Source organism: Engystomops pustulosus, chromosome 5, assembly GCF_040894005.1.
Source record: "Engystomops pustulosus chromosome 5, aEngPut4.maternal, whole genome shotgun sequence".
Classification (NCBI taxonomy): Eukaryota; Metazoa; Chordata; class Amphibia; order Anura; family Leptodactylidae; genus Engystomops; species Engystomops pustulosus.
In genome coordinates this window covers 22,612,923-22,743,901 of record NC_092415.1, presented here as the reverse complement: position 1 = coordinate 22,743,901, position 130,979 = coordinate 22,612,923, and the positions used below count along the sequence as shown (strand labels likewise).

General features: G+C 45.2%; 2 protein-coding genes across 4 annotated transcripts; one reads left to right on the top strand and one right to left on the bottom strand.

Annotated features, from left to right (window-relative positions):
• Nucleotides 1–52,103: 52,103 nt before the first annotated feature.
• On the bottom strand, nt 52,104–119,251 carry NUDCD1 (NudC domain containing 1). Its single transcript, XM_072151319.1, has 10 exons — nt 119,022–119,251; nt 106,785–106,939; nt 98,984–99,169; nt 98,197–98,380; nt 86,841–87,014; nt 78,645–78,852; nt 67,683–67,827; nt 66,688–66,813; nt 56,513–56,672; nt 52,104–52,540 (listed from the first exon to the last, which is right to left on the bottom strand). The coding sequence occupies exons 1-10, from the start codon at nt 119,137–119,139 to the stop codon at nt 52,248–52,250; spliced, it is 1,749 nt and encodes a 582-aa protein (XP_072007420.1). The 5' UTR covers nt 119,140–119,251; the 3' UTR covers nt 52,104–52,247.
• ENY2 (ENY2 transcription and export complex 2 subunit) lies at nt 119,249–129,223 on the top strand. 3 transcript variants are annotated; one of them, XM_072151322.1, is made up of 5 exons: nt 119,249–119,272; nt 120,074–120,150; nt 125,916–125,986; nt 128,281–128,355; nt 129,022–129,223. In XM_072151322.1, the coding sequence occupies exons 2-5, from the start codon at nt 120,083–120,085 to the stop codon at nt 129,096–129,098; spliced, it is 291 nt and encodes a 96-aa protein (XP_072007423.1). In that variant the 5' UTR covers nt 119,249–119,272; nt 120,074–120,082; the 3' UTR covers nt 129,099–129,223. The 3 variants fall into 3 exon arrangements, with proteins under 3 accessions (XP_072007423.1, XP_072007422.1, XP_072007424.1); XM_072151321.1 differs by lacking the exon at nt 119,249–119,272 and adding an exon at nt 119,399–119,552; XM_072151323.1 differs by lacking the exon at nt 119,249–119,272 and adding an exon at nt 119,635–119,653.
• Nucleotides 129,224–130,979: the final 1,756 nt, after the last annotated feature.

Genomic DNA, 130,979 nt, shown 5'->3' with positions numbered 1-130,979 from the left:
TGAAAACAGGGTACTAACTCACTTATTTTTCAGTGGGGTTCAGGAATGGGTGCAGCCTGGATTTAGCTGCCATCGGTGGCTTAGTGGTTAGCATTGCAGCCTTGCAGCGCTGGGGACCTGGGTCAACATCTGCAAAGAGTTTGTATGTTCTCTCCGTGTTTGCATGGATTTCCAACGGGTCCTCCGGTTTCCTCCCACACTCCAAAACATACTGGTAGGTTGATTAGATTGTGAGCTCTATGGGGACAGGGACTGATGTGACAAGCTCTGTGCAGCGCTGCGTAATCTGTGTGCGCTATATAATTATTATTAGAATTATTATGTATCAGCAATGTATCTGTACTGTAAGGATTTATATCAGGAGACACTGATACTGAGGAGAATAGGATCTTGCCGTCTATAGCTTCTATCATATTACAGACGGTCCCCTACTTAAGGACACCCGTTTTACAGACAATCCCTAGTTACAGACGGACCCCTCTGCCCCGTGTGACCTCTGGTGAAGCTCTCTGGATGCTATTACTATCGTCACCCGGCTGCAATGATCAGCTGTAAGGTGTCTGTAATGAAGCTTTATTGATAATCCTTGGTCCCATTACAGCAAAAGTTTTGAAACTCCAATTGTCACTGGAGCAAAAAAAAAAATTGTCTGGATGTACAATTATAAATTATACAGTTTTGACTTACATACATATTCAACTTAAGCACAAACCTATGGAACATATCTTGTATGCAACTCAGGGACTGCCTGTACAGGCGGTCCCCTACTTAAGAACACCTGACTTACATACGACCCCTAGTTACATACGGACCTCTGGATATTGGTCATTACTGTACTTTATCCTTAGGCTACAATAATCAGCTGTAACAGTTATCACAGGTGTCTGTAATGAAGATTTATTGTTACTCCTGGTTCTTATGACAACCCAACATTTTTAAAATCCAATTGTCACAGAGACCAAAAAAAATTTGGCTGGGGTTACAATTATAAAATATACAGTTCCGAATTACATACAAATTCAGCTTAAGAACAAACCTACAGACGCTATCTTGTATGTAACCCGGGGACTGTCTGTATTTGTGCTGACAGACATTGGGGGATATCTATCAGGGCTTCTCCCCCACGTCTGTGGTATAGAAGCCCTGAAATAATCATAAATGCCAGCTTATAGCTATTATTTTCCCCTATCCACACGGCCGGGGGATGGGCGCGGTTGGCACAGAATGGGCCGGCACGAGACGTTCCTGTCCCCACGTCTGCGCCGGTGAATTTTCACATTTGCATTTACTTCTGTATCAGGCAGGACCTGCTGTAGAGATAAACGCTTTGCAGGACCCTGCCGGATACATCAAGAGGCGGAAGCAACGAGGACCCCCATTGATACCTATTTGGTATTTGGTCGGATGACACCAATGTTGAGGAATCTCCAGTAGATTCTTATTCTGAGAAGTATGTCATCTCTCCTTGAGAGTATTTGATAGGTTCTATCAGCTTCAAAGGCTATTACACTGTCTCACCCTCCTCCCTTTGCCTGATGTAATCTCACTGCAACAGAGAAAGTTTCAGCGCACAGGATAAGGGGGGAAGTGCTCCTGTACAGTGTAACAGTGTGTGAAGCGCAGAGGGGCCAAAAGTCACGTGCCTGGATCTACAATGGTTTATCTTGATGGATTTTTGATCCGGGCGCTGTCCTCAGCTAAGCTTGACACGGCAGGAGCACTTAGGAAAGGGCCTGAAGAGGAGCTGCCCCCACACATCTCTGCTATAGATAGTACAGCAATAACCAATACATCCGCCTCCTGCACCGATGTGTGTAAAAGTGGCTGAAGATAAAGACGGATTACCGACTCACTGATGGATCAGGTTTTTGCTTCTGACCACAGAAGTCTAAGGAGAGGAAAGGAGGAAGAATGAGCACCCACAGAGAAGCAGTGCTATATAATGTCCTCTATGCTGCTGCTTTTAATAAGTCCTGGATTGACTATAGTGTTTTTATTACAGCTATATAAAGGGGCTTTTTTACTAAGGGTCCGCAGATTGCACTTTCGTCATATTTTCGAAATTTTCGGGATTTGCGCCGCCGTGACAGTTGTCACATGCAATACTTTTTGTGGCACGGTTGCACTGACTGATTTGGACTGAGCGCGGGATTTAACTTTCAAATTGTGTCGCAAGACAATGCACTTACATGCACCAGGAAGAAGAAGAAGCGACACATGCAGGATATCGGGAGCGCAAGCTCGTAGTGAATCGCGGCACAGTGCATTCTGGTGAGACAATGCACTTTTGAGGATTGTAACAGGACAGATAAGTAAATGTGGCCCAATGTCCTCTGTGCTCCTACTTTTACTGAGAACTGAATTGATAATAATAGTTTCATTACTGCTATATAATGTCCTATGTGCTGCTGCTTTTACTAAGTGCTGATTTTACATTAATAGTTTCATTACTGCTATATAATGTCCTATGTGCTGCTGTTTCACTGATTGCTGGATAACAATACTATAGTTTATTACTGCTATGTAATATCCTTTATGTTGCTTTTGCTTCTGATCTATAGAAAATCGGTGAGCAGGATCCTTTCTTCTCTAGGTGTGCAGTGTTAGGGAAAAAAATCATTGCAGCCAATCTGCAATAACCACACGCACAAAGGAATGATAAATCATCTCTGCGAGGACAATACCTGGCACTGTCTGCAGTTTTGTATGGGCAGAGCTGCCGGCACTTTCTCTTTATGACATATTCCTGCAGAGGGAATTCAAAGTCGCACAATTATTTTGGCTTCACTACATGTAATACACATGTACAGATTACACATGTACAGTGATCTTGGTGTAGAGTCTTATTCCTATGAGTATAATTATGAGGGAATGAATGATCCTCCCTTCTGGGACCTATAGGGTAAGACATATATACAGAATGTGACAATGTGATGACAAGCATCAATACAGGTTGTGCGCCGCTTATCAGAACAGTGAGTAGCTGGATACCGGATGCGGATGGCAAATCCTTCTCTTTTTCTGGAACACACCACATTATGACCTAGTTTGTTAATGTTTCCTGGGGGCAGATTTGACATCATATGTTTTTTTTTTTTGTTTTCATCTGGAGTAAAATGTGTTCAAAGTGACTTTTAAATGCACTTTGCTATTACAATAATTATGGAAGAGATTTTTATTTCGACGGAAACTCAATTATGTTTTCTCGCTGTAATCATTATGGCTTTGGCTTTGTTCATACTCAATTTTCTTTGTATGGTGAATAATAAAGCGCAGAGCAATTACGTAACCGCGGCATTAAAAACAGGTATTGTAATGTACAGAAGCAGCGGAGCTTGTGCTGATAGGGTATCGTATTGGAGGCTATGGGTATTCCCCCAAAATTAGGAAGAGGACATAAGCGGAGCAGAAACTGGTTTGAGGTTCATCTGTTTTTGTATCACCACTGCTGAGGTGGCAGATAAACTCTCTAATTCGGGAAGGAGGTGGTTGGGGGGGGGGGAGGAGGTTGAATATCTAATAATACCCAGTTTTCATTGTAGTGTGTAATCAATCGACCTGTGGCTGGGCAAAAAGTTTTAATCCAGACTCATTGGGGCTCATTTACTTACCCGGTCCATTCCCGATCCAGCGACGGGTCTGCCGGGATTCACTAAGGTCCGTGCGCCCGATATCCAGTGGTGCTGCTGCGCTGAAGTCCGCCGGAGTTCAACTTCTTCCTCCCAGTGTATGTGAGTGCTATTCTTGCGACACAATTTTTTTTTTTTTAATTCTGCGTTTTTTCTGAATCCGTCAGGTTTTCCGATGGCCACGCCCCCCCCCCCATTTCTGTCGTGTGAAAGCCAGCGCCAATGCGCCAGAATCCGATCGTGTGCGCCAAAATCCCAGGACAATTCGGCGCAAATTGGAAATATTCGGGAAACCCGACGAAAATGCGAGATTCGGACCAGTAGTAAACGAGCCCCAATATTCTTAAGTCTTAGGTCAGAACATCAAGTCCCTTCTACCTAAGGTGTCAACCAGACCAAAAAGTCAATAAGGAACAAGGTTTGGCCATGCTGAGAAGCTCATCATATTCAAGGTTTACTCCAGGTTGTGAAATTCATTACACTGTAGACTTAGATCAGACCGTGAAGCAGAATTGACCCAATTTTTAGGCTGCACCGTGAAGCTCATTTGGGCCAAAGCTTAAAAACGAGCCACTAAGCTCAGTAATGACAAGGTTTAGTGTGATAATTACACCCAAGGGTTACGTCAGGCCATCATGCTAATTAGGATCAGACCAAGCTAAGGAACTCAACAGGCCCTAGTCTTAGGCCAGGCCATTATGCTCTTCAGGACCAAGGCTTAGTCAGGTTGAGAAGCTAAATATTCCTAAGGTTTAGATTAGGCTATCATGTTCATTAGGTCAAAGGCAAGGAAGCTCATCTGGCCCAAGTCTTAGGCCAAACCATCATGCTCTTTGGCCCAAGGTTGGACAAGGTTGGAAAGCTATTTAAGACTAAAGCTTAGACCAAACGGTGCAACAATGTTAAAGGGGTATTCTCGTCTGGGCATTCACATTCTGTTTCGTTAATCTGCCATATATAAACATTTCTTCAATTAGAGGTTATTAAAAAAAATGTTCCTGTGTGAAGATAATTTCTCATAAATGTAGTGATATGGTCCCTTAGAAACAAGACTGTGTCCTTGGATACGGCCACCTCTGCTGGAGGGATTGCACAAATAAACAAAAAGTTTTTGTATATGAAATGTCCGGGAGTTACTGCATATACTACAGCCGTCCTGTGGTAATGATTGCTGAATCCTGGTGGTCAGACAGGACTCAATAGTGCATGTCTGGCCACTGCTGCCAAAATGTGAGGTGGTCGTATCCGAGGAAGCCATCTTGTTCTAAGGGACAACATGACTGCATTTATTAGAAATTATCTTCACACAGGAACATTTTTTTTAATAACATCTAATTGAAGAAATGTTTATATATGGAAGATTAATGAAACTGAATGTGAATGCCCAGATGAGAATACCACTTTAAGTCCTCCTAGATGAAGCCCGACTTGGACAAAGATTGGCCATGATGAAATAATAAGTTGTCTGAATGTTGGATTTTCATTGCCAGTGTTACATGAACATCTTAATGTTCCCGGCTCCCCCTCAGAAGGGCGTTATGGATCACCAACAACTGTGGGGTGAAGTTACTTGAGCCATGATTAAGAGCATGAAGAATCGCTCGAAACGCGCTGGCAGTTCTATAAGTGTGTGCACCTAGCCATGAACTATGTGGTAGTTTTTAATATGGATTAAAAAAGTCACTTGAAGGTCACTGGATTAAGGGTTGGATCGTATTTTTCTTCTTCCATGATTGCTACAAACACGCTGTCACATGTGGATCCGAGCTGCGAGCAAAGAGGGAGGCTAGGTGAGCAATACACTTATTACTTAAAGGGAACCTGTCATCAGCAATTAGTCTAATAAATCACTACCAGTATATAGTTAAACACCATCTAATTTTTGTTTCTTTCATGGTCCAATATGATGGCATCATCCAGAAAATCAACTTTGACGTGAGCTGTAAATTGGTTGTATAAAGTCAAGGAGGCGGAGAGTTTAACACTAAAGTCAAGATGTCAATCTCTTCATGCATCGGACTTAACGAGATCTGGTTAGTTTTGTCTCCAGATGCAGGGCCATCAATTACAGAGAAGGGGGATTTCTGCAGAAGAGAGAGCTTGACTTCAGTGTTAAAATCTCCACCTCCTTGACTTTATACAACCAATTTACATCTCACTTCTAAGTTGATTTTCTGGATGATGTCACTACATAGAGTCATGAAAGTAACATGACCGGAATGTCTTCAGCTACCTGGCAACATACTGCTTGTGGTTTAATTAGGTCTATTTCTGCTGACAGGTTCCCTTTAACCCCTTCCTGACATACATGGGCACTTGCCGCATCGTGACGTCCTACTGTGTCCCGTCTCTGGCACCGGCTGCTGAATGGAGTTGGTGCCAAAAGCTGCGGGTGTCAGCTGTACACTGCAGCTGGCACCCACCTCTAACACCCGCGATTGGAGATTCCTTCGACTGCAGGTGTTAACCCCTTAAACTCCACAGTCACACTAGCTCGGACCCGCACTTACCAGGGCCCCGGTCTGCCAGTGCTCTGGGGCTGCGTGACTTGCTCCGCAAACCTGCCGGCATATTAGCCCATGAAGGTTTTCCATATGCATGGGCTGGACGGGGCCATGAGGAAGCAAAATCACAAATTCTTTTGGAAGGTGGCAGGGGCCAAAGTGAACTCAACCCGAAAAGTCTGTGTACCATAAAGACTTTGCACTTGATATTCCTCCAAATCTTTGACATATTAGTGATGACACGCCACAGCTGACAAGATAACGGGAACCTGCCAGCAGGAGCGCTGCCAATCCTGACATGACAATGGCAGATCAGGTGGATGGAGCAGCTGTTCCCATCGAAATATCACATCACCTGACACACACCGTACACAAAATATCACAAAACTCACTTCACACTCCCCACATTGTATCATTGTCTTTAATTAGTTCTCATTTCACCATAAAAGATTTTAATGATTCCTTTGTTGCGTTATTTATGCAGTCGCACATTATCACAACAGCCGCGCGTCCCGCTGTCAGGTTATTTACAATGCTCGCCTCGCAACCAAGTTAAGCAGAAAATAGCGGCTGAGAAATGTATTGTTTGTCATCCTTTGTTCCTGCTAAGCACATGCATTATTTTTTCCCCCCAATTAAACAAATGTTAATGTCACTTGGATGAGATTTCATAATTACCCTGACATTGACGCACGGCAGATTATATTCCATGACTTCTCGATGGAGAAGGTGTAATAGTTATGAGCCTGACATCGCTGCCGGATGGATATTCAGACTTCATAGGGAATAAAATTGTAGATACAAATAAAAGTAATTTATATATATTGTAAAATTAGGTAAAATTGGGTTATATTCACATATGTGGAAAAATTTGGGGTGCACAATGTCACCCTCTACTTTCAAACCAAGGATTGTGGTTGTAGGTGCCACAGAACAGGAGATATCCACTGTTGAAATTATAGGCAGGAGTGTAATTTTTATGTAGTGTTAAGGAGCTGTCCGGCAACAGCGCAACCACAACCAGACATGGCACAAGCTGTCACACTGGGGAAGTGGTGGCGAATTCATCCAGTGACATCTCTGCGGGCTATGGCCCTGCCTACAGCAGATAAAACCGCCCTGACACGGGCAAACCTGCTATCAGGAACCAAACTAACGGACCCTGAGAGACCCTAGAAGGTGACAGCGAAGACTCGTCTGGCAGCCGCTGGATGGTGGAATGAACAGGTAACAGGAATTCAGAGATAGACCTGTGTTCACACTAGTCCGCAGAAAAGTGTCAAGCCAGAAACAAACAAGTCTGAGAGTGGAAGTGGGATCACAACGGGAGAAACACAACACTGATGGAAAGACTGCAGATACAGACAGGCTGGGAGGTAGGAAACTTTACCCATGAAAGGCACATGAAAAACGGCACCCGTATAAATTATGCCCCTAAACCTTAATAAATAACATTAACTCTTTAACACAGGATAAAATGACATAAGATGACACAAGACTTCCTGTTGGGCAGGAAAAGTCACAGCTATTTATTGATAGGGCAGCACGGTGGCTTAGTGGTTAGCATTATAGCCTTGCAGCGCCGGGGACCTGAGTTCAAGTCCCAGGGTCAACATCTGTAAAGAGTTTGTATGTTCTCTCCGTGTTGGCGTGGGTTTCCTCCGGGTCCTCAAGTTTCCTCCCACACTCAAAAACAAGTTGATTAGATTGTGAGCTCCATGGGGACAGGTACCGATTTGGCAAGCTCTGTATAGATAAAGAATTATTATTATAACAGTATAAAATAAACCCCAATATGTTCACTGTTCACTTCTTTGGAGAAACCACGGCTGGCCGGGACGGTTTGCTCAGCCGGACTCCCGAACCAGCACTTAAACTTCTGGGCAAAATCCACATCCATAATACTTTCCGTCAGCTGTGACTTGAAATAATCAATGAAATACAGGAAACATCAAAACACACAAAATAAGGAGGGACAGCTTGAAATGGCGTGGGCAAGAGGACATGCACATCCAGAGTCCCTACATATAAAGGTTCAGCTATGGGAGGGGTTGAGCAGCAGCGAGGAGGTGCACAACCAACACCCCCTTTTAAAGTGCAAGCTCCACAGTGCACTAAATATATAAACCAGGACACCCCCAGTCCATTGGCGTCCTTCTTACACCCTCCTGACAAGTAGAGTCGGACAGCAAAGGTACAGAACGATATAGAAATAGAATGGGCGGTAACAAGTAGCTAAAGTCAAATACACAGAATAGCAAACAAAGCAAAAGCACAAGATAGCAAGAGAGGACTGAATAACCAGCACCCTCAGGAGGACCTGGGCAGAATTTTTTAAAGGGGTTTTCCCACAAACACAGGTTAGGCCCCAGTGGGGGTCTCATCACTGAGACCCCCACTGATCACGAAAACGAGTGGTCCCACGTATCTCCGTCGGACCCCTCGTCGCTCCTCAGTCTAACGGAGAAGACGCCGAAGCGGCGCTCGGCAATTTTCGCCAGCTCCACAGAGATTATTGGAGCAGAACGGTCATGTGCGGCCATCTGCTCCAATACTCTGACGGAGCGACTAGGGGCCTGATGGGGGTACGTGGGACCCCATCGGACCCCTCATTTTCATGATCTGTGGGGTGTCATCACTGAGACCCCCAATGATCAACAAATTAGGCCCTATCCACAGGATAGGGTCTAACTTATGTTCATGGAAAAAACCCTTTAAGGGTGGAAATGGACCCTACCACCAGCACTGTCTGGTTCAGCCATCAATCACTCCAAACACAGCAGCAGACAAAACAAGCTGAAACTCACATCCAGCTTTACCTAGGGAAAGATCCTGAAAGGAAGCTGTCAATCACTGTCAGGTCTGGGTGTGGTTTACGAGCGCAGAAGCCTGAAATCTCATCCCATCAGATTTATTTGTGAGTCCTGACATATAGCTTCTACTCCCCACATATAACTGTGGCTCTCTCTTTGTCTGTGGCACCTGGGAACACAATTCTTATGCACATTTAAAAAATAAAATTAGAGCACTGTGTTTCTAGTTGCCACAGTCCAGAAGATATTGTTGTTAGAAATATTCCCCCCGCCAACATGTCAGCTAAGGGCAGCATGGAGAGGGAGGAAGAGCAAACTGCAGGGAGCTGACAGATACAGTGGCTACAGGCAGCAACATGGACAAGAGGGGCTCATATAAGGAAAGCGCCAGTGATAATAATTAGAAATTGCATCCAATTATTGTAAAGGCAAAAGAGTCATAAGTAATTCTGAATGGAATCCATGGTTTGGAGAGTTATAATGATGTTCCAATAGATAAAGTTGTTATTATATTGGAATAAATGTTTGTTCTTTGGACATAACAATTGGTAACTGTGAACTACTAATGTGTATTTGGTGTAGCTCCACAATGGTGGCCCCAAGAACTAATATTTACTGGTGGGCCCCAGGCATCGCAGTCCAACATTACTGATAGATAGTGCAAGAGGACCTTATTGACCATAGTAATATCCCCATTAGAATGACCTACACTGGAGATTGCAAGCCGGCCATATCACGTCGAACATAAGTGCATGACCTCTAGACAAAATTCCCACAAAATGTTACTGAACGTTTTTCGAAAAAGGTGTAAGATATTTTATCTGTAAATAGGATGGTGGCAGAAGACGAGCCCATTTGGAGGTGCCTGGGGCAATCTGTTGTTAGTATTTCGGATGATTTACAAATATTATTCATTGTTAAATCTCATTGAAGAGACATCGTACAGTAGATTGAAAAGCAGAGGACAACATTGGCTGGAGTCCGGCTGCTCCCAAGCCCAAAGGGGCAGGCCCCAGTGGGGGATGTTGCACATCTTTTCTAAGAGTTCAATAATCTTCTACCACACCAAGCCCATCCTGGCTTCTTCTCTTTGACTTTGTCATTGCATTTCATACTTTTCTCTTGTATTCTTTTGTGATTTCTTAAGCAATTTCTCTTACTGTATATATTTTTAGTTTCAGGGACAACCAGAAGCTCCGTCCTTCATGTCGATGACTGGGCCTATCAATCCCTGCCATACAAACAATATAAAAGAGGACATAGCGGTTTAGTATTCCTGAGAGCGTTCTTGAGGAAAATGAATGACACAGACCTAAAATGACAAGACACTTACCACCGAGGGTCTCCGTTGTGAGTCCAGATGAAGTCCCTTGCGGCTTCTATTATATTTCTTGAGGATGCACATAATAACATTGTTGAGAGCATCATATAATAGAGATCACAGATAACATGGAATGTGATGCGGCAGCCACCGAGATCTTGAACCGCGGACAATATTTAACACCTACACAACAAACATCTCAAGAAGATCTGAGACGCATCTACAGGGGTTACTGAAATGATGCCAGATATAACATACAAGATGTCACAACGTTACACAGACAGACATCACCGGTGTCTCTCAATGTGCCAAGTTCATTAACCGTTATTAAATCCAAATGGGAAGCCATAAGATCCCATTGACCTAAAATGAGGTCAATCCATATCTAAAATCTCATTGATGCATCTGAAGGCAATTGTCTATGGTGTGAAGATGCATCTGAAACAACGGATACTGGAAGCCCGTGCTAGTATTTCTTCTTCTCAGTGTGTCGAGAGTGGGAGACGAGGGTTGCGTTGACAATCCAACACAATGGGGCTTATTTTCTAAGGGTCCGCACTCGCACTTTCGTCACACACGAATGAATTGTGACGCAGCTCCGTAGGCTTTCATGCGTCAGAAATCGGTGGCTGGCCGTTGGACGATCGGACTGATTCGGACTGAGCTCGGGATTTAACTTTCAAATTGTGTCGCAAGACAATGCACTTACATGCACCAGGAAGAAGAAGGTGAACTCTGTCAGACCTGAGCGGGGAAGCGACACATGCAGGATATCGGGCGCACGATCTTAGTGAATCGTGGCACAGGGCATTATCGTCGGACTTTCTGTGAACTTCGTCAGACAGGTAAGTAAATGAGCCCCAGTGGGCAGCACTTTTGAACACATTTATGACAGTGGCCATAAACTTGTACATAACTCATGAAAGACAAAAATGATCTTACTCTGAAAAATAACGTCAGAATGGGTGTGAGACCCTGAGTGGGCGCTGTTCCATATCCCATCTCAGGCAGAAGAGAGTTTAGGTTCCCCCAGCCACAAGGGGCTTTATAATCTCCCCTTCTGAGGTGGCAGCTCCCTTGTCCAACCAGCTCGCTCCTACCATCTCAGTATCACAGAACATACAATTGGACAATACAATTAACACTTTGCCTCCCAGGCAGAGCCTTACAGCTGCATTTACCAAGTTTCCCCTGCTAGAGACCCCCAAAGTGAGGTGATCAGGCTCACCAGGAAGCTCCTGACATGGAGAGGGATAAGTTTGCAACACCTATAAACCCTTTGCATCGGCAGGGGTGTTGCACACACATTCTTCAAGGATGGCATTCATACAATTCTCATTTCTCATTCTTCATACATTCTAATTTATATACGTGTCAGATACAGGAAATATAAATCCAGGTGCAGGATTTGTCACGTGGTTGTTTGCGGATTTATTCAAGGTAATTATTCTTCTCCAGATTGCAAACTCTTTTTTTACTAATTGACTTTCTTAACTTGGAAGTTATTTTTAATATTCTAATCCATAAGTTTATAAGAACAGTAATTACTTCAGTTATTCATGAAATATGGTGTGAAAGGTGACAAAAACAATTCACAATCCCTGTGTTATATCAGTGAGTGTAATACGGTTCCACAGCATGGAATATATAATTAATGCTGGAATATATAAAGTCAGTGTCACCGGGAGGAGAATGTAGAAAACTCATGAGATTCATTAAGAGTTTATTCTTCTCTTAGGTAGTTTCTTCACTGGCAGCCATCTTACACGTCGCATAGAGACAGACAGCCATCTTATAGATCCATAAGAGACAGGCAGCCATGCTACACATCACATAGAGACAGGCAGCCATCTTACACATCACATAGAGACAGGCAGCCATCTTACACGTCGCATAGAGACAGACAGCCATCTTATAGATCCATAAGAGACAGGCAGCCATGCTACACATCACATAGAGACAGGCAGCCATGTTACACATCACATAGAGACAGGCAGCCATCTTACACATCGCATAGAGACAGGCAGCCATGTTACACATCACATAGAGACAGGCAGCCATCTTACACATCATATAGAGACAGGCAGCCATGTTACACATCACATAGAGACAGGCAGCCATGTTACACATCACATAGAGACAGGCAGCCATCTTACACATCATATAGAGACAGGCAGCCATGTTACACATCACATAGAGACATGACGTGTGGATATGGGATGGACCCCCACTTTATTTTAAAACAGTTTAGACAAGAGAAAAAACACGGTGTATGGAAAAAATACTGTGCTTCTAGAGAGAGAAAGAGAAAGAGAGATACAGGACAGGGAGTGACATCTCCTCCTGAGCTCCTCCCCTCTTACATCACTACACTATCCCACCTACTCTGTTCTTACATCACTACACTATACATCACCTACTCTGTTCTTACATCACTACACTATCCCACCCACTCTGTTCTTACATCACTACACTATACATCACCTACTCTGTTCTTACATCACTACACTATCCCACCCACTCTGTTCTTACATCACTACACTATACATCACCTACTCTGTTCTTACATCACTACACTATCCCACCCACTCTGTTCTTTTAACAAGGACCATCATCTTACATCAATACTATCATCTAAATTCAGTCGTTATAGGTCCCCCCTTACCACCGTCATGTTCCTGCTTTGCCTATGGCTCCGCTGTTGTCAGGCAGCCATGTTACACATCACATAGAGACAGGCAGCCATGTTACACATCACACAGACAGGCAGCCATCTTACACATCGCATAGAGACAGGCAGCCATCTTACACATCGCATAGAGACAGGCAGCCATCTTATAGATCCATAAGAGACAGGCAGCCATGCTACACATCACATAGAGACAGGCAGCCATCTTACACATCACATAGAGACAGGCAGCCATGTTACACATCACATAGAGACAGGCAGCCATGTTACACATCACATAGAGACAGGCAGCCATCTTACACATCACATAGACAGGCAGCCATGTTACACATCACATAGAGACAGGCAGCCATGTTACACATCACATAGAGACAGGCAGCCATGTTACACATCACATAGAGACAGGCAGCCATCTTACACATCACATAGAGACAGACAGCCATGTTACACATCACATAGAGACAGGCAGCCATGTTACACATCACATAGAGACAGGCAGCCATCTTACACATCACATAGAGACAGACAGCCATGTTACACATCACATAGAGACAGGCAGCCATGTTACACATCACATAGAGACAGGCAGCCATCTTACACATCACATAGACAGGCAGCCATGTTACACATCACATAGAGACAGGCAGCCATCTTACACATCACATAGAGACAGGCAGCCATGCTACACATCACATAGAGACAGGCAGCCATGTTACACATCACATAGACAGGCAGCCATGTTACACATCACATAGAGACAGGCAGCCATCTTACACATCACATAGAGACAGGCAGCCATGTTACACATCACATAGAGACAGGCAGCCATGTTACACATCACATAGAGACAGGCAGCCATGTTACACATCACATAGAGACAGGCAGCCATCTTACACATCACATAGAGACAGACAGCCATGTTACACATCACATAGAGACAGGCAGCCATCTTACACATCACATAGAGACAGGCAGCCATGCTACACATCACATAGAGAGGCAGCCATCTTACACATCACATAGAGACAGGCAGCCATGTTACACATCACCTAGAGACAGGCAGCCATGTTACACATCATATAGAGACAGGCAGCCATGTTACACATCACATAGAGACAGGCAGCCATGTTACACATCACATAGAGACAGGCAGCCATGTTACACATCATATAGAGACAGGCAGCCATCTTACACATCACATAGAGACAGGCAGCCATCTTACACATCACATAGAGACAGGCAGCCATCTTATACATCACATAGAGACAGGCAGCCATGTTACACATCACATAGAGACAGGCAGCCATGTTACACATCACATAGAGACAGGCAGCCATGTTACACATCACATAGAGACAGGCAGCCATGTTACACATCACATAGAGACAGGCAGCCATCTTACACATCATATAGAGACAGGCAGCCATCTTACACATCACATAGAGACAGGCAGCCATGTTACACATCACATAGAGACAGGCAGCCATGCTACACATCACATAGAGACAGGCAGCCATCTTACACATCACATAGAGACAGGCAGCCATTTTACACATCACATAGAGACAGGCAGCCATCTTACACATCACATAGAGACAGGCAGCCATGCTACACATCACATAGAGACAGGCAGCCATCTTACACATCACATAGAGACAGGCAGCCATCTTACATATCACATAGAGACAGGCAGCCATCTTATAGATCCATAAGAGACAGGCAGCCATGTTACACATCACCGAAAGAAAAACAGACCTTATTGCTAGGGTTAGAAGGTAGGTGTTCTCTTTATGGAGAGGTTGCCTGTTAAGGCCACCTTATAGGCGCGTGGAGACTTAAAGCCATAGATGCCCCACTATGAAATTCTGGGAAGTCTGCAAATACGTTTTCCAAGGTGTTAAATGGAAAACAATGCCTCATTTTTCTACCTTGAAAGGCAGCCCCCTTATCACCAAGTATGACCTGCAAGAAGCCTAAAAACATGGTGTGGGATTAAGCCAAACCAATATATCTATTCCAGAAGGAAGGCAATAATAGCCCCCAGACATGGGGCATGTTCATCAGAGCTGGCCCTGATGGGATGTTCACATAAGGCTGTATATAAGGAATCCATGAGGGTGAGGGGGGCTTTATATAAAATAACTATGAGGGGGCTGTTTGAGGTGATAAACTAGGGAATATTTTAGGGAACAGGAAACTGTTTTGGTTTCTCAATTTTTAATGCCGCTGCGTGAGTTCACTGCAAAGGGGCCCACTGAGGCTCTGTCACCCAGGGGCCTACTGAAACCTGGAGCAGACATTGATGTTCATACAGAATATTAAGGATGTGGAAGTCATTTGCAGAAGAGAGATGTCCACATATAAGGTCGCCCTCTATCATTAATGGCTTGGTCTCTATGGTGCCAGTGTCTCAAGGGCAAATACACAGTGCGATAAATACAATGCGGCAGATTTACTTACCCGGTCCATTCGCGATCCAGCGGTGCGTTCACTGCGCAGGATTCGGGTCCGGCCGGGATTTATTAAGGTAGTTCCTCTGCCGTCCACCAGGTGGCGCTGCTGTGCTGAAAAGCATCGGAACGCGCTGGAGTTCACCAAGCCGGGCTGAGTGAAGGTAAGTGCAAGCTCCGCGACCGATTTCTTTGTTTTAAATGCGGCGGTTTTTCCGAATCCGTCGGGTTTTCGTTCGGCCACGCCCCCCGATTTCCGTCGCGTGCATGCCAGCGCCGATGCGCCACAATCCGATCGTGTGCGCCAAAATCCCGGGGCAATTCAGGGGAAATCGGCGCAAATCGGAAATATTCGGGTAACACGTGGGGAAAACTTGAATCGGGCCCTTAGTAAATGACCCCCAATATGTGACCCTCTGGGTGAGGAAAGGGCACCTGCTATCTTTAACTATTATAGACTATTTCACTTATTTTTAGCTTATTTTATATAGCGTGTACTATAAAAGATCTCCTGATGCTACCTGCTGGTGATAACACTGATACACTAAGGAATAACGTACTTGGTTTTACTATTGGTGACTGGATGAACAGAACTACGTGGGTGTATTATTATATCCGAATATGTGTGAAGGTCGGGCTTCCCCGGGTTGTGGTCCTTCTATCTCCGGCTTAGTACTTTCCTCGTAGCTGAGATGATCTACATCGTCATACATTTTTTTCTGAAGGAATGAACGCTAAATCCACCTCGCGAATGTTATACCGCACGTCTACACGCTAACTGTACATTAGTGATCAGGATTATAGCACAAATCTGTGTTTGGGATACAAATCGCTGCCTTAACTCTTCTTTTTAGGATACCTGGTACCTCATGGCATGGAGGAACATCTGTTTGCATACCGTACATTCCCGGACATGATGTACATTCCGCTTCATCACGAAGAGCTCACCATGATAGAACTGGTGTGAGGATTGGTAAGAGATTAATACAACATGAACGTGAGGTAAAATATTACAAACAGGAGCAGTTTTCTTTGTAGAAACTGTGTACAAGGCTGTCCTAAGCAATGTTTCTTAGAGAAGGATCGTGTGGTCTACATCGTGTGAGAAGAAGACAGCTGGAGGGAATATGTAGAGTACACACCCTGGAGATACATCATAAACCTATCAAGAAGTAGAGACCATCTCGTGGTCCCAATGCTGAGGGTCTGCAGGAGGGCGTCATTAGCTACAGAGCTTCCCCAGTATATGTATGGACTGTCGAAGGATTCATAGGGTCCCCCCTACATGGAACAGTCCATGTAGGACGTGTCATCAAAAAGATCCAAAAAATTATCTTTTGAGATTCATTGAGAATATAATTAGGTTATTACACTATACAATAACATAATAAGATGGGTTATTTATTTACCGGAATTTTGCACCATCATTAAAGGGGTTGGCTACTTACTTTATCTCATGGTTTTTGTAATGTGTGTGTAAGTGTGTGTGGAGGGGGGAGGGGATGATATTAGGTAATTTACCATTATACATCTAGTAATAGTTCTGCTCTGCTTTCCTGATATGTAAAGTGAAGCCTCCTGTCTGTTACCTCAGCCAGACATTCCTGATCATAAAATGGCTGCAGATGAAGAGTCATTGCTAGCACTGATCGCAGGTATTACCAGTAGGTGTTTGCTGCAATATGCAGCAAGCACTCACCGACTATGGAGAGGGCTCAGCCTATGAGCAGATGTCACACGTCATTAAGTCGGTAAGGGGTTATACGGTTTTTAAAATTGTTGAGGCGTGCTGAGAAGGGATTTAAAAAAAAAAAAGTTATACTCACCTCCTCCGTCGCTCCGCCGGTCTGTGCCCTTGTTTGTTTACAGGGGCACAGAAACTAGCCTCCGGCCAGCCTCGCCCAGCTATCAGCGCATGATACAACGATGGTAGTAGGGACGGGTGGTCGTTGAGAAGAAGGCGCGGGACACGGGAGCATGATGGAGGAGGTGAGTATAACTTTTTAAATTAAAAATCCCTCCCCAGTCCGCCTCCACAATTTTAAAAACAGTCCAACAAGCCCTTTAAATATGGGAGAAAAGCATTAGGTGAGTTGAGCCTCTTGCCTCAGACAGCACCACCTGCAGCAAGATCAGGAATGCAGTCCCCTGCTACAAAGTAGATCCTGATAATTAGAAATAGTGTCTCTTCACAACCAGTGCCAGCAACAGTGCAGTGTGATTCTCTGCATGAACCCACTTGCTAAAAACAATAATGTGTTTGTGGGAGATTTGGCCCAGTAGAGTCAATACAATAGGACTCGACCAGTCACTTTTAGACTCCTCGATAACCCCAGGTCTAACATCTGACTTCTTCAGATATGACTTTCCAGCACGCTTCAGGGACCCGGTAGGGTTTTTGGTGTACCCGGATGTGGGGTTCGGTTATAATGTCATGCTTGATGACTGAAGTGCAACCTGGTAACTTGGAGAACATATCGACATTTCGGAGCACAAACTCCTTCGCTTCCTGAATCTGGGCCCTGGAGAGGGACTCCGAGATCCGTACTTCAGGCACCTTGGCATCGGGTACACCTACCTCCTGAGCTACATTCTTGGGGACAGACACTTTTTCTACTCCCACAGCTATCAGGGACTCTCTATCTTTCCTCAGCTTTAGGAGGTTCACGTGGTAGATCTGTTCGGGTTTCCTCCTCCCCGGCTGATATACCTTGTAGTTAACCTCCCCCACTTTCTCCATGACATCATATGGACCTTGCCATTTTGCCAAGAACTTGCTCTCCACGGTGGGCACAGGAACTAACACTCTGTCGCCTGGGTTAAAGGTCCTGAGTCTGGCTGATCTATTGTAGACCCTACCTGGGCCTCTTGCGCCTTTGTCATGTGCTCCTTTACAAGGGGCATCACCGCCGCTATGCGGGAGACATATTCGATCACACTACGGTGGGGGGTCCTTTCCTGTTCCCAGGTCTCCTTAGCTACATCCAGGAGCCCATGTGGGGAACGGCCATTTAACAGCTCAAATGGTGAGAAACCCGTGGAAGACTGGGAAACTTCACATATGGCAAACATCAGATAAGGCAACAAACAATCCCAGTCCTTCCCATCTTTGCTGACCACCCTCTTTAGCATCCCCTTCAAGGTCTTGTTGAACCTCTCAACCAGGCCATCTGTCTGGGGGTGATATACAGAGGTGCGGAGCCGTTTAACCTGCAGTAATTTACACATCTCCTTCATTACTCTAGACATGAATGGGGTACCCTGGTCAGTCAAGATTTCTTTGGGGAGGCCTGGAACAGCTCCCTAGCAATGTTTTTGGAGGAGGTGTTTCTTAACGGAATTGCTTCTGGATACCGCGTAGCATAGTCCAGGATAACCAAGATGTACTGGGGCCCCCTTGTGGATTTTACTATGGGGCCAACCAAATCCATTGCAATCCGTTCAAACGGCACCTCTATGATTGGTAACGGGACCAAAGGACTCCTGAAGTGGGACACCGTAAGTTGACACTCAGGGCAGGAGCTACAACACCGGTTTACCTCCTCCCACACCCCGGGCCAGAAAAATCTCTGCACGATCCTCTCCTGGGTCTTCTCGGCACCTAAGTGACCTCCCAGCACATGTTTATGTGCCAAATCTAGCACCAGCCTACGGTGAGATTGGGGTACTACCAGCTGCTCAACCTCTTTGCCCCGTATCTGGTCAACCCTGTACAACAGTTCCCCAACAATCACCATTCGGGGGTATATTTTGTCAGCTCCTGGTATTTGGAGCACACCATTTATGACTAACATTTTTCCATGCTTTAAACAAGGTAGGGTCCTGGAGATGTGCAGCCCCAAAATTTTCATGAGAAATCTCAAATTCCGGCATATCGGCCACCTCCTCTTCACCATCCTCCTCACCAGCTAGGACCTCTAGGGGAGAGAATTCATAACTTAGGGTCATCCCTACTGCTTTTGTGGGTACTTTGGCCTCAAAGGGTTTGGGGGCCAAGGCCGGACTTACACCATGTCCATTATCTGTAATAGCACCTGAGGTGGGTCTTCGTCTCCAGAGGTCCCAGAACACTGGTAAGTCTCTGCCGATGATAGCCTCATGAAACAGGGTCCCTACCACCCCCACTTCATGGGTGATAGTACCACAAGGTGTATGTAGGTTGATGACGGCAGTGGGATATTCGCGAGTGTCCCCATGTATACATAACACTCCCACTTTACGCCCACTGTATAGTCCAGGATTAACCAAAGTTCCCCGCACCAGGGTGACCAGACTCCCTGAGTCTAGCAAGGCTTCCACCGTGTGACCACCGATTGTGACCATACACACTTGGAGTTCTGCATCCGTGAGCGACTCGGCTGCCAGAACCGGCCCGGGCAAACAGCGACATTCGCCGGGTTTGGTTGCAGTCCATTGGCTCCACTGACAGAGGACAGTTGGCAGCGATATGGCCCATTTCACGGCATTGCCAGCACTGGATATGGCTGTGATCTCTGTCATAAGCCTCATTGGGTGTCGGTGTATCCGAGTCCCCCACTGAACCCCCTCCTAACCTGACCTGTCTCCCCTTTTCTGCAGTAGCAGTCTTACCAGATGGTTTAGTGGTCTTGTCACTGGCACTGTTTCGTGCGGGAGCGGTAAGTAGAAGATCCTCCGTAGCCCGATATCTCTCTACTAGGGAAACGAGTTCCTCAGCATTGGTGGGACCGGCCTGTCCAACCCACCGCTGGAGCCGAGAGGGCAGAGAATGGGTGAACTTGTCAAAAACAACTCTCTCGACCATTTGTGCTGGGGTGCAGTCTTCTGGTTGAAGCCACTTCCGGACAATATGGATCAGGTCATGCATTTGGGAGCGTGGGGGTAGTTTTTCTGAGTATGCCCACTGGTGGACCCGGCAGGAACAAACTTGTATGGTGACCCCAAGAGGAGCCAGCGCTCAGTGACTCGCTTGAACACAGTGAGATACGCCTCCACGTCGTCGGTTGCCGTCATCTTTTGTAAGGCCTTCTGCACTGCAGCCTGTGCAGAACGATGGACAATGGGGTACCCTTGCACACCAGTATGGGACCCCTCAGTAGTCGTCGCTTGCGGTGCTACCATAATGCCAGAAAAATTTTCCATCATCAGCTGGAACATGGCTTGCTGCTGACAGGACCTCTCCTCCTGTTACTGAAACATGGCTTGCTGCTGGCGGGACCTCTCCTCCTGTTGCTGGAGCATGGCCTGCTGCTGGCGGGACCTCTCCTCTTGTTGCTGGAGCATGGCCTGCTGCTGGCAGGACCTCTCCTCCTGTTGATGGAGCATGGCCTGCTGCTGGCGGGACCTCTCCTCCTGTTGCTGGAGCATGGCCTGCTGCAGCTGCCGATTAGCTCTGGTCTCCTCTTGCAGGTATTTAATAAAGTCCTCCATCTTGGCTTTATCCTGCAATTTGCCTGCTGCTTTCACCCAGGCCATGCAATGTTGCAGGATGTAGCGAGCCTTTCAGGTGTGTGTCTTTTGAACTGCCTGCAATCCGAAGCGCCATATGTGGGAGATTTGGCCCAGTAGAGACCGTGGTAGCGGTGATTCGTGATGCAGTCAAAAACAGTGACACCAAAGTTTAGTCCAAATCAGGTCTCGCCTGCATTTATTCCAGGAGCAGGTACAAAAATAAAGCAGCCTTCACGTACAGGCATCAAACATAAACAAAATCCTACCCGTCAGGGTGCTAACTAAACAGAGTTATTCTAACTCACCACTGGAACATAAAATAAGTCGCTGCTCCAGGCACAGAGGTCAGGGGTGTGTGCTCTCCAGCCTCCTGTCAGAGACAACGCTCTCAGCTCTGCTCAGCAGCTTTATGCAGACTGATTAGGCTGCTACCACCACCTGTGTCCAAGGTGCTGGACAACACAACCTCAGCAGTAAGGCCTTGCATAGTATGAAAACCTAGGGGAAACATACCGCCCATCCACAGTTAACCCCTTCAGTATCTCACAGTGTTATATAACCACTGGATGGGGTGGTGGGGGTTGCAGTCCTATAGCTCATGTCAGGCAGTAGAGAGTTTAGGTTCAACCCTGATGTAAGGGGAACCGGCAGTCCCTGAGTTATGTACAAAATAGGTTCTGTAGGTTTGTTCTTTAGTTGAATTTGTATGTAAGTCGGAACTGTTTATTTTATAATTGTAATCCCAGCCAGAATTTTTTTTGGTTTCTGTGACAATTGGGTGTTAAAAATGTTGGGTTGTCACAAGAACCAGGATTAACAATAAAGCTTCATAGCAGACACCTGTGATAACTGTTATACAGTAGCTGATTACAGCCTAAAGATAAAGTCCAGGAAATTACCAACATCCAGAGGTCCGTTTGTAACTAGGGGTCGTTTGTAAGTCGGGTGTTCTTAAGTAGGGGACCGCCTGTATATTACAAAGTTTAATATTATCAACTGCACAAATCACTAATTTTGTTGAAACCATTAATTACACTTTAAATGGATTGGCCAGGAATTACTGTATATACTCGAGTATAAGCTGAGCCAAGTCTAAGCCGAGACCCCTAATTTTACCACCAAAAACTGGGAAAAACTATTGACTCGAGTATAATCCGAGGGTGGGAAATGCATTGGTCACAGCCCCCCCCCCCAGTATATAGCCAGCAGGCCCCCAGTAGTATATAGTCAGCCAGCTCCCAGTAGTATACAGCCAGCCTCTGTAGTATACAGCCAGCCAGATGTAGTATACAACCAGCCAGTCCCCAGTAGTATACAGCCACCCCCTAGTAGTATACAGCCATCCAGCCCCATGTAGTATACAGCCAGCCCCATGTAGTATACAGCCAGCCCCTAGTAGTATACAGCCAGCCCCTAGTAGTATACAGCCAGCCCCTAGTAGTATACAGCCAGCCAGCCCCTAGTAGTATACAGCCAGCCCCTAGTAGAATACAGCCAGCCAGCCCCTAGTAGCATACAGACAGCCTGCCCCCAGTAGTATACAGCCGGCCAGCCCCTAGTAGTATACAGCCAGCCTTCCCCCCAGTAATATACAGCCATCCAGCCCCATGTAGTATACAGCCAGCCCCCAGTAGTATACAGCACACCCTGCCCCCAGTAGTATACAGCCGGCCAGCCCCTAGTAGTATACAGCCAGCCTTCCCCCCAGTAATATACAGCCATCCAGCCCCATGTAGTATACAGCCAGCCCCCAGTAGTATATAGCCAGCCTGCCCCCATGTAGTATACAGCCAGCCAGCCCCCATGTAGTATACATACAGGCAGCCCCCAGTAGTATACAGCCAGCCTGCCCCCAGTAGTATACAAAAAAGCCAGCCCCAGTAGTATACAGCCAGCCAGCCCCCAGTAGTATACAAAAAAGCCAGCCCCCAGTAGTATACAGCCAGCCCCTAGTAGTATACATCCTGCCCCCCCCCCCCGCGCTTAAAAAAAAAACTTATATACTCACCCTCCGATGTCGGCGCGGCTCCCCGATGTCCCCAATGTCAGCGCATCCCGTCTTCTTTCTTCCCCGCGGCCGCTGCTGACATCATAGTATGCGCCTGCTGGAAGAAGACATGGCCGCGTCCATGAAAGAAGACAGAAGAAAGAAGAAGAGCCGCGTGGAAGAAAGAAGACGGGACGCGCCGACATCGGGGAGCCGTGTGGAGCATCGGCCGCCGTAGGGTGAGTATATAAGTTTTTTTTTTTAAGTGCTCATAATAGACTCATGTATAAGCCGAGGGGACGTTTTTCAGAACATTTTTTGTGCTGAAAAACTCGGCTTATAAACAAGTATATACGGATACTCTGGATAGGCCATGAATACTTGGCCAGTGGGTGGACAGCTGATGGGTCCTCCTATTCATGACCAATTATTGTCCTATCTAGAAGATACAATAATAAATCCTTTCCATTGTCTTTAATTCAAAATGTATCAAGATGATCCAACACCCTGCACAAAACCTGGTGTAATTAGCCGGAACAAAGACACAAGAAAAACGGAATGTAACGAATCTGATCCATTGTTACAATAAACGCTGAAGAGCAGCAATTCACCAGGAAACAAATAATTCCTCATTTACAAAGTAAAATAACTTTACATCTCGTCAGAACAATGAAATTACTTTTCAACAAGTTCTTTCGCTCTCATTTTCCTGGGTTCGTTACTGGTAATTACATTGATTTTTTTTCTGGAATAATTTCTGGGCGCTGAAAGGCAATTGACAAGACTATTTAAAGAAGCGTCTTAGGAATAAATATTGGAAGCAAAACTTATTTACGTTATGTTATACCTGATCGGGAGGAGCCACCAAGACCATGGATGACCTGGGGGGACCCTACACCGACGGCAAAATGTCACTTTTTGTGCTGATTCCTAAGTATCATAGTTTATAGGATTGAAAAAAGACACTTGTCCATCAAGTTCAACCAAGGAAGGGAAGGGATTGGATGAGGAAGGGGTTTATGGAAAACAATTCTATATAACATAACCATCAATGTTATTTAGGTGTAAAAAGGCATCTAGACCCTTCCTGAAGCTCTCTGCTGTCCCTGCTGTGACCAGCGCCTGAGCTCGGCTATTCCACAGATTGACAGTTCTCACAGTAAAAAAGCCCTGTCGCCTCTGGTGATTAAACCTTGTTTTCTCCAAACGGAGACAGTGCCCCCATTATCTTTTGATTTGATTTAATCTGAAACAATTTACCACCATATTTTTTGTATAGACCATTCATATAATTATAACATTTCCCCTCATAGTCATCTCTTTTCCAGACTAAATAAATCTAGTTGTTTTAATCTTTCCTCATAACTAAGACCCTCCATACCACTTATCATTTTTGTGGCTCTACGTTGAACCCTCTCCAGCTCCAGGGCTTCCTTTTTATGGACCGGTGCCCAGAACTGGACAGCATATTCCAGGTGAGGCTGAACCAATGCCTTGTACAGTGGTAAAATTACTGTGTAGAGTTACACAGCAGCTTCTGATCATGTGACATCAGATTGTAATGTAACGCTACAATATCGCACCTAATGACAGGGAAGTTGCTGTGACATATCACTCGCGAGGATTTCTGCCCCATCACATTCATATGATGTGATTGGACGATGTGTATTATGTGTAGTGTTAATGTAACGTGGCTTCCAGCTGTAGCTTCATGACGGATATTGTTTTATTTATTTATATATTCTCTTTTTTTTTCTATACTCATAGGGTTTTCACATTATTAACCCGCTATCACCACAGCCCTCTTCATTTTGTTTTATATCTTAAAGTTTTTATTACATACTCATCCCTTTTCCATTTTCAAATCCCTCCTAACCATAAGCTGTAATTTATTTTATTTTTCCCAATTTGTGGGACAAATTACCGTATATACTCAAGTATAAGCCGACCCAAGTATAAGCCGAGACCCCTAATTTTACCACCAGAAACTGGGAAAAACTACTGACTCGAGTATAAGCCGAGAGTGGGAAATGCATTGGTCAAACCCCCCCAGTAGTATACAGCCTGCCAGCCCCCAGTAGTATACAGCCTGCCAGCCCCCAGTAGTATGCAGCCAGCCTGCCCCCACAGCCCTTAAAAAAATAAACTTATATACTCACCCTCCGATGTCGGCGCAGCTCCCCGATGTCAGCGTGTTCTGTCTTGTTTCTTCTCCGCGGCTCCTCTTCTTTCTTCCGCCATGGGCGAGGCCATGTTTTCTTCGTCGCCGCGCATACTATGACGTCAGCAGCGGCCGCATCAGAGTATGCGCCTGCTAAAAGAAAACATGGCCACGTCCATGAAAGAAGCAAGAAGAAAGAAGACGGAACACGCTGACATCGGGGACATCGGGGAGCCGCGCCGACATCAGAGGGTGAGTATATAAGTTTATTTTTTTTTAAGTGTCTAATTTTTTTAATAGACTCGTGTATAAGCCGAGGGGACGTTTTTCAGCGCATTTTTTGTGCTGAAAAACTCGGCTTATACACAAGTCTATACGGTATACCTAAAGGAAATATTCCATCAAAATCCATCATGATAACCAGGGACATTACTCATAGATCCAGGCCCCGTGACTGTGGTAATCTTCTTATATTTGTTATCCATGGCCTCCTACCATCTAAAACTTTTAAAATTATGCTAATGAGCCTGAAGGGCTCTCTGGGTCTTTACTAGGCTGTTACATTGTCTCCCCCTCCCTTCCTTTCACTTCTACCCTCCCTTTGCCTGGTGATGATCTCACACAGTGGGGGGAGTGCTCCTGCACAATGTAGGGCTCTGGTAATGCCCTAGAGCCCTTCTGGCTCATTAGCATAATTGTAAAAGCTGGTTTTTAAGGAGGGGGCCATGGATAACAAATATAAAAAGATTACCACAGTCCCAGTGCCTGGATCTAAGAGTAATGTCCCTGGTTTATCATGATGGTTTATCAGGATTTTCTCTAAGCCCTTAACCCCTTAACGACCTGGCCCTTTTTTTGTTTTTGCATTTTCATTTTTCACTCCAAACCTTCAATAATCCATAACTTTTTTATTTTTCCATTTATAGAGATGTGTGAGGGCTTGTTTTCTGTGCTTCATAGTGACGGTATTGAATATTCCATGCCGTGTACTGGGAAGTGGGAAAAAAATTCCAAATGCAGTGAAATTGGTGAAAAAAACCCATTTGCGCCATTTTCTTGTGGGCTTGGATTTTACGGCTTTCACTGTGCCATGACATGATATGTCATTCTTTAGGTCGGCGTTATCACGGAGATAACACATTTATATAGATTTTATAAAGTTTTCATATATTTACAAAATTAAAACCTCCTGTACATAAGAAAAATTCTTCATTTTGCCATCTTCCGGCACTAATAAGCTTTTTTTTTTCCTTCAATGTACGTAGCTGAATGTAGTGTTATTTTCGGAGACTTTTGATGACGTTTTCAACTATACCTTTTTGAGGACTGTACGGCCTTTTGATCACTTTTTATTGAATTTTTATATTTTGTCAAATGGCAAAAAAGTGGCAGATTCGACTTGGGGCGCTATTTTCTATTACGGGGTTAAATGCCAGGAATAACCGTTAACCATGTTTTAGATTTTTACTGTTTATTTATATTTATATCAGTTCTAGGGAAAGGGGGGGGGGTTTGTATTTTTAGTTTTTTTAATTTATTTTTAGCTATCTTTTAAGATTTTTTTACTATTTTTCAGACCCCCTTGGGTACTTTAACCCTCGGTTGTCTGATCCTACAATATAATGCCATACTACAGTAAGTATGTAACTCAGATGTCTACAGTATGGCAGTATATGGGGATTTTGCACATCGTCTATTACATTGTATGAATCGGACAGCCTCAAGTCTTTGTTTGACCCAAGACTGTCATGGTAACAGATCGCCGCACACTGATGACAGCACATGGAGCGACGATCTAAGCCAATATGGTGGCGCCCACGTGCCGTCGGCTTTTTAAAAGGCCTTTAAAATTATGCAAACGAGCCTGTGAGTCCATCAGGCTCATTTGCATAATTTTAAAGCTTTCTTTTCTTAAAAACAAGGTTATAGGAATCTAAAAGAAGAGCAGATCCTGCCAGAGGGGGCACACACCAGTAGACCAGTGTGCTCAGTTTACAATCCTTCATCCTGGTGGTAGATTTCCTTGTACATTTTTCTTTTTTTAAAAAAAATTTGGCCTTCATATAAAAATACTATGGGGCAGATTTACTTACCCGGCCCATTCGCAATCCAGCGGCGCGTTCTCTGCGCTGGATTTGGGTCCGGCTGGGATTTATTAAGGTAGTTCCTCCGCCGTCCACCAGGTGGCGCTGCTGCGCTGAAGGGCATCGGAACGCACTGGAGTTCACCGAGCCGGGCTGAGTGAAGGTAAGTGCAATTTTCGCGACACATTTTTTTTTAAATGCGGCAGTTTTTCCCAATCCGTCGGGTTTTCGTTCGGCCACGCCCCCCCGATTTCCGTCGCGTGCATGCCGGTGCCGTTGCGCCACAATCCGATCGCGTGTGCCAAAATCCCGGGGCAATTCAGGGAAAATCGGCGCAAATCGGAAATATTCGGGTAACACGTCGGGAAAACGCGAATCGGGCCCTTAGTAAATGACCCCCTATGTCTCAGCAGCAGTTCTATGTAACTAACCCAAAGAGAAACAATTTTCAGAATTCCTTTTTTTTTTTTTTAATTCCATTGAGAATTTGTATGAAAACAATAAAAAATAAACATAATACAAACAAATATAGAAATAAACACCAAAGGGAATTCATTTTGTGCTGTGATAATAACACCGATCCCATATTCCTCACACACATCCGAGGGTTTTCTATTAGATTTTCACAGTATGACACCCGCCTGAAAATAACACGATAATGTTGTAGATTTCTGAAGAAGGAGGAAAAAAAAAAGACCGGACTTAGATGAAGATGACAGAAAAATTACGAAAAGGCAACGAAGAATCTAATCATCACGTTTGATTGGACGCGACAATAAGTAAAATGATATAAACAGGAAAAAAAAAAAAGTGCAGAAATAGTGATTGCAAATGACACAGATAAATAAGATCTACAAGTGGCCGAGGCGTCTCGTCCCCAGAGTGATTAATTTATTCGCGTAGGGATGGAAGTAATTAGGACGACATCTCGAGAATACTCCATTATCCAAACAAAAAATATATAGGAAAAAAAAATTCTGTCCACCTCACAATCAGCTTTATGTGTAAAACGAAATAAAAAATGAACTAAAAAAAAAAATCTTCGCTAAATGGCTTCTTCAAAGAGCCTGAATGGATGTGCACAATCCTTTAACCCCTTCAGGACCTTCAGGCTCGCTTTAGATTTTGCATTTCAGTTTTTTTTTTTAATTCTCACATTCCAAACGCCATTTCTTTTTATTTTTCCATTTTTTATTTTTTACAAAGCTGTATGAGGGTTCATTATATGCGGGTGAAATTGTATTTTTTTTAAAGGAGTTTTCACACAAAGCAAGTTAGGACCTAACATGCTGATTGGTGGGGGTCTCAGTGATGGGACCCCCATGGATCATGAGAAAAGGGGTCCTATTTACCCCGATCCCACTTCTCATTGCTGAGATGTGCAATCGACTGCTCCGGCCATCTTGATGGTGCGACAGGGATACATTGGATCCCCATTCTAGTCATGTGTGGGGGTTCCACCACTGAGACCCCCACCAATCAGCAAGTTAAGCCCTATCCTGTGGATAGGGCCTAACTTGCTTCATGGGAAAACTCCTTTAATGTACAGTTTAATATCCTATGCCGTGTACTGGGAAGCCGGAAAAAAAATTAATATGCACTGAAATTGATGGAAAAAGGCAGTTGCGCCATTTTCTTGCATGTTGTGCATTTATGGTTTTCACTGGAAGGTCCTAATGACACCTCCCCTTTATATTTTCATTCGGGACAATCAGAGAGAGGAAAACCCGATATCACTAGAAGACATCTACCATCAGATTTACTGATAGTAGATGTCCCAAACTTACTTGCTGGTCCCTTTGTCTAGGGGATGTCCTTGTTTTCAACATTTCTGGAATTATTCTAAAAAAAAAGATTTTACAAAAATATTTATATGAGCCGGAGTTGCTTTGGTCTACATTATCGGAGCACCTCTTGGCTCCAAAAGCTGGAAATATGTGTTGCCCTCCTCTGTGTTCATTGCAGCCCAATCCTACCGATCCTCAGACGTCACAAACACAGAGGGGGAGTGCAAACATTATCTGGTGGCAGAGTTAAGAGTGTCACACGGGGGTGTGGGAGAGTCTCTTGGGGCTAGAGTCTGTGGACTCCCTGGACCACTGCGGGAGATGAGGGTTCTAGCCGCAACCCGGGACCGGAGTCTAAGTGGACCCTGGTCTTTGCCAGACCTCACCACAAAGCGGGATGGTCTTGCTGCGGCGGGGTGCCACCAGGTCGTTCCACGGGTGCGACTAGGCCCGCGGTGGCAGCCAAGGTAGGAAAGCAAGAAACCGGACACAGGGAAGGCAGGACCTTGGGATGGCAGGACTTCAGTGTCAGTCACATATCTTCTCGCTATGGTCAGAGCTGTGTCAAGATTTCCATGAGCTGATCTCAAGTGTAACCAGTACCATAGTCACATCATCAGACAAGGATCTCAGGTTTCTCTGCAGTATAGTAATTCCAGGGCTACTACATGCTTTTGCCAACTACCTAGACTTAGTAATAGCTGGTTCATGGTGACTCGGGTTAATATTCCTTCACCATCTAAGATCTGAGAAGTTTAAACCTCCAGGTGCACTACCAGGGATCACCTCTACCTGCTCCTCCTGTTTCAAAAAATTTGGAGGGCAAATCATCCCCCTACTAAAACCATTGTATGGCCCCCATTAGCACCCACATAGGATGCTTTGGTGAGAATGGAGGGGGGCAGGATGAGTCCTTAAATATTCCCTGAACAAATATTCAATATGAATGTTCTTTTGATTAAGAAAAAGCTCAGAATCTTTGAAGTACATTTGGATGTTCTTTTGATATAATTTCCTATTATTTCTTTTGTAGAGTTTTGGTTTTGAGAAGTTGTCCTCGGATGATACATATATGGTAATGAGTCATTCATATCGTGGTGTCCTGAGGTCTGTAAAGGAATCTTCTATCCATTAGGCTCCACGTGTTACATATCCGTCTCCATTGTTCCGTCAGCTCTTTCCATCTTTTAGTGCAGTGACAGGAGGTAATAGAGAAGCACAGGGTGTCCTCGTACAGGAACAACCACGCATAAGTAGTCCATCGCTCAACACTCGAAGGACGAACAAGTTTCTCCTAAGAATACAGAAATCTGTGAAACCATTTACATTGCTCTTCTTTCAGCAGTTAGACTTGGTAGGGGACACTCTGATAAGTAAGGTCATAGAGATTGCAGGTTGTCACCTTTTAACCCCTGTACAAGGATCAGGACCCAACGTCGGCAATTCCCATGGTTTGGTCTCCACATTGAGAGGTTTCCCAGTGCTGGGGCTGACTTTGGATGTGCTGCAGGTCTTTGGCTTCCCCGAATGATGTCAGAGCTTCTCTGTGAACTAAACCAGAGGCCGCCAACCTTTAAGGACCAGGAAATGGCTGAACACAACTCAGTAAGGGGGAGGGCAACTCCAGAGCCCTAACCATATCTTAAGCTCTGGGACTGACTGACCTGGAAACTATATAATAACCCTCTTACCGGCCCCCCCTTAGTAATGCCCATTCCTGTGACACCCCACACCCCTTTTCTGTAGCCCCCTCCTTATAAAGCCTTCCTTTCTGTAATACCCTGATTTATGCCGATTTATGCCCCCTTTATTGTAACACCCATTTTTATAGACCTTGTACCCCTTATAAAGCCCCCTTTTCTTTTACACCCCCGCCCACCCTGCTTCTTTCCTTGATGCTGTAAAAGTTAAAATCAGATACCCAGCTTTCCAAGTTCCAGCAGTTCTCTTCTATAAAACTAACAGCCTCAATGGGGAAGGATCAAGACTCGGATGCCATTGTGCTGGCGTACAAGCCATGAAATAAGTCAGGCGCGTAACTTGGAGAAGGTGGGCCCCCGTAGCAGAGTTGCATGGGGCCCCCTTCCCTCTTAGAAAATATACATATTGTAAACTCACACATTTTTATACAATCACACACATATATACACTGTTATACACATACATTTATACATTCATGCACACACATTTCTGTAGTCATCTATACATTTCTACAATAGTACATTATATACACATTTTATACACACATATGCACATATTAGAACCACATAATCACAGTATTTGAACACCAAATACACAAGCATATAGTATATACACTCACCGGCCACTTTATTAGGTACACCATGCTAGTAACGGGTTGGACCCCCTTTTGCCTTCAGAACTGCCTCAATTCTTCGTGGCATAGATTCAACAAGGTGCTGGAAGCATTCCTCAGAGATTTTGGTCCATATTGACATGATGGCATCACACAGTTGCCGCCGATTTGTCCGCTGCACATCCATGATGCGAATCTCCCGTTCCACCACATCCCAAAGATGCTCTATTGGATTGAAAGTAGCCATCAGATGTTACAGGGTACATTGTGCTCATAAAGGGATGGACATGGTCAGCAACAATACTCAGGTAGGCTGTGGCGTTGCAACGATGCTCAATTGGTACCAAGGGGCCCAAAGAGTGCCAAGAAAATATTCCCCACACCATGACACCACCACCACCAGCCTGAACCGTTGATACAAGGCAGGATGGATCCATGCTTTCATGTTATTGACGCCAAATTTTGACCCTACCATCTGAATGTCGCAGCAGAAATCGAGACTCATCAGACCAGGCAACGTTTTTCCAATCTTCTACTGTCCAATTTCGATGAGCTTGTGCAAATTGTAGCCTCAGTTTCCTGTTCTTAGCTAAAAGGAGTGGCACCCGGTGTGGTCTTCTGCTGCTGTAGCCCATCTGCCTCAAAGTTCAACGTACTGTGCGTTCAGAGATGCTCTTCTGCCTACCTTGGTTGTAACGGGTGGCGATTTGAGTCACTGTTGCCTTTCTATCAGCTCGAACCAGTCTGCCCATTCTCCTCTGACCTCTGGCATCAACAAGGCATTTCCGCCCACAGAACTGCCGCTCACTGGATGTTTTTTCTTTTTCGGACCATTCTCTGTAAACCCTAGAGATGGTTGTGCGTGAAAATCCCAGTAGATCAGCAGTTTCTGAAATACTCAGCCCAGCCCTTCTGGCACCAACAACCATGCCACGTTCAAAGGCCTCAAATCACCTTTCTTCCCCATACTGATGCTCGGTTTGAACTGCAGGAGATTGTCTTGACCATCTCTACATGCCTAAATGCATGTGATTGGCTGATTAGAAATTAAGTGTTAACGAGCAGTTGGACAGGTGTACCTAATAAAGTGGCCGGTGAGTGTATACATTATGTTATTGCACATAGTCGATACACACACCATATACACACATCAATACAGTATAAACACGCCTAAATACAGTAAATATGCCCCATATATACATACAGTACTATTTACAGACATATATCATATACACACCACATACATACATACATACAGCATAAACACATACAGTGAATATACACATCACAAACACACACATACAGCATATAGATACATTTATAGAGTATATACACATCATACACGTCCATAGATTGGATACACATCAATACACTCATACACACACATGTATATACTCATTGGGGCAGATTTACTTACCCGGCCCATTCGCGATCCAGCGGCGCCTTCTCTGCGGTGGATTCGGGTCTTCCGGCGATTCACTAAGGTAGTTCCTCCGCCGTCCACCAGATGCCGCTGCTGCGCTGAAGAGCATCGGAACGCACTGGAGTACACCGAGCCGGGCTGATTGAAGGTAAGCGCGTGCCGAGCGACAATTTTTTTTTTAAAAATGCGGCGGTTTTTCCGAATCCGTTCGGCCACGCCCTCCGATTTCCGTTGCGTGCATGCCGGCGCAGCAAACCACCGGCTACACCAGGAGGCCGGCGGAGAGGCGGGGCTTACATCATACTCCGGCACATTATGCACCGGCAAATGATAAATGTCCCCCAATTACATCATCACATTATACCATACATCAGATCAATGATGGAGCCGGGGAGCTGACCACTCCTTGTTTTCCTCAAAATATTTTTGCCATGTATTCACAGACCCCCAAAAATTACTCACCTAAAGGGAGACCAACTATCGATAACAAATTAAACACTACTACATGTGAACAGATGACAAACTGCTACAACAACTCCAAACTGTGTCCTCCTCCGGTCAGATGACATAGAACAAAGTCACATCTGCTGCATCCGTATAATGGATGTAGAACAATCCCTTTGCGGTTACATCCGTGTATGTGACAAATCATTACCTCTACATCAGTTACACACTGTACCTATGGATCCCTATGGATTTGGCCATCACTTACGGTACATTTTGCTGTAATCTCTGCCCTGCGCCGCTCAGGTATATTCTTATTGTCATAAATAGTTTTCCGCAGGAGAAAATTGCTGCGTTTATTTCCCTGAACAATGGATGCGAAACATTTCTTCAATGATTGATTGCTGCTGGAAATCAGGATTTTTACATATCGAGCATATTTCTGAGGACACGGAGACTTTCACACATAAAAGAGGCCACAAATCATTGCTGCACAGCGGTGGCAGCGCGAGGCGTTCCAGGTAATTGTCAGGCGCCATTGATTCTGCTTTTTCCAGGAGCTCGAAGAAAAACTGGAGCGGGATCAGTCCTGTAAACCACAGGCAGGACATCCTCCGAGAGCGGATTATAGGGATTGGAGCTATAGGACCTTAATGGTCACAATGTCTGATGTTTCATGTAGAGAAAGATGTAGCAGAGCTCAGTGGGTAATGTAATGTTTCTGTGGAATAACTGATGTGTTCAGCTCGATACGGAAGGGGATCATATTGCACAAATATATTACAAACTGAGCTCTGCTATATCTACAGGGTGAGACCACAGTCCCAGGACCCCCTATTATCTCAGAAATAGAAGTGAATATGACATATTGGGACAAATTTACTTACCCGGTCCTGTCGCGATCCTGCGGTGCGTTGTACGACAAGGATTCGGGTTTGCCGTGATTCACTAAACTCGTGCGCCTGAGTTCCGGCATCCTTCGCTTCTGCGCTAAGGTCCGCCGGAGTTCACCTGCTTCTTCCCGATGCTTGTAAGTACGTGTCTTGTGACACAATTCTAAATGTTAAACCCTGCGCGTTGTCCGAATCCGTCAGGTTGTCCGACGGCCACGCCACTCCTGCAAGCCGGCGCCGATGCGCCAAAATCCGTTTGCGTGCACCAAAAACCCCTGTGCAATTCAGGGCAAATATTCGGGAAACCCGATGGAAATGCGTTCGACGGACCCTTAGTAAATGTGCCCCATTATCTTTTCAGATATGTCTGGAATATGGCCGCCATCTTGGATCAAGGTCAAGTTCTTCCAATGGGAAGGTGGTCATATAACATATCAAAGAAGACTACAATTGTCTCAGAAATCTATTGCTGCAATCAGATCTGTAATATCTTTTGTGATTCAAAACTTAAAATGGCAGAAATAAGAACCAGGAATGTTCCCTGTGATGCACAGCTATGTGACGTGTTGTCCCTGGTGCGAAACATAGAAACGAAGGCTATAAAGAGTCTCACTGTTGATAACTAACTTTTGAACCACAGAACTACAGATCTGATTGCAATCGATTTCTGAGACAATTTTAGTCTATTTTGATGTGTTACATGACCAGCTTCCCATTGGAAAAACTTTCCCTTGATCCGATATGGCAGTTTTCAAGATGGTAGCCATGTTCCGGACATAACCTAAAAATATCCCCCCTCACCTATGGGTTGAATCTTGAATCTTAAGTTTCGGTAGAGATTTATCCAAAGTGTCTGAGGTAAAACTGTTCTAGTTTGGCAACCAATCAGAGATCAGCTTTGATTTCATAAACAGCTGTGGGTAAATGAAAACTGAGCTCTGATTGGTTGCCAAGGGTGACTAGAACAGTTTTACCTCAGACACTTTTGATAAATCCTCCCATCTATATATTATATCTTGTCACTAAGAATGTTGGAGCAACTTACCCCCACCCCCAAAAAAAGTTATTTTTCAATGTCGCAAAGTACATAATGATAGAATAAACAGCAGAACTTTTAATACTCTCATTATCAGTTATAGGACATAAATCAGAGGCCACAATATTTTGGGGCCATGGCTATATTAAAGGTTAATGTGGATCGGCCTCGTTCTCTCAGATTGATATTTGCATCTTCCTTCAGTAATCTCTGATTAGTAATTTGACCAATTTCACACACAACTCATTTATATGCCCGGAATGACGTCTGGTAAAAATCTTAGTTATGCTAAAACAGTTATAAGAGTGTTATAGGATGGAAAACATTGATAATGTCAGTGACCTTCATATCTTATGTAAATGAAGGCTGATTTTGTTTTTGACAGATGGTTTTGCATAAAATATAACAGAACATTTACTACACATTCAGCATGAAGAAGTTTCTATAGGATGGCACTGCTTATCCCCTATAGTATCACAAGGATTGAATGGGTTAAAATTTTTGCTGGAACTGGTCCACTACCGACAGATATCTCTAGCGTATGATCAGCTTAATGGAATTGTCTATAATTCGGAAGCATGGCAACCAGAGATGGGCGATTCGATTCTAACGAAGTGGAATTCGTTTCGAATTTCAGGAAAACTTTGGTACGGCACGAATTCGAAGTTTATGGTGATTCGTGGGAAAGATTTTCTTTCCCCCTTTATTAGCAAAATGGCCGCAAGCACAACGTGTTACATGGGGCAGAGAACTCTGGGAAGGAGAAAGGAACACCCTCGATCACATGTGCCGACCTGTAAGCCAATCAACGACCAGCAGGCTTATGTTTATAAAAACAGACGGCCATTTGCAATCCCGTCATTTCACACAGCATATGCTGCCTGTAGCGTCCGGCTGCTTGTACTCAGTAGCTGATGGAGTGATTTTGCTCAAAGTCCAGGGTGTCCATTTTGGTAGATCTGTATACCACAAATTTCAATTCTTTTTTGTTGCTAAAGTAGATATCAAGAAATCCGTGTCAATTTGTCACCCACCTCCACACTCTGTCATTGTGCCACACTGTGGCCTAACATATTACTGCTAGAGATGAGCGAGCACTAAAATGCTCGGGTACTCGTTATTCGAGACGAACTTTTCCCGATGCTCGAGTCCTCGTCTCGAATAACGAGCCCCATTGAAGTCAATGGGAGACTCAAGCATTTTTCAAGGGGACCAAGGCTCTGCACAGGGAAGCTTGGCCAAACACCTGGAAACCTCAGAAAAGGATGGAAACACCACGGAAATGGACAGGAAACAGCAGGGGCAGCATGCATGGATGCCTCTGAGGCTGCTTAATCGCACCATTATGCCAAAATTATGGGCAACAGCATGGCCATGATAGAGTGACAGAATGAGGCTAGATAGCATCTAAAACATCCAATAATTGACCCTGACACTATAGGGGACGGCATGCAGAGGCAGCGGCAGCAGTGGCAGGCTAGAGAGTGTCATGGCGACATACAATAAATGGACTCAGGTTTCACCAAAGGAGGTGAAATGATTTCCTATGTGAACAAAAGGTTGACGGTATATTTAGTCGATAACACAGCATGGTGGCGACATAGTGACCAAGTTCCATAACGTATCTGGTGAAACACCCGAAAAATGAGCCTGACACAGCTCTTTTGATAAGGGGACGACATGTGGAGGCAGCCATGGAGACGACTTCCATGATTAAGAGCGACAGTATGGGGCATTCATATTGCGCTGCTATGATTGCAACTTCAGGTCTCCAGCATGGCGGCGACAGATGGGCCGAGTTCCACTATGTATCTGGTGAAACACCTGAAAATTCTGCCTGACACAGCTCGTTTGATAAGGGGATGATGTGCTGCATATCCTCTCGTGCTCCAGCGTCTGGGGTATAGAGAGTTGAAATGAGACATTGGTGGACGCTGTGGAGGATCGTGGAGGCAAAATGGACAGGAAACAGCAGGGGCAGCATGCATGGATGCCTCTGAGGCTGCCTAATCTTGGGATGGAGCTGGCGGTCCACTGCCAGGCGAGCTTTCGCCTGTCAAAGCCCCTGTCTCTAGGCTACTCCCCAAACAGCACTTCTAAGAACCTTTTGTATAAGATCAAGTGTAGTAGCGTTCTTATAAGTTTAGGATATGGCGGGTGAGGGGAATGTAAACAGATGCGCAAGAATCGCTGAAATAATATTGGTAAATGATAAAAGTTTGCCAGTATATTTTGTGGATTACACAGCTGGGTGGCGACAAAGTTAACAAGTTTGATGTGGAAGCCATGAAAACAACCCAAAATTCTGCCTGACACACCTCGTTTGATAAGGGGACGATGTATGGAGGCAGTGAACTAGTAGTAGATTAAAGGTGCTGCAGTTAAAACTATGTTAGTTGGATCTTGGGATGGAGCTGGCGCTCCGCTGCCAGGCGAGCTTTCGCCAATCCAAGCCCCTGTCTCTAGGCTACTCCCCAAACAGCACTTCTAAGAACCTTTTGTATAAGATCAAGTGTAGTAGCGTTCTTAAGTCCAAAAAAGTTTTCAAACCAGAGGAGCAGGTAGGTGGTCCTCCAGAAAAATTAAATAGATTGAGTGCCTGTATGTGGCACTCCCAAAAAATGCTTAAAACAGAGGACCGGGTAGGTGGCCCTCCAGAAAAATTAAATACATAGAGTACTATAGCTAGAGCCAGTTGGCCCTGGCAAAAAATTGCCAGTTTCCTCTGCTTTAGTGTACAAAGAGGAGGAGAAGGAGGACAATGAGGAGGAGGAGTGCATACATTATTCAGGTTGAGCTTCTTTCACCTGGTGGAGAATGAAAATCCGGAGAAATCAAGGCTTTATTCATCTTGATAAGCATCAGCCTGTCAGCGCTGTCAGTCGACAGGCGTGTACGCTTATCGGTGATGATGCCACCAGCTGCACTGAAAACCCGCTCGGACAACACGCTAGCGGCAGGGCAGGCAAGAACCTCCAAGGCGTACAGCGCCAGTTCGTGCCACATGTCCAGCTTTGAAACCCAGTAGTTGTAGGGAGCTGTGTGATCATTTAGGACGATGGTATGGTCAGCTACGTACTCCCTCACCATCTTTCTGTAAAGATCAGCCCTACTCTGCCGAGACTGGGGACAGGTGACAGTGTCTTGCTGGGGTGACATAAAACTGGCAAAGGCCTTGTAAAGCGTACCCCTGCCAGTGCTAGAAAAGCTGCCTGCTCACCTACTCTCCCTCGCTACTTGTCCCGCAGAAGTACCTTTTCAGCTTGTGCACCAGGGCCTGCTGGTATTCATGCATTCTCATACTCCTTTCCTCTCCAGGGATGAGAGTGGAAAGATTTTGCTTGTACCGTGGGTCCAGGAGAGTGAATACCCAGTAATCGGTGCTGGAATAAATTCTTTGAACGCGAGGGTCACGGGATAGGCAGCCTAGCATGAAATCTGCCATATGTGCCAGAGTCCCAACGCGCAAGAATTCACTCCCCTCATTGGCCTGACTGCCCATTTCCTCCTCCTCCAACTCCTCTTCTTCTGCCCATACACGCTGAACAGTGAAGGACTGAACAATGGTCCCCTCTTCTGTCTCGCCAACATTCTCCTCCTCTTCCTCCTCATCCTCCTCCACCTCCTCCTCCGATATGCGCTGAGAAACAGACCAAAGGGTGCTTTGGCTATCAACAAGGGAATCTTCTTCCCCCGTCTCTTGTGACGAGCGCAAAGCTTCCGACTTCATGCTGACCAGAGAGTTTTTCAACAGGCCAAGCAGCGGGATGGTGAGGCTGATGATGGCGGCATCGCCACTGACCATCTGTGTTGACTCCTCAAAGTTACTCAGATATCAGACATCCACGTCCACTCCTCATTGTAGACTTGAGGAAGCTGACTGACCTGACTACCAGTTCTGGTGGAAGTTGACATCTGGCAGTCTACAATCGCTCTGCGCTGCTGGTAAACTCTGGATTACATGGTTAATGTTGAATTCCACCTCGTGGGCACGTCGCACAACAGTCGGTGAGCAGGCAGTTGGAGGCGGCGCTGCGCTGCCCTGAGAGTGGCAGCATCTGTGCTGGACTTCCTGAAATGCGCACAGATGCGGCGCACCTTCGTGAGCAAATCAGACAAATTGGGGTATGTCTTGAGGAACCGCTGAACTATGAGATTTAACACATGGACCAGGCATGGCACATGTGTCAGTCTGCCGAGTTGCAGAGCCGCCACCAGGTTACGGCCGTTGTCACACACAACCATGCCTGGCTTCAGGTTCAGCGGTGCCAGCCACAGATCAGTCTGCGCCGTGATGCCCTGTAATAGCTCTTGGGCGGTGTGCCTTTTATCGCCTAGGCTCAGCAGTTTGAGCACCGCCTGCTGTCGCTTAGCGATGGCACTGCTGCTGTGCCTAGAGCTACTGACTGATGGCGCCATGCCCACGGATGGTAATTCGGAGGAGGAGGAGGTGGAGGAGGGGTGGGAGGAGGAGGAGGCATAGTAGGCCTTTGAGACCTGGACCGAGGTAGGCCCCGCAATCCTCGGCGTCGGCAGTATATGAGCAGCCCCAGGGACAGACTCGGTCCCAGCCTCCACCAAATTAACCCAATGTGCCGTCAGCAATATATAGTGGCCCTGCCCGGCAGCACTCGTCCACGTGTCCATGGTCAGGTGGACCTTGTCAGAAACGGCGTTGGTCAGGGCACGGATGATGTTTTCTGACACGTGCTTGTGCAGGGCTGGGACGGCACATCGGGAAAAGTAGTGGCGGCTGGGGACCGAATACCGAGGGGCGGCCGCCGCCATGAGGTTTCGAAAGGCCTCGGTCTCTACCAGCCTATAGGGCAGCATCTCCAGGCTAAGCAACTTGGAGATGTGGACGTTGAGGGCTTGGGCGTGTGGGTGGGTTGCGCTATACTTCCTTTTGCGCTCCAGCGTCTGGGGTATGGAGAGCTGAACGCTGGTGGATGCTGTGGAGATTAGTGGAGGCGAAGATGGGGTTTTCGCACGGGAGGTGTTTGGGCCGTGGTCCTGGGCAGGGGGCTGACTAGCAGATTACACAGGGGAAGGAGCAGTGGTGTGCCCGGCCGGAGGTGAACGGGCTTGGTGCCATTGTGTGGGGTGTTTAGCATTCATATGCCTGCGCATACTGGTGGTAGTTAAGCTAGTAGTGGTGGAACCCCTGCTGATCCTGGTTTGGCAAAGGTTGCACACCACAGTCCGTCGGTCATCCGGTCTTTCTTTAAAGAACCACCAGACTTCTGAAAATCTAGCCCTCGCCACGGGAGCTTGACTACGGGCAACATTTGGCGCTGATGCACCAGCTCTGGCCCTGCCTCTCCATCTGGCCCCACCACTGCCTCTTCCAACCTGTTCTGCTATAGGACTCGCCTCCGTCTCAGAAGCACTGTGTTCGCCCGGCCTATCAACCCAGCTTGGGTCTGTCACCTCATCATCCTCCGATCCCTCAGTCTGCTCCCCCTCGGACTTCCTGCCCTGACAACAACTTCACCACTGTCTGACAAGCGTGTCTCCTCATCGTCCGACACCTCTTTACACTCTTCTTCCACTACGTCAATAATGTCATCATCACCCACAGACTGTGACTGGTGGAAAACCTGGGCATCGGAAAATTGCTCAGCAGCAACCGGACAAGTGGTTTGTGACTGTGGGAAGGGTCCAGAAAACAGTTCCTCAGAGTATGCCGGTTCAAATGCCAAATTTTGCTGGGAGGGGGCAGACTGGGGGGAAGGAGGCTGAGGTGGAGGAGCTGGAGGAGTGCTGATTTTGGTGACATGGGTGGACTGCGTGGAAGACTGACTGGTGGACAAATGGCTAGAAGCATTGTCCGCAATCCACGACATCTCCTCTTCGCACTGTTCTGGCCTCAACAGTGCTCTACCACGAGTCCCAGTAACTTGAGACATGATGAACCTAGGGAGTGTAGCTCTGCGGCGTTCCCCTGCTCCCTCATCAGCAGGTGGTGTCTCACCCCGCCCAGGACCACGGCCTCTGACCCCTGCAGTAGTTGGACGCCCACGTCCACGCCTTCGTCCTCTACCCCTAGCCCTTGGGTTAAACATTTTCAAAATTAAAGTGTAAACTTCAAATTTTTGTTTTTTTGTGTTTTTTTTTTAAACAAAACGATGCTATCCTATTGCTATGGCTAGTTTCTGACCTACACTGACAGCACACAACTGGATTTTGTGCTGTGCCAGATGACTTTGAGTTATAAGAGAAATAAACGTAAAAAATAAATAAATCAGCAGACTCGGCGTTATTCAAATCAAACCCTTAATAAATTGTCCCACTTTGGTGTTTGAGGTGGATAAGTGTGTCAATAAGAGCTAAACACAACGGTCGCAAGTCTCACTCCAAATTCCTCACAATATGGTACTAGCTGCACTACTAATGGCAGTAAGCCCAGCCACAAGCAAACCAAAAAAAAAAAGGAAAATATAACACTATTGTAGGCCTAAATAAGCCATTGGGGTTCTCCTATGGCTATTTTCTAGCCCACACTCAAAGCACACTGCTTTGGCAGATTACTGTGAGTTCTAAAAAGAAATAAAGGTAAAAAAAAATAAATTAGCAGACTCTGCCTAATTCTAATCAAACCCCTAATAAATTGTCCCACTTCGGTGTTTGAGGTGGATATGCGTGTCACTAAGAGCTAAACACAACGGTCGCAAGTCCCCCTGCAAATTCCTCACAATATGGTACTAGCTGCACTACTAATGCCAGCAAGCCCAGCCACAAGCAAACCAAAAAAAAAGCAAAATATAACGCTATTGTATTGTATTATTGTATTGAGGTGGATATGTGTGTCACTAAGAGCTAAACACAAGTCTCCCTGCAAATTCCTCACAATATGGTACTAGCTGCACTACTAATAGCAGCAAGCCCAGCCACAAGCAAACCAAAAAAAAAGGAAAATAAAACGTTATTGTAGCCCTAAGAAGGGCTGTTGGGTTCTTGGAGAATCACTCCTGCCTAACACTATTCTAATAGAACAGCCTAACGCTTTCCCTGACCAGCAGCAGCTCTCTCCCTAGCGGCATCCAGACACAGAATGATCCGAGCAGCGCGGGCAGGGGCTAGTCTATCCCAGGGTCACCTGATCTGGCCAGCCAACCACTGCTATCGACGTGTAAGGAGTGCAGAGTCTCCTGGCTTGTGATTGGCTCTGTTTCTGGCCGCCAAAAAGCAAAACGGCGGGAGATGCCATTTTCTCGAGCGGGCGAAGTATTCGTCCGAGCAACGAGCAGTTTCGAGTACGCTAATGCTCGAACGAGCATCAAGCTCGGACGAGTATGTTCGCTCATCTCTAATTACTGCCAGCTCTAGAATTTGTCATTGTGCCCCTCTCTGACCTCATGCTGCTGCTGCCGTCACCTCCACGCTCTGTCATTGTGCCACTCTGTGGCCTACCATGTTTCCGCCACCTCCATAATTTGCCAATGTGCCACTCTGCGGCCTACTCATGCTGCTGCCAACTGACCGAGGTCTGCCTGGAACCCCCTGTGATTTCCATAATGCTGTTTTCCCCCTCCACCACTCTATGATGTTGCCACTATGTTTAGTTTCCACCTTCATTTCATCAGTCAGAAGGAAAGAAAAGCTTCAGGATTGATAGCCAAAAGCAGGAGTGGATACAGAACACAGAGGACATGCAAGTATCCCATTTACTGGTCATCTGTTTTTGGCTTTAGCAATACTGATGGATTATTGACCGATTGAAAGCAGACACTGATGGACGAAATGAAAGGCAAAACGATCAGTGACGTCAATGCAGAATTACTGCCAACACCCTCTGCACTCTTTTGGGGGGCTTTCCACATGGACAGGTTCTGTCGTAATTTATGGAATCATCTGATGTCTATTGTGCGGCAGTGTATAATGGAAGCCCCACTACATACATCAAGAAGCTTGGGAGTTCACCGTGCACAGTGCATTATTGTCGGACAATGCATTTTTGGGGAACTTTGACGGACAGGTAAGTAAATGTGCCCCATTATTTATTTTACTACTATAAAAAATGTAGGAGATAGCACATTGCTCCTGGCTTCAGCATTGGGATCAACACCTTTTATGTCCTGGGTGTTGTCTAGCATTGTAGCTTTCTTAAAATTTGGCCACACACTTATCCACAGTATATAAGTGGTATAACAATTCGGCCCCTGTCACTTAAATACCACGATAACTCATAGACAGGTGTGATGCCGTTGTCCAAATAAAGCAGCCATTTTTTTTCTTATCCCAGACAAACCCTCTAAATCTTAGAGACTCCTATGTGGGGAAAAGTCCAGCACTTGCTTTGGGACCAATAAGGCCCCTTCCACACTAGCGTTGCATTTCACATCAGGGTGCAGTGCGTGAAAAACTGACGTTTTTGTTCCATTTTTCCTTGGAGTCATTAGCGTTTTTGCGTTTTTCTTGCGTTTTCGGTGCGTTTTTTATGCACGTTTTTTAAGTCAATGGGAGACTCAAGCATTTTTCAAAGGGACCATGGTTCGGGAATAAAATGTGTTATTTAATTGAAAAAGAATGTCTTCTGTTAAGTTATCAGATGTATGCAAACATCTGCAATCTATTCTTCACTGTTCCGCGCGTATATTATCTCCCGACAAGTTACCAGATGTGAAGAACAGTGAAGAATAGAATAAAAACAGTGAACACAGGATCATTTAAGTGAAAAACACAGTGAAGAATAGATTACAGATGTTCAGCACATCTGCTTACTTGTTGGGAGATACGCGCGGAACGGTGCGCCCAAAATAGTGTGTGAAGAACACATTGCAGATATATGGAAACATATGCTGCACATGCTCGTGTGTAACTGGCCCAAGTGTGGGATATGTATCAAGATCAATTTTATGGATACCCTCTTGCCCTGACACAGTGTGCACCTCATTTATGACTCGGTATGTTCTGTATAGGACACAGGGCCTCGGCCTTACACCCATCTACTACGACTAGTCCCGTCCCTGTTGGTCTTTGAAATACTCCCAGCACATAGTCAGTGATTCCCAGGTTGACCAGCGTCGTGTCCAGCCGGCCTTATACAAGAAATGTCCATGATGCTTTTGTTGTCCTGTGTTCCTTACATCTTCTTCACCTTCTGACTTCCTCCACACATCTCACAATTCACAGAATTTGCTGAATTTCTTCCCCAAGGCCGAGGCATTCAGATGTCAAATCCCATTACATTACCAGCCGTCCGCCGCTGCTCTTATATGTATATGAGCTCTGGATACATTAACTTGTCATCTAGATTGGGGACATACATGTCTCTACAATGTATTGTACATCAATCTGCTGACCCAGTTTTCTGGAGAATTAGTTTTCTTTAATTAACCTCTTGGTGACAGAATCTAAGCATTGAAATATAAGAGAAGTGAAGAAAGCTATAGAGAAGGCCCCAGAATACATCATGGTGACCAGCGCTGGTGCCATCACTAGTGGCTGCTTGCTATACACGAGATCAGAGCTACCTTCATTCCTGAGGGTGCAGTCACACGTCACGTTTAACGCATACGTTTAAATCCGCATAGCAATAGCTGAAGAGTGATTTGCCGAATTAAACACCTGTTAACACGTGTATTTACAAAACGCAACCATTAACGCATTGTTAACATTGCGGTTAATGCATGCGTTTGTTAATGCAATGTTAATGAATGCGTTAACATTTGCATTTTGTAAACTCAAGTGTTAACAGCGGGGGGCTGGACTTCAGTGCTAACCTCTTTTCATCCATAATAATAATTCTTTATGTATATAGCGCACACAGATTACGCAGCGCTGCACAGAGCTTGCCAAATCAGTCCCTGTCCCCAACGGAGCTCACAATCTAATCAACCTACCAGTATGTCTTTTGGAGTGTGGGAGGAAACCGGAGGAAACCCACACAAAGACGGAGAGAACAAACTCTTTACAGATGTTGACCCTGGAACTTGAACCAAGGTCCCTAGCGCTGCCAAGCTATAATGCTAACCACTGAGCCACCGTGCTGTCCATTACTCTAATAGTTCACGTCAAAGTTGATTTTCTGGATGATGTTACATGCTTGTCCATGAAAGGAACCTGATCTGGAAGATGTTAAGTTGATCGACAACAGTGGTTTAATAGGTAAATGCCTGCTGACAGGCTCCCTGTAATAGCCTTTAAAGAGGAGCGGCTATCCATACAGTCCATGGGCACCCACAGTTTGCCAGAAGATGAGCCACTTCTTGTTAGTACAGTAATGTTGTGTCTCATACAAGAGTGTTCCAAGCATTTCTATCATATCCTGATGTCCTAAAAAAGGTTCAAAATACCATATTTACTTTAAATTTCTCCACCTTAATAGATTTTTGATAAAAGACTGGATGTTATATTGATAATCATTGCTGTCAGCATCTCTACAAGTACATTGTGTCCGTGACTTCTACCATCAGCCATTAGTGAAAACCATCCAATCCGAACAGAAATGTAAAACGTAATAATCGGAACTTCGTTTCACAACGTTCCAAAAGATCAGAGGGGAAGCAAAGCGCCATCATCTCCGAGATTCAGAAACGCTGCCGCGAATCTTTGTTTTGACAGTTTCTCATCTGATAAGCTGAAATTTGGGCTACTTAATAACAGGAGAAGAAAGGTGATGCTTAACGTGTCACAGGACAGGGACACGACCAATAATTTACTTTTTATAAATGAATGTCCTCGCAAAGTACATTTCCACTTATTAGATAATATCTGAATATTTTGAAAATCCAATAAAAGGAAAATCTACCATCAGAATCCATCATGATAAACCAGGGACACTTACTCATTGATCCAGGCACCGGGATTGTGGTAATCTTCTTTGTTACCTATGGCCGCCTTACTTTTTAAATCAACTTTTATTATTATGCGAATGAGCCTGAAGGGCTCTGGTGGGTGTTTCCAGAGATCCTCGGTGCTGTAGCTTCACAGGCTGTCACACTGTGCAGAGCAGGTCTGGCCTCCCCATGCACTTTCTACTGCTGCTATATAACACAGGCAGAAGGAGAAGGGAAAGAGCAGATGATTGGGTGAGCCATGTTCTGCTCATTGTAATAACATGTGAAGCTGCAGCAAGGAGGGGCTCTGGTAATGTCCCCTCATCACCATAATTTTAAAAGCTGATTTAAGGATTGAGGCCATGGATAGGAAATATAAGATTACCATATAGTCATGATGTTTGGATCTATTAGTAAGTGTCCCTGGTTTATCATGATGGATTGATGGTAGATTTCCTTAAAGTAAAAATACCTAACTGCATGTGATACCGATCTGATGAAAATATCTTATCGAGTATCGTATAACGTACATCTCAAGATATCGTGTCGCCGTGAAATTCTGGTATCAGTGCAACCCTAATCTGGAAAGTGTTAATCTACTTTAACAACATACTGGTAATGGTGTATTAGGTCAATTTCTGCTGACAGGTTCCCTTTAATGTCCATCCGGACCAACATGTAATAAAACAGAAAAACACAAACCCTGATGGAGATGTGAGCAGTCTTATGTGAAATGGCGCCAAATATTATTACGTCTCCCTACAAGGAAAGGGAGAAGTCACATCTGATCACAGGGCGTCAAAGGAGTCAGGCTCGGGTGATCAGGTGACCCTTTTCATGTAAGGTCACTGGTGAGATATGCAGCACAGAGACATCAAGATAAGTTTAAGACTCTTCTTCGGCAATCAAACAGGAAAATGGAGTACAGGATATGGCCCGGTTTGGGATCCTTCACCCAAGTTGTATCTCCTACTGGCGGCACACCGAAATATCGGCCATACAAAAGTCTACGACAGGTGAACCTCTGCATATCAGCTTTGAAAATTATGTATAGGAGTCATAATGATGACCCTGCTCCCTGGGACCTATCCCTCACAACACTCTGGAGTAGACTTTGGGTAACACGAGGTAGTAGGTATCGGGACATGGTCAACGATAGATAAGTAACTTCTTACAGAAAGCATACAGGTAGAAATCCAAGACTGAAAGTCTGCTTACCCTCATCTTATCTCCGCCCCCTCCCTGTACAATGACCTCTATATAGATAACACTGACCCAGCATTACATCACTACTGACAATAGATGATGTCACAGCTTATCTCCTCCCCCTCCATGTACAATGTCCTCCATATAGATAACACTGACCCATCATTACATCACTACTGACAATAGAGGATGTCACAGCTTATCTCCTCCCCTCCCTGTACAATGACCCCTGTATAGATAACACTGACCCATCATTACATCACTACTGACAATAGATGATGTCACAGCTTATCTCCTCCCCCTCCCTGTACAATGTCCTCTATATAGATAACACTGACCCATCATTACATCACTACTGACAATAGATGATGTCACAGCTTATCTCCTCCCCCTCCCTGTACAATGTCCTCCATATAGATAACACTGACCCATCATTACATCACTACTGACAATAGAGGATGTCACAGCTTATCTCCTCCCCTCCCTGTACAATGACCCCTGTATAGATAACACTGACCCATCATTACATCACTACTGACAATAGATGATGTCACAGCTTATCTCCTCCCCCTCCCTGTACAATGTCCTCTATATAGATAACACTGACCCATCATTACATCACTACTGACAATAGATGATGTCACAGCTTATCTCCTCCCCCTCCCTGTACAATGTCCTCTATATAGATAACACTGACCCATCATTACATCACTACTGACAATAGATGATGTCACAGCTTATCCCCTCCCCCTCCCTGTACAATGACCTCTATATAGATAACACTGACCCATCATTACATCACTACTGACAATAGATGAGGTCACAGCTTATCTCCTCCCCTCCCTGTACAATGACCTCTATATAGATAACACTGACCCATCATTACATCACTACTGACAATAGATGATGTCACAGCTTATCTCCTCCCCCTCCCTGTACAATGACCTCTATATAGATAACACTGACCCATCATTACATCACTACTGACAATAGATGATGTCACAGCTTATCCCCTCCCCCTCCCTGTACAATGACCTCTATATAGATAACACTGACCCATCATTACATCACTACTGACAATAGATGATGTCACAGCTTATCTCCTCCCCTCCCTGTACAATGACCTCTATATAGATAACACTGACCCATCATTACATCACTACTGACAATAGATGATGTCACAGCTTATCTCCTCCCCCTCCCTGTACAATGACCTCTATATAGATAACACTGACCCATCATTACATCACTACTGACAATAGATGATGTCACAGCTTATCTCCTCCGCCTCCCTATACAATGACCTCTATATAGATAACACTGACCCATCATTACAACTCTACTGACAATAGATAATGTCACAGCTTATCTCCTCCCCCTCCATGTACAATGACCTCTATATAGATAACACTGACCCATCATTACATCACTACTGACAATAGATGATGTCACAGCTTATCTCCTCCCCTCCCTGTACAATGACCTCTATATAGATAACGCTGTCTTAGTTGCAGGGCTGATGAAGGACCCAGTATTTTTTACTCTCGAAAAGTCAACTCTAAGCCGTTCTTCCACTTAAGAAAAAGAACATGAGCCCCTTCTCCCTTCGCTGTTCTTTCAGTATTAAATCTCTAAACACTTTCCCTGTGTGTAGGCAGCGGCTGGTGTTATTTCTCGTGTACGGTATTTAGAGTTGAAAGGACGCCTGGAGGGAGTTTAAGTACCAAGAGTAAAATAAGTGAAAATAATTGAAAAATCTGAAAAACCTTTAATAGTTGTACTCAAGACTGATAAGGTAATAATAGTCATGAGCGGCTACGCCAATTACGCTGCCCTCTCATTAATGTGACTGCCACCGCCAAAGCCTTTCATTCATTATATCAAGTGCCTAGGAGAGGACGGCCACCGGTAGGGAAAAGCGACTTCATCCTGAATCCTATCGGCGGCTGGATCCCAAGAGGATGGATCATGCCAGTCATTACCATTATATTGTTTCCTATTAGATCACTGTTTCGGTCTATGCTCTTGAACTTTGCATTGTGTATGCGTGTTTCTACATCTCAGCCTTGGACTAATCTCCTTCTTTAGTTCAGCATATAAATATACAGGTGGACCCCCGATAGTGAGATGTCAACTGACTATGTGGAACATGGATCAACACAATCACCTAAAGTAAGATGAGAAGAGTTATATGTAGATTGTTTAACCACAGTGCAAGAGAGAATTACATTAAAAAAAAAAAACATAATTTATTCACATAATTATTACAATGGGTTTAGGTATCCCCATGAAAACTCTTAGATATACTGTCCTTTTTGGCTGCTACAGCACTAACACTTCCTGTGTGCAGCTTGTACAATTAATATTGCTTTACCATATAGATCGGGGCAGAACAAACAGAGTCCTTTCATCAGAGAATAGATGTTTTAGAGCGACTTTCAAGGTAAAAGTGTTTGTGGTTTTTACTTAAAGCAGGAAATAATAAAAAAATGTTCAACAGCTCCATGGAGGGAGCCGCCCTGGAGATCTGTGTAATCATATCTCTTGTAAAGTCTCCGAGCAGGTATTTCAGCCTGAAGAGCTTTCTACACTATGCTGCCCCAGAGCCCATCCCCTCTGCTACAAGTAGGAGCTGTATCAGGATTTTGGTTGGATACTTACAGCAGTCACTGGTAGCAGGGGGGGGGGGGGGGAGGCTGTGGAACGGTTCATTGCAAAAAGCTCTTCAGGCAGAAAGACCCATTTAGAGAACTTGCAGGAGATACAAACCTGGAATAACCTGGAATAAAAAAATTCACTTTTCACAGTCCTGCTGTTACTTAATAGACACATAAAGGTATGGCTGCACAGCTTTCCAGAACCTATAACTAGCACTGTCTGCAGTTTATTACGGTCAAAACTGATGACGGATTCCCTTTAAAGAAGTAGTCATGGACTTGGAAAACTGCACTCTGGTTTACTAAAGGGAAGGAATTTTTAAATGATTTCTAAAAATGTCACTTACATTCAGGGGAGTAACTAGGAGAGGCCGAGCCCCATAGCGGATGTCTGCATGGGGGCCCCCATACATATACATGTACAGACACCTTTATAAAATCACACACATTTATGCACTCATATACACACACATTTATTTTACACACACACACACACAGGGGCAGATTTACTTACCCGGTCCGTTCGCGATCCAGCGACGCGTTCTCTGCGGTGGATTCGGGTCCGGCCGGGATTCATCAAGGTAGTTCCTCCGACGACCACCAGGTGGCGCTGCTGCGCTGAAGAGCATCGGAACGCACTCAAATACACCGGCCTATCCTGGATGAAGGTAAGTGCAAGCTCTGGGACACTTCCGTTTTTTAAAATGCGGCGGTTTTTCCGAATCCGTCGGGTTTTCTTTCGGCCACGCCCCCCGATTTCCTTTGCGTGCATGCCAGCGCCGATGCGCCAAAATCCCGGGGCAATTCAGGGAAAATCGGTACAAATCGGAAATATTCAGGTAACACGTCGGGAAAACGCGAATCGGGCCCTTAGTAAATGACCCCCACAAAGTTTTAAACTCATACACTCACTTTTATATACTTGTATACACTTATAGGCACACATTATTGCCCTCATATATACATTTATACACCAATACATACAAAGTTATTAAACACACTGGGGCAAATAGTATACCGGGGCAAATAGTATACCGGGGCAAATAGTATACCGGGGAACTTGACGTTGTGAGTTGCCTTCGCTGGTAATAACAGTATGCCCTCATACTGACACTGTAACCAAAGGTTATATTTCTTAAATGACTTCTATAAATTACCTGCGCTGGCTATTAGTGAAGAGAAAATCACACTGAATACGATGATATTTTGCACTAACCTAGATTGGATGTTATTCAGAAGCTGCTCATTCCTTGTGTTTCAGCGGCGTTATCGTTGTGCTTTGAGGGGATCCTTCCGGTTAGTTTCGGGACATCAATGCTACATCTGATGATGCTCAGAAACTTGGGTAAGTCTAAACCAAGTTGTGATCTTCTTAGATAATCCTCTTAGCTCAATACTTGCTACTGGAACAGTTGCCATGAAGAAGCCCCGGGCGATGGCTCTGTCGGAGGTACCTGTGACATCACTACTTTCGGTACGGAGAGTTGGATGGAGCAAGAATCACTGCCACCTGAGTCTTGCCCCATCCAACTCTCCGTACCAAATGAAACAAATGAAAAGGAGCAGCATCAGTGTGATTTTCTCTTCACTTAGCAGCTCGCTAATAGCCAGTGCAGGTAATTTATATAAGTCACTAATACATACAGTATATACACATCACATTTGCATACACACATTATATACATACATATAAGTATATACACATCATATACTAATACATACAGTATATACACATCACATTTGCATACACACATTATATACATACATATAAGTATATACACATCATATACTAATGTATACAGTATATACTAACTGTATATATTCATACATACAGTGTAAACAGAACATATACACACATACTGCATATACACACAGCATATACTCATACATACAGCAAATACACACCTACATACACACACACCATAAATACTCATACAGCATATACATAAACACACATACAGCATAGGCATATTACATATATATATTATACACATCGCATATACTGTGTATGTATGTATGAATGATGAGTGTATATATATATATATATATATATATATATATATATATATATATATATATATATATATATATATATACACACACACACACACACACACACACACACACACATACATACATAGATACATATGAATACATATAACTTTACCTTCCGTTTTTATTGTCCTTGCGGGTGGTGGTGCGAGGGGCCGGTGCGAGTCTGTGCCAGCGTGAAGGGGGGGATGGGCGAGTGCGGGAAGGAGTTCAGTTGTCTGTGTTCGGGTGGCCTGGTCGGGGGGTTGGATAGATCGTCAGCTTTCAGTTCAGTTTCAGATCGTCAGCTTTCAGTGACTAATTCCCCCACAATGAACCCTTGAGGTCACTCATTGGTTAGGATGACCCGCCATGTTCCTACTCAGACATGAAGATTCAGGTCATATCAGAGACCTATAGACTGTTCCTTTTGTAGTCATTTATAGAACATACGGGACACATCGGCTTTTAATATTTTATTGGTGGAGAAGAAGAATATGAAACCATTTTAAAAAATGCTGCAGCCTGGATACAAACTTCAAAAGCTCATGTAGGAGTATTGTGCGCGGCAGCGAGCGCAGATGAAAGCGGGCGCGGGGACGGCTCATTAGCCGGCAGTGTTTACCCTTATTACAAATAACTTCTTTGTGGTTAGAACAAACAGTCGCTCGTTGGAAGCTTGAAAGCCTAAGATGGGATCGCTGCTCTCCAGGCTCGCTACCTGCTGCTTAGCAACCTGTCCTACGTGTCTGCCCTCCTTCCTGTTGTACAATACTGTAGACACAGGGGTAGGCTGGCGGTAGATGAATATCCGACGGACGCACTCGCACAGGGCTGCGTAGGAGAAGTTTGGTGCGCAGGTGAAAAACTTCTTGTCTTGTTTTGACGCTTGGACGTATCCTGGAAGGAGACACAATTGTTAAGGGTTGAGAAGGAGGTGGACTGTGGCCATTTACACGTGGCCTTATGTGGGATGGTGCTCAGCGGTATGGGGAGGTCTGCCAAAATGTGACTATAATTTGGGCTTAAGTGTTATAGTGGGTGTTTCCACCCTTATCGGCCTAAAGAAGGAGACTCTAAGTTGTCACTCTGCCTGGAAGTGTGAACTACTACATCATTCCTATATTGGTCACTGTAGGGCAACTGTTGCGCCAAGCTTACGGCCTGAGAGGTGGAGAGTGTGGCGGCCAGTGTACATACCGAGAAGGGAGTGTGGCGGCCAGTGTACATACCGAGAAGGGAGTGTGGCGGCCAGTGTACATACCGAGAAGGGAGTGTGGCGGCCAGTGTACATACCGAGAAGGGAGTGTGACGCCAAGTGTACATACCGAGAAGGGAGTGTGACGCCAAGTGTACATACCGAGAAGGGAGTGTGGCGGCCAGTGTACATACCGAGAAGGGAGTGTGGCGGCCAGTGTACATACCGAGAAGGGAGTGTGGCGGCCAGTGTACATATCGAGAAGGGAGTGTGGCAGCCAGTGTACATATCGAGAAGGAAGTGTGGCGCCAGTGTACATACCGAGAAGGGAGTGTGGCAGCCAGTGTACATATCGAGAAGGAAGTGTGGCCGCCAAGTGTACATACCGAGAAGGGAGTGTGGCCGCCAGTGTACATACCGAGAAGAAAGTGTGGCACCAAATGTATATACCGAGAAGGGAGTGTGGCGGCCAGTGTACATACCGAGAAGAAAGTGTGGCACCAAATGTACATACAGAGAACGGGAGAGTGGCGCCAGTGTACATACCGAGAAGAAAGTGTGGCGGCCAAGTGTACATACCGAGAAGGGAGTGTGACGGCCAGTGTACATACCGAGAAGAAAGTGTGGCACCAAATGTACATACAGAGAACGGGAGTGTGGCGCCAGTATACATACCGAGAAGAAAGTGTGGCGGCCAAGTGTACATCCCGAGAAGGGTGTGTGACGGCCAGTGTACATACCGAGAAGGGAGTGTGGCGGCCAGTGTACATACCGAGAAGAAAGTGTGGCGCCAAGTGTACATACTGAGAAGGGATTGTGGCGGCCAGTGTACATACCGAGAAGGGAGTGTGGCAGCCAATGTACATACCGAGAAGAAAGTGTGGCACCAAGTGTACATACCGAGTAGGGAGTGTGGCGGCCAGTGTACATACCGAGAAGAAAGTGTGGCACCAAATGTACATACAGAGAACGGGAGTGTGGCGCCAGTATACATACCGAGAAGAAAGTGTGGCGGCCAAGTGTACATCCCGAGAAGGGAGTGTGACGGCCAGTGTACATACCGAGAAGGGAGTGTGGCGGCCAGTGTACATACCGAGAAGAAAGTGTGGCGCCAAGTGTACATACTGAGAAGGGATTGTGGCGGCCAGTGTACATACCGAGAAGGGAGTGTGGCAGCCAATGTACATACCGAGAAGAAAGTGTGGCACCAAGTGTACATACCGAGAAGGGAGTGTGGCGGCCAGTGTACATAACGAGAAGGGAGTGTGGCGGCCAGTGTACATACCGAGAAGAAAGTGTGGCACCAAATGTACATACAGAGAACAGGAGTGTGGCGCCAGTATACATACCGAGAAGAAAGTGTGGCGGCCAAGTGTACATCCCGAGAAGGGAGTGTGGCGCCAAGTGTACATACCGAGAAGGCAGTGTGGTGGCCAGTGTACATACCGAGAAGGAAGTGTGGCGCCAGTGTACATACCGAGAAGGAAGTGTGGCGCCAGTATACATACCGAGAAGGAAGTGTGGCGCCAAGTGTACATACCGAGAAGGAAGTGTGGCGCCAGTGTACATACCGAGAAGGAAGTGTGGCGCCAATGTACATACCGAGAAGGAAGTGTGGCGGCCAGTGTACATACCGAGAAGAAAGTGTGGCGCCAGTATACATACCGAGAAGGAAGTGTGGCGCCAAGTGTACATACCGAGAAGGAAGTGTGGCGCCAGTGTACATACCGAGAAGGAAGTGTGGCGCCAGTGTACATACCGAGAAGGAAGTGTGGCGCCAAGTGTACATACCGAGAAGGAAGTGTGGCGCCAGTGTACATACCGAGAAGGAAGTGTGGCGCCAGTGTACATACCGAGAAGGAAGTGTGGCGCCAAGTGTACATAACGAGAAGGGAGTGTGGCGCCAAGTGTACATACCGAGAAGAGTGTGGTGCCAAGTGTACATACTGAGAACAGGAGTGTTGCACCGTGTGTATGGCCTGAGAGGGGAGTGTTTGCGCCTAGTGTACGGCCTGTTATGTTAAGCGACCTGTTATTCAGCTTGATCTGTAACCACTTGCCACATGGATCAGTCGTAAAATCCCTGCACAGAGTTATTGATTTTTATAGATGGAGAGCAAAAAACTGAAATGTAAAATTGCATCGGCAGAAAGGGGTTAAAGACTATTCTAGAGATCTAGATACAATAAGCCTGATCTCACATACCATACCATGTTGGCTGAAGAGAATTCCTGAGGGAGGGGTAGAATGAGGAAGTGGAGGGAGACGTTGGAGAAGAGAAAACATGCTCCTTGTGACAGGGTGCCAGCAATTTTCTTAAAAGTAATTTTTCCTGTATCTGAGCTATGGATTTTTATACAAAAAAGCATGTGAACGTGATGACAGGTTCCCTTTAAGATTCCCTGAAAATATAGTAAAGCTTAAAAGTGTCTAGTCAGCGTTTGTGCTCTTTAAATTTACATTACTTTGAGTTTCTACAGGTCACTCATGGTGGTCTTGTTGTACATCACATCTCCTAGGTCTCTCTGGCCATTAGTAGGCTCTTGTATGGGCCTTATTACTTGTGAGACATCCATGTGTTATAATTAATAGCCTGAGTGCAGCAGTCTTCGGATTCTATATAGCTTCACCTCACAACACCAATTTCATTTTCACACCATCTTAAACACTCTCCTCTCATTTGCGGATGGCCAGCTTTTGAGGAGAGGCATCGGATAATGTGTTAGTTTATGGCGAAAGTTGCAGTATCAAAATAACCCACTTAAAGATCTGATGTTCTGGTCAGCAAAACCTTTGAGAATAATATGTAAAAGGCGTAAAAACATAATAAAATAAGCAATAAAGCAAAAAATGAGCCCCTAATGCTACACATCTACAACACTTAGCTTTCTACTGCCTGGAGTGGAGACTTATGACTTGTGGACTGCCCAGGGTGGGGAGTGTTCCACCTCATGGATGGCCCAGGGTGGGAGTGTGCCACCTCGCCGATGGCCCAAGGTGGGAAGCGTTCTGCCTCGTGGACAGCCCGCGTGGGGAGCGTTTTGCTTTGCGGACGTTGTGGGGTGGAGAGCGTTCTGCTTTGCGGACAACGTGGGGTGGGGACCGTTCCGCCTCCTGGACAGCCCAGGGTGGGGAGTGTTCCGCCTCCTGGACGGCCCAGGGTGGGGAGTGTTCCGCCTCCTGGACGGCCCAGGGTGGGGAGTGTTCCGCCTCCTGGACGGCCCAGGGTGGGGAGTGTTCCGCCTCCTGGACGGCCCAGGGTGGGGAGTGTTCCGCCTCCTGGACGGCCCAGGGTGGGGAGTGTTCCGCCTCCTGGACGGCCCAGGGTGGGGAGTGTTCTGCCTCCTGGACGGCCCAGGGTGGGGAGTGTTCTGCCTCCTGGACGGCCCAGGGTGGGGAGTGTTCTGCCTCGGGAACAGCCCAGGGTGGGGAGTGTTCTGCCTAGTGACTAATTCTTGATGTCATTTCAAGAACCACTTCCACATTCATTATATAGACCATAAAAGTTGTCTGACGATAAAAGGACGGAATTCTATTTACAGGGTCAATGTCTTGGCGACACCCAAGTCCATAGCGGTGAGGTCAAGAATGACCATATTTGTTCATTCTGATCTTAAGATGATAACATGATAGATTGTGTACCTGTATACCGGATCCCACCCTTGCCGGCTTACCTAGAGCATTGAACGTTGCTGCATGGTCCCATAAATTGTCCCCTTGGCTGGACACCGGCTGCCACATCAGGGCGTCCACATCATGTCTCAAGGAGAAGCACGGCATCAGTTCTGGTGCGGCTTCAAGGGAAAAAAGGAATTGGTTGCCTCCAAGATTTACCTGTGAAAATAAAAAATACATGAGGATCTTTAGAAAAATATAGGGGGAGGTTTATTATTTATGCACTAAAAACTGTCGGCACCACATTTATAAAGGGTTTTATGCTGTTTTCTAGCAATCCTATGACTAGCTCTACAAAATGGGCGTGATTGTGTGCCAAAAATACTGCTGACCCGACAGAATTTGTCCTAATTTTCTGGTGTAAAGTAAGCCAACTAAGGAGGTGCAGGGTATAACCAGACAGTCTTATACTGCACTAGATTTATCACCCAGCACAAGACATTTTTAGGAATCTGGTGTAGAATAAGACTGTCTAGTCTAACCTTAGGACACTTTTAGAAATCTGCCCCATAGAGTTTATACCTTAATGGTGTCTGTAGTGCCCCGGAGCAGAGGAGCATGAAACTTCAGTCATTTGAATATTTCCCCTACACAATGTCGGCACCTCTTACTTTATTATACATGTAGGATTACACTGCATTAATCTATAGTGTTCTGTTATATACATTCTGTTTATAAGTATTAGTATTTATTAGACTTGTAGGGTTAATGAACACAGAGACATTTCAGACTTTGTATCTCTAGCTAAAGCTATAGAAGAAATTGTTTTGCAGGAGAAAAACACAGGACTTGTTTACTAGAAAAGCAGACAGTCCGACCTGGAAAGTTGTTTACCACTTTCGAAACTTTCTGCCATAGAAAATTATGGGGACTTAATGTAAGTCTATTGGAGAATGTTTTGTCTTTGTTTGTGCTGATATAGAAGGTATATAAAAAGTACAGTCCCAGTCCCTAGGGTCTTTCAGTTAGGAAAGAAAGCTTGGAGGAGAAGACTGCCAGTCTACCTGAGCAACCAGGAGAAGAAGCGGAGATGGGGATATTCTGCCTAGACCATAGGCTCCAGCCTGTGACCACAGTACTAGGTGTCTGAGAAAGAGAGGCACAGCTAGCCCAGACCTCAGCATCGGACCCTTCGTCTGCCAGGGAGGAGATTGATGAAGTCAGGCCTTTGATTTGCTTGTATTGCTTTGTACCTGAATTTCTTCAGTGCTTCTTTGTTCGCTGCAGATCCTGACTCTCTCGGCTTATTTCCCTTTGGGGTGCACTATTCCTTACTATCCCTTCGGGAGAACGGTAACATGTGATGGCACCTCGGTGGAGCCTGAGGAAGCAGTATAGCTCTGGGACCACCCCTAACGCGGGCAGTTCATTTGTGGAATTGGGTTATTCATGAAGTAAAGTCACGGTCCAGCCAGATTTCCTGACATCCAACATATTTATTTGGGTAAAATCACCGATAACAATCCATAGGAGTGTAAAACGTCAACGCGTTTCAAGTGGAACACCCGCCCTTAATCATAAATTGGGTTATTGTCGATTATTATTGACAGCTCACAGATATGAACTATTGAGGTCCATTGTACTTTCCAGATTAAAGGTTTTTTTTCTTAAATTGTCCCATACAATTACAGACAAGAGCGTCAGCCTCCAGACAGGCTCCTTATCCTCCTCCACATTGCGCTCAGCATCTGCCGCACCGCATTGTCTCATAACAGAGGTGATATCCCCATGACTGATCTTGGCATCTAGCAGAAGGACTGTCTTTAAGATGCGCCGCATTCTACATTTTGAAGCTTTTCAAATCTCTGAAAAGTCCACTTGAGAATTACTGAATAAATTACATGGCCCGTGTTCCTTTTAAGTGTCATTCTATATGGCATTTCTCAAATTAAATATTAATTGTCAAAGACAGTGGTGATGAAAAGAGGAGAGCGGGAGCGCAGTGTTCAGGGTGATGCGTCTGACAGCCAGGCTTCTCCTCCGGCACGATACACGCTCAGCTCATACTAATGGTAACAGAAGGTTAGATATAAGATGTAGAGGTGGAGACTGTAACAGAAAATGGGACTCAAAGGAAAAATAAAGAGCATAGAAATTATGTGATTAAGTACAGCGGGTACGGGAAATATTCAGACCCCTTTAAATCTTTCCCTCTGTTTCATTGCAGCCAATTGGTAAGGTAAAAAAAAAGTCCTTTTTATTTGTTCATTAATGCACAGTCTGCACCCCATCTTGATAGAAATGTTTAAATTAGCAAAAATGTCTACAAGAAAAACTGAAATATCACATGGTTATTAGTTTGCAGACCCTTTGCTGTGACACTCATATGTAACTCACATGCTGTCCATTTCCTTCTGATTCTCCCAGAGATGGTTCTACCCCTTCATTGGAGTCCAGTCACAGTGCATGAGAATCATGAGGTCTAAGGAACTGCCCAAGGAGCTCCGAGACAGAATTGTGGCAAGGCACAGATCTGGCCAAGGTTACAAAAGAATTTCTGGAGTACTCAAGGTTTATAAGAGTACAGAGGCCTCCATAATCCTTACATCGAAGAAGTTTAGGATGACCACGACTCTTCCTCACCCTGGCCCTCCAGCCACTAAGCACTTGTGGGAGTAGAGCCTTGGTGAGAAAGGTAAAGAAGAACCCCAACATCACTGTGGCTGAGCTCCAGAGATGTAGTAGGGAGATAGGCGACTTTGTGGAACTTTCTCCCATCACTGCAGCCTCTACCAGTCACCAAGCCCACATACCGTTTGCAAAAAACACATGAAAAACTCCCAGGCTATAAGAAATAAGATGTGGCCAAGTACAGAGATATCCTGGATGAAAACCTCTTCCAGAGTGCTCTGGACCTCAGACTGGGCCCAACATTCCAACAAGACAAAGGGGAGATTTATCATTGGTTTTGCTGGGCTTTTTGGCGTATAAAAGTCACATTGAGGGTTTTTGCAACTTTTAATTGCTCAAAAGTCACACAGGACTATTCCCGCCACTTCACTATTCTGGCGTAAACATAGAACTACTGCTGGTGCAACGCCAGATTCATGAATTGCGCTTTTTGTAAAAAGTCACTCCACTTTTTTTGTATGTGGCCACGTAGAGGGCGATTTAGGAGACTAAACCATTGGATGTAAGAACCTGTGAGTGGTTTCCTTTAAAGGATGACACATGGATAGGGAATCTGCCCCTGGATCTACTCTGGTAAGTAGATTCCATTGTGTAGTCGTGGTCAAATGTTGTAGTCCATGGTCAAAATCGCACATAATAAACCAGGGACACTAATCATAGATCCAGGCATTGTGACTGTGGTAATCTTCTTATATTTGTCATCCATGGCCTGACGAACTGATATTAGATTCTTTGTGGTTTTCCTGAATTCTACAGGAATCTAAGTGATGCAGTCTAGATTTCCCGTAGAGAAGCCATTGTCTTATGAGATGCACAAGGGAACATCAAAGAGACACGTTCTTACCGATTCGCTTACAGATGACGAGCCCATAAATATTCTAATACCAGAACGGCACAAACAAAAGAGAGAAATAGAGCGAGGAGGAAGACAATGCCGAGCACAATGCCAGCTCAGGCTGGGACACGTTGTAGGGAGTAGGTATTAACCCTTACACGACTCAGCCCTTTTTCATTTTTGTGTTTCTGTTTTTCACTCCCCTCATTCCAGAAGAGCTAACTTTTTTTATTTTTACATTGACAGAGATGTGGTGCGGTGTGTCCTTGTGGGCTCCGGTTTTTTACGGCTTTCATTCTGCGCTCTAAATGACGCCTCCTCTTTATTCTTTGGGTCGATACGATCACAGGAATACCAAATTTATATTAGGTTTTAATAGATTTAAAAAAAAAAAATTGGAAATCTTTTGTACAAAAAAAAAAATGATTTGCCAATTTGCCAAATTCTGAGGCCAATAACTTTTTCACTCTTCGGTGCGTGGATCCACGTATGGTGTCAATTTTTGTGGTACGTACTGGCGTTTTAATTTGTATCAATTTGGGATCTGACTGTTTGATCCTTTTTCTTCTAATATTCATGGATGGAAAAATGGTGAAAAGTGGCATTTTGGGAGGCGATGATACTGAATATGTGTATGATTTTTACTGTTTATTTTGTGATATAGGGAAAAGGGGGCGATTTTAACTTTTACATTTAATTTTTTTTTTTTTTATATATATATATTTTTTTACTATTATTTCAGATCCTCTAGAGTACTTTAACCCTACAGGGTCTGATTGCTCATACATAATACTGCAATACTACTGTATTACAGTATATAGAAATTTTGATATAATAGCCTGCATTACACATGGTAAGCTTACGAGTCTCTATGATGACGTCACGAGGGGGTGGCGATAGGCCTTCCAAGAAGGCGGTGCCCATTGGAAGGTAATTTAGGTGCCGAGCCTGTTACTGCCAGCACTGACCGTGGCAGTAACAGGCGGGTGTCAGCTGTATTATACAGCTGACACCCGCTGTGTATGGAGAGAGCTCAGCCTGTGAGCTCTCTGCATACACCCCCTGCAACACCAGGATGTAATAGTACATCCTGGTGCACGTAGTGGTTGAAGGAAAGCTACCATCAGAAATTATCATGATAAACACTTACTCATAGATTCAGGCAACACGACTGTGGTCATCTTCTTACATTTGTTATCCATGGCCTCCTTCCTTCTAAAATCATCATTTATAATTATGCTAATGATATTAAAGGGCACAGGGGGGGGGGGGCATACCAGAGCTCCTGAGTGCTATAGCTTCACAGGCAGTTACCATAAGCTGAGCAGGTCTCCCTTCCCCCTGCCATTAAAATCCATCATGATAAACCAGGGACACTTACTCATAGATCCAGGCTCCGAGACTGTGATAATATTCTTATATATTATATATGTTATCTACAGGCTTCTTCCGTCCAAAATCAATGCTCCGGTGATGTAAGTGACACTGGGCTCTAGGTGCGTTTCCAGAGCTCCTCTGTGCTGTAGCTTCACAAGCTGCTACATTGAGCAGAGCAGGTATCCCTTCACCCTGCTACCAGATAACAGGTAGAAAAGGGAGGAGTGAGAGAGAGCAGGGGGATGGTGAGACAAGTTCTGCTCATTGTAACGGCCTGCGAGCATTCGCGATGGAGGAGGGCTCCCTGCATACGCGATGGAGGAGGGCTCCCTGCATACGCGATGGAGGAGGGCTCCCTGCATTCGCGATGGAGGAGGGTTCCCTGCATTCGCGATGGAGGAGGGTTCCCTGCATACGCGATGGAGGAGGGCTCCCTGCATACGCGATGGAGGAGGGCTCCCTGCATACGCGATGGAGGAGGGTTCCCTGCATACGCGATGGAGGAGGGTTCCCTGCATACGCGATGGAGGAGGGTTCCCTGCATTCGTGATGGAGGAGGGTTCCCTGCATACACGATGGAGGAGGGTTCCCTGCATTCACGATGGAGGAGGGTTCCCTGCATTCGCGATGGAGGAGGGTTCCCTGCATACGCGATGGAGGAGGGTTCCCTGCATACGCGATGGAGGAGGGTTCCCTGCATTCACGATGGAGGAGGGTTCCTTACACTCAATAGGAGGTCTGTTATTCAGTATTTTCTACTTGGTGACAGGTGCCCTTTTATGTGACCATTTTTCTTTTTTTATATATCTAATCAGAGTCGCTGCCTTTGGTAAAATTTGGCTACATGCCAAAATACTTCCGAGCATCTAAGTAGGCTTAATTCTAATTCTAGACGAGGTCCACAGAGATCATAGTAAAATGACTTCCTACTGGGAATGAACACCGTAATTATCACACATTTCTGAGGTCCTATCTTGTGCATCCGCAGGTGGTGAAAGTGCACCAGGAGCTCTACCAGCGTGCCCCATAGTTACTGCCCATGTTTGTGCCCATGTACAACCCCGAAGAGTAAACTGTATTTTCAGCAATATCATCCGGTTTCAAGTAGATTGTTTAACCTGTAGATTGAGTAAAAATGGAGCATCGAAAAGTGCGTTGGGGTGGACTCCAGGCAGTGCTTGCCCTCCAGTACACCGTGTGAGCAGCTGTGGGTTCATACATTAGCTTTCTGTGCCTACCTGTGCTTTCAGGGACAATTGTTCTGGGTGTGAAGGATACTTTCTTCCACGCTCTGCTTTACATATCCGGGTACAATTGTAATTATCTTAATTCTCCCCACAGATTCCTGTATTTCCATTATACTAACGTGGATTGGGCCTGTCTGTCCTTTCTCAGCTGTGGACCCCACTTTTGGTTTTTAACAATTATGCATTTGATTTTCAAATAGTATTTTCCTCTCTTTCTGTCTATAGGTTAAACAGCTTCATGTAGGAGACCAAAATTGGATGGATATTGGGTCAAATAACGGCATTATTACCAGATACGTGGCTGTTCTTTATTGCTACAAATTGTAGATTTCCCCGTTTTTGAGTCGAGTTACGGCACGATTCGGTTTCGTTAAGGGTTAAATGACTCCTGTGACTACTGTGTAAAGCTCCTGTCGGGTGGCATTGAAGGGTACTGTGAATATCACAACAATTAAATACAGAAATCAATCCCAGGAGCCTTCAGAACAGACAAAAATACACCTGATTGCACTTTGTACAGCAACAACGAGGACCTTTGTGTGTGATATTTGGGATTATTCTGCCTTCACCTACAGGAGCCATCGCCTCATTGAAACATGTTTCACTGCTACATTTGTCTTCGCAGGCCTCTTCATAAAAGGAAAGTGCATTATAGTTGGAGGATGCAGGAGCCGTCTGGAGAGCCGAAAAGTGGGAATGTAAAAGCAATACTCAGGTTTTTCGCAAATTGTTTTTTTGTGTGTGTAAAAAGGGGATACAAAAGACTTTTGTCTACATGGCCAGAAGATAGACGAAGCAAATTGCTAGCACGGGCACGGGGCCGGAATACACCATGCTGGTCCCCCCCCGCCACCAGAAGCGCTCGTGCACAGTCTAACACTTTCTTATGCTACACACGGAGGGGCTCTGGTAAAACCCAGAGCCTTCTGGCTCATAAGCATATTATTTTTTTTTTTGGGGGGGGGGGGGGTTGCTGAGCAGTGTGTGGACTCATTAGCATATTTTAAGTTGATTTTAGAAGGAAGGAGGCCATGGATAAGAAATATAAGAAGATTACCCCAGTCCCGGTGCCTGGATCTATGAGTAATGTCCCTGGTTTATCAGGATGGATTTTCATGGTAGTTTCCTTTAAAAGAAAACTACCACCTTGAATCAACTTAGAAGAGTAGATCCAGGAGCAAATCTGTCATCCAGATGCTGATAAGCCTGGAAAGGCTACTGGGGCGTCTCCCTAGCCTCTGTAGTTTCCGGGGGCTCAGGCCATTACACATCGCTAGGCTCTGCAGAGATGCCCCTTTACACGTACACAACATAAGAGCACAAAGTTACCAGGTGACGAAAAGCTACTGCACAGGCACAAAGCCTGGCTTCCTCCTACATCACAGGTGCACAAAGGGTGTCTAGCCTTAGCCCCCAAAGACGCCCCAGAAGCCTTTCCTGATTTAATAAGAGTTTATAAATGACTTAGGGATAAAAGGAGAGCAAACCTTCCTTCTCCATAGACAACCTCTGGATGACATAGGGAACATGCCCCTGGATCTACTTAATAATTCCTTTATTTATATAGCGCTCACAGATTGCCAAATTATTATAATAAGTAGATTCCAAGTGGTAGTTTTCCTTTAAGTAATTTAGTAGTAAATCCAGTGAGATCCCCACAAGTAAATCCACTGTTCAATAAATATTGAAGATAAAGGACTATATAATGAATAGCCCGGTAGCTTTCATGACATCAAGAAACGTGGAATAAGTGGTAGAAACCAGCAGTGAAATAGCAATATAGCAATAGTAATATATAGTCTGTGTTGGGTGAGCACTGAGAGTTAACAGCTTCCCTGCTGTGCAGAAAGTGTCTGGAGAGCAGAATGTGGGGGAGGGGGCTGCAGAGAAGTGCATGACACAGTTTGATGTGCAGAGAGAGACAGAGAAAGTTCTGTAGATTCACAGACTGGGATGGAGGGACTGATGGGGAAGAGGTCAATCTATTCTGTGTAGGGGACTTCTAAATTCACCGATTTGCGCACACTCAGCTCTCAGCTACACACAGATGACGGTCTCACAGGGAATATCAGCACCGGCAGGGGCGACAGCAGGATTAGGCTGAACTCAAGAGGGTAACAAAGAAACTTATGGACATAGGTAATCAAGATAATAGGCAGAGTTGTTCTACATGAGAAGAGCTATTGATTCATAAATAAAAAATATATGTAGCAAGAATTTTGCCAACAGTTGAAGCCCCGGAAGCGGGTAAAAACCTTCACAAGGGCCAAACTGATGGCTACATGATCACTTACAAAATGATTTTCATGTGCAAATGATCCATGGTGTCCCCCTTTCCCTGTTGTTTGGGGCTGCTTTCTTCCCAAAACATCTCCCCATGGGTTGCGTTGTTGCACTTTAGTTGAAATATTACACACTCTACCCAAGGCCCTCTGTTTAGAAGAAAGAAGGCCCGTTTCTCAACCCCTGGAAAACAGCAGGGAACACCTTCAGATCCATCGCAGGATTTGCCTCCATAACGATGGCACGACGGAGCAGGAAAACATTCACGTGATACGGCTGCACGACTTTTTGCAACTTTTTCCTTTGGCTGGAGCCTGTATCATCTTCGCTTCGTAATATAATTGTGATCTGCCGACATCATTATGGAATAAACTTTTGCTAATTACACAATTTTCACGTTCTGCAGAGAATGTGCCAAATAAAATGCTTAAAAACCAGGCAGAAAATGACTTCGCCCGCTGTAGATTATTTTTTTTTTTTGCATTGCGGGGACTTAAATAATTGCCAAATGTGTGCGGAAAAAAATTATCATAATTGCCTGAAAACGTCTGGCTCTGTAGCTGTAAAGCACGCACAGGGCGACATATTCCTCATTAATATTGCGCTGCGCTCCGGTGGCCGTCTTTCTGTGCCGGATTTGGAGACGGCCCGTGTTTTTCTTTAGTCGTGACACTGTAGCAGCGAGGTGTGAAGACTGACCGGCTTTCCTTACATCCAGGCAATAAGGAATACAAAATAACTCGTAGCGTAGAGTGAGAGCCGGAACGGGGGATGGGAGCGATACGATAAAACACAAGCCTTGTGCTGTACTTAGATTGCACCCGTAGTAATAAATATATAAAGACAAGTGAACCCCCATATTCTGGATTATTACATATAGATTACCCCTAAACTGTGATCTGACACAAACGTAAACATTAGTTACATAACAGCCGATCCTGACCCTTCAGATGATGTGTGTGTATGGAGACCTCCTGACTACCCCCAGACCATGAATGTTGGGGTTAATCCCTGATTCCTGACTAGGATAAATGGGCCCTTAGCTGAGCAGAGCGTGTATATGGAGGAATCCGGCAGGATAATGATCTGACAAGCCTATCGCCAGCTAAACTCAACTAAAACACAAATTGTACACTTCTAGTATTAAAGGGGTTGACCATTTTACCTAATGAGTGTAAGTGTAAAGGTGAGGTTATTAGGTAATTTACCAATATACATCTAGTAAGAGTTCTGCTCCGCTTTCTTGATATGTAAAGTGAAGCCTTCTGTCTGTTACCTCATCAGCCAGAGATTCCTGACCATAAAATGGCCGCAGATGGAGGGTCATGTGATCTCTAACTGTCCGTGAACAATTTTCGGTTAGAGGTCCGAGAGAGGGACTTTCCTCTGATCAGGTCTCACTTTCTTATATTTACTCGTATCATTGATTTATGCAAAGTCTCAGTAGCGGCTGATGTATATTAAACACGTGCCAAACATCGGGAAGGTCTTCGTTTATATGCGGGTGTTATGGCGTTTGGGAAGTGTTCAATGTATTGACCGGCTTAAATTGCTATAATTGCCTATTCTGTCGGCACGGATTGATTTCGGGGTCTATTATATTGTCTTGGCTGCCCTGACGGATTGTTGTACACCTGGAGTGTGGGAGCGGGGAACCATTAATCAGCCGCATCAACGTTATCGGCATAGACCGTCCGTTCATCCTGGTGGTGTATTTAATAACACACTCCTCTCGGGGGTCCTGCAGCAGACATTTATCTCTTATCATATGAAGTCATATTATAAGGTGACAGTATCTTACCACATGAGTAGCCTTCGTGGTGTTACCATCAAATCTACACAGGGTCGTACTGTCCTCGAGAGACATGTCACACTCTTCCAGTTCCTGGGCATTGCACGGCGGCTTCTCACAGTCTGGATTTGGGTTCTGATGATTAAAAGAAGCACATAAAGTAACACTACAGGCGGTCCCCTACTTAAGAACACTCGTCTTACATACGACCCCTAGTTACAAACGGACCTCTGGATATTGGTAATTACTGTACTTTAGCCCTAGGCTACAATAATCAGCTATAACAGTTATCACAGGTGTCTGTAATGAAGATTTATTGTTAATCCTGGTTCTTATGACAATCCAACATTTTTAAAATCCAATTGTCACAGAGACCAAAAAAAATTTGGCTGGGGTTACAATGATAAAATATACAGTTCCGACTTACATACAAATTCAACTTAAGAACAAACCTACAGAACCCATCTTGTATGTAACCCGGGGACTGCCTGTACACAAGATGTCCATGTAACGCCAAGCATTTACCACTAGGCAGCTCTATCTAGGGGAACCATATCTATGGAGAACAATATATGTAAATGTGACAATATAAAGTAACTGGACAAATAGTTACAAAGTTTAATGGAAATAATCCCTGGTGGTCTAGTGCTATGAAGCAGATAATGGTCTAACATAGTGAAAGAGTACCACTAGAAAGTACAATCTGTCCCACAAAAAACAAGCCCCCGTACATCCCCGTAAAATCATGGCAGGACTAGGAGCAGGAAAGGTCATCAGGTCGTCTAGAAAATAGTCTCCATTTTGTTGGTGGTGTGAGACAAGAATGGGGGTCAATGTCTATGATCTACATTATAGAAACAGGAAAATATTGTGACCCGAGCTCCAGGGGACTTCATTATGAGGGAAGACACGGCCGGGGTCCATCCATCACAGCTTCTCTTACAATTACACCTTATTACAGTAATGTGTGGAGCGCTCAGTGACAGTCTTAGAGCTGCGCTTACCAAGTCCTCGGATGTGAGATGCATTAGCCGTTCGGCTATGGCGGCGGATTGTGCTGGATCGGCAACAAATTCACCCTGTGTGTCGCCAGCAATGGCCTCTGCCCACATATTGCCCACTTCTCTCTTTGCCAACGTGACCTCCACACTGCCAGAAGACAAAACTGCTTAGAGAACAAGAAATAACTGAAATAACACAGTAAAAATCCTGTATAGGTTGCAAAGTGCAATTTAAAGGGGAAGTGCATCTTAAAGGAAATCTACCATGAAAATCCATCATGATAAACCAGGGACATTACTCATAGATCCAGGCACCGGGACTGTGATAATCTTCTTATATTTGTTATCCATGGTCTCCTTCCTTCTAAAAATGTGATAATAAGCCAGAAGGGCTCTGGGAGGAGTCACCCGAGCTTCTCCGTGCTGTAACTGCACAGGAGCACTTACCACTCCCATTGTGCTGCCGTGAGATTAGAAAAGGCGGGTGAGGGTGGGGCGGGCAGCACAGAGGAAGGATGATTCTGAACAGTGTAACAGCCTGTATAGCCACATCATGGAAGGACTCTGGTAATGCCCTCCAGAGCACTTATGGCATAATTACAAAAGTTGATTTTAGAAGGAAGGAGGCCATGGATAACATATATAAAGAAGATACCACAGTCACGGTGCCTGGATCTATGAGTAAGTGCCCATGGAGTATTATGATGGATATTGAGTGTAGATTTAATATTTAAAATAATAATTCCGTTATGTATATAGCACACACAGATAACGCAGCGCTGCACAGAGTTTACCAAATCAGTCCCTGTCCCCAATGGGGCTCACAATTTAATCAACCTACCAGTATGTTTTGGAGTGTGGGAGGAAACCAGAGGACCCGGAGGAATCCCACGCAAACAAGGAGAGAATATACAAGCTCTTTGCCGATGTTGACCTGGATGGAACTTGAACTCAGGCGCTGCACTGTAAAAATACTGTAAAATAGTGCAGACACATTCTGCAGAGTTTCTGTCCAGTGTGAATGCGACCCCCTTCCACCAACAAATCCTGATGACCGAAAGCACATCTCCTTTTTCATTATTGGTTTACGCTTTTACGATTATGCTAATGAGCATATGCTAATGGGGGGGGTCACAGGCCGTTACAATGAGCAAAAGATCTCACCCAACCCCCTGCTCTCTCCCTCCTACCTCTACCTGTGTAATTTAGAAGCAACACAAAGTGCAGCTGGAGGGAGAGACCTGTTCTGCTCATTGTAACAGCCTGTGAAGCTACAGCACAGAGGGACTTTTCCCTAAGAACCCTTTAGAGTCATTAGCATAATTAGAAAAGTTGATTTTAGAAGGAAGGAGGCCATAGATAACAAATAAAAGAAGATTCCCACAGTCCCGGTGCCTGGATCTATGAGTAATGTCCCTGGTTTATCAGGATGGATTCTGATGGGAGGGGGAATGGGACTCCTCCTCTTCTCATAATGAGAAACCCAAGCGATCAAACATCATGTCATATATAGAGGTAGAGGGGGGGGGGGCCTTGTTGTAGATAGAGAACATATTATTTGCTTTGTATACTCTACGCTATACGATTTTTAATTGAAAGGGATGTTGTATAGATTATGGTAACGCAATACACACCCACAAAACCACAATAAGAGGAGATTTATGGAAAAAGCAAAAGCATCAATACCTCTATGGGGCACCTGGGAACGTCTCCACGGGACAATATGGATCCGCAGTGCATTCAAGAGAGCTCCTCTATTGTGCAGCGACTCATTGGGGGATGTCGGCATGAAACAAAAAAAGCCGGAGACGGACGACATGAATCTTAGGATCAATAGATGAAACTTTCCATGTTAATAGGGGGAAATGGGATTTCATCAAAGAAAACGAAAAATGACAGGCTCTCAGATGCCATTACAGCGCAGAGGAAGGGGGCGAGCGCTGCCGTATATATAGATCCCAAAGTGGCCGCGATAAACAAAAAGATGCGTAATGACAGAAAATGAAGGCGCTGCCGGAGACCTTGATGATCCTTAAAGGACGGAGACCCTCGACTTTGATCGCACCTAATAAATAGAGTGGGGAGATCTAAGGCCCCTGGAAATTACGGGATAAAAAAATAAAAAGTAAGTGCAGTCATAGCGGGGCACATTAGACTAATGCCTGTTCCAGGGGAAGGTGAAGCCTATGATCCGTATGGAGCGATGTGAAGGTGTCGGATCAAACGGCAGTCAGGATGAAGAGGGGGGTTTATCCTAACGCAAAAGGTCAGCAACCAAATTCCCAATTAAAGTACAATCTGTCTGTCCTGTAAGCCGATCAGAAGCCGGGAAGGAGGGGGCCCCATTTGCAGGATGGAACAAACGTTTCATCTCAGGAAGCGGCGGAGTGTTCCGCGCTGGAAGGGAATCATTAAGCGCTTCCATCGCTGTCATTTTGGATGCGTTCCCCTTCATGCTGCATTAAACATGCAAACGCCGAAGAGGTCGAGACGGAGAAACACTTTCTCGGAACGATTTCACAGTTTCGGAGGCTGCGCCGAGCGCTCTGTGCCCCTGGCAAGGAGTTCTGGCTTTCATCTATCCATACAGGGGGACGTTCCGTTCCAAGGCAAATAATGGCTCATTTACCAATTTATTTTGGTACTAACTATATAACCAAGGTCAGGCCAAGGATGGATGAATCCCCTTTTTGATGTCCCATCATAAGGAAAATACAGGGGCTGCTATACGTTCTGAAAGGGAGTGTTCGGTATTGGCCCTGGGAATCCGTGTAATCATCAAATTGTAAAATAGGACCTAAAACGTACATTTGTAACTTGGGTGGTGTCCGCACACGGCTGTGCGCTCAGATCTCCCCTTTGTCAAGAGTAATTGATCTACTATTCAGCTAAAATTATGATACAGCTTTTACTCAGAGTAGAGAGGAGGAGCTGTGGAGTGGTTTAAAGGGAACCCGTCATCAGCAGTTGGCCTAATAAACCACAACCAGTATATTGTCAATCAGCATCACACCTTCTAATTTTTGTTTCTTTCATAGTTATATGTGTGTGATGGCATGATCCAGAAAATCAACTTGGAAGCTATAGGTAAATTTGGTTGTATAAAGTCAAGGAGGCGGAGAGTTTAACAGGGAAGTCAAGCTCTCTCTTCCTGAAGTCAAGGTGGGGAGCTCTGAATGTCTCCTCCTCTATGATTGACATCATGCATCAAACCAGGAGATCTGGTTAGTGATGTCTGGCTGTAGGATCATCAATAAAAGCGAAGGGGGCTTTATGAGTTAGAGAGAGCTTGACTTCAGTGTGAAAATCTCCACCTCCTTGACTTTATACAACCAGTTTAAGTCTCACTTAAAAGTAGATTTTCTGGATGATGCCACCACACTGGGTCATGAAAGTAACATGATCTGGAAGGTGCTCAGCTACCTGGCAACATATTCATGGCGGCTTATTAGGTCAATTTCTGCTGACAGGTTGCCTTTTAGGAAAAGGACACGCCCACAGGGCATTTGGAAAAAACGACAATCCTGGAATATTAATGTACCTTTCCCATCCCTGTAATGCCGCTCTCCTTGTTTACGGAGCTCTTCAAGGTCCATATGGCAGCAGGTACAAGGAGACTGGTAACATCAAGCCACACTTACATTTAAAGGTAACATGTCATCAGATTTTATACCATTGAACTAGTAGTCCCCCTCAGGGAGGGGATCAAATTTTACTTTTTTATGCGTAATCTCCCCTGTTTATCCAGGAAAAAAAATCTCCTTCAAAGCCATGTAGAAATGAGCAGAGAAGAGTTACTTTTTGCCTAAGATGAGTTACTTTAAGAGGCTAGAGGAGGAGCATGTCTTAAAGCATCAACTATGAGGTTGAGTATTGACCTGCGATCCTTCTCCGTCCGTCTTAATGCCTGAGTGAAGTTTGGGACACCCCAACACACATTAGATATTGGTCTGATCCCACCAGAATCGGAGGCTTTGTGGTTACATTATTGCTGCCTTCCTGTCAGGATTAATCAGACTCGTCACTGAATGTAATGAGCCCCTGAAATACAAAGTGTATGAAGTTATTTTTGCTCCGCTATAATAAGAATTTCCCAGGTTTCATAAACTGCGATTAATTTCTACCTGAACAAAGTTAATGACAAGACCTCCCAGGCGTCCAATCACAGCCGAGCGATGGAGAGCGCTGTACTAATTAGCCGCAGGATTTATATTTTCAGAGCTTAATGGTTCCCCGGGGAGAAGACGATAAGTGCAGATGGCGAGCGGCTGTATACAACTTGTGTATCCAACCACCTGGCGCTGCTGTGTGCTGCCCCCTGCTGGCGTGGTCCGCTAATGCACAACCTGCTGGAATAACAACGAAACCTCTGCCCTGACTAACAGTTTGGCAAGAGAGGGTGCACCCGTCCTTGTGGCCACACCCATAATGCACCGATATGCTAATTTGCATATAAATTAGAATTTCTCTGCATGAATTTTCTGAAGATGCTTATGATGCAGACACACACAAGCCCCCCCCCCCCATGCCCCCCATCCATGTTAAATGGGTTTTCTCGCAATTCTGGAAAGTCAGAATTCATGGAAAGCTCATTTAAGGGACTTTGTCACCAGGTTTTACCTCACCATCCCCCCAAATACAGTATGAAATGTCATTTTAAAGAATTCCACCTGTGAAATCTCACCTGTTTCCCCATAAAAAGGCAAATATGACTCTTCTCATCCTATTTTCACATGAGCCGAGTCAAGTTTAGTAGTTGCTGGGAGAGAGTCACTTCAGAAGCCCCTACTTTCTGTTCTCTAGCACCTAGAAACAAGTTTTTGTGTCATATTAAAAGATAAGAAACTCCTCTTTTAGATCACATCAGGCTAGAGATACCGGCAGCTAAAGATAAAATTAAAAATGTGAGCTGCAGATAAAAAAAAAGTTAGGCAGGAACTGGATCTTTAACTGCCTGTAGCTCACAGAACCATAAGCCTGGTGTCATCTGAAAGATGAGATTCTTATCTTTAATATGACACATAGAAGCAATGAAACAAGCGTCTGCTGTGATACTCCCCCTGCAACCACTAAACTTTACCCATCTCATGTGAATATGGGATGAGACGAGTCATATTTGCCAACTTTGTTGGGATATATATTTTTTTTTTTTTGGTAAAGGGTTGAGATTTCACATTACAGAGGGTATTCTAGAAAGGACATGTCATACCCTACCCGAGAAGCTAGTAGTTTAGTGGGGTAAAACCTAGTGACACTAACATGGTGTCTTACAATGCACCAGAACTTCCAGTCTTCAGCACATCCATTGGTCCGAAAAAAGCTGGTGGGTCGATATGGAAGACTGGGTCGGTACGGAAGACTGAAAGTAACAACGCAACACAGAAACCGGGAGCCAGAACAGGTAGGTACACTTAGTTTTGTTTTTGCCTTTGCCGAGGCTTCCAAGAAGATTTTTAGGTTTCATTGGAGAACCCCTTTAAGTCAGTATGTACCCCGAGTGTTGAAAGATGTCTTTACTACTTCACTTTGAATGTGCCTGAGCAACCAGTAGAACGTCTGACCAATGGATGCGATGTCAGTAGCAGCGGATCGGCAGGGGTGCGGGGTGTCGGACCCCCAATAACATCCTGGAATTCCCCTCTTTAAGGATAAAGCTCAACTGCAATACCAGACACAACCTGCAGACAGCTGTGGCGCTGTTTTGGACCACATCATCTCTTCTATACAAAAGTTTTCACTGAAAACGATTTCATAAATTGGGCCACGTTTTTTTCTCCTTTACCTTTAAGGGTTTGGAGTAGATTTATTTTTGATGTGTGGAATGACTGCAGCGGCCCCCGCTGTGATAATGGCTGCCTCCTGCAGGTTTTGTTGTACCCGCGGCCGCCCCTTCCCCGTACCGTACAAGTCATATGAGGACGCTTTGCAGGAAGCAGCGGCTTGGAGAAGCTTCCTGTGAGTGACGGCTACATCTGGCGGCAGAGGTGTGCGTCTCCCACATTCTCATACAACTTTCTACAAGTTGAAGACTTCAGATTTTGACAGTGTGAACTTTCTTGGCAGAGATGTTACCAGACATCACCGCCAGCGACTTGCTGTAGAAGTGTAAAGTCTCTGACAGCTGCTTAAAGGGGTATTTCACTTTGGCATGCCACTCACTGATGCCCTCTGACCACTTAGCGTAATGCTACATCCCCATCATCATTTTATCTTCTATTGGGGCCTCTGCTTCATAGCCTCACACTGCTGTGCTCTGAGCAGTGAACTGTTCCATAACCTCTGTTATATCCTCACACTGCTGTACTCATAGCTCTGAGCAACAAACTGTTTTATAGCCTCCCTATTATGTCCTCACACTGCTGTACTCATAGCTCTGAGCAACAAACTGTTTTATAGCCTCCCTATTATGTCCTCACACTGCTGTACTCATAGCTCTGAGCAACAAACTGTTTTATAGCCTCCCTATTATGTCCTCACACTGCTGTACTCATAGCTCTGAGCAATGAACCGTTTCATAGCCTCCTTGTTATGTCCTCACACTGCTGTACTCATAGCTCTGAGCAACAAACTGTTTTATAGCCTCCCTATTATGTCCTCACACTGCTGTACTCATAGCTCTGAGCAACAAACTGTTTTATAGCCTCCTTGTTATGTCCTCACACTGCTGTGCTCCAAGCAGTGAGCTGCTCCATAGCCTCTGTGTTATGTCCTCACACTGCTGTGCTCCGAGCAGTGAGCTGCTCCATAGCCTCTGTGTTATGTCCTCACACTGCTGTGCTCCGAGCAGTGAGCTGCTCCATAGCCTCTGTGTTATGTCCTCACACTGCTGTGCTCCGAGCAGTGAGCTGCTCCATAGCCTCTGTGTTATGTCCTCACACTGCTGTGCTCCGAGCAGTGAGCTGCTCCATAGCCTCTGTGTTATGTCCTCACACTGCTGTGCTCCGAGCAGTGAGCTGCTCCATAGCCTCTGTGTTATGTCCTCACACTGCTGTGCTCCGAGCAGTGAATGGTTTCATAGCCTCTGTGTTATGTGCTCACACTGCTGTGCTCATAGCTCTAAGTAGTGAGCTGCTCCATAGCATCTCTGTTATGTCCTCACACTGCTGTGTTCATTGCCCTGAACTGTTCAATAGCCTCCATGTTATGTCACACAGTGCCCTTAGCATTGAACATTAAACTTCTGAGTTCTATCCTCACACTGCTGTTGTGTTAGCTTTAGCATTGAACTGTTCCACAGACTCTGCTTTATGTCCTCACACTGCTGTGCTCTTAGCTTAGAATCATGCTTCTGGGGTCATATAAGTATCTCTTCTTTAAAGGAAATCTACTACCAGGATCAAGGACTGTAAACCAAGCACACTGGCACACTGGTGGCAGGATCTGCTCTTCTTTTAGCTTCTTATGCCCTGATTTTTTTTTTAACCAAAAAAAATGGTTTTTACAATTATGCAAATGAATCTGAGGGGCTCCCTGCTCCATACATATTAATGGAGCCCAGAGCCACTCAGACTTATTTGCATACTTTTTAAAGCCATTTTTTATTAAAAACAAGAGCATAAGAAACTAAAAAGAGCAGATCCTGCCACACACCAGGATGTCAGTGTGCTTGGTCTACAACCCTTGATCCTGGTGGTAGATTTCCTTTAAGATGTCATCAGGCTTATGGTTCTGTGATCTACAGAACAAGAGAAACATGCTTGAGACATAGTTGGAAACTATAGGGGCACACTTACTTACCTAGTCCGCGGAGTTCACTGAAAGTGCATTGTCCGACGATCATACACTCTGCCGCGATTCACTAAGATCGTGCACCCGATATCCTGCATGTGTCGCTTCCCCGCTCAGGTCCGACAGATTTCACCATCTTCTTCCTGGTGCATGTGAGTGCATTGTCTAGTAACACAATTTGAAACTTAAATTCCGCGCTCAGTCCGAATCAGTCGGATCATCCGATGGCACGTCCCACGACTTCTGTCGCATGAAAGCCCGGCACAGCTGCGCCACAATCCGATCGCGTGTGACACAATTGCAGCGCCGACCCCTGTTTAATACCTGTCACAGCTGCGCGAATCCTGAAAACGGCAAACAGTCTTGCGATCCGCTACCCTTAGTAAATAAGCCCCTATGTCTTTTTCCACAACACTCTAAACTTGACTCATCTCAGGTAAAAATATGACTCTTCTCTGCTCATTTGAATATGGCGTTGGCATTACCTACATGAGGGGCTTCTAGTTTAATGGGGTAAAATCTGGACAGGTTCCCTTGAATGCATAGCTCCACTCTGAATGGAAGAGCAAGTGTATTTTTTGTACCTCTGCCATAGAGTTTAGAAACGTAGCCCCCACCCCCCACCCCCATCTCTGGGGGAAGGGGCAATTAATTATTTATTTTAAAACTTTAATAAGTAAATGTCATTTCTGAAATAGGTTTCCAGGAGGAATAACAGAGAAACTCTACAACAAAAGAAAAGTATAAATTAAGAAAACCCCTTTAAAACAAAAAAGTCTTTTCCGAATAGTCGTTCTTCATGGTGACGGCCTCCTGTATAATTTGCTCCATTTATGAATAATCACAGGTAAGCTCACACAGAGCAACATCCGGACATGTATCGGAGCTGGATGCGGATATGACAGGATGGATGGCTGTGTAATCATACAGCGGCTATACCTGCATTATACGCACACTGTCATTACGCTGCTCAGTCTAAAGAAGCTAATTCTATTCTCCGTGATGACAGGTATTACCAGCACTACAATGAGACTATTATACCACGTCACATGGAAATTAGAGGAGCAAAAAGCAAATATGTAACATTCATAGCGCACAGATCAGGGTGGATTGTACAGAGAACCAATGATCTGGGTATATAAATGCAATAACAATAAAAAGAAGTAAAAAGTCCTTTCTGTTTGAGCTAAAACCATGAAATAGCTATGAGTATTATCTTCTGCCTGTGCAGAGATATTATACCTTGTAGTTATAGGCCTGAAATCTGAGGCTGCCCAATCATTCATGTCTACGGGCAACTGCTACATTATTGTTATATGTTTCTTAGAATTTTGTTATTTGTCACAGAATAAAAACCTTCATCTTGTTCAGACACAATAAGAGACATTTTCTATACATATAACATCCAGGAGACCCCCCTTCATCCTGCTGCAGAGGCGCTGCGGGGCAAGGAAGGACGGAGAGGCGCTGCGGGGCAAGGAAGGACGGAGAGGCGTTGCGGGGCAAGGAAGGACGGAGAGGCGCTGCGGGGAAAGGAAGGACGGAGAGGCGCTGCCGGGGAAAGGAAGGACGGAGAGGGGCAGCGGGGGAAAGGAAGGACGGAGAGGCGCTGCCGGGGAAAGGAAAGACGGAGAGGCGCTGCCGGGGAAAGGAAGGACGGAGAGGCGCTGCCGGGGAAAGGAAGGACGGAGAGGCGCTGCCGGGGAAAGGAAGGACGGAGAGGCGCTGCCGGGGAAAGGAAGGACGGAGAGGCGCTGCCGGGGAAAGGAAGGACGGAGAGGCGCTGCCGGGGAAAGGAAGGACGGAGAGGCGCTGCCGGGGAAAGGAAGGACGGAGAGGCGCTGCCGGGGAAAGGAAGGACAGAGAGGCGCTGCCGGGGAAAGGAAAGACAGAGAGGCGCTGCCGGGGAAAGGAAAGACAGAGAGGCGCTGCCGGGGAAAGGAAAGACAGAGAGGCGCTGCCGGGGAAAGGAAGGACGGAGAGGCGCTGCCGGGGAAAGGAAGGACGGAGAGGCGCTGCCGGGGAAAGGAAAGACGGAGAGGCGCTGCCGGGGAAAGGAAAGACGGAGAGGCGCTGCCGGGGAAAGGAAAGACGGAGAGGCGCTGCCGGGGAAAGGAAAGACGGAGAGGCGCTGCCGGGGAAAGGAAAGACGGAGAGGCGCTGCCGGGGAAAGGAAAGACGGAGAGGCGCTGCCGGGGAAAGGAAGGACGGAGAGGCGCTGCCGGGGAAAGGAAGGACGGAGAGGCACTGCCGGGGAAAGGAAGGACGGAGAGGCGCTGCCGGGGAAAGGAAAGACGGAGAGGCGCTGCCGGGGAAAGGAAAGACGGAGAGGCGCTGCCGGGGAAAGGAAAGACGGAGAGGCGCTGCCGGGGAAAGGAAGGACGGAGAGGCGCTGCCGGGGAAAGGAAGGACGGAGAGGCACTGCCGGGGAAAGGAAGGACGGAGAGGCGCTGCCGGGGAAAGGAAAGACGGAGAGGCGCTGCCGGGGAAAGGAAAGACTGAGAGGCGCTGCCGGGGAAAGGAAAGACAGAGAGGCGCTGCCGGGGAAAGGAAAGACAGAGAGGCGCTGCCGGGGAAAGGAAAGACGGAGAGGCGCTGCTGGGGAAAGGAAAGACGGAGAGGCGCTGCCGGGGAAAGGAAAGACGGAGAGGCGCTGCCGGGGAAAGGAAGGACGGAGAGGCGCTGCCGGGGAAAGGAAGGACGGAGAGGCACTGCCGGGGAAAGGAAGGACGGAGAGGCGCTGCCGGGGAAAGGAAAGACAGAGAGGCGCTGCCGGGGAAAGGAAGGGGAGGAGCTGCAGGAGCAGAATACAGAGTCCCCATTATCATAGATGATATAGATAGAATTAGTTGTATTACAGCCTTGGTCCAGGGTTCTAGAACCAATCGCCTTTTTTTGGGGTCAAGAAGGAATTTTTTTCCTGCAACACAGGTTTTTTGCCTTCTTCTGGATCAATGGCTTAGGTGTAGGAATACATATAATAAATGATGTTTGACAATAAATGCCCTGTCTCCTGCTCCTCACTTTTAAATATTATGTAGCTTGTTAGTGGTTATATTGTTTAGAATTGTGCTCAGGATTTGGCTTCTACCATATAACCCGGAAAAGGGGTCCTTAGCTATCAATATGACAGCCAGCCCGAGGGAGGGGATCAGGACAATGATCAGATTCCATACATGTAACTTAAAGTAAGAGGAGAACATTATTCAGATACGAGAGGAAGGAGAAGATCCGTACCTTCTTTCATCTTTTAGAATCCAAGTGCTGCTTTCACGATCAATGGCGGAGTAGAGTTGGCCTTTCAGAAACGGCTCCTGCTCCTTTAATGAAATAGCGATGCGATCGGGAGCAAAATGGATCTTAATGTCTTCTTTGGTTATTCCATCGGGGATGGGGAAAGTGAGGGACACATCCTCCGCCGTCTGCTGCCAGATATAAAGGGGGTCTAGGAACAAAAACGTACACAAGAAACGTCAATGGCAAATTCCAGGCGATTCCTCGAGAGGAGACGCAACGTTTCGTCTGTTTGTTGCCTGCTGTGGACCGATTGCAGGACGGGATCACCCGAAGGCTACACTTCCAAAAGATGATATATTTAATGTCTATACAGTATCTATAAAAAAGATAACTGGAAGATGGTCTTTTTTTGGACTGAATATGTTACAGCCTACACTAAAATAAAAGCTCCAGTGCAGACAAACGAACTGATGTAACATCTCATTAAAACAGACAAACTTAAAGGGGTTGTCCAGAAGTTGAAAAACATGTCCGACTTCTTCCTAAAACAGCGCCGCACTTGACCAAGGTTTATGATGGTATTGCAGCTCAGCTGTACAGAAATCAATGGAGCAGAGTTGCAATACCACACACATGGTCAGGAGAGAAGCCGTCTTGTTTCTCAACCCCTTTAAGCTCCAAGTGAGATTTGCTCACAATTCAGTGACCTTTGACATCTTCATCCCCTTTTGTTTAAGATACTCAGAACCTCCCGAGTGTATGTTGTTCTTGGATCCGTGATTGGTTTTTGCAGACAGCGTGTAATCTGTTGCAACACCACTTGTCCGTAAAAACGGCCAATGTGTGATCCGTTTTTGCAGATCCACAAAAAAAAAAAAAATATGGAAGGCCGGCACATGAAGTCAACCGCTTGTACCGAGCCCTTTAAGGGTCACATGATTGAGTTAAGTAGCAATTGATCTGCAAATATGGAGCGCATGTGTAATGTCCCGGTGGACAGGTCATCACTAAATTCAGCTGCACTTGGTCTCCTGGTCGGCTGGATACAGTGTGGCAAGCTCTCTGGCCATGCTATCTTTAAGACTGTCTTACCCTTTAATTCTGGAGTATCTGGAGTTGACATCTAGCCAATAGTTCTCCTTTGCTGCCCCTACTGCTCCCTACTACTTCCGACACCTGCAGTACAATATGCCTACTACAGAAGGGTAAAAATGTGATGTTTGTGATATGTTGCAACATTTGTAGCCTTTCTTGAAGAATCCCAGGATAAGGGGTGTATGACAAACATTATGCCAAAGTAGCAAAAATTTTGATGCATTTTTCCGCTGGAAACGAAGTAACTAATTGCTGACATATTACAAATTTCTTGTCCAGCATCAGACACAGAAGGATAATTCGGGTGCAGCAGAAGACTCCCTTACTTTAATACATTTTTGACACTGCCCCAAAGTGTCTACGCTTCAGGGAGATGGAGCCCTTGGGCCCTGCAGGCCTCCGTAGAGGCTCCTGTAGAAATGACACCACTATGTGCATTCGGCTTTCAGACCTTAAAGTTAATCAAGCAACATATCGTCTTCTCCCCGCAGACACCTCTCATGATGCGCCTGATCAATTCTCTACAGGGAGCAGCCGCGCCAACACCATTGTATGAGGAGCTCGTCGACATAACGGGAAATGTGTTAATATATTGGTCCTCAAAAGCAACAAGTTATAAACCAGGTTTTACTGTAAGGTTGTTGTGTCTTTGTGTAGCTCATTCCAAGTTTGATATCAGTCTTAAAAAGGAACCTGTCAGCAGAAGTAAAACCTAATAAATCACTACTTTATCATGCACATTAACACCTTCCAGATCATGTGCTTGTTATGGTCCGTCGTGGTGGCCTCATCCAAAAATGAACTAGTTGAATATACTGTAGTCTCAGCGGCGGAGAGCTCAGCAACAAAATCACACTCTCCTCCAGGTACATCACTAGGCTGATCTCATTAAAATATCCAAAATATTTAAGTTCTCAAGGTGATTTGAGAGGATCCCGTTATCACCGATGGGTGGAGCGGCAGGAAGAGCATGCACCCTGCCATTTCATTCACCGTCTATGGGAGTGGTAGGTGACGCCATAAGGGCCCATGCTCACCCATCAGCTCCACCAGTCTGCTGGTATGGGGATTGATGGGGGTCCCAAAAGTCAGACCCTCATTGATCAGCTACTAATACTTTGGACAGCTCCTTTAAGTTAGTGAGACAAGAAGGACTTGTTTGACCAACACCACGCTGGACCATAGAGGGAACATAATCTGGAAGTAGTAATCTTCTTACTGTTAGTGGTACATTTCTCTCATTATACACATATATATCCATCTACACGCACACCACGCAGTGTTTACATCCACACATCTTCACACCTTGTCTTCACACCTCTGCCTTGTCTTCCCTAAATAATCTTTATGATGGGCCTCAGTTGCTTGTACAGGTTCAGTGATTAGTATGCGTTGACAGGTTTCCATTAACATCTTACACAATGGGGCAGATTTACTTACCCGGTCATGTCGTGATCCCGCGTTGCGTTGTCCGACGAGGATTCGGGTCCAGCGCGATTGACGTAGCTCGTGCGCCTGAGTTCCTGCATCTGTCGCTTCTGAGTCGAGGGCCCCCGGAGTTTACCTGCTTCTTCCTGGTGCATGTGAGTGCTTGATCTTGTGACACATTTCTAATCCCGCACGTTGTCCGAATCCGTCGGGTTGTCCGACGGCCCGCCACCCGATTTCTGTCATGTGCAAGTCGTCGCTGATGCGGCAAAATCCGATCGCGTGCGCCAAAATCCTGGGGCAATTTGGCACAAAACAGAAATCGGCGGGAAACCCGACGAAAATTCGTCCGACGGACCCTTAGTAAATGAGCCCCAATATAGCTGCTGCCAACATGTAACTTGTTATGTAGTGCGGTCAGACCCGTTCATGGCACTTAGACAGCACCGCACATGGGCGCCGCCATCTTGGCTCTCGATAGTACCCCCACCCCCTTCCTGTGATGTCATCAGAAGGCGCCTAACAGATATCATGACGCCCGAGAGCCTGTAAGAGGCTCCCACAGCTGTCGGTCATTATTGGAGACGTAACTTTTTTCCGGCCTTGAAGTTTATGGGAAGCAAAATTGTTCTAGTTACTCATGACAACCAATCAGAGCTCAGCTTTTGTTTTCCCTCTGCAGTTTATACAATGAAAGCCGAGCTCCGATTGGTTGCCATAACTTCTGATTAATCTCCCCCATAGTTTCATATAGAACATGAGGCCTTTTTGCCTTTTTGGACTTGATATAATCCAACGCTTATGAACTCCTGTCGCCTTTACGTAGACCCCCCGCCCTTCTGCACTTCCTGTATATCTGCATAAAGACGGGTGATACTTTAGGTCGGCATAACAAGAGCCTGACACGTAAAAATAATGAAATCATATCTTGTCAGGAAACAAAAGATGAAAAACAACAACTAAACCCCGCACAAGCGCTCCCTTTGTTCCCGCCTATGCAGCGCCCGGCTCCTGAGCCATAGGTTACGTCTAATGATAGTGGGATAATCGTTCTCCGCGCTGACCACCATTGTCGGGGTAATTTCACAGTGAATAGAAGGTTGTAATTACCCCGCCGCGGTGACATCACTAGGGCCAGCGATTAGCAATTAGCTGCTGCGAGAACAGGTCCCACATGTGAAAAACACGCGCCATTGTGACACCATAGAGGACGCCGAGATCATTCCCTGTGAGAACAGGCTCTTTGTATGGATCCCGCACAAAAGAGGGATTTTATTTTTGCCTTATTACCTGATAAAAGTCGTTGTTCTGTGCAAAATCACTCAAAGGAAACAAAAACACAGTCTAATACACGCGGCCTATCGCTTTGCTGGCGTCTGTAACCGCGGTATTGGGGGAAGCAAGTAAAGGTGATAGAGTAGAAACAACAGACTACATATAGGGGCTCATTTACCCAGGGTCCGTTGGACGCATTTTCGTCGTGTTTCCCCAACGAGTTCTGTTTTGCGGCGAATTGCTCCGGGATTTTGGCGCACACGATCGGATTTTGGCGCATCCACGCCGGCTTGCATGCAACAGAAATTTGGGGGGGGGGCGGGCTGTCGGACAACCTGACGGATTGGGACAAACCGCGTAATTTAAAACCGGAATTGTGTCACAAGATCAGCACTTACATGCAAGAAGGTGAACTCCGGCAGACCTCGGCGCCGAAGCGACAGATGCAGGAACTCGGGCGCACGACCTTAGTGAATCACGCCGGACAACGCACCGTGGGATCGCGACAGGACCGGGCAAGTAAATCTGCCCCAATAAGTTACACTGGTTAACTACTCAATGGCTAAATAATAGTTACATCCTTTACTTTCAAACACAGGAATTAAAAGTGTCAGTCACTATTAGAATACAATATAACCTGCGGGGAGTATGTTATAGAGCAAAAGGAGCAGAACAGATTATAGATTGGGGGAGATTTGTCAGCAGTTTATGAGAACAGAACTGTTGTAGTCGTGCAACCAGAAATCAGCTTTAATTTTGTAAACCGTTGTGGGAAAATAAAAGTTAAGCTCCGATTGGTCGTCACGGGCTACTAGAACAGTTCTGCTCTTAGACACGTCTGATAAATCCTCCCCAATGTGTCCTAAATGCAGGCAGTACATTAAAGAGCAGGAGGAGCGGAGCAGATTAAACATCGGGGCACATTTACTTACCCGGTCCCTCGGAGTTCCCGAAAGTGCATTGTCCATCCGGAATGCCCTGTGCCACGATTCACTAAAATCATGTGCCCGATTTCCTGCATGTGTCGCTTCCCCGCTCAGGTCTGACAGAGTTCACCTTCTTCGTCCCAGTGCATGTAAGTATTTGGCTTGCGACACAATTTTGAAGTTAAATTCCACGGTTTGTCAGAATCCGTCAAATCGTCCGATGGCCTGGCCCCCAATTTCGTTCACATGAAACCTGATTGCGCCAAAATCTGATTGCGTGCGCAAAAAAAACCTTTTAAATCCCTGTCCCAGTGGCGCAAAATGGAAATCATCGCGATGTCCGACAAAAGTGCGGTCCGCAGGAGGCCTTTAGTAAATGAGCCCCATTGTGTCCTATCTGCAGGCAGCATGTTATACAGAAGGAGGAGCTAAACGAAATGTAAAATGCACCCTATGTTATAGAGCAGGAGGAGCTGAGCGGATTGTAAAGTATCCCATCTGCAAGCAGCATGTAATAGAGCAGGAGGTGCTGAACAGATTGTACATAGTGTCCTATCTGCAGGCAGCATGTTATAGAGCAGGAGGAGCTGAGCAGATTGTACATAGTGTCCTATCTGCAGGCAGCATGTTAAAGAGCAGGAGGAGCTGAGCAGATTGTACATAGTGTCCTATCTGCAGGCAGCATGTTATAGAGAAGGAGGAGCTGAGCAGATTGTACATAGTGTCCTATCTGCAGGCAGCATGTTAAAGAGCAGGAGGTGCTCAACAGATTGCATGTTGTGTTCTATATGCAGGCAGCACGCTTTGGAGCAGGCAGTGCCAAGAAAACTGTACATAGTGTCGTATCTACAGGCAGCATGATATAGAGCAGGAGGAACAGAGCAGATTGTACATATTGTCCTATATGCAGGCAGCATGTTATAGAGCAGGAGGAGCAGATTGTACCTAGTGTCCTATCTACAGGTAGCATATTATAGAGCAGGAGGAAACTAGCAGATTGTACATAGTGTCCTATCTGGAGGCAGCATGTTATACAGCAGCAGGATCCTGAGCAGATTGTACATAGTGTCCTATCTGGAGGCAGCATGTTATACAGCAGCAGGATCCTGAGCAGTCATTTCTGTATGTGCGTTGATGATACATTGCTTTTCCAACCCAGGAAACCATGGCTGCTGGTAATCAGCTCTCAAGTCTCACAATCAGAGAGGCGAGAAACTTTTTAAACTTTTTTTTTTTTTTTAACTTTAAGGCTGTTTTTAAAAGCTGAGCCGTATCATTATATTCTGGATAAAGAGAATACAGATCCCACTTCAGTTTTGCGTCCGCTAATTAAATTTCGGAGTGCCATGGCGGATTTCAGCCATACTGATAGTTTCCAATCTGTCTAACATGTTGTGAATGTGGAATGGATGCTTGCAGGGAGCAATGGCCACAGGGAGAAGCATCCCGCAGCCGACAAACGAGACAGATTGACTACATTTCTGCGGGAAACACAATGATTGGACGGGAGACGATAAACAAAAGGAGAAAAGCGATGGCAACAAAGCAAGGGGTTCACTGAGCCAGAACGACAAGGGCTCCGAGAGGAGACACCGCGCCAGACGCGGCCGTCATGCATCACCGTGAACGCCGCTCACAACCAAATACGCTTACGCTAATATTTCCATCAATGTAACAGTCCTGTGTGCAACTCACATGGTAATGAGTAATTATGCAAACAGGGCAAGACGCAACTAAACGGGTCAAATCCCTCGCAACAGGAATGTGTCCGGGGAATGTGGCGCAGTCATTATTTAGAGATGTAGCGGAGATGTATCTGACATGTAATTCTTTAGGGCAGCGCTGAGAAACCGCTCTGCAGTAACATCCTCAGCGCTCAGGGCCTCCGCATAGAAGGAAACATTTCTTGTCATTACGTGGTCTGTGTTTCCAAATCGACACATAAGCAAGTTGGAATATTGTAATTAATATTTATGGTAATTTATAGACATTTAAAATTTTAACATGGTTTTGAGCTATGGTTCAGGCTGAGGCTGGGAATGAGGTACAGGCTAGGGGCTCGGGGGAGCGGGGTACAGGCTAGGGCAGTAGTGGCGAACCTATGGCACGGTTGCCAGAGGCGGCAGTCAGAGCCCATTTTGTGGGCACCCGGGCCATCGCCCCAGCACACCGGACAAGACCCAAAGAATCTTCCTGCAGTTCCAAGCAACTTAAAAGATGCGGCTTTCAGACATATTTTGATACTGACTTCACTACTTGGGACTGTAGGAAGAGGAAGAATTAGACAGGGTCGAATTATTTTTGGAGGACCTCCTGCTGGCCCACGTTTCTCTGTGTACAGAGGGAAACTGGAAAGAAGCTAAAATGATGAAAATTTTCCATCTTTCTACTGTGTTGCTGTCCTCAGGAGGCAAATATGATTGTTGTACAGGGAGCAGTAAGTTACTGATTAAATTTCTGGTTGGCACCTCGCGATAAACAAGTGGGTATTGGGTTGTAGTTTGGGCACTTGGCCTCTAAAAGGTTCGCCATCACTGGGCTAGGGGCTCGGGGGAGCGAGGCCCAGGCTAGGGGGCTCGGGGGAGCGAGGCCCAGGCTAGGGGGCTCGGGGGAGCGAGGCCCAGGCTAGGGGGCTCGGGGGAGCGAGGCCCAGGCTAGGGGGCTCGGGGGAGCGAGGCCCAGGCTAGGGGGCTCGGGGGAGCGAGGCCCAGGCTAGGGGGCTCGGGGGAGCGAGGCCCAGGCTAGGGGGCTCGGGGGAGCGAGGCCCAGGCTAGGGGGCTCGGGGGAGCGAGGCCCAGGCTAGGGGGCTCGGGGGAGCGAGGCCCAGGCTGGGGGGCTCGGGGGAGCGAGGCCCAGGCTAGGGGGCTGGGGGGAGCAGGGTACAGGCTAGGGGCTCGGGGGAGCAGGGTACAGGCTAGGGAGAGCAAGGTACAGGCTAGGGGGCTCGGGAGAGCAAGGTACAGGTCAGGTGGGGAGCTAGTGCAAAAATTTGGGGTAGAACTAAGTTTTAAGTTCAGACCCCAATGGATGTCAAGTATTATACAGCTTTCCTCTACACTTGGTCAGTAAGGTGTGCACAGAATACCCTAGGACCACGAGACAAATTTCAGCCTTAATCCTTTGGCCACCCCAGGCCTCAATAACTCCAGGCTATGGTGAGAAAATCACCCTATTGCTATCCAGGCCCACACTAAGGACACTAATACATCTCACTAAAGCTGCGGGATGCCTGTAGCCATTACTTTGGGAGTAGTAAATACTTGTGCAAAACATGGAAATCCTAAATATTGTATTTGTAACGGACATAGAAAAGCGTAACAGAGGTAAAATCTTACCAAGGGACACATTACCCAACACGTACCCGGCTGTGTAGATACATTTTATTGCTTCTATGTAGCTGACAAATCATTTCTTCTAAGTGGTTTAGATATTAGAAGGAAATTGTAGCGGGGGCAACCAGTGTCCCCATTACCTTTCTTCTCCTCCTCTTCCATTCTCTCCTCTTCTGGTTGATTTGTCTCGTCTGCGATGAATCTGAAGGGTTTATACGAGATGATGGTCAAGCTATTTCCATCCGGTTCAATAGCCGCATAATGCGGGACAGACTTTCCATGCAGATTCCTACGTTTCAAGATTTCATATTTATCTGTGGACACACGAGAAATAAAAAGCAATATATTCAATAATAATATTCATATCACATTGAGGTAACCAATTACAGCCGCACATGCTTCTGGTAAATTGCTCAATTACAACATCTATGTCCAGAGAAAAACTCATTTGGTCTAAGATTGTAGGAAAATTGCTGTTTGCCCCGTAATTGCCTGGTGAAGATGCCGCTGTGAAAGCATTCAAGACAGTTCCTCATCGGGTAAAGGATAGGTTCAGGGAACCAGGGGGGGTCCAAAAGGGGAGTAATATCAGGAAGAACAGAGATACCAAACACTAGGGGGCAGCAATAATTTAAAAACTCAATCTCAACCATTAAATGATCAAGGCATATATGGTGCTGCCTCCTTGCCCAGCCTATCTGTGCCCAGATCATATGAGGAGCGAGCATGGATGCAGCACCATCTGTGCCCAGATCATATGAGGGGCGTGCATGGATGCAGCACCATCTGTGCCCAGATCATATGAGGGGCGAGCATGGATGCAGCACCATCTGTGCCCAGATCATATGAGGGGCGAGCATGGATGCAGCACAATCTGTGCCCAGATCATATGAGGAGCGAGCATGGATGCAGCACCATCTGTGCCCAGATCATATGAGGGGCGTGCATGGATGCAGCACCATCTGTGCCCAGATCATATGAGGGGCGAGCATGGATGCAGCACCATCTGTGCCCAGATCATATGAGGGGCGAGCATGGATGCAGCACCATCTGTGCCCAGATCATATGAGGGGCGAGCATGGATGCAGCACCATCTGTGCCCAGATCATATGAGGAGCGAGCATGGATGCAGCACCATCTGTGCCCAGATCATATGAGGGGCGAGCATGGATGCAGCACTATCTGTGCCCAGATCATATGAGGAGCGAGCATGGATGCAGCACCATCTGTGCCCAGATCATATGAGGAGCGAGCATGGATGCAGCACCATCTGTGCCCAGATCATATGAGGGGCGAGCATGGATGCAGCACCATCTGTGCCCAGATCATTAGGAGGGGAGAGCATGGATGCAGCACCATCTGTGCCCAGATCATTAGGAGGGGAGAGCATGGATGCAGGTAAAAGGTAGTCACTTCTGCGGTTTGGAGTAAATATTCTTACAACATGAGGCTATAAGATACCGGCTGCATTAATAATACCTGTAGCTGTGACCGGCTTCCCTATCTGATTCCCTAAGAACATGACAAGTCCCGGGCCTTGGGGAAAGCGGCTTCGGACTTGCTCACTTAGTAATCAGCGTTCACTAAGCGTCAGCTTTTCAAGAGTCCTTCAAGCGCAAGCTTCTATGCCAAAGAATTACCTGACAGGAGACTTCTCCGTAGGCGCCAGGGACGGAGCGGTAACAATGCAAAATGCCTGGATTGCAAAGGGAAGGAATTAGGGGGACCTCCACATTATAAATGTTATAGTGGAGGGAACAAGGAGCCTGATTGGTGAATGATTCCCTATGGGTCTGCAACATGTAATTTGTTTAATCAAGAAATAAGTGGCCCAGAATTATTATTATAGTTTCCTGTTATCTGTACAGTAAGACCCCCCCCCCTCCTCCCCACTATTCACATGAATGGAGGGTCTCTGGTGCCGTTCTCTTTTGGTTCCTAAACACCAATCGTAAACTCTCTCCAGCTCCAGGTGCCCGCAGGCCACGAACGGGCGAGACTTCTTACATCTCGCCTTCTTCCTGAACAAAAGGATAATCGGAGCCAAAAAAAAAAAGCTTCCAAAGGCAAAAAAAACTAACTTTCTAACTAAAAAAATTATTGATTGACTCATGGTTTAAATCTATGTGGATTCAACTTATCCCATAAGGAAAAAAGAACAAATTTGGAATCAGAACGAAAAAGTAAACACAGTCCATATTGATGCTGGATGGATTTTACTTTGTTAAAGGGAACCTGTCATCAGGGACCTCATCTTCACTAAAGACAGGTCGCTGAATCCTTTTACACCTGGATTGCAAAGACTCCTTTCTGCTCGCTCTAAGCATTTGCATTACATTATAATTGTGTGTTATAACTTACCTTTCACTCTGACAGAATCCTCTGTGTAGTCCCAGGGGTTGGGCTTTTTGTTTGAATGCATTGAAAAAAACAACATGTTACTTGTCTGTGCTGCAGCTCTCAGCCCCCAGCTTTGTGCTCCTGTACAGATTCTCCCTACCCCTCTGATGGCAGCTCACCAGGCTGTGAGCTCTGTGAAGCAGAAGGGGGGAGGAGCTGTACAGGACAAAGGTGGGGGCTGAGAGCTGAGGAGTGAGCAGCACAGACAAGTCACATGGCTTTTTTGAAATGCATCCAAACCAAAGCCCAACCCCTGGGACTAAACAGAGGCTTCGGTCAGGGTACAAGGTAAGTTATAACACACAATTATACTGTAATGCAAATGCTTAGAGAAGGCAGAAAAGCAGATGTGCAGTGCAGGTGTAAAGTGCTTCTGCAACATGTCTTTAGTGAAAATGAGGTCCCTGGTGACAGGTTCCCTTTAAAAGAAATCTACGATAAAAATCCATCATGATAAACCAGGGACACTTACTCATAGATCCATGTAAATATGTGAGGGATCTAGCACAACCTAAACTGTATACAATGTCTATCGGCACATATATAGTAATATATGAACTAGAAAGAAAACAGAGGAATGTGCCGTATGACAATACAAGAGTAAACCTTTATTCAAATACAAAACAAAGCAAATCTCCCGTCATAGGGATGATAGAAAACATAAAAACATTTAAAAATGTACCAAGTACATATCAAACCATATAGTTGGTACTGCCAGGTATGGCAGTCCAATAAACCATTTCCTCCACCGACAAAAAGGAGGTATAAGAACCACCCTTGATGGTATATAGGTCAAACAAATAATATCTAAGTAGGCACACAATATACAAGCTCTAATATAGGTAATACAGTAGTAGAAATATCACGATGGTCTGAAAAGCAATGTGCTATCCCTATTGTATCTAGAGGTAAGTCAGAGAGAGCATACATGTGAAGTGTCCATACATTACAAGTCAGTAAGACAGGTCAGGAGGCTGTGTGGCACAAAGTCCCATGCTGTCCACAGTCAGGGTGGTTCGGTCGGTGGATTGGAAAGGGAGGGATCCCCACGCGTTCCGTCCCCAAATGGAGACTTCCTCAGGGGTTGAAGTGCCCTTTCAGACACCAGACCCCCATATATACCCCCCGTCGTACCTGCACACACCTGCCAGCTTGATTAGCATGTTTGCCACGGCACCGCGCCGAAACCGGAAGTGACGTCTTCCAGCGCCGAAACCGGAAGTGACGTCATCCAGTGTCAAAGTTCAGTAAGTGTCGCGAAATTTGGTTGTTAAGCAACAAATATACAAATACTCATTGCGCATGTCCTCCTCTGGCTCGCAAGGGACAATGGACACAAGGACTAGTGCAATCTTTAAAAGTTGGATCATTAGTGGCGTTTAGTGAGATTCGGCGATATAAAGAATACTAGAGAGTGCGTTGTGCTAAAGTAGGCAACCAAGCCCAAGGTTCTAGATTTACAACAATGAAGTCAATTGCACAAAATCTGAGTCTTCTACTTTGGGATACGATATCCATCAAAGATATAGTTAAAGAAAGAAAAAAAAAGAAAATATATGATACACCTATATTCAGGACCATAAATAGGTACAATAAACTGGTATCAATACAGGCAGTCCCTGGGTATAGAGGATGTGTCAGGCCTCCTGTGTGGTGTAGTATATAGAGGATGTGTTTCCTGTTTGGTGTAGTATATAGAGGATGTGTCAGCTCTCCTGTGTGGTGTAGTATATAGAGGATGTGTCTCCTGTGTGGTGTAGTATATAGAGGATGTGTCAGCTCTCCTGTGTGGTGTAGAATATAGAGGATGTGTCAGCTCTCCTGTGTGGTGTAGAATATAGAGGATGTGTCAGGCCTCCTGTGTGGTGTAGTATATAGAGGATGTGTCAGCTCTCCTGTGGGGTGTAGTATATAGAGGATGTGTCAGGCCTCCTGTGTGGTGTAGTATATAGAGGATGTGTCAGGCCTCCTGTGTGGTGTAGTATATAGAGGATGTGTCAGGCCTCCTGTGTGGTGTAGTATATAGAGGATGTGTCAGGCCTCCTGTGTGGTGTAGTATATAGAGGATGTGTCAGCTCTCCTGTGTGGTGTAGTATATAGAGGATGTGTCAGCTCTCCTGTGTGGTGTAGTATATAGAGGATGTGTCAGGCCTCCTGTGTGGTGTAGTATATAGAGGATAAGTCTCCTGTGTGGTGTAGTATATAGAGGATGTGTCAGCTCTCCTGTGTGGTGTAGTATATAGAGGATGTGTCAGGCCTCCTGTGGGGTGTAGTATATAGAGGATGTGTCAGGCCTCCTGTGTGGTGTAGTATATAGAGGATGTGTCAGCTCTCCTGTGTGGTGTAGTATATAGAGGATGTGTCAGGCCTCCTGTGGGGTGTAGTATATAGAGGATGTGTCAGGCCTCCTGTGTGGTGTAGTATATAGAGGATGTGTCAGGCCTCCTGTGTGGTGTAGTATATAGAGGATGTGTCAGCTCTCCTGTGTGGTGTAGTATATAGAGGATGTGTCAGGCCTCCTGTGTGGTGTAGTATATAGAGGATGTGTCAGGCCTCCTGTGTGGTGTAGTATATAGAGGATGTGTCAGATCTCCTGTGTGGTGTAGTGTATAGAGGATGTGTCAGGCCTCCTGTGTGGTGTAGTATATAGAGGATGTGTCTCCAGTGTGGTGTAGTGTATAGAGGATGTGTCTTCAGTGTGGTGTAGTGTATAGAGGATGTGTCAGGCCTCCTGTGTGGTGTAGTATATAGAGGATGTGTCAGGCCTCCTGTGTGGTGTAGTATATAGAGGATGTGTCAGGCCTCCTGTGTGGTGTAGTATATAGAGGATGTGTCTCCTGTGTGGTGTAATATATAGAGGATGTGTCTCCTGTGTAATGCAGTATATAGAGGATGTGTCTCCTGTGTGGTGTAGTATATAGAGGATGTGTCAGGCCTCCTGTGGAGTGTAGTATATAAAGGATGTGTCAGGTCTCCTGTGTGGTGTAATATATAGAGGATGTGTCTCCTCTCCTGTGTGGTGTAGTATATAGAGGATGTGTCAGGCCTCCTGTGTGGTGTAGTATATAGAGGATGTGTCAGGCCTCCTGTGTGGTGTAGTATATAGAGGATGTGTCAGGCCTCCTGTGTGGTGTAGTATATAGAGGATGTGTCAGGCCTCCTGTGGGGTGTAGTATATAGAGGATGTGTCAGCTCTCCTGTGCGGTGTAGTATATAGAGGATGTGTCAGGCCTCCTGTGGGGTGTAGTATATAGAGGATGTGTCAGGCCTCCTGTGGGGTGTAGTATATAGAGGATGTGTCAGGCCTCCTGTGTGGTGTAGTATATAAAGGATGTGTCAGGCCTCCTGTGTGGTGCAGTATATAGAGGATGTGTCAGGCCTCCTGTGTGGTGTAGTATATAGAGGATGTGTCAGGCCTCCAGTGTGGTGTAGTATATAGAGGATGTGTCAGGCCTCCTGTGTGGTGTAGTATATAGAGGATGTGTCAGGCCTCCTGTGTGGTGTAGTATATAAAGGATGTTTCAGGCCTCCTGTGTGGTGCAGTATATAGAGGATGTGTCAGGCCTCCTGTGTGGTGTAGTATATAGAGGATGTGTCAGCTCTCCTGTGTGGTGTAGTATATAGAGGATGTGTCAGGCCTCCTGTGTGGTGTAGTATATAGAGGATGTGTCAGGCCTCCTGTGTGGTGTAGTATATAGAGGATGTGTCAGCTCTCCTGTGCTGTGTAGTATATAGAGGATGTGTCAGCTCTCCTGTGCGGTGTAGTATATAGAGGATGTGTCAGACCTCCTGTGTGGTGTAGTATATAGAGGATGTGTCAGCTCTCCTGTGCGGTGTAGTATATAGAGGATGTGTCAGGCCTCCTGTGGGGTGTAGTATATAGAGGATGTGTCAGGCCTCCTGTGTGGTGTAGTATATAGAGGATGTGTCAGGCCTCCTGTGGGGTGTAGTATATAGAGGATGTGTCAGGCCTCCTGTGTGGTGTAGTGTATAGAGGATGTGTCAGCTCTCCTCCTGTGTGGTGTAGTATATAGAGGATGTGTCAGCTCTCCTCCTGTGTGGTGTAGTATATAGAGGATGTCTCAGGCCTCCTGTGTGGTGTAGTATATAGAGGATATGTCAGCTCTCCTGTGTGGTGTAGTATATAGAGGATGTGTCAGGCCTCCTGTGTGGTGTAGTATATAGAGGATGTGTCAGGCCTCCTGTGTGGTGTAGTATATAGAGGATGTGTCAGGCCTCCTGTGTGGTGTAGTGTATAGAGGATGTGTCAGCTCTCCTCCTGTGTGGTGTAGTATATAGAGGATGTGTCAGCTCTCCTGTGTGGTGTAGTATATAGAGGATGTGTCAGGCCTCCTGTGTGGTGTAGTATATAGAGGATGTGTCAGGCCTCCTGTGGGGTGTAGTATATAGAGGATGTGTCAGGCCTCCTGTGTGGTGTAGTGTATAGAGGATGTGTCAGCTCTCCTCCTGTGTGGTGTAGTATATAGAGGATGTGTCAGCTCTCCTCCTGTGTGGTGTAGTATATAGAGGATGTGTCAGGCCTCCTGTGTGGTGTAGTATATAGAGGATGTGTCAGCTCTCCTGTGTGGTGTAGTATATAAAGGATGTGTCAGGCCTCCTGTGGGGTGTAGTATATAAAGGATGTGTTAGGCCTCCTGTGGGGTGTAGTATATGGCGGATGTGTCAGGCCTCCTGTGGGGTGTAGTATATAGAGGATGTGTCAGGCCTCCTGTGTGGTGTAGTATATAGAGGATAAGTCTCCTGTGTGGTGTAGTATATAGAGGATGTGTCAGGCCTCCTGTGGGGTGTAGTATATAGAGGATGTGTCAGGCCTCCTGTGGGGTGTAGTATATAGAGGATGTGTAAGCTCTCCTGTGCGGTGTAGTATATAGAGGATGTGTCAGGCCTCCTGTGGGGTGTAGTATATAGAGGATGTGTCAGGCCTCCTGTGGGGTGTAGTATATAGAGGATGTGTCAGGCCTCCTGTGTGGTGTAGTATATAAAGGATGTTTCAGGCCTCCTGTGTGGTGCAGTATATAGAGGATGTGTCAGGCCTCCTGTGTGGTGTAGTATATAGAGGATGTGTCAGCTCTCCTGTGTGGTGTAGTATATAGAGGATGTGTCAGGCCTCCTGTGTGGTGTAGTATATAGAGGATGTGTCAGGCCTCCTGTGTGGTGTAGTATATAGAGGATGTGTCAGCTCTCCTGTGTGGTGTAGTATATAGAGGATGTGTCAGGCCTCCTGTGTGGTGTAGTATATAGAGGATGTGTCAGCTCTCCTGTGCTGTGTAGTATATAGAGGATGTGTCAGCTCTCCTGTGTGGTGTAGTATATAGAGGATGTGTCAGCTCTCCTGTGTGGTGTAGTATATAGAGGATGTGTCAGCTCTCCTGTGTGGTGTAGTATATAGAGGATGTGTCAGCTCTCCTGTGGGGTGTAGTATATAGAGGATGTGTCAGCTCTCCTGTGGGGTGTAGTATATTGAGGATGTGTCAGGCCTCCTGTGGGGTGTAGTATATAGAGGATGTGTCAGCTCTCCTGTGCGGTGTAGTATATAGAGGATGTGTCAGGCCTCCTGTGTGGTGTAGTATATAAAGGATGTGTCAGGCCTCCTGTGTGGTGCAGTATATAGAGGATGTGTCAGGCCTCCTGTGTGGTGCAGTATATAGAGGATGTGTCAGGCCTCCTGTGTGGTGTAGTATATAGAGGATGTGTCAGGCCTCCTGTGTGGTGTAGTATATAGAGGATGTGTCAGGCCTCCTGTGTGGTGTAGTATATAGAGGATGTGTCAGGCCTCCTGTGGGGTGTAGTATATAGAGGATGTGTCAGCTCTCCTCCTGTGTGGTGTAGTATATAGAGGATGTGTCAGGCCTCCTGTGGGGTGTAGTATCTAGAGGATGTGTCAGCTCTCCTGTGGGGTGTAGTATATAGAGGATGTGTCAGCTCTCCTCCTGTGTGGTGTAGTATATAGAGGATGTGTCAGGCCTCCTGTGTGGTGTAGTATATAGAGGATGTGTCAGCTCTCCTGTGTGGTGTAGTATATAGAGGATGTGTCAGGCCTCCTGTGTGGTGTAGTATATAGAGGATGTGTCAGGCCTCCTGTGTGGTGTAGTATATAGAGGATGTGTCAGGCCTCCTGTGTGGTGTTGTATATAGAGGATGTGTCAGGCCTCCTGTGTGGTGTAGTATATAGAGGATGTGTCAGCTCTCCTCCTGTGTGGTGTAGTATATAGAGGATGTGTCAGCTCCCCTGTGTGGTGTAGTATATAGAGGATGTGTCAGGCCTCCTGTGTGGTGTAGTGTATAGAGGATGTGTCGGCTCTCCTGTGTGGTGTTGTATATAGAGGATGTGTCAGGCCTCCTGTAGGGTGCATGTCTATGGGGCCGAGGTCGGGACAGATGGAATATAACAATAGAAATTCCTAATAGTCGTTTCCAGTGACTGCAGAGTTTCAGGCATTTGATTATTACACAGGATGGATCCATCTTTAACATGATCTTTGCAGACACCATTGATTTATTTAAGAAAACATTCTGCAAGGGGTAATTACTCTACTTAAGCGGGAACAATTTCACGGATTTTGTTCTCCAATATGAAATCCTCCAGTTTTGCCCCCATTAAGACGTGAGCTTTACAGTCAGCACATTTATACATTTCTCTTATCCATTTTTAATAGAGAAAACCCTTGAAGCCTTCAGAAAGACGGCATTAAAACTAAAAGAAATAGAAAAAAAATTGCATGTTTTTTCATTTTTCTGTTCCAACCTAGAATAGCGACGGAGAAGTCTGAGCGCTGTGACTCCAGATAAGAGCGCCGGATTATTAGTTAAGCGAGTGAACGCGTGGGAGGAAGGAGAGAGATGAGGCGCGGATGACTCACAGGAAAGTAGTTACCGTAGAAGAAGAAGACGCTTTAGTTAAAGTCGCCATCTGGCTGGGTCAGGGCACAAGGCGGACAAACACTGGCGAGATTAATGCGGGCGCCGAGACATGGTTCATCACATCACCCACAATCCATTTCCAACCACACACTTACTTACATACAACAGACAAACAAGACGGTGAGTAAGTGCGCAATGCACCCAAACACGGCAGGAAGAGATTACATCCATTACTTTACGATTCCAGGAAAATAAACTTGTATAAAGGGTACAAAGGCTGGGAAATTTTCACAAAAATCTAGATTTTTTTTATTTTTTGTACATTTTCCTATTACATTCATCGCACAATGGGGCACATTTACTTACATGGTCCCTGCGCGATCCCTGCTGTGCGTTGTCCGCCGGAATGCCCATTTGCTGCTATTCAAGAAGATTGTGCGCCCGATTCCCTGCATGTGTCGCTTGCCCGATCAGGTCCGCCGGAGTTCACCTTCTTCCTCCCGATGTATGCGAGTGCAACACAAATTGAATTATTAAATCCCGCGCGTAGTCCAAATCTTTCTGATCGTCCAATGACCCATCCCCAGATATAGACCCCCATTTCTGTGTGCCCTCCAGCATTATCCTCTATGCTCCACATCCACCCCTCTTTGGTGCCCCCTACTTATTTCTCTATGCCCGCATCTTATTATTTTTACCTCTAGCTCTGCAGCATCGTGGGGAGGCATAATCAGTTTCACCCAGTTATATGGAGAGGAAAGGACACCCCGATGACCTCCTATCTCATGAGCATTGAGACTTCATTCACACGACCATTCGGGTCGTATATACATTGCCATAGACGGCAATAGATAGAACATGTCCTATTTTTCCTGGTTTTCATGGCCGTGTAATTCTATGGAGAGGGGAGCGGTCACCCCTCCTCCTCTTCAGTGCGCCGGACGGGTGAGAACACTTCCACGTCAATGTAGCCTTTGTAACTTTGAATTTCGAATAAAATCAAACAGAATTGTGCTCCTCCTAATGCTTACCTAACAGCTATGGAGGCCGGAGCCCCTCAGGCTCATTTGCATACAGTCCTTCATTGTGGTGGTAGATGCCCTTTAAATAAAGTTCTGCGGCACCGATAATATAACATTAGTCAAATTTAATCTGATGACCTCTGCATTTGCCATGTAATACACCCTGTGTGTAGGTATAATCGGTGTGATCCTTTCCCTCCTCCAGCCTTTTCACCCTCTAATAGAGGTCACTCCACCGATTTCAGCAAAGTTGAAGGCTTTTTTTCTAGCCCCCACCGCTCCCAAGCACTTCATGCCTTTTGGTGGGTGTTTTTGGGTTGGAGCAGGAAGCCTGGGATCTCTAAAAATGGACACTGTAGGTTCTTAAATTCAGGGGTGCAGTAAGACTGCCATGGTCCCTGTGTTGTATGAATATTACAGCCCCTACAAATCTGGAATCACTTCCTACATCTGGTACTAGAATCAGATTCTTGGGGAATGGAAGATGCGTCCCTTCTGTCTGCTTCCAATCTCTGGTTTCAGAACCTTTGGAGGACTTTCAAAGGTCCGGAATGGCTTTTGTGTACATGTGTACTGAGAGCAGGAACAGATGTACGAGGATTTCATGGATGAAGGCCCTTTTTAGTATAAAATTTGGTGGGTGGTTTGGGTGGTCTTGGGCTCCTAGAAGACGTGGACTAATCCACTGCTGCTGAAATTAACAGTGGAGATGTTTTGGGAAAAGAAGGAGCTAGAGGAAGAGTCCATCTGCATCAGTGGAATAACAACTATTAAATAAGACCTGTCGCCAGTTTTTACATCGCTAAATAACCAGCCCATTTACAGGCAAAGAGTTTGCTTTTGCAGGAGATGAGTCACCTTTTAAAGCTGGAGGCGGAGAATCACCATCTTGTGCTCTGTAGCACCTAGAACTATCATTCAAGTTGCATCAGGCAGATATAGTTGAAGACATAAACATAAATGGGAGCTTCAGAAAAAAAACTCCTACTATTCCTACTATACTTTTTGTCCTTGTAGCTCAAGGGAATAAAATGCCTTTTCAAAGATGAGATTCTCATCTTTACAATGACACCAGATCAATGGTGCCAGGTGCTATAGAGGATGCTCCACCTCTAACCTAAAAGAAGACTGACTCACCTCCGCTCATTTGCATATGACTTTGGAGGTGCTTCATAGAAGGGGGTGTATTTACCATCATTCGGGCTGCAGGTGATGGAGATCCACTCCAAGGAGACATGGAACCCGCTGCCTTCAACGTCCAGTTCATCTTTTTCAATAGATAATATTAGCGCATCAATGATCTGCACCTCACTGCGAGTGTACAGAACGCTATGAAGAACGATGAAAGGATCCCCCAGCTCCTGATTAAACTTCAGCTGTGGACAGGGAAATAGACATCAGTTATTGAATGTTTTCCCACTAATCATGTTATCCGTAATTTTCTTTACGATGGTTATTACCAATTTTACAACAATACAAAGTGTTTTTGGCAGTAAATAATAAGCTCTGGTCAGAATCAGTCTCCTTCCCCCACGGGTAGCTGACAATATAGTCCATTCGTCCACCAAAAGGTGTCTTTTTGGCTATTCAGTGCTGTTCTGCGGAGGATCTGCTCCTTCCCTGACAAGCAGGGCAGAAAGCAATTTCAATTGGCTGCTCTGCGATTTCCAGAGACCAGGATGTGGGGAGTGTGACTAAGCATGCAAGTGCACCCATCTCATCAGGTGGACATGCAAGATGTTATATACCTTGAACACCAGGTGGCGTCATACTATGAAGGGAATTGACAATCTCCTTAGAGAAGGTGTGTCAGGCAGAGTTGTCATGGGTCCAAGAAGTATGTTACAAATAAAATATAAAACAATAGGTATTCCTTATATCTGAAATCATTGTTAGATGACCACACAAACTTGTGCCAGACTGGGCCACAGACTCCCGTCTCCATTGTGCAAATGTGCAACAGTTGTTAGAACACTTACTTCCCATTTTCCTGCAGCGGATTGATCATTCCTTAAAATGTGGATGAGATACAAGGTTCCCGTCCCATCGGAAAGGGTCACCCAGTCCTGAGAGGTGAAGTGAATGGAGGAGCAGAGGCGTCTGTCACAGGAGCTTAGGTCACTTGGGAATCTGAAGACTTCTATCGGTTTGCCCAAAGCAGTGTCCTTAAAGACAACAACACATAGAATGACTTGACGGTTACAATATATTGTGTGAAGACATAAATTACAACATTATCCAGTCAATGGCTTTATAACAAACTAAGTATTATGTGAGAAAAATGATTCCTACTCCACCTATTAGGATCTTTTCCTCCTCCTCAACTGGCATTAACTCTCAGATCTTACCAAAATCTATCTGACACAAGAATACATAATGGCAAGTCTACAAAAAAAAGATGGGCGTATCTTAAAGAGTGCAAAGAGGATGCTGCATCTAACAGTAAGTTTTCTATCTGTCCCCAAGTATATTATTTCATCTCAGAATTCCTGCACGCTTGTGAATACCCATTTTGCAGTGATACAGAGCGTTTCTGGCATTAAAGGGGTTTTCCCACCAAACAAATTAGACTGATCAGAGGGAGTCTCAGAATTAAGACCTGCCCACAGATCACGACTACGGGGGGTCTGAGGTTCCTCCATCGGACCTCTCTTCCCCCTACCGAGATGAATGGAGCCAAAGGTTGTGCATGTCCGCTCTGCTCCAGTCATCTCTATGGCTATCTCCGTCAGCTCTATAAAAATGAATGGAGCAGAACAGACATGCGCGTCCGTCTGGTCCATTCCTCTCGGGGAGGAACCTCGGACCCCCCGGTCTTATGAACAGTGGAGGTCTCATTACTGAGACGACCACCGATTTGCAATTTGTTTGGTGGGAAAACCCCTTTGAAAAAATTCTAAATTCCATGTCCAGCTGCTACTCTCTGCTGCTGCGGTGAGCTCTGGACAGAATCAGTCTTATGTTCCCTTACTTCCCATGCAGAAGAGGTCTTCTCACTTACACAGCGCTACACTGCAAAGCCTCAGCTCTTTCCCTGACTAGAGGGGCATGCACAGATGCTGCTGCGTATCACAGTAAGTTTTCTATCTAATCCCGAGTATTTTATTCACTTTGATGCTGGTTACTGCGCCTATAAAAATTGTCCTACAAAATATCCAGAATAACCCATCTTCTCTATGTGTCGACTTTGGGAGACAATGTTGCAGCTTAAAATGCTTATACAATCGGCAGCAACATTTACAAACTATCAGTGTGGATTCTACAAACATAACCTCTCCGCGTTTACATAGAATAATAGGAGTAGAGACTGGTGGATCTCCAATGCACCGATCAGGAGAGTCAAGCTAAGACGATTGCGGCTCAACAATTCATTCCTCCACTTGAGCATCCGGTGGCCGCCTCACCACCTGGACCTCCACAGATCAGCACTGAGGTCTAAGTAGAAGTTGCACAATTTTATCTTTTAGACTATAAGAATTGTCTTTGAGACGAGAGCAGATCAATAAGTCAGTGCCCGGAGATCACAGCCGCATCGTTACATAAGAAGAACACTTCTAACTTCCACAAACTTCATTTTCTGGGGACATGAAGTCACCGGAGGCAGATGGTAACCTCTTCTGTCACTCCGTCATCCTTGAAATGCAAATGGACAGTTTCAGGACATTCGGCAGATACAACTGTGGTTCTTTTCTTCTTTTTTTTTCCCGTAAAATGATATTAAAAGGAAATCTACCATGAAAATCCATCATGATAAACCGGGGTCACTCCCAGGCACCGTGACTGTGGTATCTTCTTATATTTGTTATCTACGGCCTCCTTCCTTCTAACATCAACTTTAATCATTATGCTAATGCACCTGAACGGCTCCTGGGCGTGTTAATAGAGCCCCAGGTGCTGCAGATTCATAGGCTGTTACACTGTCTCCCCCTCTGCACGTCACATTCCCGGTGCATGGATCTATGGGTAAGTATTCCTGGTTTATAATGATGAATTCTAATGGTGTCTGCAAGATTACTTGCCCCCATTTATAATTTACAAATTCTATAGATATGTGGTCATTAGTCGAATTTGAGCCCAGGCAAATCAACTTCCCGGATTACTGGGCCCAACTTGGCAAATATGTAAAATACTGCTGAACTAAAAAAAATCTATTACAAGGGATACTCCAGTAAGCTGTACAGAAAGTACATCATGATCATCTGAAAACAATTTCCGATTTTAGTAGCAAATGGCTCCCGAAAAATTCCGATGAGCTAAATGTAATGTTCAGCTTTATAATATTTTTGTGCGCTGGTTCGTGCCGCGGTGTCCTCTATTGACGCATCTTCACAATGAAGATCCGAGCTCCCCGGCTCCATTAATGCTCTCCGATCCATTATGAAACACATTAGTCGCTCGCACCAGCTGTGGATAAACGGATGGGGAGACAGAATGTGAAAACCGCCAAACAGACACAGCATTTTATCCCTGAGGCTCCTGAAGTGCCGAGCGTTGTCTGCCCAATCAATAGCACAATGATGGGACAGTAGGGGGTCCGATTACAATCGTCGCTATGTGTAACATAACATAATGCATATCGGGGCAGTCAGGAGAATGGAAGGCAAAGATGAGTCGGAATGTCGGAAAGACGCCCTGTCGCGAGGCGATGACACGAATGCCGTAACATGAGAACTGAATTGGGCAATAACCGGAAGAAAAATTGTACAGTAAACTTACTTTCGGGCAGAAAACTTTAAACAAAAATTCTGTTTACAAAAACCATTCGATAAGATTCGGCAGCCATTCGGCATTATTGTAACAAGCACATGAAAGGGAACCTGCTAGGAGGACTTAGGTCCACAATCCACCACCAACTTGTTATCCAGGTCAATGAGGTCCTTCGAGGTTGTGGAAGATTCACATTACACTGGAAAGGACTTTGAACGTGGTAGTCAAATGACCGGCAAGGAGTCACGGGGATGGAACAATCTGCTCAGCTCCTCCTGCTCTATAATATGCCACTAGATAAGACACTAAATATAATCTTTTGAACATCTCTTGTTCTATAATATTCCACCTGCAGATAGTTTACTATGTACAATCGGCTCAGCTCCTCCTGCTCTATAACATGCTGCCTGCAGATAGGACATTGGGGCAGATTTACTTACCTGGTCCATTCGTGATCCAGCGGCGCGTTCTCTGCGGTGGATTCGGGTCTTCCGGTGATTCACTAAGGCAGTTCCTCCAACGTCCTCCAGGTGGCGATGCTGCGCTGAAGTCCGCCGGAATGCACTGAAGTTCACCGGCCTATTCCTGGTGAAGGTAAGGGCGAGTCCCGCAACACTTTTTTTTAAAATGCGGCGGTTTTTCCGAATCCGTCGGGTTTTCGTTCGGCCACGCCCCCCGATTTCCGTTGCGTGCATGCCAGCGCCGTATGTGCCACAATCCAATCGCGTGCGCCAAAATCCTGGGGCAATACAGGGAAAATTGTCGCAAATCGGAAATATTCGGGTAACATGTCGGGAAACGCAAATCGGACCCTTAGTAAATGACCCCCACTATGTACAATCTGCTCAGCTTCCCCTGCTCTATAACATGCTGCCTGCAGATAGAACACTATGTACAATCTGCTCAGCTCCTCCTGCTGTATAACATGCTGCCTGCACATTGGACACGGTACAATCTGCTCAGCTCCTCCTGCTCTATAACATGCTGCCTGCAGATAGGACACTATGTACAATCTGCTCAGCTCCTCCTGCTCTATAACATGCTGCCTGCAGATAAGACACTATGTACAATCTGCTCAGCTCCTCCTGCATATTACATAGCAGCTGTGACTGATTGCTGCTAAGGAAGATATAATTAGTGACTGAAGACAGGTCTGGATATAGGATAATACTTCTTTAGGGGACAGAGGGCTAAGCTGCAATTACAAACAGTCTGTAGCACTGTTTTAGGAGGTTCCGTTTTTTTTTAATCCTGGTCAACGTTTTAAGAGGGTTTTGTCATAAAAGACAATTATCCCTAACCCACTGCAAAATAAGTTACCGTATATACTCGAGTATAAGCCGACCCAAGTATAAGCCGAGGCATCTAATTTTACCACAAAAACCTGGTAAAACCTATATATTTTTTACTCGAGTATAAGCCGAGTTTGGGTTTTCAGCACAATTTTTTTGTGCTGAAAAACTAGGCTTATACTCGAGTATATAAGGTACTTGGATGTATCACTAGTGAATCACGACGTAGAAACTGGTTGGGGGGGGGGGAATCTGTAGACAAAGAATAATGAGAAGTCGTCTTGTAAGTCACATCCCGGGAAAACAAAAAGCAACATCGCAACTGAAGCGGAGCCAAAAATGGCACCCAAGCTGTCAGCAGCTCGGCGCTGCGCGGCGTATACACATATGGACAGCCGCACGGGAGACGCTCAGGTCAGCCCGTATCGGGCACCTTCTGAAGGATGGCTTACATAAGAGGCGCGCCTGGTGTGCCGAACGCAGATGCCACAACAAGACGCAATATGGGAAGAGTCACTGCATTACATATTCAGCAACAAAATTATAAATAAACCCGACAAACACATTTCACATGCAAAGTTTTTAGAGTTTTTTTTTTTTTTTTTTAACTTTCCATCAGTTATTTAATGCAGAATACTGAAGTGCGATGTACAATGTCCTCCTACAAGAACACCAACCTGTTATCTCCTTAAAGGAAACCTACCATAAGGAATCTATTATCAGAAGTAGATGTAATGGTAGATTCCTCCTCCTGCCTCTGCCCTAATCTGTAATTTAATAATCCTAGAACATAACCTAACTTGTTAAAAAGTTTATTTTAGTTATATGTAAATTAAAGGGGAACTCATTTAACTAAAGACTAGAAAGCTTATTATACCTGCAGTGCAAATCCGTCTTTCTGCCTTTTCTAAGCATTTGCATTACAATATAATTGTGTGTTGTAACTTACTCTTGTATCCTGACATAATCCTGGGGTAGTCACAGGGGCTGGACTTTGGTTTGGATGTATTTCAAAAAACAACATGTAACTTGTCTGTGTTACTCACTCCTCAGATCGTAGCCCCCACCTTTGTGCTCCTGTATAGCTCCACCTCCTGCTCCTTCTCAGAGGTCACAGCCTGGTGAGATGACATAAGTGGGGGAGGGACAAGCTTTACAGGAGCACAAAGATGGAGGCAGCCTGTTGCTCAGACTAGTCACATGTTGTTTATTAAATGCATCCAAACCAAAGTAAAACCTATTTTTAATACAAAAACACTTTAGCAGTGTATGTACTATGCTCTGTGGGGTCTGGGGGAGTGCTAAAAACGGGTCTCCTGGTAACAGGTTCCCTTTAAACTTATGTCTAAGGTGCAAGTGTCAAGGTGAACACAGTACACAATAGTTCTTCCAATATCTTAGAGTGACTGTAAGGGTTTTTTTTTTTAATAAATCAAAAGCTCTTGGGATATAAAACAACTTTTTCTATCATCTTTGTTACCTATATTCAGTAGTTTATTTGCTATCCCCCTCAGATTACCTCATTGCTGCAGTGGCTGCTTCCTCTCCATGCTGACAAGCCCTGGAGTCTGTAGTTTGTTTATATTGTTTGTTTCTCAGTCAGTTTCATGGGAGGGCCTGCTGCTCCCTGCTCACAGAGGAGGTGGTCATGTAACAGAGATCTCTCTGTGTACGTAGCAGAGCTGGATGTGTCCAAAACAGGGAATACAGAGGTCTCCTGCACAGAATAGTGAGATACAAGATCTCCCCTGTTCCCTATCAGTTCCTCCATCCCCGTCTGTGATTGAACAGAACTTTCTGTTTCTCTCTACACCTCATGCTGCAGCCCCTCCCCCCCCCCCCCACCTTGTACTTGGCACTTTGTGCAGGGAAGCTATTAACCCGTAGTTCTCACACAGAAAGAAGAAAGTGGAAGAAATCCAAGTACATGTTCCCTGCTCCTCCATATGATGGAAGCCGCCAGGCTGTCACGATATACATCCCGTATGTGCACTATGCAGTTTTCAGTGGATTTACTTGTGGGAAACTGAATGGATTAAATGCTAAATTACTTACAAAGAACACAAGGCAGCATGGGATCTGTGGGCAAGCTAACTGGCCTCAGCTTTAGGGCATAGACTGACAGACATTAGTCTCCGCCCACTTCACCTCTGGTGAGAAAGAATTTTGTCACTTTCAGAACAGAAAATGCCATAACTTTGGAAAGAAAAGGGTGAGCAGCACAAAGTAGTCCTCGTTCTGTTTGTTTTCAAAGGGGGGAATCACATATAATAATTAGGTAAAAATCACAATATATTTAGAGTTACGCTTTAAATCTAGTAATCAGAGAAGTGCGTCAGTGACTAACATGCTACATTGTGCTGGTACGGTATAACACACTACCTAATGACCAGGAAAACAAGACGCTTTTACGAGGGGGAGACACCAAGGAAGCGGCTATCACCTAATGACCGCCAAGCACAGAATTACGAGGGGCTCACTAACCGCTCACGTACTAGAAAGCCACTAGTAGATCTAATTAATTAAAAAGCATAAAAATAGTAGATGGAAGTTTCATCTCTATGACAACATCACAACTTGTACTACGGCACAAGGACATCCTACATCATCATCGCTTCTCCATACCGGAGGGCGATGGCAAACAACAACACAACATGGAAGAGATTATTACACAACGGAAACGAGAGAAAGGATGGAGCCTGCGGCTTTTAAGACACTTGAATAAATCGTTATTTCCTTCATCAGTTACTCTCAGGATTGTAATTATTACGAAAAACAAACATGTTATTTTCTTCAGATATATTCGCTTTAACCCCTCGCTACCAAATCCACTGTTCACCTTTCTAACCGGGCCTTATTTTGTCACTTAGTATGGTGGAAACTTTGGAAGGCTTCAACATGTCCAGGGGATTTTCTGTAATACATTGGGGCAGATTTACTTACCCGGTCTATTCGCGATCCAGAGGCGCGTTCTCTGCGCTGGATTCGGGTCCGGCCGGGATTCACTAAGGTAGTTCCTCCGCCGTCCACCAGGTGGCGCTGCTGCGCTGAAGAGCATCGGAACGCATTGGAATACACCGAGCCGGGCTGAGTGAAGGTAAGTGCAATTTTCGCAACACTTTTTTTTTTTTTTTAAATGGGTTTTTCGTTCGTCCAATTCAGGGGAAATTGGCACAAATCTGAAAAATTCGGGTAACGCGTCGGGAAAACGCGAATCGGGCCCTTAGTAAATGACCCCCATTGTCATTTATTTTAATTTAAAAAAAATTGGTTGATATATTTAGCATTTATTTACAAAAAAAAAAAAATAGGTAATTGGAAATTGTTTTGAAAAAATTTGCCATTTTTCAAACTTCTAAATATACTTAAGGTCATACCACCAAAATAAATTAAAGGGGTATTCTGGAAAACATAAAACGTCCCATAATGCTATAAAATAAGTGAATACAACAGAACTCAATGGGGGTCATTTATCTTATCTCTGTCTGTTTTGGTTTTTGTCTTCTTGGCGTCTGCTACTTTGGTAATTTATCAATCTCCCTTTTACCTCCTCGTGTTAAAAAAAGGTGTTTTTTTAGAGACTAATTTGCAGGTTACCCCCATCTCAACTTGTAATTAGAAATCATTTACGTTTTTTTTTTTCTAACAAGGAACAGGGGGATTCTGGTTCTGACTCATCTCTGCCGGCAGGGGTGCTGAATAAAAAAGGCCCAAAATTAGCACATGCCGTCCTTGGCAGGGAGCGCGCAACACCCCCCAAAACAGAATATAAAACTCCTACCAGCGTCACATTGATATTCATGACTCTTCCGAGCTGATCCACGTAGAAGACGCTGTCGGGGGACCATGGATTACAGTGCAGGTAATTATACATGCCATAGGCCCGCATGTGGTCCAGCGTGTACTGATCATCCCGGAGCTTCACTTCCGCCACAGCTACGAGACAAAAATAGACATTTTTAATGCAATTTTTATATTTTCCATTGTTTTTTTTGTAATGAAATTTTCCAGAATGGAGTTTCCCCGCTGTTCAATCCCTGGCGGCGGCAGGAGATGAGACGCGGGACTACACTACGTACATTCATACCTAGGATACAAATTACAAACTTACTCCGGTTCATCTCATTATCCTTCATTCTGCTCAGGGATAAAAAAGTAAGAAACTTACGTCACCGAGTCACATCTCACACCAGAATAATAAAACTTCTAGAGTTATATCAGTAATATAATTATAGATAGTTCTCAGCAGAAAAATAACACATTGCTCAAATCAGGTTTTAAAATCTCTTAAAGGAAAAAGAAAAAAAAAAAAAAGTTTTTTTTAATTTCAAGCTTAGTTGGAAATGTCCATGACCAGGACTTGCCGTAAGCGTTGGTGGTCACAAAAACCAACAGTTGCAATGGTCAATTCATAATTGAACATCTGTGACCACCGGTTGGAAGAACACGAGTTGCCCCCCCATCTAGCCGGTGTGTGCTGCCACCTGGAGAGAGGAGTGGAAGATGGGGAATCATTGGGAAGCATCTGAGAGCTGGAATCATGAGCTTTCACCTCTGATGATAGCCCTTACCGGATGTGATGTAAGATCCTCCCCCATCACCATGTTGGCTCTGCCCAAATTTTAAAATTCTCTGCTAAAATAGTGCGCAACTAAGGAAAATGACATGAATATTTCAACTTTTTAACAAACTTATAAGAAACTGCAATATATTATGTTTCTCCGATCTTCCCTCCCCCCTTTTATGCTGAAACTCTCTGCGGTAACTGGTCGCACATGTATTTATGTAGCGTTTCCGACAGTGCACGCCGCGACACAATACTGTGCACAGAAAGGGGCGCTCCGGTGCGTATTCACAACGGTTGCCACATTTTTTGTTGTAAGGCTAACATAAACGTGTTGCAAGCCCCCCCCCAAACTCAGAGCACCAGAAAAAAAAAAATGGAGCACTCGGCTCAAACACTTTGGGCCCCCACAGTGTGCGCCAGATTCATGAATAATGTGCTCTGGTCTTACACTCTGCAGGACAGTGAGGCAAACTGCATGTTTGCTCCACTATTAATAAAGGTGCCCCTATGTTTTAAGTGGAAAATTTCACCCAATGCTTTCAAATTATTTGCCAAAAAATATGCTTTGAGACAGACGCAGGCTGAATGTAACTTGCTGAAGAGATTTCTTGAAGGGGAGAATGAGGGGGTTGAGAGACGCGTTGGCTGTGTGTGACTGGCTGAAGAGAATTCTTGAAGGGGGGGGGAATGACGGGTTTGAGAGACGTTGTCTGTGTGCGACTGGCTGAAGAGAATTCTTGAAGGGCGGAATCAGGGAGTTTAGAAAGACATTGGCTGTGTGTGACTGGCTGAAGAGAATTATTAATAAGGGGAAATGAGGGAGTTGAGAGAGACGCAGGCTGTGTATGACTCACTGAAGAGAAAACAATTTGTCACATTCTCCCCTCCCTCATGCTGTAGGCGTGGCTGTGGAGGAGACTTATGAATATTCTGCAGTGGGGGAGATGTAGACTCACTTAGGGTGATTTGCACACATGGGGAGAGCATGTGAATATCCATGAGACGGAACAATTTAGGGATGGTAGCACGGCTCTCTAATAGCAGTTTTTAAAAATATATTTGGTGTGGGGTTCCCTTTAAGTGTATACTAGTTCTGTGGGGTTTTATATACTGCCAATTACAGACAACACTGCCCCCATCTATTTTGTTATAGCTAAGAGCAGTAATATTTCTATCCCAGGCGATGCCAGGTAGTAAGTCATATATTGGCCAGAACTATTGCTTCACACACTGGATGGCAAATTATTTTGAACACACTTTAGAACAGAATAGAGAACGACTTTCTTAAAGGGGCGTTCCCATCTCAGAAAGAGATGGCATTTAACATGCTGCCACTTCCTGATTGGCGTCCCATCTGAAACACTATCGCCACGAAAAAGTAATCATGACAACGTGCAGCCAAAAATCAGGATTCACTCTAGTGATGTCAGTGGGAGATAAATTTGCTCGTTAAGTGACTAATTTTGCACAAAAAAAAAAAACCCTGATGCCTTTTATTTATAGTTTTAAAGCCTTGACTTTTGATGCTCATTTCTCAAGTGTTTCATAAGACGCAACATTTTGTTCCGAGTTTCCGTGACGATGCTGATTGACATCTTCTTATCACATCCCCCCAAAACAAGGATTACGGAAAGATGAAAATGAATCTGTGAACCCTCTTTGAAATATTAGATTTTTGATACAACTTGTGTACGAGGTCTAATTACGTTATGCATCGCTCATGGCGAATGTTTATTTCCGCTGTTGTTGTCGTAACATTTATTATAGTCGGAGGCGAAGGACTAAAACTTTTTTGTTGTTATACGGTGGATGTCGTCATCCAAACAAGACTTAGCAATTGTAACTTTCCCTTTTAAAGGTGAACTTTTCTCCTTCTGACGAGCCACTATCCGTTTTTTCAATCCTTCGCTCTATCAAAAAAGTCCTTACAAAAGTTCCTAATTTTGGAACCCAATCTAAGGCCCCTTCCACACTCTCGAGTGTGATGCGATGAACTCGCATCACACTCGCAACGCAAGCTGCCGGGAACGCACGGCCCGAACGCTGCACCGCGGGAGTGAACTGACATGCTGAGTTCACTCCCGCGGTGCAGCGTTCGGGCCGTGCGTTCCCGGCAGCATGCGTTGCGAGTGTGATGCGAGTTCATCGCATCACACTCGCTAGTGTGGAAGGGGCCTAAGTGTCATCTGCACCTTCATCTAGATGACTCTGCATGAGTAAACCACTCCATCCTTGGCATCATTTCCTCTGTCTTGGAACACCTTCACGGGGTGGATTTTTGGAAAACCAAAGGCAAAGGGAACCTACCATCTGAAATCTACCTATTGAGATAGATCTGCTGGTAGGTTCCTTGCAAGCTTCTAAAACCCTAATCTCACTTTAGCTTAGAAGCTGTCATAGGATTAGGTAAACTACACTTTATCTAGCTACTACACTCACCGGCCACTTTATTAGGTACACCATGCTAGTAACGGGTTGGACCCCCTTTTGCCTTCAGAACTGCCTCAATTCTTCGTGGCATAGATTCAACAAGGTGCTGGAAGCTCCTCAGAGATTTTGGTCCATATTGACATGATGGCATCACACAGTTGCTGCAGATTTGTCGGCTGCACATCCATGATGCGAATCTCCCGTTCCACCACATCCCAAAGATGCTCTATTGGATTGAGATCTGGTGACTGTGGAGGCCATTTGTGTCCAGTGACCTCATTGTCATGTTCAAGAAACCAGTCTGAGATGATTCCAGCTTTATGACATGGCGCATTATCTTGCTGAAAGTAGCCATCAGATGTTACAGGGTACATTGTGGTCATAAAGGGATGGACATGGTCAGCAACAATACTCAGGTAGGCTGTGGCGTTGCAACGATGCGCAATTGGTACCAAGGGGCCCAAAGAGTGCCAAGAAAATATTCCCCACACCATGACACCACCAACACCAGCCTGAACCGTTGATACAAGGCAGGATGGATCCATGCTTTCATGTTGTTGACGCCAAATTCTGACCCTACCATCCGAATGTCGCAGCAGAAATCGAGACTCATCAGACCAGGCAACGTTTTTCCAATCTTCTACTGTCCAATTTCGATGAGCTTGTGCAAATTGTAGCCTCAGTTTCCTGTTCTTAGCTGAAAGGAGTGGCACCCGGTGTGGTCTTCTGCTGCTGTAGCCCATCTGCCTCAAAGTTCGACGTACTGTGCGTTCAGAGATGCTCTTCTGCCTACCTTGGTTGTAACGGGTGGCGATTTGAGTCACTGTTGCCTTTCTATCAGCTCGAACCAGTCTGCCCATTCTCCTCTGACCTCTGGCATCAACAAGGCATTTCCACCCACAGAACTGCCGCTCACTGGATGTTTTTTCTTTTTCGGACCATTCTCTGTAAACCCTAGAGATGGTTGTGTGTGAAAATCCCAGTAGATCAGCAGTTTTTGAAATACTCAGACCAGCCCTTCTGGCACCAACAACCATGCCACGTTCAAAGGCACTCAAATCACCTTTCTTCCCCATACTGATGCTCGGTTTGAACTGCAGGAGATTGTCTTGACCATGTCTACATGCCTAAATGCACTGAGTTGCCGCCATGTGATTGGCTGATTAGAAATTAAGTGTTAACGAGCAGTTGGACAGATGTACCTAATAAAGTGGCCGGAGAGTATATGCAAATTTTCTGGAAGGGCTATTGGGGCGAGAAGTAGCTTCTCCATGGAGCGGGAGTAAAGGCTACTCCACCACCCAGGGCCTCTGCGATCCCTCCCTACCTGGTGCAGCCGCAGCTGTGGCTCCATCGGAGCTCTGCGCATGCGCGGTAGCTCCAGTGTCAGTGCCGTCTATACACAAGCGGGTCGGCGTTGAATGTGGATCTACTGCGCATGTGCAGAGCTCCAGGGGAGCCAGGGCCGCGGCAGGAGGAAGCGCAGGTAGGGAGGGATGGCAGATGCTATTGGGGCATAGAGTAGCCTTTGCTCCGACTCCCAAATTTAATCAAGTGAAACCAATTGTGATAAGTTATGCTTCAGAAGTGTGTCTTTCTAAAAGTCACACACTTTGGTGTAAATTAGGTACAGTTTTGTCCTGGTTTAAATTTTTTATGTCAAAAAGTTGCACATCCACTCCAGACACTGACACCTCACGTGGCAAAAAAAAAAAAAAAACCCTCTTTATCGAGCGGTCGAAGCCTCTATAAGAAAGAGTTTCCAAAGAACTGGGGTAAGGAAGTGGAAACTGTGCGTGTTCTCGGCTGCACTTTTTTCTAACGTTAAGGATGGCCAGCGTTTGTCGTACACCTCTCTATTCTCTTGAATACCATCTACTCTCTTCTTTCTAGTAATTACATACAACTTCTGCAGACACACGGTGAATGGAGATGATTGGCGGTAATCTTCATCTTGCCTCAGGAGCTTTCCTCCAAATATAAAGGCTCGGCTAGAGCTGGAGCTTTGGTCCTCCATTCCCGGAGATGGGTTGACTCTTGCGGGAACGTTTAATTATACATTCACTCTTATGAATACGTAATTACGTACTTCAGCCAACCTTCAAGATTATACACACTTCCTCCAAAGTACCCGGCTGCAGCCATTAACACTAGGAGACGAGTCAATGTGATGCACCGGGCTCATCTACCTATGAATGAGGAGCGGCTCGGCAGCCCTCGGTGATTAGGACCATTGTATTGTCTCACTTTGTATCAGCTTCCACCTTTATGGGATACTTCACATCAAAGCGACAGCTTCCTATCGCGAAGACCTTGAAACCTTTCCGAAGTTGTTTCGAAGATGAATAGACAATTACCACTTACTACAATACTAATCATTCATCACAATCCGTCTTCCATACATGTGGCTTCCAAGACAATCGCTGCACGATGTCGTCTCTGGCTGGTAGAAACCTACCATATGCCATTCAGGTGGGTCCATATGGTGACCACAACCAGCAATGGAAGGGGTTAACAACACATTCCACCTTCGTAGGATTTTTTCATTAAACCCTGGAGTGGATTTTGTTGTTTATTTTGGGATATAGGGCCAACAGTCTTTGGTCACCTGGAACTACAGATAAATACCACAATTCAATCCTGTATGGACATCAAACAAAAAAATGAAAGGGGTTTGCTCATGAAAGAAAGTTCCCAAATTTGAATACCCTACCGATGTTTACATTTACATTTTTAACCCCTTACTATACAATGTTACTCAGTTGTATTGCAGTTTTAGCTCCTATCACTCAGTGATGGTCAGTGTAAGATTCCAGAGTGTGAGAGGGGACTCTCTAAGCAGACACTTCATGATCCCTCTGTGCTGAGAAGCTGTGTTCTGACAATGTGCTTAGATTATCAGGGTACAGGGTTTATATACACTGTTATTTAGCGTCTGAACATTCACTAGTATCTGACACATAGAAAAAGAGAGATGAGACGGATCATATATGAGAGATGCTGAAATCCATGAGATGGATGTAACACACAATGACACTCTCAGCTCTGCTACATCTCTGCTATAACACACACTATCAGCTCTGCTAAAACTCATTCCCCTGCTATAAAGATCTTATCTGATCTGTAGCTTGTAGAGTAAGTCCCTCCATGCTGCTACTTGCCAATAGGAAGTGCCTGTGTCTGAGCTGGTCTTGTAATGCAGGGGGGGGGGAGAAGGCAGAAAGCACTGCAGCAAGATGAAAGAAGCTATTTATGAGAAGAATCTGCCCTGTCTGACCCAAAACCAGAAAATTTACAGGGCAACCGAAATTGTGTACAGCAGGACTGATAGAGACAGGTTGGACACATATCTGTGAAATGCTGGATTTTTGTTTATAACAGTGGATTAGAGAATATGTTATTTTGTTATCCGGATATTTAAGAATCTTACCTTCATGGGGATACTGCTTTAAAAGAAACCTACCATCAAGATCAAGCATGATAAACCAAGGACACTTACTCATTGATCCATGGCCTTTTTCCCTCTAAAATCAACTTATAAATTATGCTAATGAGCCCAAAGAACTCTGGGGGTGTTAACAAAGCACATTCTTTGCTTTAGCTTCATAGGCTGTTACAATGTGTCCACCTCCCCTCTGCTCCCTCAGCACTTCCCCTTCCCCAGTGTGGGGAAGGCAGCTCCAGATGAATCTGTTGTTGAAGGGCAGTATATTAAGTAATTTACCAATACAGGCGGTCCTCTACTTAAGGACACCCGAATTACAGACGACCCATAGTTACAGACGGACCCCTCTGCCCACTGTGACCTCTGGTGAAGCTCTCTGGATGTTACTATAGACACAGTCTGCAATAATCAGCTGGAAAGTGTCTGTAATGAAGTTTTATTGATGGTCCCTGGTCCAATTACAGCAAAAAATTTTGAAACACCAATTGTCACTGGGGCAAAAATTTTATTTATCTGGATCTACCATTATAAAATATACAGTTCCGACTTGCATACAAATTCAACTTAAGAACAGAGCTACGGACCCTATCTTGTATGTAACCCGGGGACTGCCTGTATACATCTATTAATAGTTCTGCTCCACTTTCCTGATATGTAAAGTGAAGCCTCCTGTCTGTTACCTCATCAGCCAGACATTCCTGACCATAAAATGGCCGCAGATGGAGGGTCATGTGATCTCTAACTGTCCATGAGCAATCACCCTGCCAGGACCTTATAAAAGTATTCATGACTAAAAGATCAAGGTCCTGGCAGGACGATTTCTCATGGACATAGATCACATGACCCTCCATCTGCGGCCATTTTATGGTCAGGAATCTCTGGCTGATGAGGTAACAGACAGGAGGCTTCACTTTATATATCAGGAAAGCAGAGCAGCACTATTACTAGATGTATATTGGTAAATTACCTAACAATTAACAAAAACATAAGGGTAAAGTGGCCAACCCCTTTAAACCAGCAGAACTTTAATACTATTACACAGTATAAACCCCGGGCCAGAAAGATGCAGTCAGTTACCATGGAAACTCCTCAAGATTTCATATTATTTAACCGGGAAAGAGTAGATGATGTCTGCATCTAACACTTCCAATCAGTCTGGGGTCACGGAAATCACGCGGGGGGATGTTGAAATATTCTAACCAATTACCGGGCTGGGTCGCAATCAGCGCCGCTCCCGGGGGAAGGCGGGCGAGAAACCGGAGAAATTGTCAGTCCAAGCACTGGGACACTGATAGATCATCTACTGTCTGTTGGGTTATAATATATGAAGACATATTGTAAGTTAACCTATAATGCTTTTTTTTTCCCATCATTTTCAAGATCTCTGCTTGCAGCCAGTGAACGGAATCAAACCTTTGTATGTTTACAATCAGACAACCTCAGCGATCACAGAAGTTACAGGCCAGCGGCCCCTGTACCAGAAACGGCTGAGGTTAGGGTAACCCCCCCCCAACTAGACAGCGTGCAGTGCCCGGTCTTATTACGGTGGTTTGCAGCACGGGGTTAAAAAACTAAATTTTCTGTGCAAAAATGGGGAGTCTGCTAAAAGAGATTTTACTGTATACTATAGAGCTAATTGTCTGGTCTGACCTGGCACAGAATCGCGCTAAAGCCGGAACCCAATTAGGAGAAGTCGTAATTTCCAGCACAGCCGAAACAGACGTGATAAATGTGGCGCCACTCAATGGATGATTGGCTGAGTGGGTAGCACTTCTGCCTTGCAGCGCTGGAGTCCTAAGTTGGTTCGACTCCCACCCAGGTCAACATCTGCAAAGAGTTTGTATGTTCTCTCCGTGTTTGCGTGGGTTTCCTCCGGGTCCTCTGGTTCTCTCCCACACTCTAAAACATACTGGTCGGTTGATTAGATTGTGAGCCCCATTGGGGACAGGGACTGGTTTGGCGAGTTCTGTGCAGCGCTGCGTAATCTGTGTGCGCTATATAAAGAATTCTTATTATTCGGTATTGCAGTCTGTTACGGGTGCTTTTAGCACAATGCCATACTGTATTGAATTTATTTTGGGAGTCCTAATAAAAATTCAAGTGAGAAAAGTGAGAATGTCTACGTATCCTGCGGGAACTGTACAAATTTCTGGAAATCAAGGAAACCTGGAATTGGCTGCACATGCACAGTAAAGTTCTATACAAGTGAACGGTACATAGGTTTGGCAGCTTCTTCATACAAAAAAAAGTTAAAAAAATCTGGTCAATGTGTATAAAAAATTATTTCATTACAATTTTTTTCTCATCAGGAACAAGTGAGAAAACGGTGACTGGTCCCTTGGTGCCACCTAGTGGTGAAATATTAAAACTACAGGGAGGAATGGAACATTTAGTCTCCAGAGATAAAGGGGTAAAAAATGAAAAAAATTTGATCGGGATAAACTTCATACAACTCTATTAGAGTGTAACAATGTATTTTATACACTAGCACTGATCAGCACAACCCGCTCCACACCAGCCAGACGTCCGGGAGACCCAAAGGAGTCAATGGAACGCAGGATGGAGATGGCGTCCGCGTTCCAATGACTTCTATGGGACTTCTGAAATTTGGATGAACATATGACATAAAGCATGTAAGGAGATTATGGTGGTCTCCCATTCTGCAGACTTTTTCTCAGCCGTCAGGTCCCCCCCAAACATTGCTTGCCTTGTTTTTTTGTCTTCTTTTTATAATTTCTTTTCTTTTTGTTCATTTATCTCTAATATTCATGTTCTGTCATTGTTTGTGCTGTACTCTCTGTACTTTTTTTGCTGCTGTAACGTTGGCAGGATCCAATCTTCTTTAAGTGTCTTATGCTATTGGTTTTAAGAAATAAAGGTTTTAAAAATTATGCAAATAAACCTATGGGGCTCCAGGCTCCATTGACATCTATGGAGACCAGAGCCCCTCAGGTTCATTTGCATAACTTTTAAAACTTTTCAGCTTCAAGGTCCTAAGAAGCTAAAACAAGAGCAGATCCTGCCAGAAGGTGCACAGTATGTCAGCGTGCTTGGTTTACAATCCATCATCCTGGGGGTGTACATACTTAACTTATAAGTTCAGTTATAACATCAATCACAGCCATCTAATCCCTTAGAAGCCGCGTCCAATAATAATTGGAGAATCAAAATTGTTGTTTTAGCGACACTACAATCAGGCCCTTACAGGGAACCTGTCACCAGATTTTACCCCATTAAACTAGCAGCCCCCTCCAAATAACCTCAAAAGTCATGCGAAAATGAGCAAAGAAGTGTCGTATTTTGCCCGAGATGAGTCACTTTTTAAAAGGCTGCAGTGGTAGAGTCACTTTAGACGTCCCCATCTTCAGTTCTGTAGCACATAAAAACACGCTGCTGTTGCCATATTCAAGATAAGAATCTCACATCTGATCTTCATCGGCCGCTCAAGCGGCCGTTTCTCTAATTTAATACAGACAGGTGCCTGTACATTTTTTTTTATAGTACAGGAAGCCTTATTCATAGACTTCCAGGAGGAAGAACACAGGAACGTTAGGGATAAAACACAATGCTCGGTGTGTGAGCCCCAACCATGTGCTGGCCAGAACTCCAGAACTGGATTACGTTCTGGCAAAAGGAGAGCTTGGAGACCTGTCCCAGGTTTGGTCAAGGAAATGTGCATCAGAGTATCCGACCCTTTTAGTCCGTATTCACACATAGTGAGCACGAGTTACTCACAAACAGAGCTGTGTTTAGACTTTGCATTTGGGAACCAGCGACATGCGTTTCGTCTTGTTATTCGTCCTGGTGCATGAAACACAGCTTCAATGGGAATCTTTTCAGGTGATTTGGGACACCAAAACCAATACAGGCTGCAGTCATTATACAGACTGCCAGTCATGTGTATTGGGGTATCTCATACACACAGGCTGCAGGGGGCACCAGCACCAGGACTGTCACATCATTATAAAGGCTGTCAGTCATGTGTATAGGAGGATCTCATACACTGCAGGGGGGCGCCAGCACCAGGAAGCACATGGAGGAGACATTACACCATTATACAGGCTGTCAGTCATGTGTATAGGAGTATCTCATACACTCAGGTTGCAGGGGGTACCAGCCCCAGGAAGAACATAGAGGAGACATTACACCATTATACCTCACATCATTATACAGGCTGTCAGTCATGTGTATAAGAGTATCACACACACACACACAGGCTGCAGGGGGCGCCAGCACCAGAAAGCACATGGAGGAGCCATTACACCATTATACCCCATTCCATTATACAGGCTGTCAGTCATGTGTATAGTAGTATCGCATACACACACAGGCTGCAAGGGGCGTGGCCGCCAGCACCAGAAAGCACATGGAGGAGCCATTACACCATTATACATTACATCATTATACAGGATGTCAGTCATGTGTATAGGAGTATCTCACACACACAGGCTGCAGGGGCACCAGCACCAGGAAGCACATGGAGGAGCCATTACACCATTATACCCCATTCCATTATACAGGCTGTCAGTCATGTGTATAGTAGTATCTCATACACACACAGGCTGCAAGGGGCGTGGCCGCCAGCACCAGGAAGCACATGGAGGAGCCATTACACCATTATACAGGCTATGAGTCATGTGTATAGGAGTATCTCATACATACACAGGCTGCAGGGGCCGCCAGCACCAGGAAACACATGGAGGAGCCATTACACCATTATACCTCACATCATTATACAGGCTGTCAGTCATGTGTATAGGAGTATCTCATACATACACAGGCTGCAGGGGCCGCCAGCACCAGGAAGCACATGGAGAGCTGAATATGATAATGACTCATTGGACAGATCTCAGGTCATTTGCATACAGCTTTAGTACCAGTTGGTTTAGGTTTACATGCATGTAGAGGGACAATGTAGGGATAGGGGTAATGCTTTCTAATGGCAGTTTATGAAAATATATTTAGTTTTGGGTGGTTAATTTGCCTGACAGATTCTCTTTAATCGCCCTGTTAAATCTCAGTCAGTGGCGATGATTACCTAAAGATGAGTCTGAAAAGGCACATTGCACTCATCTCTGGTGTAGGCAAGACTGAGTGTTGCTTTATTGAAGCTGGAGTAGCGCACCCTCGGTTCACAGGGCATGAACCACACCTACAGCAGGGAGCCAGGATGGACTATGTCGGCTTCGCTGAATGACTGCAAAAGCACAGAAAGCTCTGATCCAATGTGATTATTTTTTAATATAGCCACGAACAGAGATGTGGGGCAATAAACTACCAGTCCATAAGGATCTACAGTTGGTTTAGTGTCCCAAATCATCCTGTCAGGTTCTCTTTACACTGTGCAGTCACCAGTGGCAGCTGCAGCATCACATAGATGCAATTTGGTTGCCAAAACAACTTTCTAAGGGTTATGGACACCGGCCCAATGTAGCACTTTATCAGCAGGTCACATGATGCAGTTTTCCTTACAAAGTTGCAGTGTGGTGGATGTCACCCTCCTACAACATGATCCAGTAACTCCAGCCCAGGGCTCAGCTCCTGACACCGCACACGTGTAACTGCTACACACTCACCTGTATCCAGCTCCACCCCATAACAAGGAAGAGGGTCCAATGATAGCTTGTAGCTCTCAAACTTGGGGTCCAGCAGGAGCCTGTTCACCCTCAGGGAGCAGTTGGCCGCTTCCATCATCACCCGGCGAGCCCTGTCACCCGTACAACAGCGGCCGGAACCTAAAGCGTGCGGCACCTTTACACCAGGTACAATGGGGCCCAAACCGGAAACGCCTCATTAACCGCTGCACCGCGGCGGCGGAGCATGCCGGGTAATGTAGTTTTCTATCATATCAAAGAGCATTCGAAAAATAACGAAATTTGTATGTGATTTAAAAAAATAAGAAAACTCTGGCTTCATTACAAGTTATAAAACATTAGTATTATAATACACTTTCGCAATTGAGAAAATGTTAGTTTTTTTGGTCATGTGACCGAAGTGACGTTACGGCGCGCGCCGGCACGTAATATTCCGCTTTGGAGGTGGTTGCCAAGTAACTGGACGGGACTTCCGGTTAAGCCACTTCGCTCTGGGAAAGCAGCGAGGCCCCGGTGAGGATTGCTCATAGTAACGGGGGCAGGGAGCCGAACATAGGGGGCGCCATACAGGGGATGCTCTACTGGAGGGAACTGGATATAACGACCAAAACTTTGTCTATAGTGTCTCTATCTCTCTCCGGTGTCCCCCTTTATAGTGTCTATATATCTTCTCTCTCGGACTAAAATGCATCTATGTTCGAGGACTGTAACCTAAGTGCACTGGGGGCGTGTCCTCACACTGCTGTGCTCTGTGCTCCCTCTACCAAGTTGTGCATTAAAACTTTAGCAATTTGTACAGGAAAAGTCACTTAGCACAGGGCTTAAGTGATGGAATAGAGTAATACCTATGTTCGAGGACATCCCCCCCCCTGAAGCCACTCATGGGGGTTGGGGGGGTCAGTGTTTAGGAACTTGCAGGGTCTTGGGTTCTCTGTGCAGCCAGACAATGCAGTGTAAATACAATACGATGCATTGTACTAGAGGGGCTGTTGGCTTATTTCTTGATGTGTAACATGATGTGTGTGTCTCTCCAGGTCTTCACCATGAATAAAGATGCTCAGATGAGAGCGGTGATCAACCAGAAGCTGATAGAAACCGGGGAGAGGGAGCGGTAAGTACTGCACTAACCACAGGTGGCTACATATGGCCAATACCTGCTGTAATGCCAGACATTGTGCCACCTGCACACCACACGGGATCAGATATTACAGAGAATGAGTTCTGTGTGCCCCTCTCGGCTGGCTCCTTTCTAGTAAAGTAGTAGTTATTAGTAGCAGAACCTGCTGACCTCTCTTTCTGCCAGTCTGGGTTTTATTTTGCTGTCAGTATGAGACCAGCAGGGCACACTAAATAAAACCTACCATCAGAATCCATCCTGATAAACCAGGGACACTTACTCATAGATCCAGGCACTGGGACTGTGGTCATCTTCTTATATGTGTTATCCCTGGCCTCCTGCCTTCTAAAATCAACTTTTAAAATTATACTAATGAACCAGAAGGGCTCTGGGGGCGTTACCAGTGTCCTCCATGGTGTAGCTCAAGACTGTTGCATTTCGCCTCTCCCTGCTGTAATTTCACACAGTGAGAGAAGGTTAGTTCTCCTGTATAATGCAGCAGTCAGTAAAGCTAGAGCAGAGAGGGGCTCTGGTAACGCCCCAGAGCCCTTCTGGTTCATTAGTATAATTTTAAAAGTTGATTTCAGAAGGCAGGAAGCCATAGATAACAAATATAAGAAGATTACCACAGACACAGTGCCTGGGACTATGAGTAAGTGCTCCTGGTTTATCGGGATGGATTTTGATGGTAGATTTAATGCGTCCTGCGGGTCTCATGCTGACACAAAAATAATACCCACACACAATTTCTGGCAGAATGAGGGACCAGATGTGGTAGGGTACAATTTATAATCCATTGAGACTAAATTTGTGTTAATTAATCCCCTTAAAGGGAAACCTGTCACCAGGGATCTCATTTTCACTGAAGACAGATTGTAAAAGCCCATGACACCTGCAGTGCACATCTGCCTTTTCTAAGCATTTGCATTACAATATAATTGTGTGTTATGACAAAATCCTGGGGTAGTCACAGGGGTTGGACTTTTGTTTGGATGCATTCAAAAAAACAACATGTGCCTTGTCTGAGCTGCAGGCCGCCTCCATCTTTGTGCTCCTGTAAAGCTTGTTCCTCCCCCACTGATGGCAGGCTGACCAGGCTGTGACCTCTGAGAAGAAGCAGGAGGAGGAGCTGTACAGGAGCACAAAGGTGGGGGCCAAGATCTGAGGAGTGAGTAACACAGACAAGTTACATAATGTATTTTGAAATGCATCCAAACCAAACCCAGCCCATGTGACTACCCCAGGATATTGTCAGAATGCAAAAGTAAGTTATAACACACAATTATATTGTAATGCAAATGCTTAGAAAAGGCAGAGAGGCAGATGTGCACTGCAGGTGTCATGGGCTTCTGCAACCTGTCTATAGTGAAAATGAGGTCCCTGGTGACAGGTTCCCTTTAACAATCGATGGTACTGGGTATCTATAGTATTGTAGCCACATTTTCTAATGGGGGTTGGCACCACTAGTGCTGGATAGTTGATAAGCACTTTGTTTTTAATTTGCTCTTAAAGGAAACCTACTACTTAAAAGTGGTAGTTCTTACACACATATACTGTACATGGCACCAGCTCAGGGTAAGCTGGTGCCGGAGCATATTTTTATTAGTAGAATAAAGCCCCTATCGACGATTTATAAGTTATATTAGCTTATTTCTCTAGGCACTAGGGCATGGCGCACCCGGGCGAGCGCCGGATTCTGAAGTGCTGGAGAGCCGGTGACGTCACCGAGCTTTCCGGCACGCGCGCCTGCGCAACTTAGCACGGCCTGTTTCCCCGTGACTATTCGATGTCGGCAATTGCTGCAATGTGGATAGTGCCGACAGAGTGTTTAAAACCGTATACCGAGGGATATAACTATATGAGTCTGAGATAATAGAACCAACAATGACACCTAGTGTCTATGAATGAACATTTAATAAATACTGACGACTACTGTCAAGAACGATATACCCCTCGATACAGTGTTACAACTACATAATTAGCTCAGCAGCGGAGCTCACACAGAGCCATTGCTAAAATCAATAGTTGAGCACAGATTATTGTACTAAACAATAAATACTGAATACAATGACACACTCCACACAAACGTTGGGTTTTTAAAGAAATTTATTTGCTTGGAAAATAATTTTCTTTATTTTTATTTCTCAAATATAAAAGTTATATTTTAAGTGGTACCTGAAAATGGGATATAATACTTTGCCTTGTGCGTTATTCTGGTAAAAAGTTAACCCTGCCAAGTACTTTTTGTCCTCAAGTTCTGTAAAGTGTGTGTGTGTGTGTGTGTGTATGTATGTATGTATGTATGTATGTATATATATATACACTCATACACTCACCGGCCACTTTATTAGGTACACCATGTTAGTAACGGGTTGGACCCCCTTTTGCCTTCAGAACTGCCTCAATTCTTCGTGGCATAGATTCAACAAGGTGCTGGAAGCTCCTCAGATTTTGGTCCATATTGACATGATGGCATCACACAGTTGCTGCAGATTTGTCGGCTGCACATCCATGATGCTAATCTCCCGTTCCACCACATCCCAAAGATGCTCTATTGGATTGAGATCTGGTGACTGTGGAGGCCATTTGTGTCCAGTGACCTCATTGTCATGTTCAAGAAACCAGTCTGAGATGATTCCAGCTTTATGACATGGCGCATTATCCTGCTGAAAGTAGCCATCAGATGTTACAGGGTACATTGTGCTCATAAAGGGATGGACATGGTCAGCAACAATACTCAGGTAGGCTGTGGCATTGCAACGATGCTCAATTGGTACCAAGGGGCCCAAAGAGTGCCAAGAAAATATTCCCCACACCATGACACCACCACCACCAGCCTGAACCGTTGATACAAGGCAGGATGGATCCATGCTTTCATGTTGTTGATGCCAAATTCTGACCCTACCATCCGAATGTCGCAGCAGAAATCGAGACTCATCAGACCAGGCAACGTTTTTCCAATCTTCTACTGTCCAATTTCGATGAACTTGTGCAAATTGTAGCCTCAGTTTCCTGTTCTTAGCTGAAAGGAGTGGCACCCGGTGTGGTCTTCTGATGCTGTAGCTCATCTGCCTCAAAGTTGGACGTACTGTGCGTTCAGAGATGCTCTTCTGCCTACCTTGGTTGTAACGGGTGGCGATTTGAGTCACTGTTGCCTTTCTATCAGCTCGAACCAGTCTGCCCATTCTCCTCTGACCTCTGGCATCAACAAGGCATTTCCGCCCACAGAACTGCCGCTCACTGGATGTTTTTTCTTTTTCGGACCATTCTCTGTAAACCCTAGAGATGGTTGTGCGTGAAAATCCCAGTAGATCAGCAGTTTCTGAAATACTCAGACCAGCCCTTCTGGCACCAACAACCATGCCACGTTCAAAGGCATCAAATCACCTTTCTTCCCCATACTGATGCTCGGTTTGAACTGCAGGAGATTGTCTTGACCATGTCTACATGCCTAAATGCACTGAGTTGCCGCCATGTGATTGGCTGATTAGAAATTAAGTGTTAACGAGCAGTTGGACAGGTGTACCTAATAAAGTGGCCGGTGTGTGTATGTATATATATATTATGGGTCAGGTATACTTTCACTGGACCTCACACGGCCTGACCTTCCCTCATTTTGAACAATCGTGTGAGCGTGAAGGGAATGTACAATATCTGCGGCTCTGTAAGGTCACATCACTGAGGTGCAACTCTGCACAGAACTATTTGTCCCTATCCTTCTTGTCATCCCTTTCCTCGTTCTTTCTTGCAAAATTGACTAATGAATCGCACGGGGGTCTGTTATTGTAAATCACAGGCACTTTTTTAGTTTTGTAGAAGCTTAGTCTGGACTCACAAGCTATCCATACAATAACGGGTTAATAGTTTGATCAGTGGATGGTCTGTGCACTGGGACCTCCATCGTTCATGAGAACAGGATTCCTGATGCCCCGGAATCAGACCCTTGTTCTTGTAATCTGTTGGGGTCTCATGACTGACATCCTCGCCATTCAGCAAGTTAGGAAACCCCAATAACACCTGGTTTCCCAGTCTCATCAGTACAAAAAAAAAGAAAAACTGCTGTCATTATTTTTTTGAAGATCCATAAACTTCTGTTGCTTTCTGTAATCTGTGTCCATGATCAAATAGGATAGGTTCCAATATTTTCTTTCAAAGGCAACAGGTCAGTGGAAAACAACTAAATATTTTTTTTTCCCACTTGATTGGAATGCTTTCACTCCATTTTTAGCAATACGTTATTTTAAGGTCATTATATGACGAAATTTCTGGTGCTGAAGGATTAAGACCGAGTCTAAAATAAGAAATCCATGAAGCGTGGTCCGCGGGTCCCCCATGGGCGCACATACCTGACATGCCTTCCTTTCAGCGTCTGGAGGCATGAATAGGTGGCACAGACGTCGCTTGTTGTGATGTACATGACCTGCACGGATTTCTGTGTCGTCTTTGTCAGGTGTGAGAAATATGTGATTTTTTTTTTTTCCCTTATCTCCTTCCATCAAGTAGAACAATGACCTAAGGAATATCCAAATAACATTTCTAGAGATTTCTGAGGTCACGACCGAAAGCCTATTGTGCAGATGAGCGGAAAGTCTCCTGTATTGTAGCCGGGTTTTACTAGATTCCTCTGTGTCTGTACTGTGTTAGTATGGTAAAGGTTGTCGCCCCGCGTCAGGTACGTCTGATGTGTAACCAATGGACAGCAACAGATAAAAATACAGTAAAAAATGTACAGTTTCCACATTATTTGTGTCTCGCTGCACCGTGACTTGTCCCGTGTATTGCTGGATTGCGGCGACAGTCACTCCTGGTGCGGAGATGGAGGGGTGAGGAGACCTCAGCTGTGTGCTATGCTCAGCCATGTGCAGAAAGCCTAAGAGGGTTGGCTCTGTAATGACAAATTGTTGTTTAAAATTGTATTTTATTAAATTAAAGTCGTCTCCAATCCACAGAATATAAAAATCCTCTCGTTGAGGGTCTGGCTGGTCGGGACCACCACTGATCATAAGAACACCCCTCAGCAAATGGAAGAACGAGGTCCCGCCCAGAGACTCGTGCATCCTGCGGCTCCTTTTATTAGATTGCAGAGCACAGCACAGGGCTCTTCGGCACTCACATTCCCTGTCTATGTGAGTACAGGAGCTGTCCTGTGCTCTGCAATTTTTGAAGCTCCCATAGTATTGAATAGCAACAAGGGACCCGATGTTCTGCACGTGTGATCCAGATATATTGCCAGATAAGCGGCCAAACAGCCAGTCCATTAAATTGACGCCGCTAGTAACTAAGCATGGCCATGATTGGGCTAGGATCGTCAATTCGCCATATTGGCTGTTCAACTGGCAATATGTCCGGGTTGCACAGGCAGAACCCCTCTCTAGTATTGATTGGAGCAGCAGGACACGTACTCATTCTGCAGCAGCATCATCCTCAATGGGTCTGGTGAACTGTGAGGGTCCCAGTAGCCGGACCCCCATCAATCAGATTGTTATCCCTTATTTACAGGATAGGGAATAACAATAAAAGTTGGTACAACTCCTTTAACCACAATGTTTTCTGCAGGATTAAAAATTAAAACACTGCCCATGTCCGGATCCTGCAGACTGGCACAACTATAGGACATTGTTATGTCTGTATCATTGAGGTGTAATACATGGGGGGATACACTGATGGTCTTTCCTGTAGAGGTGTCTGACCTTCGCTGCGGTCATAGAGATATTACAGTGTATTTATCTCATTATTATTTTTTTTTTTTCTGTTTAAAGCCTTAAAGACCTGCTGAGAGCAAAACTCATTGAATGTGGATGGAGGGACCAGCTGAAGGCGCACTGTAAAGGTAAGGACTGGCTCCTGGACGATGAATACAGCGGCTAAACTTCATCACACAACTGGTACCATCACTGATCCTTCTATAACCCACACATTGACTGTACAGTTTGTCGAATTTCATGGTAATTTTTAAAAAATATCCCTGAAAGTAGTTTATACATCTATTGTGATGCTGGGGGGATACTACCAGCGGCTTTGACCATACAAGACCGTGCTAGTTATTGTCCCTGGAGACCTGGGTAACCGTACCTGCGAGTCTATTGTGTAGTATCATTAGTATTGTGGGGAGAAAAAAAAAATTATATTCCAGGATTGTAGCTAGACTGGAAGCACTGGGTCGTCTCCTCACACTTCTGTTCATTTGAGCTCCTCTTTTCAAACCGCTCCCCACATGCTCTCCTCTGCTGTCATATCTAACCAGAAGCATTTTACGGCTCTTATTTAGAGCAGAAAGGAGGAGCCGTGCTGTGAGATGGCACACGGGAGTCCAGCTACAATCCTGGAACATAAATGCAGATCACCGGGGACAATACCGAACACAACTTTGTGTGGTCAAAATTGCTGGTAGTCTACCTATAAAGAGGAAGAAGTCAATAAAGTGCTTGATTTGGCTCCAGTTGGAGCTTCCAGCTGAATTACTGCGCTGTTGATAACCAAAAGTCTACTCTTCCCCTATTTTATTTTTGGGATATATCATAACACCTTGTCTCCTGCTAACCCTCCCTTCTCTGCGGACTTCTCTGGGCACAATAATGCTTATACTTTTGGGACTTAAAAGGAACCAGATTATGCCCCATTATACTACCAGGTAGGGTGTGAAATGTCCCTTCCAGAATTCCCTTTTTTTTAATGTGAAATCACATATTTACTTTATTTAAAAAAAAAAAAAAAAAAGTCATAATTTTTCATTAATTTAGTAATTTTTCAAGGCTGCAAAATGAGCTTTAATTCAGATGCCCCTTACAGTAGCGCCAGCGCATGATAAATCTGCCCCTAAAAGTCTGATATGAGTTGGATGCATCACATTCTCTAGTGTGTAAGAGGCATAGGCTCTATAGCACCTAGAAGCATGCTGCTTGTGTCATATTAAAGATAGGATTCTCTTCTGTCGTGGATCTTTGAACTACAGAACAAGAGGTACAGAAAGTTGGACACAGTTGGAAATGTGATCTGCAGATAAAAATCCAATTCCTTCCTGTTATTTGAAAGATGAGATGAGAGCGGGACCTTGTTCTCCCAATTCCTGACTGTTCTGTTCTTATGATCAGTGGTGGTCCCAACCAGCCAGACCCTCAGCTTTTTATTCTGATCTAAAATGACACCAGTATCATGTTTCTAGGTGCTATAGAACTAAAGATGGAGGGGTCTGGAGAAACACTCCCCTTTAGCCTTTAAAAGTGACTCATCTCTAACTCAAATGACTTTGGAGGCGATTATTATAGGTAAATGGATGAGATTTCACATAAGAGGTGATGCTAGAAAGGATATGTCATCCGTTTCCTGAGGGAGGGCTGGTAGTTTAATGGGGTAAAATCGAGTGAAATGGAGTAAAATCCGGAAGTGCTCAGAAATAGGTCAACTCCTCTGTTGTCACAAACAAATCGTTCCTGGAAATGATCCCTACAATAACGTATTCGCCTTGCCGTCACGCTTAGGCCCAGCACAGTTCTGAGAAAGTCGGAATCAGAAATTCTGGGGAATCATTTCTGAATGACGAGACAATTATAATATTCATGTGTCATCTGAACGTTTCCCTTTGTCATTGACTCTTGACCCTTTCACACCTTCGCTTCACAAACACCATTGTATCGTGCTGCCCGAGGGCTGGTGCCTGCACCATTGTCCTATACATGGGGGCAGTATTACAGTCTGCTGACACGAGCTGAGGTGTACGGCCTACTGTCTAGTCCTTCATTCTTCTGACCTAGTTCTTTGTGCACTGGTGTGTGACGGTCATGTCCTTACCCTACCCACCGAAGCCTCCGGCCGACCATTGTTCCACCTTGTAAACAGCCACGGCCATAACACAACTTATAACTAGCGTAGATTGTGTGGCTCCTGAGATGAAGTCACCCATGTGACCATATTCCCAGATAGGAGTGTCAGAAAGCATGCTGGGAGTCGTAGTTTAGCAGCAGCTGGATAGAAAGTACGACCGTGGATAAGTGGAGGAGAAGAATTTTGTCATGAGATTTTCCATGTTGAGCCGTTGTCCTCCCGCGGCATGGTCCTAGTTCTGTTTTGATGTCACATGAGTTGTGCTGGACTCCACTTTCTCACCAGAGTCTCCTGTTCTTGCAGATGTCATCAACGAGAAGGGCCTTGAACACGTCACCGTCGATGATCTGGTCTCAGAGATCACCCCTAAAGGCAGAGGTGAGTGGTGATCTTCTAAATTGTGTCTGAATATAAGTTTGTCAAATATTTCTTGAGGAATCCAGACCCACAGACACTATAGACAGGTAGGTATTACATCCGTACATTCATGAATCTGTGTAATGCTGCGGTGGCGCTCAGGTGGGTCTCTGGAGGACCCAGCATCTGGGACAGCGTGTGATCAAATGGTCATAGGGAATCTTCTTTGTTGTAAAATCAACTTTTATTATTATGCTAATGAGCCAGAAGTGCTCTGGGTACCACTACCAGAGCTCACCATGCTCTTGCTTCACATACTCTTATACTGTGCAGGAAAACTCTTGCGCCTCCCCCCCCCTGCATCCGCTCCCTCGCCTCTTCCCCCTGTCTGCTGTGTAACCTCACACAGTGTGAGGGGGAAGTGCTCCTGCAGTGAGGGAGGAGGAGGTGTTGGGAGCGCTGGAGGTGAGTACTGAGTTTTTTTTTTTTTTTTATAATGAGCGGCTGCTGCTGTGCATTTCTGTAGTGGGGGGGGGGGCTGCAAGTTTTCCTTGTTTTTTTTTTTTTTTTTTTGTAAAATGAGGTGCCTGTGCCTATACTGTATTCTGGTTGGCATAGTGTATATATGTGTATACATAGGGTTTGTCTCTTTATGTAGTGATTTCTTCTCTTCTTGCTCTTTTCCAGCCCTGGTGCCTGACAGTGTGAAGAAGGAGCTGTTACAGAGGATAAGAGCCTTCCTCGCCCAGCACGCCAGTCTATAACTTCATCCGCCTATATTTTTTTTTATGTGACGTGTCTTTTTGCACAATTTTGTTTTCCATTTCCAAGTCTTTTTTTATGACATAATTTGTAGCATGTTTTAATAAAATGAAATCAGGCCAAATAATTCCTGGGTGTTCTTGTAATGCACCAATCATCATCTCCTCCTGGTTAGTTGTAGTTTACATGTTTTTTTCCCCAAAAAATATTTGTAATAAGTACTACAGGCGGTCCCCTACTTAAGAACACCCGACTTACAGACGACCCCTAGTTACAAACGGCCCTCTGGATATTGGTAATTACTGTACTTTATCCTTAGGCTACAATAATCAGCTATAACAGGCGTCTGTAATGAAGATTTATTGTTACTCCTGGTTCTTATGACAATACAACAATTTTAAAATCCAAAATAATTCTGGCTGGGATTACAATGATAAAGTTTACAGTTCCGATTCACATACAAATTCAACTTAAGAACAAATCTACAGAACCGATCTTGTACGTAACCTGGGGACAAGACCACTAGCGCTACAGAGGGGGGGGGGGGTAAATAAATTAAAATACTAGGGCTCCCTGAGACACTCGGAGTGCCCCAGGGTAATTTGCATAACTCTATATTTCCACAATTGTGACGTATAGGACACATTTACCATCATTAAACTGATAGAAACTGATGGTAAATGTCCTAAGATCCCAGACATCCACACATTGTCACTAAGAACTGTCATCTGTGTAAAGTACTTTTTGCATTGTTACTTGCCATAACTTTTGTATTTGTTCTCAATGTGGTTCGTGTGGAGGCTTATTTTTTTTGTATAAAGACCTGTAGTTTTTATTTGTAAATGCTTGGTGTTCGATCACGAGAAGGGGGCCGATGGGGTCTGAGGTACCTCCCTTGGACCACTCGTCACTCCCCTAGATGAATGGAGCAGAGGGTAGCACATGGCCATTCGGCTCCATTCATCTCTATGGATTGAGATTGCCCAGCACGGCGCTCCCATGGAGGGAAAACCCCAGGCTTGTCATTCAGCAGGATCTATAATAGTGTGCCAGTGGCACACTATTATAGATCAATAGGAAAATCCCCATATACTGCACATACAGTAGTACCGGCAGTCCCTGGGTTATGTACAGGATAGGTTCTGTAGGTTTGAATTTGTATGTAAGTCGCACCTGTATATTTTATAATTGTAGCCCCACAGCCAAAATTTTTTTGGTGGTCTCTGTGACAATTGGATTTTAAAAATGTTGGATTGTCATAAGAACCAGGATTAACACTAAAGCTTCATTACAGACACCTGTGATAACTGTTACAGCTGATTATTGTAGCCTAAGGCTAAAGTACAGAGTAGCGGTCGTCTGTAAGTCGGTTGTTCTTATGTAGTGGACTGCCTGCATTGCAGTTTATGTTAGGATTGATCAGACCCTCTAGGGTTCAGGTACCCTATTGGGTCTACATATAGAGTAATTTTTATTTTTTAAGTAGAAAAAAATACTTTTTAAATAAAAACCTAAATGCCCGATCTATGAAAATATATAGAATCGGTTATTCACAACGGTGAACCCCGTAGCAGAAAATAACACCAAAAAGTCCAAAACACCAATTTTTGCCGATTTTCCAACACATACCGTACTTTTTTTAATAAAAATGTATCAAAAGTCTGTACAGTCCCCACATTGAAAACTGCATCTCATTAAGCAAAAATCCCTTGCTCAGCTCCATACACCAAAGTATGAAAAAGTTATTGGCCTCAGAATAGGGCAAAATTAAAAAAAATTGCACATATGTTTTAGTTGATTTAAAAAAAGTAAATCTTAAGAGAACCTACATATCCTGTGTTTAGTATCTCCGTGATCGTACCTTAAAAAGCACAATAAAAGAA

Coding starts and splice junctions, on each gene's coding strand:
- ENY2 (XM_072151322.1), top strand. CDS start 120,083: ATGAATAAAGATGCTCAGATGAGAGCGGTGATCAACCAGAAGCTGATA. Junction 120,151..125,915: donor GAAACCGGGGAGAGGGAGCG/GTAAGTACTGCA, acceptor TTCTGTTTAAAG/CCTTAAAGACCTGCTGAGAG. Junction 125,987..128,280: donor GCTGAAGGCGCACTGTAAAG/GTAAGGACTGGC, acceptor CTGTTCTTGCAG/ATGTCATCAACGAGAAGGGC.
- NUDCD1 (XM_072151319.1), bottom strand. CDS start 119,139: ATGATGGAAGCGGCCAACTGCTCCCTGAGGGTGAACAGGCTCCTGCTG. Junction 98,381..98,983: donor CCGCTGCAGGAAAATGGGAA/GTAAGTGTTCTA, acceptor CCCTGTCCACAG/CTGAAGTTTAATCAGGAGCT. Junction 67,828..78,644: donor ATTCTAAAAGATGAAAGAAG/GTACGGATCTTC, acceptor GTCTTCTGGCAG/TGTGGAGGTCACGTTGGCAA.